Source organism: Falco cherrug, chromosome 5 (genome assembly GCF_023634085.1).
Source record: "Falco cherrug isolate bFalChe1 chromosome 5, bFalChe1.pri, whole genome shotgun sequence".
Taxonomy (NCBI): domain Eukaryota; kingdom Metazoa; phylum Chordata; class Aves; order Falconiformes; family Falconidae; genus Falco; species Falco cherrug.
The window spans coordinates 65281210-65425388 of record NC_073701.1 but is presented as its reverse complement, the minus strand read 5'-3'; positions in this window follow the sequence as shown (position 1 = coordinate 65425388).

Here is a 144179-nt window from a genome sequence, read left to right as displayed (position 1 = left end):
CGATCCGTTTCATTTCCCTTAGTACTGGTTTAATTGCTGCCATTCTTGGGAAAACAGAAAGCACCACAAGCAACCAACAAAAATCAGTATTAAAGAAAGGACAGAGTCAAAACTCACGTCTGAAATATAGATCTTGTTTAAGCCCCAAACCTGACTTGAATTGTACACCTAAAATCAAGGGCTAGTACTTTTCTACACTCCTAATTCATGTATAGAGAGGAATGAATACAGGCTAACCTAAATTGTCATTTCATAGGTTGTTTATACTGCATAAATAAGGTACAGCAGCTATTTGAAACACAACTTGAACTAAAAAGGTCTCTGTATTGAATCCTAAAGTATTTATATTCAGTATTTTACATTGTGTTATGTTTTCACATTCACTGGTGAATTTGTTAAATCACAGGTGTATTTGTTAAAGTTTAAAGAAAATGTAATATTGCATCAATACAAGTTACCCTTAGATTCTCTCTCCTTAAGCCTAAATGTTTGTAGCTAAATACAAAACCTTTGACATAGCTATCTCTACTGAACCAAAACAAACTGCAGTGAATTCTTGTTTAAACTCTATCAGCCATGATTATTATACGGTATTTGTAATGAAGCAGGCCACTTAATAACACTGCAAGGACACATTTCATAGTGTGTAATAGTTTTTACTGTATATATGATTTCACATGTCATTAGTCAGACTTTCCAAATGTGTTCCAAGTAGCTTATAGAAAAAACACTAACATGCTGAAACAAGATTATTAGCAAAATCACTATCTCTGAATGGGCAATTATGTTTTTTCCTACTTGCTATTGGTAACTACTCTAGCAAGACCACAACAATATAATCTTAACATACCATTTGTCTGCAGTGCTGAAACAAAAATCCCAGCCCCGCCCCCAGAAGTATTGGCTATAGCATGTTGGAGTTGAATTGAAGTTTTATTCAAGTTTTTTCTCTTTCAGGTAAGAACTCACACATAGGAATGTTCTTATTAGCCTCAAGACTATCCCCTTTAAGCAAGGAAGCTAATTACTTGTGCCAGATTCCTTTTGTCTTGCCTTCTTTCTACGCCATGACATTCCTGGCTTCACAGTGAATTCACATAGACCAAACTTTTAGCTGTAGGATCTTGTGAACAAGTCACTTTTTTGACCTCTCTCCTTTGTGCATCCTAAATTTTACATTCCTGATTGCCCAACAGCATTACTTCAACAATAGGTAGACATTGTCCAACTCTTCTGCCTTTCCTTCTTCTCTAGCTGTCCTGGTTTTGGCTGGGATAGAGTTAATTTTCTTCTCAGTAGCTGGTACAGTGCTGTGGTTTGGATTTAAGATGAGAATAATGTTTATAACGTGGCACATGAAGGCCCGGACCCCAGGTGAGATCCCCCATTGCGTACACCAGTGCTGGTTATACCCAACCGCTCATCCACCCAGGTTCTGCCCTGGAACGTGCCTACGTGCAGCAAAGCACCTTGGCAGCCAGGTCACACCCCACCGAGCTGTTTACTCCCCCCTGCTCACCTGAGGAGGTCTCTTCTTCCCAACTCAGGGTTTAAGCTGGGGGGGCTTTGGCCAGCCCCTCGTTGCAGATGGGTGAGCACAGAACTGATGTGCAGGTGAGCTCAGGGAGCCAGATTTAGTGCCAGTTGCTCCCTCACTACATTTTCAGGCAGAATCACTCTGCAGCCCGGCACCCAGGCAATGGGCAAAGCCTTTTCTCAGAAAGGGCCCTTACAACAACACACTAATGGTTTTAGTCATTGCTAACTAACATTTAAACTAACTCAAGGACTTTCAATTTCTCAGGCCCTGCCAGCAAGAAGGGTGGCAATCAGGAGAGGATACCACAGGGCCAGCTGACCCAAACAAGCCAAAGGGATATTCCATACCATAGACTGTCCTGCTGAGTATATACCGGGGGGAGTTGGCTGGTGCTGATGATCACTGCTCAGGGCCATCAGTCAGCAGGTGGTGAGCAACCGTATTGTGCACCGCTTGGTTTTTTCCCTTTTTGGATTTTATTCCTCCCTCCCTTTCTCTCTTTATCAACTTTATATTATTACTATTACTATTACTATTAATTAGTTAATTAATTAATTGATTAATTAATTAATTAAAGTTGTTTCTATCTCAACCCATGAGTTTATCTTTTTCCTAAATCTCCTCCCCATCCCTTGCAGGGGGAGGGGGAAGTAGGCAAGCAGCTGTGTGGTACCTGTTGCTGGCTGGGGTTAAGCCGTAACACTGGCTCACCAGAGAAGACCCTTAGCTGTGTGTAATCTGAATATCCAGACTGTGAGGGTGATTTAACACTACTCATATTTCTTAAGGGTGTGAGGCTTCTATCCATAGGAGTATGAGCTAATATGAGGATTAGGGTCCCTCAGAAAAAGGGCAGCAAGCGTGTTCTGGAATAAGAACATATAGCTGTCTGGGGGCAGGTATGCAACTCCTCGTTCTCATGACAGAGAAAAGATAGGAAGGAAAAAAAATCACACGGACTTTTGGTCAGAATTGCCTGCCCCAAGGAAATACTTCTAGTTACTATTTTCATCTGTCTGATGGAAGCAGAACTGAATTCTGAGAGGTCATGAAGGTGGGAATTGGTAGGGAAAGGGTAGGCAGATTAATAACTGTTTTGGTGACTAGCCATGGGGTTAAGATGATTTGGAAGATCTGCGACAAAAAGAGAATGCAAAACTGTGTTTGTGCCTTTTGATAACTACTGTAATAACACGAAGAGCAGTGGAGAAAGGTAAGGAATTTGACTGCAGATGCTCATAGCTATTTATCTGATTATGTATAATCCTTATTAGAAATGCTGGCTTTAGACTCTTCTGATAATGATCTTTGAGCAATCATTCAATTTTATGATCGCCTATGTGATATGATACAGTGTGAATACATTTTGCCCTTGCGTAACTGAAATATTATTATTTAGTCATTGTTTATGATCATTCACTCTTTACAGGTTTAGATATGTTGATAAATCACTTAATCTAGTTCTTTCTTTGATTTCAGAATATCTGAAACATAAGTGGTTCGTTGTCATCGTTGCCGTCCCGGCCCCGTCCATCGTCTGTCCATCCGTGTATCCCTCCCCCTCCCCCCGTTTGGATATTAGTAATTTACTTAAGTAGTACAGGAAGGAAAAAAAAAAGAATAAAAAAGAGATAAAGAAACCTTGATTTAAAGGGATGCTTGCATCCCTGGTCTTGTAAACAATTATGTTCTTGCCTAACTTCATTTGTACAAGCAATCTTATTTTTATGCTTACAGGCAAGAAATAAAATTAAGATAATGTGTTATTATTTGGAAATTAAGGACTAGAAGATGTAAAAAGTTTTCTTTGTGTCTGTGTGTGTGTGAACAAAAATATCTAGAAATATAAAAATATCTAGAAATGACAGAAAAAAGGAGGGGGGGAGCTTTTCATCTTTTCATGCACTTCATCTGGAGGAGTTAATTCAAAAATTGAAAAGTTTAACAAAAAGCAAATAAGTTACTTTTCCAGTTTTCCACAAGAATAGTGCCACGGACCTCACTTGAGATAAAACCACTATCTCACCAAGCAAAAGTTTGACCAGCTTTGCTCCCAGACATAGTGTGAGACTTTTCTTACATAATCAGAATGATTAGAAAAAGCAAAAGACATACCAGTTTGAGTTGGACAATTTGTGAAAAAATAGACAGAATCCTAATGTAGTCATATAAGATCCATTTAATTGCAGACATATATTACTTTCGCAGACGTTGGGGCTCAAGATGGAAACATGCTGCAAAATAGTTTCTTTCTTTACGAGTGGTCCATGTCACTCACGGTAGGCATCTGCTCTGCTCTGATCATTCTGTCCTCTGCTAATATGAAGAGAACTAAACCTTGCGGACATGTAATTTAATCTGTTCTGAAAAAAACAGACTAGCTGTGGTGAATTGCACCTTGAACTTTTCTCTTTTTTTCTAATGACTACAAAGAAAGTCCAGCAATGAACTGTGAATGGCCACGCTGTACAGGTGCTGATTTACTCTTTGGATCTTGAATGGTCAGAAAATAATCAGAACTCTTCTCTAACTGGAAGAATGTAGGGCTTTTACTGGGCCTGTCTATGGCTTTGAGACTTACAACACCAGCACATTTCACTTGGCACTCCTAAAATGTTCTATTTCTCTTGACAGTATTAGAAATATGATGATCTGTGTGATACTTGCTAAGTGTTTCTCTTTTTGTTTTTTGACTGTAATATTAATAGTAGGCATTTTTCACAGGTTCTATCCTTTTGCATACTATTTGCATCTTTTTGATGTGATTAAAAGAATGAATAAAACCTCTTTTGTTTATAGCTGCGCACACAAGTGTCCACTGCTTCACTCAGTTTCTAAATTGTTTATGGCATTTGAAATGTCCTGGGGTATTCTGCTTTTCCTCCAGCTGCTCTGAAGGAAATGTCTTCATTATAGTGTTTTGTCATCTTTGTGTAATTTATCATGTACTCTAAAAAACCTCAAATAGTTTTAGTTCTCAGTTTTATACACTGAATCAACTCAGGTGGAGAGTCATATACTTATATATATGTCTCTAGATTTTGGCTCCTGACTGTTTTGATTAGATCTTCATTACATAGCTTGAACCTTCATTATCAGCATGAGCACTACAGCTGATTTATCCTTGCAGAACTGCATGTTGCTGTGTGCTATCTGAGGCATCCTCATGGGATTAGCAAATATAACACAAGACCTACAGGAAACCTGCATCACTCCAGCTTTGGGAAAAATGGCTTCTTCAACTGCGTAAGACCCCTCTGTACAGGCAGCTGAATTAAACCTCTTACCTCGCAGCCAAATCCCTAAATTCCACTTCAGATTTTTTAGTTTGCAATATTTCAAGAAGCCTGCAAAGAATAAATTTTAGGGGGGAGAAACAATCTATTGGTTTTCATGGGACCTGCTACATTACCGTCCAGTGTGTTCCAGTAGGCAGGATTTTACCATTACCTGGATGTTTAACATAAGGAAATATCCAGTCACCTTGCTGGTAGGATTCAAGGATCTTTCAAAAAATATATGACCAGTCTTTGGTGCAATTTAGTTACCTAGACACAGATGTCTAGTTCTACCTAAGCCACCTACAAGCTCTCAAACATCTACACTTGTGCTGTGGCAACTGGATACCCAGTGGGAGCCCCTAGGGCTTTTCAAATGGCACAGTGTGCCTACACTCAGGAAAACATAGCACCTTCTTTAAGTCTTCAGGTAAATGAATTTAACATTAAAAGCATTTAGAGACAGGAGGTTTTTTAATTCATTCTGTTTATCACTTATTATTTAAATATAGCTTAACAAGGCAAACAAAGCAGACTGCTTGTATCTCATTATCTTTTTATATTCTGGAAAAAAATAGACAATGCACAAAAAGTGTCTAAAATTGAACAGCTTGTGGTTATGTTGCTATAGTTACAGGATGATCAGAGGCTTTGCTAAGCCAGAAAAAGAAATGAGCAGTTTCAAATAGTTTTGCACCCAGTCACTGCAGATAGTGCTACATTTCCAAGTACGCAGTTTTGGTCTGCTTCACACTGGTGAAATGCAGAGAAGCCCTTTGTCTCCTGAAACTTCTTATGAATAAAAAAAGCCCTTTGCATTTTACATCTTAGGATTGCCATGTATATTTCAAATAAGAAAACCAGCTGCTATTAATAGAAATGGTCAGAGAATATGTTTTTGTTTTCCTTTGAATAATTCTTTTTCCATTTTTCATTATAAAATGCAGCACTTAACATTTTTGTGGCTGAAGAACAAAACCTTCTGCTTTCAAGCTAAAATCTGTTATCTGTAAATATATACATATGAATCTATAATATCTTTCAATTAAATACTTATGTTTCAAGGGAATAAATCCAGCCATATGAAACGGTCAATTAAAAAAAAACAACAACCAACCAACCAAACAAACAAACAAAAAACAATCAAAAAACCCCACAAAAAACTGAAAACAAAACCAAAACCTGACACATTTGTTACTAGAAACAATTCCTATTAAATATACTAATAAACATTCTACATTTTCAAAAATAATTTCTATACAGATTATGGGTAAAAACACTCACTCAGAGATGTCAGTGCTGGAGACTACAGCAGAACTTGGAAAGTCCCGATGGGAATTGGTGTGGAGAAACAAAAAGTTACATTTACACCAGCTCACAGTCTGTGCCTAAACTTTTATCCCCCTGTTTACATAAATTCTTAAGTTTGCTTTTGCATTATGCTTCACTGAATGAATGAAAAGCTTTCTACCTAAATGTGAAGGCTACAGAAGGCTATGCATTAACACATGAGACTCCTAATACTCTCAGCTCCTCTTCAGTGAATTCTCATGCAGGCGATGAAGCACCTGCTAGTTCTGAACTTGTCTATCTTTCTTTGTGTATTTAGGTGTGTGTGGTTCAAACCTTCTGCTATTTCACTTTAATTTATTTTGTTGTAAGTGTATCCTGTTACCATCTAATAAACTGCACTGTAAATTAAAATAGGTACTTAAAAAAAGAAGTCACTATAGGGCATTACTATGTCTTATTGAAATCAGTAGGATGGCAAAGGGGTTTCATTCAGGCTTGGAACAGCTTTGTTTTAAAGAGAAGAAAGAAAGGACTTGAGCTGAAATAAGGCAAGGAGATTAGCTTCAGTTTGTCTACCAGGACTTGTCCATTCAAAGCAGCAACTTGAAAGGAGTATGCAAGATGATTATGCTGCAGTCCACTAGCTTTTTCCATGTATCTCTTGTACATGGGGCTTGTAGGCTTCTGCAGGCTGATGGGCCTGCTTTGAGCAGGGAGTTGGACCCAATGGCCTACAGAGATCCCATCTAACCAAATTATTCCATAACTTATGCTGCCTTTCAGATATCCTGACTCTGGTGGGTTTGCATGAACAAAAACTCATCTCTACTTCCTCTGAAGTCTGAAGTTTTACTGACCTTTGCTATGGAAAAAGAGCAATTGAAATCCCTAGCTACCAACTTGGATGTGGCCTTCAAATAAAGGCAAATGTCTCAGACCATATCCACCAAGCCTAAACTTGCCTTCTACCCAGATCTAGGCTTGTGATGACCTTTGTGAAAAAACCCCTTAGGTTTCTGCTGATACATAAAGCAGACACAGTTGTGTATCTGCTTGTCTCTGGTACTTTGATACAAGCCACATATTTCTTCAACAGACCCCCATCACCCTACAGCGAGCAAGATGAGCCCCTGACCTCAGGCTGCTCTCAGTTACAGTAGGCAGGGTTCCTGAGTTTGGTTCAGTAGCACATCCTTAGATGTCTAGTACTATATGAGATGCAGCAGGACTTGTAAGACATGCATATGATGTAGCAGATATAATGAAGAGCAGACTTGTACCCTTCTGCAGAGTCATATGAAGGCCAAACAGGGAGCTTAAAAGTAGACTCAAGATGCCTATACTTAAGTAGCTGAATTGAGCCAATAATTAATACAGGTGGTGAGGACAGGATTCAGTTGTCAGTATCAGGTGTATTCAGGTGTCTAGTGTCATAGTAGGTATTCTGTAATCTCCTGTTTGGCCTCCATCTACTGCTCAGAAACTGCACATTACATTTGTGTCCAGTGTCCTACTTGCCAGTCATGTATGGACTTGTAGGAAATCCTCAACTGTCTGAAGCAAAACTAATAGTTTTGAGGGAACTGAATACAGCCTCAGATTTTCATTGACTGAAAAGAGTCAAAATCTCATACAGATAGTATAGACATATTAATCACTGGCAAAAACTTAGTTTTTATACCTATCTGTAGATACCTCATCTGTAGACTGAAACCCACAGTTATAGTTTCAATGTCAGTAAGAAGTTAATCACTCTATCTTTGACAGTTGATAAAGACCTAAGATTCATTTCATCTCAGTGTAGATATCTACAGGAGATGAAAAGAATCATTCCCAGAAGTGATGCAGTTACTCTTGTGAGGATACCTGGTCCCATTTGAGATGTGGTCTCCCGATGCTGCTCCAGAAGGCCACTGGTCTCCCATGGGTCTGATGTCCTATTTACTAGCCATATATGAATGTCTTAGATGTTCTAGGGTGTCATCATGACATTTGGTACAATTTGTTGCATAAATATAGGTCACTTGCTCTCCCAGGTTATAAGTCTCACAGGAGACAGAACACTCAAAAACAGGTCAAGACATACTCAGTTTTAGCCTACTGTATATCCCAAACTGGTAAAGACACTGATAAACAGTTACAGACCAATTTCAGAGAAAATGTGTAATGGTTTGCAGGTTCACTTATTTCTTAGTGTTCTTAAGTTTCTAAAGGCCTTTGAATGGAAAACTTATGCTGTTCATTATGCATGCATTGAAGATTTGCCATTAGGCCAGTAATTTTTTTAGCATACAAAAATATCACCGAAGTAGTTTATGTTTCAAAGGAGATACAAAAAACCTTGCAAGAGCCATCAGTGGGATAATGTGCCTTTGTGGTGTGGGGAGAGAAATGTTTGGCATCTTTTGGGTAGAGGTTATTTTTTTCCATGTAACTTAGGTGTTTCAAGATATTTGTACTGATCTCTTAGCACAAAGTGAGTTAACTGTGATATTTGCAATAATGTGATTTTGTCATACAAATGTTTTTCTGCTTGAAAACTAATCTAATTTCTTTTGTGTATGTTTGCTTTTTTATTAATCTGAGAAAAAAATAGGAACTGAAACAGAACTGTATAGGGTTACACACTGCCAATACTAAATCAGTTTGTACAGAACTGGGTTATAGTTACAGTAGCCCTTCTGAAGCTAACTTCTCAATTTAATAAAAGATTATATGAAAACATCACTATAATAATTTTGAAATAAAAGACATGTGCAAGTCATCCAAAGTAATGCCCAAATTGCTCTGGGGGGCTATAATTTCTTAGCAGCAGTTCTGCCATTCTGCAAACCTGTTATTTATAAGAGAATTAAAAAGCATCATCAGATGACTTAACTGACTCTGAAATTGTAGTATGAGGAAAAAAGGGAGAGTGAAGTGCCAGACTATCAACTGAAACATTACTCTAACAATGTCCAAGATGATCAGAGAACAAAAGTCCATACTCCCATTCGAAACTATCAATTAGGGAAAAAACACTCATCTATCCTCATGAACAAATTAGGCTAGAAATCTCCATTTGAGATTATTTGAAATTGGGATTTTGTGGTTGGTTGGTTGGTTTGGCTGGTGCAAGTTATTAGATTGACAGAATTATTTATTCTTTCCTCATTTCTTCTCCTTCTTCTTCTTATATGCTCTCCATAATACTGGAGTAATAAAGGACAGAAGAACAAAGTTGTTTAGGCTCCTAACTCCAGTTAGGTTATTAGATACCCAAGACATCTGATGTCCTATAAATTCAATCCCTAAAAGCTCATGTTTTCTGATCGTTCTGCATAACGCTAATTATTGTGCAGAAGAACCTGATCCCCAAAGTGAGAATTATCAAAACCGAGAAATGAGCATCATAACTGATGCTCTGACTACACTTTGCAATTAAGAGAAGAAAGCAACAGTGGAGACAATGTTTGTTCTATGGGTGTATTTTGAGTTGATTTCAGATAAGTTTTAAAAACACAAGAACAAGGCTCTGACCCAATAATCTAACAACTGGTACTCTGGGTCATTCAAGACATTTTAAGGTAACTGATCTTCAGCTCCCTTTCCAAGGAGGTGCTGGTCTCTTACAAGCCTTGGGGTACTTGGCTTAAGAAATTAAATTGAACCTCAAATGCCTGAGCGCAATGCTGCCTTTATTACAAAGCTGGGCTTAGGAATATCAAAACAGTTGTATAGGACAACAAACAGTTGACTTAGAAAACCTGCCATGGCTGGTGGCTGCTGCTGCTTATAAAGGAGGAATCAGGGCTTTTAGGATTATGTCTGTCAGAAACCAAAGTCATTGCCTTCAGTCCTTCCAACACCTTGGGAGCAGCAGGCAGCACATCTTGACTGACTGCCTCACCTCCCACCCAGGCTCTTCCCCTCATTCCCCCCTCCCTCAGCCCTGCCCCCATCCCTGTGATAAGAAAACTCTACAAAATAAAACAAAACTCCACAAACCCCTCATCTATATTTCTGCAAAATCGCGAGCTGACTCTGTTCTGTTATGCAATATAATGACAAAATAACTCTGTTGGATTCTCTTAACAAAATACACCTTCACCAACATAAAATTGACAGCCTAAGATACATTTATGGCAACTAATATTATAAAATCTGGACACTTCACATGCTTTATGATATCCCACAGAGGTAAAGAAGGAAGAATTATTTGACAATTGGGAGTAAGAGGCACAGAAAGGCAAAATGACTTATCTAGGATAACATAAAACACCTGTGACAGTGAAGGAAGCCAAACCTGGGTCCCCTAATTTCCAGGCTTATATTCTACCCACTAGATAATCCTTCCTGCTCCAAGCCTGAAATCTTGGTGTTCTCATTGATCCTGCATGTTTTTAAAGCAAGATTTTCAGAAATGTACAGTTTAGATGTTGGATGAAGTCTCTCTCCATTGAACTGAAAAAAAAAATAAAATCAAAGAAGCCACCACTGCAGGAATTAAACCAAGATCTTCACTAATTCATCCTGACCTAAGGAAAAGCTCAAATTCCCATTTTTTGCACTCTGCACATGCTCACTACACAAGAAATATAGGACTCTAACAAATTCAACTGAAATATTTATGTTATTCAGTATATTTTAAAAGACATCAGCATTTTCAAGCATTACTGCTACAGGTGTCAATTAGTAGTAGACTAGTTTTTACACCAGCACCTTCTCAAAATAAAGCACCAGGAGTCTGAGCTGCTTTTGCATAAACATATAGTATCATTTAACCTCTACCAATGCAAGTCTCCATCTCCCAGCCCTGTACAGCAGTCTAGAGTACACTGGGTCATCCCAAACTGCAGTACATACCTATGTCTGGGGTGCTCAATGAAGATCAACATTTCTCTAAAGCAAGTACAGCAGGAGGTTCCAAGAAGTATCTTTGAGTGAGAACCCCAGACTGGGATAGTTTGTACAATAAAATTTCTGATTTGAGAGAAGGCTGAGGTTGCAGCCTCAGTTTGTCTTCTGCTGCATCCAGAAATTCGGGTCTTTAAAGTCTTTTTAGAAAGAGAGGGAGAGAGTAGGCATTTAATTAAGGTTTGCAAGACCTGGGTTAGGAATATTGACAAGTTACTAATTCACAGGGTCTTCACAGAAGAGCAGCATTGCTTTGGCTGGAAAGGGTCTCTGGAGATCACTGGTTCCAACTTCCCCCGTCTGAGAATGGTCAGCTACAGCAGGTTGCTTAGGGCCGTGTCCAGTTGAGTTTTGGATATCTCAAGGACTTCACAACCTCTCTAGACAATCTGTCCCAGTTAAAAAAAAAAAAAAAAAAAAAATGTGTTTTTTATATTTAGGTGGATCTTCATGCATTCCAGTTTGTGCCTGTTAACTCGTGGCCTGTCTGTGGGCACCACTGAGAAGAGTCTGGCTGTCTTCTTTACTCCACCTTCACTGTTCCCCCCAACTCCCATTAGGCATTTCTACCCAATAATAAAAGTCCTCAGCATGTTCTGATGCATGATCCGTCTTATGGGCAGGACTTTGCATTTCTCTTTGATGATCTTCATGAATTTCCTGTTGGCCCATTTTTAGAGCCTATCAAGGTCCCTTTAAAAGGTGATATAATCATCTGGCCTGCCAGCCAATCCTCCCGGTTTTGTATCATCTGTAAACTGGCTGAAGATGCACTCTTACCCATTATCCAGGTCATAAATGAAGATGTTAAACAATATTGGCCCCAATATTGGCATTATGAGCACACCGATAGTGACTTGGCCCCCATTTAATTTCATTTTTCATGCTTTTTTTTTTTTAACCCTAGCCATCTAAAATGCTTTATGAAGCAAGTGGTCCAAGTTTCCTCTAAAGCCATATAGAAGAAGCAGTGTCAGGGAAAGGTTTGTGTCATCCTAAAAGACAGGTACCTGCCCCATCCAGCTATTTCTTTCAATTGACTGTGGCTGAAGCCTTGATTACTATGGCTAGGCAGAAGGTTTTTAGAAACTATACGTAGATTAGATGAATCTCACATTTATTTAAAGAATTAAATTGAACTATCACTATAAGAATAGTTTGAGAAAGGGTCCACATTAAAATGCCTTAGAGGCATAAGCACTCATCAACATTTCACTCTGATTTGAAGTGTGCCGTTATCAGAGTCCACTCTGACTTGATTTCCACACGGAGCTTGAAAGGGCTACCTAACAAGACTTCTTCTGAAAGGAACACAATTTTCCAGAAAAAAAACCCTTCTCAAGAAGTCAGCATCTCCTAGAAAAATGCATCCCAATGTATTCTGCTAGGCAAACCAATATATTATGTAGAAAATATATAATAACTGCCCTGGGTATCTCGATCCTTGGTTGTGCACTGTCTGTATCATAAGTCAAGAATAAGCATTTCAAATGTGACTTAATCCCCATGAACCACCGCTTCATAGGTACTAATATGAATTGTGACCAATTCAAACAAAGAACTGTCCTTTTTGTTTAAAATCCGCTGCTTGACAGATTTCAATGGAACGGAAAAGTACAGCAAAACCCACGTGTGCTTTGCACTTTGCACAGTTTCATCACTAAATAAATAAGCCAAAAATAAAACAAAATGAAAAACAAAGTCCAATCAAAATGGAATTTGAGAATATCCTAAGGAAATGCGCTATGGGAAGTTGGATATATTTGAGATAAACAGCAGATGGCATTCTCAGGTGGTGGGAAAGATAAAAATGTGAACTTAGAAATGTTAGGAGTTTTGTAACTGTAGAAAAAGTGTAAATGTTGGAATTCAGCAACAGATAGTCTAAAAGCCTGTTTGCAGCTTTGGGGAGCACAGCTGCTTTACATACCCTCATACTGTCTTAAGAGGAAATCTAAAAGTATCTCTGCATCTTTAAACTCTGCTGGTCAGAACAACCACAAATATCCCCAGCCATGCACAGAAAAAGCACTGGTAAGGGATATATTGTTTCCATGCAAAAAGCAGAATTACATTGGGCTGCATTCACTTGGAATTATCTTAGTATATTAAAAAAACCCAACCAACCAAACCAAACCAAACCAAACCAAACCAAACCAAACCAAACCAAACAAAACCAAACAAAACAAAACCAAACCAAACCAAACAAAACAAAACAGAAAAGCAAAGCTAAAATGTCCTTTAAAAGACCTGAACTGTGCCTGTCTCTCTGAGTGCTTATTTTTCTCGACAGGAAGGTCTTGGAGGTTTAAAGGTGTGGTATAAAGACAAGAAAGCCATATGAGTTTCACACCTGGAATTCAGTTTTCTTTCTAGCTTTACCTCTCTTGTGCTACCATACTTCATTCATTAATTTTATGATAACATTATACAGGGTTTAGGAATTTAAGTTTCATTTTTGGAACAGTATGTATCCTAATGTTTCTTGACTATCTTCTGCTATGCATTATTTCATCATGGTTAGATGGAGGAGAAAAAAGATTGAATCCGAGAGACTTAGCTATGAACAAGGTTACACTGAGAAGCAAAATCACTGAATACCTCCCTCTTGGGAAAAGAAAAAAATATGAAAATATATCTAATTTTTAATATATAAATGAACCTGTTTTCTACTGTCTCTTTTCTTTGAAAAATGCCATAACAAAAGACTAAGGTAATCCATGCTTATGATTAGTCAAGAAGAGCAGAGCATGAGACTCAGAGACAGAGGAAGCAGAAAGGAAAAACAGAATGACAAAATATTCCTTTCATTTAAATTTCTTAACCAGCTCAGGAAGAAAAAAATGTCTAAGGAGAGGAGAATATGAGTTCAGCTCACCCTTATAATTACAAAGACAAAACTTGTGCAGAAGAATAATAAGAATCTTGATGAAAGTTCAAGGAATGATAAAAAAATAAAATAAGCCTGGAAGAAAAGTGTTAAGTGGGTTTTTTTATGTTTTTCCTCATCTAATTTTGTATAGATCTATAGCCAGCTAAAGCAACCAGCAGGTCTTTGGAGCCCTTTGTGCAGACTAAGGGGTGTGGTTGACGTTCCCACTTCAGTTGGTGAACTAGAATCACGACAGAGTAAAAGGGGAGAAATAGGCACTTTAGGGCCTGATTCACCTATTCACATTGAAAGTATCATAAATCATAATAATGATCTGGAATTATTTTTTTTTCCCCAATGATTGCAAAATAAATCCAGATAAGGGTGCAGATTTCCAAGTTTAGGTAAACATGTCTCAATGAACTTTATATGGTTGGAATGCTTGGGCAGTGATGGCCTAAGTGAGGTCTGTGAGGTCTGTTCCTGTGAAAGATGAGAAAAAGACGGGCTGTGCCTGTGGATGAAAAGAGCTAATAATAAAAAAATATAACCCTGAAGGCTCCTTTATACAAGGGAACAGAAGATAAGCTAGATGTAATGAGGAGGGAATTCAGACCAGGAGAAGAGGGGCTATTGCCACATTGTAGAGAAGTTTATATATAGAAATATACTTTTAAATTATTTTTAATATCATGGTGGTCTACATTTTAAAAAACGAAAGAAAAAATACCTTTTCTCAGAGTGCTAGCATTAAGTAAGGCAAAAATCTGGGCAGAACCTTTAGTGTCCAAGTATTAAAGAGGCCTGATAACTCTTAGGTGTCTTTGAGGAAAGACAAATACACAAAAGAAAGTAAAGGATTCATCTGTCTATACGTGCTAATGCTTATCAGATGCTAATACTTACAGGTATTACAGGTAGAGAATAAACAGGTGCTGGTGAAAGTAATCTAAAAAAGCAGGTTTTCCATAAAATGAACATTTTAGGAAAGAGGCATTTTTGCATTTGTTAGCTTTATAGTAAGTAAATGAAGCACATTCTTGGGCATGAAGACAAGTAAAAGTATTTTAAATACATTTACAATAAACAATTTTGAATTTCAATGTGTATGTGGTACATAAAAGATAAAATAACTGCTGGGTTTTATTTTTTCTGATTTCCAGATGACAAAATATAGGTATTGTCTACCACTTACTGCAAATAGAAAAATAAAATTATGCCACATATTTATAAAGCAACTACTGTGTAATACCAACATTGCTTCATGTTTGAGGGCAGCGAGAATCTTCTGTTCTGTGCCTGGAAAACCCCTGTCTCATTGGAGCCTCCTAATTGATGGGGGTCACTTTCTTCTACCACAATATCAAGAGTAATTGGAAATGTATCTAATTTCACTGCTTCAATTCCACTTAGCAAATTTTGAAAGATAAGACTCCCCTGAAAACAGAAAAATCAACTATGGGCATATAGTGACAGTTTAAGGTCTATGCACGCATCATAGTTTGTGTTGTCTTTGCACATGCTTCTCCCTGGTTTGGCCACCCTTAAGCTCTAGCCCTACTGTTGGTAACAGGAGCAATAGTGCCACTTTTACAGCTCTCCTTGCCACTTTCTGTCTACTCTAAAGACAGTGTGACACAATATTAAGAGATTTCAGCACAAAATACCTGTTTCCCAAACTTTTGAAGTGCCAGGCCCCATGGAAGCCAAGTGGTCTTTAGGAAGATGAAGCATCAACACTAATAGCTGCATCCAAGCAGAAGACTGCACCAGTTTTATGGCAGAGCAAACCGAGGCAGGCACCCATGTTTTGGATACAATCCAAATTTGAAACGTCTGTTTCATGGAGCAATTAGCACTAACTTTATTTGTTGCATAAGCAAATGTTTGGGCTCCAGAGAACAACGGATATAATTGTTTCTTAACATTCTCCAGTTCCCTTTTTTATTCCCTTGGTAATTCTTTTTGAAGTCTTACGGACAATATAGTGATCTAAGGAAACTAACAAATTTTGGAATTCAGTCAAAGCATTTGCTAATCGTTACTACTGAAGAAAGATTTCTTTTGAGATGGAATGTGATATATTTATAAATATATAAAATTATTTTCCCAGTAGTGTTATTGCATGACCTTTTAACCATCTTTGCATGGGATAAATATTCTTTTTATTATTAATGGATAACAAGAGTTGCTAAAACCTTCCATGCAGTGACTTGTAATTCTCTTGCTGGCAAGAAAGTCTCCTCTGGAAACCGTCATTTGTTTAGCTGCATATAACCCTTTGACCCTTCTTTTTGTCTTTAGATCCCTAACAGCACCATTAGAAGGGGTTCAGAATTGAATCTCCTGTTACAGAGAAAATACTGATATTATAAATGGAATCAAACGAACTGCAAATGCTTGTGATGAACAGTAACTGTCATATATGCATTATAATAAGAAACAAATAACTTTACAAATCATAGAAAATTTAGCAAAAAAGAGTTCTAGGATAAGACTTGTTAATTCCTGAGTTCTGATGCAAGTTTAGTATCATCTGTCATTTCTAGCATTCTGGTTTTCTGTACAAATTTTTAAAGCGAATCGCAGCTGAGATTCTGTGCCTTTCCAAGTAATCTATTCCAAAGCTTTGTTAGCCTTTCTAATGGTAAGGTTTTTTCTTCACATTCAACCTGAATTCTTCTTCCTTTACTGTAAACTTTGTAATTTTTGTAGTGTCTGTAATGACATACACATTAAAAATCAAAACAGAAAGTGTTGTATTTTCTTTCCCTTTTCAGCAATCTTTTTACATTTCCAGAGACACCAAACTAAACACATTCTCTTTCTTCACTCTATCCTCATGTGTTTTGTTTTCTAGGCTATTAATTTTTGTTTTCTTTTCCAGTAGAAATTTAATGTTCTAAAGTACATAATATTCCAGCAGAAAACCCATGGGAACATTATTTACACTTTATATTACATGTAATTAAAAAAAATATGTTATAGTTGGTGATTTAGTTAAGCAAACCCCCAAATGTTAAGGAAAAAATTTAAATGTTCCATTTTGATGAGACTGAAAAACTCTGTTTCAGCTTTTTGTCTAAGCACCATTTTTTTTTAAGGTGGCTTTTTTGGAAGATTATGGTAATTCTGACAACTCAGCCTTTTTCTGGCAAGAAAAAAATAATTCGAAAACATACACTGACTGAGCAATTTCAGGAATTCAAGGAATAAATTGATCAAATATAAAAAGAAAAAAAACAGGGAGAACAAGGAAATTAGTCTCCTGAGAATTACCATAAAGGAAGCTTGACCCTAAATGGATATTTTTTTCATTCCACGGTGTCCATTAGGATTCTAGTATTGGATTTGTGTTTACAAGAACACAGATCAGAAGCTGAGTTGCTGGGCAGCAATATCAAACACTGACAAAAAACTTTTTCACTGCAGTTCTCCCATACCTTCACTGAGCTTATTCCCGTTTTGCATCCCTGCTTTCATATGAAAACACTACAAGTTACAATGATTTACCATTATTTCCTGCCATACTCAGAACTTACTTTTCAAATTCTCTGTCTTACAATGGTGCACTTTTATTTATCTAAAAGCACTATCCAGGGCCCCTAATAACAATTAAGTTTCTTGAACATAAAGAAAAATGTGTTGCTAGCCCAGAAGAGTTTACAATATGCTAGTCAATACTATTTTCAGTTGAGCTGAGGTACTTTAATAGCCATGTTACATAAAAAATCCCCAAGGACCAAAAAAAAAAAGCATAAAGGGCTTTGGATTTTGAAGAGTTGTCTATATAATTGATTTTTCCTTCCATTAGTCAGTCAGCTGAATATTTCCTTTAACCTCTGCTAATGTTGTGTCTTGCCTTGTTGTTTAAGGAGAATATTTCTGCAAAGAGTTTGCAGACAATAAATGCAGGAAAGTTAAGGAATATTTGTAAGCCTGCAGACTACAGTGAAATGCTAAGAAACGATGAAGAATAGTGTTAAGAGCAGTGACAACGCTGAGTTCCCCCTCCAGTGAAAGGACTATTCCTGAGTTTGCAATGGTCAATGAAGCAATTAGTAACATTAGCTATTCTGGTAAAGTGTTTCTAAAGATTGAAATCCTGTGCCCAGCATAAAAATAAAGAACCAGGTAATCAGGGATGTAGAGAAAGTACAAGGATGTGGAACATCACTTCTATACAGGATGCTGCTTCTTTATTATATCCTTTCTACTACGTTATTCAGACTAAGCTCTTTAGTGGAGGTGTACCACGTTTAAAAAGCATGTACAAAAGCTTTATCTCTCAGTTAATAGTTGTCACAATAATAAGATATTTGAAAATAGAATAAGGGGCTCAGTTGGATAAAGCAAACATAAAAGTAAAAAGAAGTGAAGAAAAAAGGGGTTGGTTTTGTTTTGTTCATAATAAGGAAACAGGTGTTTTGGATCAATACACAGTATTGTATTTGATACAAAATGACTTGTGAAGGTGTGTTTGAGTTCTTAGCCCCCTTTATGCATAACTTCTGTTTGATGAAAATGTATTTTTATCACATACCCATGCATTCTTTCTTTTTTCCAGCTGCAACTATACCCTAATGCCAACTGCACAGGCAGATGTTTTCAGTCCTCTTAAAACTCCATTTTCCACTAAATTTACTAATAGTTGAAAAAAGTTGTGTAATTTAAATAATTACTACTCATAGTAGTAAGCTCTAGCTTTATGAATGGCCATCCCCATGGTCTCAGTCTTGATCACAGGTTCAGGAGGCCCATGGTCTTGATGGTCTTGAAAAGTGATGCAGGAGAAAGTGGTCACTGGGAATGCCGCCTACACTTTCTGCATATGGAAGCAGAGAAGTGCTTGTGTGCTTACTGCCTCATGCCAGTGAATGTCTCTTGCCCAATGGTTTCTTCAGTGTACAAAACGATGTAAAATCTGAGCTTTCAGTTAATCCTCTTCTGTCACCCCTAACTTCCAAGGATGGCTCCTCTGGATAACAAAACTGTGTCTAAAACTTGCATTAAAATCCTTGTATGAGTCTGTGGCTGAGCCTCTGCCTGCAGTGACACAAGAAAGTAATTCCAGTTCAGTAAAATTCATGCAGGTTAGACTGCCTTTTCATCTCTCTCATTATTTTCATTCGAACGAAAAGAAAAGGGCTGTCAAACTGCCAGCAAATGCTTTGTTTCTGGGGTGCAGAAGAGCTCTCTAGAATATAGGGCAGACTGACAGCTATCGTTTCCTTTCCCTGCAGACAGAACTGATATTTCCCAGCCTTTCTCGGTGCTAGAGTGCTAAGAAGAAAATCGCAGCAGACTGTTGATAGTGACAAAAATGAGTAAGATTTAAGGAAGGCCCTACGAGTTATGATAATTTAGGCGGAGAACACAGCAAACTGACAGATTATCTTCAGAGACCCAGCAACATGCACAAATATGATGAAGGAGCCTAACTTGCTTGAAAGGGTGAATGCGGGATGATTGGCAAATGAAGGCAGTGAGATCTAGAATTCATTGTAAGCTGCCTTATCTAGATGGCACAATGGAAAACAACATTCTCATTGCTTTGTAGTGACTGATCACTAACAATTGTTAAGCACTGCTACAAGACTGACTTCTGGCCTTATTGTCTTTTTCACAGATCAAGTGAGATCTTTCCAGCACGTCACCTTTAATCTCAGTTCTGTTCCGAAATGTACTGTATCACCTACCTTTGGAGATTTGTTCTACTAAAAGGGAACTTATTTGTCCATTAGCACTATCAGCAGTACCTTACGGCACCTGATTCTAGCACAGGGTACATGAAAATCAGATTTCCTTTTTCCAGTTTTGGATATATGTTCATATTTAAGTCAGATTTTACCAACTAACTTCTGCCATTCTGGCAGAGTAAAGAAATCTGAAAGTGACTGCAGTTGTTTTCTCCGTGATCCTCTTCAGATTAACTTCAGAGCCATTTCTGAATTATCTCATGTTTATTGTGCAGAATGAGGAGTATTTCAGATCAGCTCCTTTTGCTCCCCATCTGGTAACGAATGTATATCTGTATTTTGACAACTGAGTCCCTGAGGGCCATTTCACAGCAGAAGTGAATGTAAGTTGCAAATAAGTCCTGTTCATATCCCAGGTTTTACACAGAAGTCATTGGGTTGTACTTTCTCCCTGCTGTTCCTCCTAATTTCACCCAGATGTGAGACCCCAAGGTTTAAACTATAAGGCTGAGACTTTTAAACTCACATATCCCATCTTTCAGGGAATTTCCTAACCAAAGGGCCCTGTGGGGGTTGCCTGTTTTCTGCTGGCTCGCAGGTGCAATCAGTGCAGTTCCCACACTAGGTTTTATTTCCAGACGGGCAGAGCTTTCTGCTGAAATGTCTGAACTGGTGGGAGGAACAATCACAGCCTGTGCAGATCAGACTAATGAGTTTCCTGCAACTCCACTGCAAACCCAGAAGTTGCACTTTTATACTTTCTCAAAGCTCTAGACTGACTGCGTAAGTGTGAGAAATTCATCCTGGCAGGAACATGAATTGGGGGGAAAGTCAGTTTGCATATGGGTGGTAAATATGGCCATGTGGAGGATTACTAAGCATGCAGAATGTGTGCTGCAGGACTATACTCGGCATGCCCAGTACCATCATATTTGACATATGTAGTAAGAGATGGGTAAAAGTTCAATGTAATGGACCTCAAAACAAATTAGTGTCTAGGAGGCTGGTTTTGCAGCCTGTTCATGGTTCACCCCAGGAAAGGGTGGTCGGAGGAGATGCCTGTGGTCTGGGTTCATTTTCCTGCTGGGCTGCCTGCAGCCTATAGGACTGAGGTTGAACACCTATAACCCGTGATAAAACCTTTTCAGAAGACAATACAGCAGGACTTTGATGAGATAAAGCAAACTGTAACACACGTAGATGTCAGCAAGGGGCAGGGTTTTCTGCAATCAATAGGTAGTCTTATTTTAATATAGGACGTATCCCTCTTGGGAGAGTATATCCTTTCCATGGAGGGAAAATGACTGGCTGACCTAATAGATCTCAATTTCAAAATAATATGACTCTGTAATAACACTGGCAGCACTTACTGCCAACAAAATAATGCATCTCAGAACAGCATTTCTGGTTCAGCACAGAGTGGAAGGGAGGAAAAATACAGTTGCAAAGAGAAGCCCACTGTATTTGTGTTGCTGTGTTTGTTAAGATTTGCAGTACTAAACCATGATGGTTACAATTAGTTATCTTTGTTTAATATTTATTATCTTTTTGTTTGCCTGGGCTTGGAAGAAGTGAACAGTTGCATAGATTTCATCTGAAAGGATGCCCAGTTGTCCTGGAGCTTCCTTTAAGTACAAATTTATTCTTAGCAAAATCCTGTTTTGGGTAATTCCCTCTCAGCAACAGCGCAGCAGTGAATCATAAAAGAATGAAGCAGTGACAGCTGATGCAGCGTTAAGATTCAGTCTTGGTTTTCAGCTTAAGTTTTGCTTTAGATACTTTTCACCAACAAGGGGCTCTGTCGCTTACTTGTAGGCCATTTTTTTCATGTCTTTCTGCTCCTTTTCCTCTACATTGGCCAGACTTGATTTTTCAGCAGTTGATCAACGTATCTTAATGGGCTACAGTGAGAGATTTTCTGCCATACTGGGAGGATACTATCAAGTAGATTTCTGCTGAGCCTGAGCCTAGTTATGCTTTTCAATATTGATCTGAATGATGGAATTGTAAATTGTTGTTTAGCTGGTAGGAAGGTAAAATGCAGACGTGTCCTGGTTTCAGCTGGGATAGTTAGTTTTCTTATTAGTAGCTGGTGCAGTGCTGTGTTTCGGATTTGGTGGGAGAGCAATGTTGATAGCACACTGATGGTTTTAGTTGCTGCTGGGTAACATTCATACTAAGTCAAGGACTTTTTAATTTCTCAGGCCTTGCCAGAGAGCGGGCTGGAGGGGCATAAGGAATTGGGAGGGGACACAGCCAGGAAAGCTGATCCAAACTAACCAAAGGGATATTCCATACCATGGGACGTCATGCCCAGTATATAAGCTAAGGCGTGGGCCAGGAGCAGTGATCGCTGCTTGGGAACTGGCTGAACATCATTCAGTAGGGGATGAGCAGTTGTATTGGGCATAATTTCTTTTCTCCCTTCCCTTTGCATTTCATTCCTCTCCTCCCTCCCTCCTTTTCATTATAACTGTAATTATTATTATTACTGCTTTTTAATTGTAATTTTATTTCAACTGTTAAATTGTTCTTATCTCAACCCTTGAGTTTTACACTCCTTTCCAATTCTCCTCCCCATCCTTCTGGGTGAGGAGGGAGTGAGCAAGCAGCTGCAGGGCACTTAATTACCAGCCGAGGTTAAAACATGACAGATTATGAGTCCTAGGGAGACCAGAATGGAAAGTTGCACAAAAAAAATTGAGGAAATGGTTTGAAACCCAGTTCATGGGTGTTTCAATACTACTACAGACAGGTATAAGGTGCTACACTTCTTAGAACGAAATCAAATTCATGTAACAGAGAAAAAACTAGCTAGACAGTAGTGTGGGGAAAAAAAAAAAAAAAAAAAGAAGTTGTTGAAATTTTACTTGGTGTAATCCTGGAACAAAAAAGGGCACATTCTTTCCTGGGCTGTATTGATAGGATTGCCTATGTAAGCCTCAGGTGGCAATTACAGTGATTGGCTCACCAGGAGCCTTATTTACAAGGCATTGTATATAAAGAGATGAGGATCAAGGGAAGGACAATGAAAGATCTAGAAAGCAACACTGCTGCGGAGGAGCTAGATTTACTTTACCTAGAAAAGGGAATCTATTCAGTTGCCAAAGCATGGCTGCCTAGGAAAACTGGAGATGCCTTGTGTCATTCCTAGCCTTTACAAAGGGCAGGCTGAAGTGAGGAGGTGGAGACCAGGCAGGATCACTAAGGCATTTGAAATGGTGCCAGGTCTCTCTGAGCAACTGAAACATGGGCCAGAGGATAGAAAGGAAATACCATAATCTTTTAATACTGAGAAGATAGCTGCTATTATTATATTATTTACTACTACTACCACCACCACTAAGATACCAACCAAATCTTTTCCTTTTGAGTACAAGGAGGGCAAGAAGAAAATAATTAAAGTTGCAAAAAGATACTGGGAGAAGATCTTCAAATTTAAGGTGTAATTTGGGAATAGACTGCATACTGCTTCTATGTATACAAAAAATTTAGATGAAGGGTCCCCTGAATGCCATTTTACACAAAGAAAACTGGGTTTCTGGAGGGATTAAGATATGGTGAAAGGTTTTCTGGAGAATAAGACGCACATGGTACATCACACCTACATTCCAGTGTGTCTCAAGGAGCCTGGGAGCTCATTAGCTGCTGCTCTTACAGAGGATTTGTGTGTAAAATGCTCCATCTTCTTCTCAGAAATTATTTCATATCACTGAATAATATTCTTCCGATTAAGTCCAAAAAAATCATAATAGTAAACTGGAAAGTCACCATGATTTAGGTTTTCATCACATGAGCCTCCATACCTAGGAAGGTGTGCTCTAGGCTTCTGAAAGTGCCTTCAAGAGGAAACATTAGATTCTGATAGAATTTGGCCAATGTGAAAGTGGGCCCGTGTTGTTCATAGAAGCAAGGAGTGGTCTTAACATGACCTGCTTTTCAGAAATATTATTGGAAATGGTGTTCTTAAGCTCTTGCTAAACTTCATGAGAAAGATAAGAAAATAGATCTACATTTCATCATAATAAGGCAAACAATCTATGCTGCTTTTACAGGGCTGTAACAACCAGGATTAAATTTAGTGTGTTGTGTAGCCACCATTTCTTGAAAGAACCGATTTTCAGGAGCTTTCCCTGAAAGTGTACTCTTCTTTCCTCATGTGCATTTTAAACTGTGGATACAGTCTAAAACTGTGGCAGCAGAAGATTATATCATCCATCTCATCTCAGTTGCATACTACCATGCTTCTGCTACAGTTTGTTTGCCCCATCCTCTTGTAAATGCTGCCTGAACTACTTGTGTGCATCTTCAAACCCGAATAGCCAAAATGACCCAGATTTGGAAACTGGTGTAACCTAACACATCTGCAGCTTTAAAAACCTACACCAGCAGCAAGTAAATAAGTGCCTGAATAAGACAGTGTTAAAATTACTGTCAGTTTAAGATGAGAAAGGAGATATGATGACTGTGTATAAAAATGAAAAGTAGTTTATGAAACAGGGACATGTCCTACAACTGGTTTCTGAAGACACTGTTTTCACACCTATATGCTTTGAGACATCCCTATAAACCTCTAATAAAAAATATAACATCAATTAAAATATATAAAAATCATAAAATAAAAGAGAGGGCATAAAACCAACAACAATAGCAATCACCCCAGAGATAAATTCCTATTATGGTTCATTTGACAGGGCTGGGAGCTGTATGGCCAAGATGCTCCTGGAGCATCTCTGTCTTGCCTCTATTTTTTCCATAGATCTTCCATAAAAGTTGTTACTTTACAACCGAGTAAAAGGTCACCATATCAGTATTAAAGTGGTTCTTTCATTGGTAAATCTTCTTCTGTAAGTTTGTTTGGTTTTTTAAGAAAGTGGATTACAGAAGCTGGAAAAAAATAGCTGTAAATCATTTGCTTTCCTACAAGCTGTTAAAAGGATAAATCTTCAACAGAAAGCAAAGGAGGAATGCAAAAGAAGTTTCTGAGGTGTTGCTTCTTGTGTCTGCAGATACACAGAGGCTTCAACTTGTCGCTGATTCTTACTTTTGAGCTCTAGATCAAGGTTATCCCTAAAACTACAGTGATTTTGAAGGACAAGAAGGGAATTAAGGACATAGTATGTGAGGGTGAGATTCCTGTGACTACAGAAAACAGATATTTGTGAATCTCATTCTTCTTATGTTTTTCAATAAGAGAACTTGAAAAGCTGTTCTTTTATCCATTTCAGGAGGAGTTAAAAAAAAAAAAAAAGATGCAAAAGATAAAGGATTCCTCAAATTCCTCATGTACCACCTAAAATCAATCATCCTTAGAGCTGGACTCAGCCATGGCTAATTTCCAGACTGCATACTTCAAAAAAAGGAAAAAAAAAGGAAAAAAATAATTATTATGCCAGTGAAAATGTGTGGACTCTAGCGTCATGTGAGGTACAGATCACAAAAAGGGAGCCTGGAGCATTTGCAGTATTGGAATTGGATTTGGCTTATGACGTTCAAGCACTGCTGCCATTGAAGTCAAGGACTGAGGACTGCTGTAAATTTTCCATGTAGATTAGGGTGTCTGCAGGACACTGTGGGTAAGAAAACTCTCATGTCAAGTTTGGAAAGATGAGAGAAAGGTCTGGGAAGACAGTGGAGTCAAAGTGATGAGCATGGGGTTGAGACTGTGGGTTCAGGAAACATTGAGGAAGGCACTATAGTCTGGTTTGAGGAGTTAGAAAAATGCCATGAGAAAGTTGGAAAGATTCTGAAAGACATGTTATTTGGTCACTTGATTCAAACAGACAAAAACCTGTGAGGGGATAGAAACAAAAATGAGTGAAATGACACTGCAACTTCTCCCAGGGTATTGCTTTTGCAACGAATGATAAAAGACAGGCAACACACACCTATAAACAAAATCTGAAGCTATTTCACTATGCATGTGTTTTTCATGATTGGCTGAAGCTCACTTTCCTTTTCCAATATTTATGAGCCTGTAAAGCATCCCACAGTGCAGATTGAGTCCTGTATCTTCAGCTCAAAATGTGAACTGTTCTTGGTGACCTGATATGGATGGGATTCTTCTTCAGGCACTTACATTTAAATACCCTCCTTCTGTTACCCTTCCTCTCAACTTCCAAATGCTGCTCCAGAAGGAGCAGGTGTACCTTGGGTCCTGTGTCACATCTTCAATCCTATGTTGTCCTGGACACTCTTAAGTCTCTCAAATGGCGTTAGAAGTCAACTGAATCCAACCCTAGGTGTTCATCTTACTGTGAGCTAAATTGTTCACTAGGATTTGTTCACTACCTTGACTAGATCTCTTCTGACTAAAAGAAGACCTCTACGTATTTGCACTCAGACACCAAAACATGGGTGTCTTGTTCTCAAGCTGATCTCCATGCCAAGGTCTCACTTCAGTTGCCTGAATGTTAGAAATTTAGCAACCACTCACTGTTCTAGTAGGGCACGGGTCTCCCAGAGGTCTTGTGTTATTTCTGCCAGTCTTATGAAGTGGTTTTGGCTACCTCAGAGCACTTCAGATGACACTGAATGCGTGTCTGTATAATATTTACATAGACAAACTAATGACTGGAGACCAGTCTGCATGCTTCTGTTCCTGCTAGGAGTACAAATGCTGAGGGGTTTGTACTTCAAGAGGAGCACGACACCTTTGGAAAAGCAGAGCCACTTAACAGCATGCTGAAATAGTCCTTTGGGTAAGCAGATCTCCAGCAGGTATGTAAAAGTGTCATTGAATGTGCCAACATGTTTTAAGGTAAAAGGGGATTCTTTAGGAGAGCACCTCAAGATGGATGTGTGGCTATCAGCTCTTGTGGATTTCTTTGCCAAATGAAGGAACATTTCTGTTTAGGACACTTCTCCCAGGAAGAGTGTTTGAGCCAAAGCCACAATGAAAGCTGAGAATGATTCTCTACCCAAAGTGAAAAAGAGAGCCAATCAGTCACATTAGACATTCACCTGTCTTCAGAGTATGAGCTTTTTGAATGACTGATAATGAATCAAGTCCACTTGATAATGAAGAGCCCATTTACCCTTCACTAAGCCTCTTTCTTCACCCCAGTACCACCGAACAGCTTTTCACACTAACAGCTCACACAGGCAATGGCTTTCAATCACAACTGGAGACTAGTCCAGGTTTTTATTGATCCAGGAGCTGCATGTGAGACTATATGCCATGTAAGAGTTTTGATGAAAATATCAGAACTGCTGTCACTGAATAGCACCAAAGGGTGGTTTGCTGATGTCTGATCAAAGTTTTTGGGTATGCTTTAGTGACAAGGCCAGTAATTCAGAGTGAAAGTTCTCCACTGGGGCCAATGTCGTATCAATCTTGTTTAACATCTGCTTAAATGTTATTCCTGCTATCTACAATCAGTACACAGGTTCAGCTACACAGACAGACTGCATCTTGCACCTCTTAACTCCTTGATTGTGTCTGTGAATTATTACTGTCATTTTCATCCACCTTCTTTTTTTGCTTTTACTCTTTTCTGTCTTTAGACATTTACTGTGTCATATTGAATTTAGTTTGAATTCTAGCTAAAGACAAAAATGCAGGTTTGCTTTTTGAAATGCCTCACACAATTTCAGGGCATCAAAAGAGAAGATCGACATTTGCTTGCTGGGAACGATACGTCTGTATGAAGACAACCCATCACTTTTGCGTTCACTCCTCATACTTCCCCTTATGCTTCTCAAGAAAAGTGAGACTGCAGGATAAATTTTGTCACCAGGGAGTTGACTTGATAAATTCATTTTTGGAGGATGTTTTTTCCAAGTACAAAGATTAATATGGAAAGAAGCATGGAGTTGTTTGCTAGAGGATATCTATTGGCAGTGCAAAGTGGAATGGAAGAAGTATGGGAATTCTGGATTTCTTGCACGAGGCAGGAAATTTATGTTAGATATGTGGCACAACAGAACCTTCCAAGTATCTCAAAAGGAGTGATTTAAAAATGACTTGATTATCTGCACCTGTGGCTTTAATGCAGGGGGAGGCATTATAAAACTGATTTTAAAATTTGAATTAGTGCCTAGATTAAGATGGCTGAAAAGAAACCATTCATTACATTAAACATTCTATTAAATGTCACAACTCAACTGGTGTCTTATTCAGCATGTACTAGACTAATATAAGGGAAGAATTTCAAGTAAATATTGAAAGTTAAATCTTGACCCCAGAGCTAATACAGCCTAATCCACTACTTCAGGGCAAATAAAATTCCTCCTTCTTCTTTTCCAGGAAGAACGTTATTCTTAAAGAAGCATATTTAACATTTGTTTTAACCTCCATGTTTTCAGTACTTGTAAAGCAATTGTATATTCTGCCAAAAAATGAATTAAACATGGCAAAAAATAATTAAAAATAACTTATATTTTACCAATGACTGTATGTCATAACTAGGCAGCACTAAAAATTCTCTACACTTTACTGTTCTAGGTTACTGTCACGTTTTGTATAGGATATACTAATCCTTGTCAAGAATGTAAATTCAAGTGAATAATTTTATTATTATCAGAAATGTTGATTGTATTCAGACTTTGCAGTAACAAGTTTGCAGGAAATTTGTTAAAGCTGCATTTATATTCACAACTTATTTTTAGAATTCTGTCAATCCAAAAGATACTGTTCCATGTTAGTCATGTAATGCGTCGTTCATCTCACCTCATTTTGGAAATCCAAAACTTAATAGCTACATCTGAGCAGGACAATCTAGGCTGTCTTGATAGTCAGCAGTGAAAAATACACATTTTCAGAGGGTGATTCACAAAATCTGTCTCATCACCTGTTTTAGAATACAAGAATACTCTTTTTTATTCCTTTTTTCTCTTCATTGCATCCTTTCCTTTTAGCGACAACCTCAGGTATAGAGTATATTCTTAAAATCTCAGTTGTGGCAGGTGGATCCGAATTCTCAATGATTTATTAATGCTATTGGGAAGTTTTACACAGGTAAGACCTAGAATTTCATCAACAAGAACTTTAAGAGCTCCAAAATCTGTATTTAGGCAGCAAAAGCAAAAAAATGTGTCCAAGAAATAATGCTACTTTTTTCAGACACAGACTTCTGATGGGTAAACAAAGTCTAGTGGAAGGATTTTGGTTTTCCTGGCTGTAGAAGCATCTTGGCATGGAAAACAAGGATTATTCCATAGACTGAATCTCTGAGTTCTGCAGTACATCCACGTTTGAATTATGATGTAGTTTGGACACTAAGGATATTAACATGACTCAAAATTCACCTTATATTATTCAAGATACATATTTCAAGACTAAATATTTCATATCAAATGTTAGAAAGAAAAAAAAAAGAAACAAAAAGGAAGAAGGGGAAAAAAACTGAAAGAAAAAAAAAAAAAAAAGAACCTCCCTCTCCATATTATATGAAATGCCCAGAAAATTAGGAAAACAGTTGAAGAACCAAGTCATAATCATCTACTTTAACAGCTTAAGACTGAGAAGAAAGTAAAAACTTAGCTAATGACTTACTTAAATTAGGCTAGTCCAAACTAAACGTATTGTTTGTTTTTAAACACTGATGTTTTCCTTAAAAACAGCTCAATTTCAAGTGGCCAATTAATTTCAGCTGTTCACAGATATGAAGTTTCAGACTGAGCCTTAAAAATGTAGTCATATTCATTAAAAATTTCCCTAGGAGTGCTATCAACCAACAACAGAGGAGAGCTCTCTTTGGCTGTGAAAACAGTACCTGTTACAGTTTTAAAAAGTTGTTCTTGCCCCAATGAGCTAAAAATCTCAATCTGAGAGGTGAGGCAGAAGTAAAAGAGATATGGGAAAAATAAAAGCCAGCAATGCTAGAAGGGTAATAGCATTCCCCACAGCACTGGAATTGTCATTAAGCATTTTTAGGCTTACCTGAGAAAGGTGCACTAGTGCATTGGGGCAGCTTTGTGGATTGTGTTGGTGTTCTGTGTCGAGTGTGAGGGGTGGCATGGAAGAGGGCACAGAGAAATCAAGGATGTAACAGCGGAACAAAAGAGTCAGTGACTCTGACAGCAGAGTCTTAAACATTTTGGTAGCATGTGAAAGGTGGCAGGTCGATGTAGAAATTAGCAGGAATATTAAGACTGGTCTGGAGAATGTATGAATAAAAATGTGCATGTGTGCAAAAGCATCAGCAGCAATGGCACCACCACCACCCCACCACCACCCCCCCCCAAAAAAAAACCCCAAAAAAACAAAACACCAAACCCCCAAAACTAAAAACCCCAAAAAACAACAAACAAAGTTAATGAAATAATTTCCCTTAACTGATATAGAGAACTCTGCCCATGGTGTCATTCAAATGGCCAGATAAGAAGAAGAGGAAGAGTAAGGTGATCTAAAGCTGTAGTGAGAAGAAGAGAACTGGAATCTTATACTACCCAAAAAGGAAAACCGAAGAGCAGTGAAATTTGGGAATTTTGCTTAAGACTTATGAAAAGTCAGGTAAAATAATAACATCAATGGTCCCAAATAAAAGGCTTATCTGAAAATCAGCTTGTCATTGCCAGCCAAGGACAACCCAAGAGATAAGACGGTGGCTTGGTAACCAGTGTCAAACAAGGGATCCTGACCAGACCCATCCATCCAGACATACATGCCTTGGTCCTTGTGAGTGAGTGGGTCTGAGGACATGAACGAATGAAATCTATGTAAGAAAGGGTGTGTCTCCATCAAATCAGAGAAGTAAATGTATGAATATAGTTGGAGAATTAATTCTTCTGATAACAGAGAAAATAAATGTTATGCAGACTGGGAGGGCTGGAGACACATCTGGTCTGTCTTGTAAACAGTCATATAAAGTTCTGAGTGTGTTTTGTCATATGCATTAGCCTTCTGTACCATTTTTTTTTCCGTATTCACAAAATGGTGGTTTTGACCGCATGAAGGTTTGAAAAATGTTACCTGAATATTCCTAGAAAAGCAAAACACTCACTTGTGCTAGAATAGTGGTGGTGAGTTCATATGTGTTTAGCATCAAACAAGCACTCATTCTTCAAGCATCATTATTTTCAGAAGTTACGGTTAAGCAACTACATCTGTAACGTGCCTTCAGATTTGGGATTCTTTATTTTAGATATCGGAGATTATGTTCAAACTTTCTGTCTTTGGAAATTTTAGTATGGAGTAGCTTTTGCCTGGTCCAGTGGACTGAATGTGCTTTAGCACCTGGAGGAAATTGTCTGGCTTAATTTCATCAAAGAAATTAAGAAATCTGGTTTGTGTTCCAGCTTTCTGGAACACACCAGCCTGTGTTGCAGACCAAAGCATGGTACGAGCTTTACTTGTTTATAGAGAATGATTTTAAAAGCACATTCATGATCTGTAATGAAATGCTAATGTAGATCCACCTGGTATGATGCTATGCTATCCAAAAGTTCTTGTTCTTTTCTTTAGCTTTTGCTCTGGTACAACAGTTTTACAGTACTTCAGCAGACTATACAGCATAAATAATACAGAACTACAACAGCTTTGATTCTTCTTTTTCACTGCACCTTTTTTTTTTTATTTACTCTTACTTAACAGGACTTTGTGACCTCTTGGACTGAGAATTTGGAGGGCTGCCTAACAAGAATCTCAATGGCAGTGACTCCTCCCTATATGAAGAAATAAAAACAAAGTAACAAAGCTATTTCCAAAAGCCACACTGTAATAGTTATGCTGTGGGTTTTCCCTTGTAATGTAATTAGATATGTAACACATATCCCCACACTTTTTTCTCAGTTATTCTAACCACATTTAGGTTTTGCACATAGTCTCACATAACAGCTTCCAGTAATCTGCAGCAGCAAATAGCTTTCAGTAATCTACAGCAGCAGCTCCGAACAATTTATCAATTAGTACTTTAAATACATTTAGAAGTTCACCCAGGATTTTCCAGCATTTTTAATAAAAATAAAGCATTTAATACTTTAAAAGTGAATTTTAATATCCTAAGGATTTTTTTCTTAGAGAAAAAATTTTAAAGACTCTTAAAGAGAGGCATCTTTATTTCTTAAAATGTTGATGCAACATGGTAGATTTAATCTGACTGAGAAAAGTACACACAATTCATTATTTCCTTCAAGTTTTTTGGGTGGATAATTGTCACTGAACAGAAAGACAGGAAATCTTTTGACCTTCTGCAGTAGTATTAGAGAACTATTGATGCAAAGTAATAAATCTGTTTCAAGAACTACCTTAAGAAAAAAATCAAAAAATTGTATATGTATACATATTGATTTTTACCTAATTTCTATCACCTTATGTTTAACCTGATTGTGACTATTCTTGGATTTGTCTTTCATGGAGATGCCAGAACATGTCTATATAATTCTCTTCTGACTTAGAAAATTCTAGTTCTATATGATGGCATGTAATCAGTAAGAAATTACTAAGAAATTATGCTTAAGTTTTTATGTTAGGAACATCTTTCTTTACTGTTCTCTGAATTTACATGCAGGTTGTAGCTTCTGATATTTTAAAACTGTATAAAGAGTTAGAAATGTTTGGGTTTTTTTTTTAATTTTGAGCCTCCTTCTTACATTTGCAGTTATCATTTCAACCAAATATATCCTTCAATTATGTGTGTTCTACTGAAAGATAGTCTTCTGAGTATCAGCATCTGCCTGAATATACTGTCCCATGTAGTATACTCAAGGTCTAATTAAAGACAAACAGACCTGAGCCAATGCTTGCTGAAGTTGATGGAAAGGCAGGCTAGAAGAGGAGTCAAAATATCACTTCAAAGTATGAAGTGAAAGCTAAACAGCATTCAGTTACCGAAGTTCAAAGGGAAAAAAGACCTGCAGAAACTCTATTTAGCTTGCAGAAAAGCAGGTGGACATCTAAAATTCTCCCACTGTCTACCCTCGTAAGGACTGGTCTCACATGGTAATGTATTTGTAGACATATTTGCCACTTAAAATAATTTGGGGTTCACTGGGTGGGATTCAGCTGCCCAAACTTGGGTACCTAAAGCCAGCTGAGATGCCACAAAGTATCTAAGACCCCCCACACCTTTCTGGAGTTGCCACTGAGGATCAGGTAAGGTTACCCTCAGTGCTTCACGTGACACTGGACACCTGGGTTGAAGCAGCTCAAACCTACCACTTGTGCATGTATCCTGTGAAAGATGCAATCTATCATACTTAACATTTTGAAGCCTAAACTCTGACATGAAGTCCAGCCTGCAGCATCAGTTGGAGGGATACAACTACACATTTCTTGGAAGCAGGAGTCTCAGGAAAGCACTCATCAAGGAAAAGAGTGACGCTTCAATCCCAGGACCTCCTCAAGGTCCCCTAGCTTGAGAGAGAGCAGGGAGACTGCTCACATTTGATGCTGAAGATAAGAATACATGAATGTTGGGAGGAGGAAAATATCTGTCCAAGGAAAGGTTGGTTATGTGGGAGAAAGGGAGGTGGAAGGAGAAGGAAAGAAGAGAGGATGGAAGGGAGGGAGGGAAGAAAAGACAGGGAGGCAAGACATCAACTCTACCTACAAACTTTTATAAAGCACCAGCTATTTAAGACTCAGACATTTTTACATTTCAGTCTCAGCTAAGCAAACTATGCCTCTGCTTATTTTTACTTCTAATATTACTATTGTTATTTTTCTCACATATAATATTGCAAGCTCCTTTTATACTTTTAATCCTATTTTGTAGCTGTTCCTGTATTGCAGCCAGTTTTGGTTTATTCCTTCTCTTCCTCTACTAATCTGAAAATCATATCTTTTCCCATCATATCTTCATGTCCTTTTGGTCCTGCTGCACTATGTCTCTTCCTCACTGGAGCTGACAGTATCTCCTAGTTTTACACGAGTAGTGATTATCCTTAACATATTGCTTCTCTCTCCTCCAGATCATTACTGAAAAAAGTTAAGTAAGGCCAAGTCTTGTATATAACCGAGGTAAAATTCTTCCTAAAGTTAAAATGCTGTTGTTTATCATTGATAATTCCGTAACTTTGTTATGAAAATAGTAAATTATGTATTGAAATAATTTTAAATGCCTCTCTGTCTGTAATCTCTATGGCTGGTGAGTCATTTGGAATATTCACTTAACGTGGCTGTGTAGATGTGGTGGTTATCAGCAGGGTAGCTTCCCCTGAGACCTTCCAAGAGCTGCCAAAAGAAATCTTAATGATGGAGTCACTACTAGGCCTACCAGAGCTTGGTCTACAACACAGTAGAGCCATCGGGACTATTTCCCATCATGCTGGAAAGAAACAATGCAATGGCATCCAAGACCAGACTCGTTTAATTTAAATGAGAAATCGGAGGCCTCTTGGATCAGGATTGTATTATCTCCACAGTTGTAGAGCAGACTTCCATTTTTTTTCATCAATCTATTGTCATTAAAACAGCAATAACTGAAATTCAGGAGTCTTGTATTGTCCTTACATAATCATTCTTGACAGTAGGAGCTATCAAATTTCTCACTAGAATTTGAGGTTTTACCTATATTTCTTTTTGCTCCTATGGTCAATGTTTCAAGGCAGAAATGCATTCCATTGTAGGACTTCCCAAAATATGTTTCCCTACCAAAAAACATGGGATGTAACCATATGTTTCTATGTGAATATATCTTTTGTATCATCATTTCCTATAAAAGAATTAAAAAAAATTCAGATTCATTCCACATTTATTTACGAAAGTTAGAGATTCAGGAAAGGATTTGTGGGTGTGGCTTGGATGTGCATTTTTTTTAACTCAGTCCCAGAAATATTGTGTGAGGGCCTTATCCTACATCACTGAACTCAATGGGAGCTGTAGTCTCTACTTAAAGCCTTTCTGCACAATTTCAAGCCTATTTCAGTAAGCAAGAGACTGCTTGCTAATTCCCATATGGAATCAGATTCAAAGACTATTGAACTCATGGGTTTCCCCCTAAGGAACTATCAGGCCAAAGTGAGGTATCATTGAATGCATTTAATCAGATTAATGTTGAAATTGCTGATACAGTTTTCCTTGAGGACAATTAATAGGAAATGTGAAACATTTTTTAAAAAACTAGATAATGTTTCTCAACGTTGGTTCATGACATCTGGATAGATTTTTTTTCCTGTACTTAGAATTGTAAGTTCTCATCTGCTACAATGTTTTTGTATTTTCTGCATTAAATTTCTGCATCATCTTTGATGCTTCCATGTCATATAAAAGAGTTTGAGTGATTTGCTGGCTTATTATGTTAAACTCTTGAACAAAAGTAGGTTGCTTTGACATCAGGGAATCAGCTGAACACAGTGGAATTCTGCAAACAAGCAGCATCTGAAAAGGAAATGCAGAAAGCTGGAGCTTGCAATAAATATATATAGTATACATATGTGTATATTTATGTCTTGGTAAATGCAACAAGCAACGATGTGAACAGAAATGAAAGTTGATTCCCATTCAAGGCTGAAATTCTGCTCTTATTCACCTGGTCATAGAGCATTCAGGAGCTGGAAACCACATCCTCAAAGAGGATTATGATGCTTCAAAGGGAACTCTGCATTACAGCACATCACACAGGGAGTTTTGCTTCCAAATTTTGGCCTCAGAAGTGGCCCTGAGTACCTTTTGCCTGAATGGCCTGACCTTTCTATTATTGGTGCAATAGGATGTGTTATTAGTTCGGCTTGTAAAAATAATCTTGACTCAGTAACGCCTTTTAGAATTTAAAATGTTGTTGAGGCTGGAAAAGTCCCATAGGTTCAGCAGCTGCGAGGTGAAAAAGACACTAGGAGAGATGGTTGTCTTCAAATCTGTGAAAATTTTTGGATGTTATATAGGGATGAACAGAGAAATTACTGTCTTTTTTTTTGTGGACTTCGACTCTATCAAGCTCATAATTTTAATACTGAAAGTTTATTTTACTCAAAAGGAAGCAGGTCACCTGAAGTAGGAAAATCAAACAAATCCTTTAAAAAAACACATCTGTGCTGATGGGAGCTGCCTTGCTTTGCCTAGGAAATAATTTTTTACTATTTTTACTATTTACTATTAATGATGAGTAGAAGCCAGGCTTTCATGTAAAAGGGAAAGATTTATTTTGGATTAAGGCTATGTTACAATACAGTGCTGTAAGGACAGAAAAGTGCCTGTTTTCCAGACATTACTGTTAGAAAATTACTGATCACCATCTCTGTATCTTAAGTGATAAATCAAATAAATAGGACAAAAAACTGGAGCAGCTCAGCTCTTCATAGGGTGAGCACATAAGGGACCCACCATGATTGTTCTGCTCATTGCTGCTAATTCTTAAAGGATATCACATGCTCCAAATCCTATCAGAAATGACATTTCTCTGACTTCTGTGTGCATTTATAGAGCCAAGAGCTCTATACAGATGGACTCTGATGGTCCAATCCAGCAGTCTATACACTCTAGGCAGATGTAGGATGTACGGGGAAAGAGGGAAAGGTTTGCTTAACATCACAGGGAAGGGTTGGTAGCAAAACTGAAGGAGAAAGCTGGAGGTGGTGGGCGTCCAGCCAACCTCTCTTCAGTGGGGCAGGTCCATCACCTCACCTCTGCATCCTTCTTGGGGCTCTGGAGGCGAGCGGCATGACTGAGCTTAATGATTGACCCTGTTCCTCCCTTAAGCACTAAGCCATCCTGGCGCTGATACTCTTATGCATTATTTTCCTATACAGCAGTGCCAGCTTAGCGTTTAATTTTGTTTCATTAGAAGAAAATTATTTTTTAATTATATTTCATTATTTCTTTTCATATTTTCAAGACTGGTGCTGACAGAGGCTTAACGGAATCCAATCCTTTTTTCATTAGAGAACATCTCTTTGCATTCACCTCACATCTCCATTACAGGCTGTCACATGCTTCATGCACAGCAGTAATGGACTGGGTAGGCACTCTCATAAATATCCTGCTCATCTCCACAGCAGTGGTGTAATTGAGGGTAAACACAAATTAGTGGTGTTTGCCCACTTCTAATGTGGATATTGCAGGTCTCTCCCACTTCTCCCTGTATAGTCTGGGTGGCTTTTCCTGAACACCAAAGTGCTGCCCTAAAGGGCAGAAGAGACTTGCTGAAATCATGGCAGTACCCTGGCACTTCTGCTGTCCTCTGTTCATATCCAAGAAGGACTCTTGGATGTCTTAGCAAGGACTGAGGGTTTCTTGGCTCAACACACATGTAATTCATGCTTTCTGAAGGCATGGAATCCACCTGGGATATGTCATTCAGAAGCTTTTCAGGCTTTTCTGCAAGTATCATTTTGTGTTTTTCTGTGATACTGTGTTTTTTCAGGCTTCTGAGGTCATAGGGAAAGAGGTCACCTTTAGCTTCCTTTTAGCTCCTCTCCTGGGCAGGCGTGGTGTGCGACTGTGATAGATTGACCCTGGCGGGACACCAGGTTCCCACGCAATCTTCTCTATCACTGCTCTCCTTAACTGGGCAGGGCAGAGAAAATATAACAAAAGGCCCATGGGTTGGGATAAGGGCAGGGAGAGATTGCTCACCAATTACTGTCACAGGCAAAACAGCTTCAGCTAGGGGAAATCAGTTTAATTATTACCAATCAAATCAGAGTGGGGTAACAAGAAAATAAAGCCTGAATCTTAAAACAACTTCCCAAACCCCTGCTTCTTCCTGGTTTCAACTTCACTTCCAATTTTGTTACCTCCTCCTGCCCAGCAGAGTGGAGGGATGGGGGATGGGGCTGCGGTCAGTCCCTCACCGGCTGTCCCTGCCGCCCCTTCCCCCTCAGGGACAGGGCTCCTCACCCTCTGCCCTGCCCCAGCCTGGGGTCCATCCCACAGGACACAGTCCTCCAAGAACTTCTCAGCATGAGTCCTTCCCACCAGCTGCAGCTCGTCAAACACTGCTCCATCATGGGTCCCTCCAGCAGGGTGCAGCCCCCCAGGCCCAGCTGGCCCCAGGGGGTCCCCAGCCTTGCCCCAGCTCGGGCTCCTCCCCCACAGGGCCACAGACCCTGCCAGGAGCTGCCCCAGCGGGTGCTGCCCATGGGTCACAGCCCCCTGCGGGCATCCCCTGCCCTGGCATGGGGCCCTCCTCAGGCTTGGGGGGTGGGGGTGGTGGGGGCTCTGCTCCTCCATGGGCTCCATGGGCTGGGGGCACAGCCTGCCTCTCTGGGGGGCTTCACCGCGGGCTGCAGCAGTCTCTGGTGCCTGGAGCAAGCATCTCCTGCCCTCCTCCTGCACTTGGTGTCTGCAGGGCTGTTGATCTCACACTGTCTCACTCCCATCTTCAGCTGCAGTTGCTGTTGTGCAGTTTCTCCTCCCCCCCCCCCCCCCTGCTTCTTAAATATGTTATCCGAGCAGTGCTCCCACTGTCGCAGATAGGCTCAGCCTCGGCCAATGGTGGGCCCATCTTGCAGTCAGCTGGCATTAATTCCATCAGACACAGGGAAAGCTTCCAGCAGCTTCTCACAGAAGCCATCCCTGTAGCCGCCCTGCTACCAAAACCTTGCCACACAAACCTGGTACAGTGACATTGCTGCTGAGAACAATATATTGTTTATGCAACTCAAACTTTTGCTCTCTCAGGCAACCTTCTACTCTTTCTTCCATCCTTCTGTCACCACATAATTTTGAATTATTAACTGCACCTTGGTGGCGGAGCCTGAATCCTGTCTCCTCTTTCAGGAGAGCATAAAGTGGTACAGTTCTCACTTTACACTTAATGACTGAAATAGAAATTTCTTTACCAAATAAAACAGGTCCATTAGCTATAAAAGAGCCCAGATCACCAGTTCGTAATTCGCTACACAAAGGTGGTCACTGGGTGCTATGTAGCAGCCTTACCCAAAGGATAGTCTGCACATGATAAGCGGAGTTACTTAGCTTAATAAAGCACACAGGCTTTGAGCTGGGGACTCTTCTAGTCCAATATGCTACAAATATTAGGCCCAATTCTAAAAAACATTCTTTGGTACAAGAGTTGTGAAGGAACAAATTTATAAAAGAAGAACATATTTGTTGGGGTTTTTAATCCCATTTATCCATTATTTCTTTCATTTTAGGATGCATGTGTGGTATAATCTAGGGTACAAATTAACCTTTTCAATATTTCATGATAAAAACCTAATGGATTTTTTTAACTCTGGAAGAAAGGATCCCAACCACAGGGAATATTAAGGCATAGTGGGTACTCTGGTAAGAACTTCATAAAAATCTTTTCTCCACCAGAGCTTCTGCAAATGGCTTTGCGAGGTTCTCACCACTTGCAGAAGTATTGGAAGGAATGATACATTTAGTAGGAACTGCATCTTGAGTTAGAGGATGTTAATTACTATACTGAGAGTACTGGATTGTGAAGTCGTCTGTGCATATTAACATAGGGAAAGTCAGAGCATCAGGTAGTTCTTGGAATAAAGGCAAAAAAAAGACAGAATTGCACTTTCTGCTTATTTCCCACTTTTTCCTTCCCCTCTCCCCAGTGAAAGATAAGAGTCAGTGCCAGATATCCAATGAAGGTCTCTATATACAAGCTTTCTTGACTGTTTGCTCTTTCACAGCAATGTTTCCTTATTATCTGTGAGGCCAGGATAAAAAAAAAAAAAAAAATCTGGGTGATATTAAATTCACAGTGTGCCATTTCTTCCTCTAGATCTCTACATAGCTTTGACTAGCTTGACAATTGTTAAACAATAAGTACTGTCAAATTTATTTTGAATAATTATACACCAGAAGAGTTACATCGAGAGGCATTTGCCTATAATTTGTGCTATGCCAGTAGCTTTCAATTAAATCTCAATTTGATCTCTTGGAGTATCCTGGCCTAAATTTGCAGCTAATTCTACCCTGAGCTTCAGAATTTAATCAAGTATTTAAGGGTGAAAGAAAGCATTTCTTAGGTGCTGCAATGACCTTTTAATCTTCCACAGTGCTGAGATATTTCAACGATAAACATGAAAAAACCTATAAACAGTTTTGGGGTAGAGTTTCTGAGGATGAATCGTATATCATACACATGTTCATTCTATACATTCACTGCAACAGGCAAAGGACAATATCTACATATGTGTTTGTATGTGTACATGTTAAAGACACCGAGAGGATTTGTAGCACTGAATTCCCACTGCAGTTCCTAGATCTGGTTGGGTCAGAAGGTAAGAATTTCCACATGCACATCTGTCTCATTTAAATGTGTGATTTCTATGGCTGAATGTCTGAATCAAAAGCAGTATGGAAGGTGCCAAGCTAGAAGCAAACTTAAAATCATGTTCCAAACTGTAAAGCATGTTTCTTGCTTGAGGAGCCTGTGAGGTTGGACATAGTACCTTCATACCATAGTTTTTGGAAGCTCTTCTGAGTTCCGTCTTGAAAACCTCATACATAAACCATAGGGGTAGCTCTCCCATGATTTTTTAGATATCTTTCCATGCACTTTAGCAATACATCTTTAGTGGTTTCACCATGGCTCTCCAAATTTCCTTGTAAGATAAAGAAGAAATTTCTCTCACAAGAAAGGTCATTTAGGAAATATATTGCTGTTTCTGGAAAGCATTTAGTAAAGATCAAGCAAGATGGGAAAAAAAATAAATTCCACAAGATATAAAAATTCTGCGAGGAAAATACCTAAGAGGAAATGGTAGAAAAGCATTTCAAAGTTGCCATAGATATTTCTGAACTTTTAGCCTCACAGGATTCAAATGGGCCTTTTTTCCTCTTAACTGAAGGTCAATAGAAGTCTGAGGTGCTCAGGTTTGTAAGAATAATTAGGTAAAAGTTATGAAACTATCATATGCTTTTTTGCATGAAATCTACTTTCCCCGTGCAAAAGAAATAGCATTATTGTATTTACTTGATCCTGAATAATAAGATGCAATAAGAGAATTTAAGGTGACAATATGAAATTAAAGCATTTGTACTTGTGTGCCATGGGTTTGTACTGCTTACTTATATTTGTGGCATGTACTTCACATCAACACAGGGCGTCACGCAGCTTTCTATATTGCTGAGAACCTCAGTGTATGATGAATGCATGAGTTCTGTGATTGTCTCTCTGTGAAATGCATTGAAATATCAGAATGAAATGAAGGGCATTTTCTTAATCAATTTGCTGACAGCTTGAAGCTTGGTGCTAACAAGAGTTTTGTGACTTGAATGAGTTTTAATCAACCCTCAATGGATAGTTTTGTGTGCACTGCAGCTATTAGTCACATTCCCTTTGATTCCAGTGATTCTGGGTCATATTGTAAATGCACTGCATTATTTCTGAAATACATAAAACTAAACAACAAGTTCCTATTGCTGTCTACCAGGTCCTAGTTTACTATCCAATTAAGCACAACTTTAATTCCATTTCTTCTCAGAAACATATGTATGCACATAATTTTTAGCCTACAATCTTTTCCAAATAATGTGATACTTCTCATAAGGATTATAGCAGTGTCCAAGCTTTAAATTAAACTAAATACTGAACACAGTTTTGGTTTTTTGTTTTGTTTTGTTTTGTTTTTTTTGCTCTTGGGTGTTATTAAGAGAGAGCTGGGAAGGATATTTTTCCCATTGGCAGCATATTTATTCCCTTACTCAACTCTTAAGGCAGCGAGGTTATTTATTCAGCAATTATAACTCTCCTTTATTTTTTTTCTTTTGGCTACTCAGTCCACCTTGTATAATCCCTTCTTTGCACACAATTCACTGCAAGAAACAGCATGTCTTCATCTGTTTCAGTTTAAGGTTTCCTTCTGCGCCAGCTCTTGTTACACTGAACTTCAGACACATAGGGCTATTAAGTACATGTTAGGCATAATGACCCTCAGTCAACAACAGGAAACTGCCCAAAGAAGCAGAGATCTGTAGGGACTGGACAGACCTCCAAAGTGGGGGAGGGCTGGGGGAGAAGTGATTTTGCAGTCAGCTTTGAATGATTCCTCATGGAAGGAAAGATGAGTAGGAAGACTGGATGAAACCCTGTGGACAAATTAGTGGCTGTGGGATTCAGAAGTGTACATTACCTACCCAGATTCATCTTCTCCAACATCTAGACTAACAGTGTCTACTCTGAGTAATCAAGGGAGGCAGGTAATGAACAGCCTCAGTTCATGTCATTGTGAGTTAGAGAGCTTAGAAAGGTCAGCTAAGTCAAACTATAGAGATGCCTATTTTTCTGAAGTTGGATCTGAGACCAGACTCCATTCCTCGCATCTCCATGTACTAACAAAGGGACTCTAAACAATATCTGTAATAAATACAACTCATAGTAGAATCATTAGACCCACAGGATTTGCTTTACACATAGCATCTTTCCCCAAAAAGGCAGTCTTGCACATCCTGAAGCTCTTCTCAAATTCAAGTGTAATAGAGTACATTTTTTTTTTAATAGATCTAATTGGTGCAGTGGTACATTGCACTTCAGATATGCCTCCATCTGAAGACACTTCAATGAGCATATCCTACAGGTATCATGTTAAAGACTGTTCTATGGAGGGATGTGCTCAGAGTCTCCTGTTGACATTGCTCCATTTTATGAAAATCTTCATATTCCCCTGGAAAATAGGCTAGAACGCAGGTATCTGACTTCTCAGGAGAATGAATCTGACACAAGGTTGCTCTGAGGTCATTCTTCCTCAGTTCTTCCCGCTAGTGCTGTTCTACTTTGCATTAAATGCTTAAAAGTCTTTTGAGACAAAGAGAATTGGTCCTTATTAGGGTAATCAGGACATATGCTCTAAAAGTGGGGCACCTGTTTTTTACTTTCAATGCTAACGAATATTTAATTTGCATATAGTAGGACACCATCCATAAATGAAACCAAAGAGGGTAAAAATTTCCCACAAGTGGACAAAAAACACCATACTGGACACATAGCCAAGATATCCAAGCTATTTCCTTCATCAACCTGATGGAAATTTGGATCTACTATTTCTTTCATCTGGGAGGCTGTCTTTGCCAGCAGACCATGATGAATCTAGGCTTCATTTTGCTTTCATTTTTACGATTAGCTAACATAGAGTTTTTGCTGAGCAGTTATTTGTTTCAGATTTTTCTTCAATAAGAAACAACTAAACTAAATATAGGTTTTACTAGTCATTCTCCTCTCGTCTCACCTTTCTCAGTTCAACATTTACACCACAAAATCAGTAATTTAAGGAGGTTTTAACCACTGTGATTAGATTGCAAAAGATGGTTAAAAACCCACTGAAAATCAGACCAAAGTCACCACTACCACTAAGGATTAATTCCATTTTCATAACTCTATGTGAATCTTGTGCATCTGGGCTTGTTTTGGTGTTTGTGTGTGAATGTAGCCTTAATGCATATCCCATGCATTTTTTATTTCCTCTGTGAGCTATGAAGATATATTCCTTAACCTGAAAGTGCACATAGGTTAGTATTCTGCATATACAAAATGTCAGTTTATCACTACTAGGGAGACATTTTTATTGTTTACGTGTATTTCCCTTACCTTTTTCCCCTCATTCCTATCTACAAGCAAAATTATTCAAAAGATAAGAAAAAATGTCACAACTTCAGTATATTTTTTTCAGAATTGTTCATTGTTACCAAAAAATACAGCTCCTAAAATACACATTGGACTTAAACAATGATAAAAAAATCAAACAAAACAAAATAAAATAAAATAAATACAGAGAAGAAAAGAAAATAATCTTACTGACATTTCCCTGAAAATTGAATGTTCTTTTTATACAAACACTGAAGACTGGTTTCATTACTGAGTGTCAGAGGGTCACACGATAGCAAAATCTTCTGCATGTCACTCAATCTACACTTCAGCATTTTACCAACAGGAACCTGGTTTCTATAGGGGAAAAAGTACAGGGATAGGTGTAATGTTAAATGAATAATGAACATATGAGAAAGTCGTAAAGGTGCTCTAACACCTTTATTAACTGCATGGGCAATAGTATCAGGGTATGCCTCCTGAAGCTTAAGAAAAAGACTACCTATTGCCAGATTCTGAAATAATCAACTACCACTGGACTACAGCAGCCAATCTGCAAAAGCATCATGATATTTTTATTTCTATTAGCTAATCATACCTATAATGTTATATTCGCTGTAGGTCTGAAATGGAGCAAGTTGGCAATCTAGTATTATAACCTCAAGTCTGAGGTCTGAGACCAACCTTCTAGCACTGCCATTAAGTCCAAATTCCTGGAAGATTATAATTACATGAGAATGTTAGTTAGCTTGGAAGCCAGAAAGGGGGCCTCGTGGCTAGAGTGGAAGAGAGGGAAACCTTAAAAAAATTAATCCTAAAGGCTTAGAAGTCAGAAACTGAATGAAAGTACATAAAACCAGACAAAACAAACAGAAAAAAAACCCAAACCAATCACTTCCGGCTTTCCTTTATCAAACCAGAGACTTTCTCTTGCCTCAATTCTCAGTTCTATCGCTTCAGTTTTAGTCACATCTCTACCCTTAGCTTGCTATGCGACTTTAATCAAGTTCTTGGAAGTTGTATCTGAATGTTACTTACAATCTTCTGTAGAGAATTTTAATTTTTTATGTACATCATCTTACCAATTCTTTATATTTGTTACTTTTCTTCCTCACAGCTAACAATCGCCTTTGACATAGCATTACTTATAATGAACGCAAAAGATTTGTAGACAATTTTCTAAGTCATTATGTTTATTAAGTATACTCTGTCACAGAATTATATGCAATGGGAGTTGTTTTTTTCATGACATAAGTATACATCTGACTCGAATAAAGCTTAACTATTTTGCAGTTTCATATGTGGGCATTATTACTCAATCACCTTTCTTAATATTTTTAATGCTCTGAGTTTCAGAAGAGTAAATGGATTATATGGAGGTGAATTAAAATGTGTTCAAAGTAGATGATGGTAGGTAATTTCCAAACAGGACAGGAGTGAGCCAATATGTGCTCAACAAAAAAATTATTTGCCAAAAAAAAGTCAACATTAATTTCTTACATACCTGAACTGACTGGCAAAAAAATTTCAACAACACAAAAAGGGACATAGATGGCATCCATGTAAATAGTTACTTAAATTTATTTTTAAAAAATGAATTAAGAACCTCTACAAAACAAAGCCAAGTGTTTTGTGTTGAATTGGATGTTTCTATTAGCAGAAATAATTCGCTCTTCACACTTCTCTGCTTAGCATCATCTGTAACAGATCTGTGCTTTTCAGCAGAATAAACATTTCAAGCAAGGCAAGAGGAGCACTGGACAGTCTTACCAATGTACTTCTTGGAAACACAAAATATTTGAAACAAATGTATCTGATAAAAAGCAGTTTGTCATGATTAAATACTAATGAAATAACAATAAATATGTTCCTTGCATAAATGCTTGACCTTGACAATCAGTTCTGGTATGACTTCATTTGAGTCTTGCTACTACAGCTTCACCATTACCTTTCCGTACCATTCAGGTTTTAAAGCACATCCAGTGTTTGTGTCCTGGTTTCAGCTGGGATAGTTAGTTTTCGTATTAGTAGCTGGTGCAGTGCTGTGTTTCGGATTTGGTGGGAGAGCAATGTTGATAGCACACTGATGGTTTTAGTTGCTGCTGGATAATGTTCTTGGGTAACGTTCTTACTAAGTCAAGGACTTTTCAGTTTCTCAGGCCCTGCCAGCAAGAGGGCTGGAGGGGCACAAGGAATTGGGAGGGGACACAGCCAGGAAAGCTGATCCAAACTAACCAAAGGGATATTCCATACCATGGGACGTCATGCCCAGTATATAATCTGGGGAGGCTGGCCAGGAGCAGCTGATCGCTGCTTGGGGACTGGCAGGGCATCGGTCAGTAGGGGATGAGCAGTTGTATTGGGCATCACTTCTTTTCTTTTCTCCCTTCCCTTTGGATTTCATTCTTCTCCTCCCTCCCTCCTTTTCACTATAACTGTTATTGTTACTATTATTATTGCTTTTTAATTTTTATTTTATTCCAATTATTAAATTGTTCTTATCTCAGCCCTTCCTTGAGTATTACACTCCTTTCCAATCCTCCTCCCCATGACTCTGGGTGAGGGGGGAGTGAGTGAGTGGCAGCAGGGCACTTAATTACCAGCCGGGGTTAAACCACGGCAGTTTGTTAGCAGATCAAGGTGCTTGACTGTCTCTCACTCTCCCATGTGAGGTGTTTGCTCATGAGAAAACTTTTAGTCAAGTCAGCAAGAGCTGGAATTTCTCAGCACCTTCAAATATTCCAGATCCTTTAGTTACGTGACTTATTAAATTTGATCTCTAATTTGGGGCACTCAAGTTAGAAAATTTCAATGTGAAAATACTAAGCCTACCAAAGACAGTGAGAATTTTCTCCCTATGAATATTTACATCATGCTTTCAAAGGAGAAATTAATAGCAGAGTTTCAAATATGGTCATAACACATTTAAGTCCCTACTTCAAACCTGCCAGGATGCAAGTTTACAAATCTGGCCATCAGCCTACATGAAACTGGAAAAATATTTTGTAATTTTACAAACCTGTTATAGACATGAGCTTTTATTCTATGCCTTAAAAGTCATTATGAATGACAATTGAAACTATGACTGTCTGCCTCCCCCCTCTCAAATACACTGGTGTTGTTTTATGCATAAGCTTTCATTTTCCAGTATCAGCACTATGAACCGCTTTGAAATACCACTGGCTGTTTTGGCGGCTCCACAAGACTGTACAAAGTAAAACAAGCAGAAAGTAGTTGGGTGGGCAAACATAATGGCTAGCAGACAGATGAGTAATCAAAACAAGAGCTTGTATGTTATGTTAGCCTAATATCACTACTTTGTCTTTCTATTCTATTGGCATTTAGAGTGAAAAAGGAAATTCTAAGCAGGACTAAACTAAACACAGTTCATGAATACAAAGTGTTTCTGCCAACAAAGCAAAGATTGCAGCTTATACAATGCAAATGAAGAATTGCTACAAAATTCTATTGTTCATGAATCTGAAAAGCTTTAGCATATCTATAGGGATTATCTAACTCTATGTTGTGTTTACTTGGATTTTCCTTCTCTCCAAAACCTTTTTTTTTTTACTCCCCTGAGACATGTGAGTAAGTATGAGATTTACCTATTTTTGAATCTGGGTAAAAACAGGACTGTACAGACCTCAGCTGTAACTGATAAACTCAAGCATTGGCCTATGACAAAACAAACAAACAAAACAGACTATTTGGACATAATTTGAGTATCACATGCTCCATTACCTGGTGGTCATGGATTACTCTTTGAATCTCGTTTAGTTCCTCATGAGGTTAAGGGCCATTTGCTACACTCTATCATATGAGTTTTAAACTGAGGATGACTCACATTAGTTAGCTTCGAAGTTTATTGTCTCTCCTATATAATCTGCCACAAGTTTTAAGTTGAATTTGAGTTCAGTTAATTTCTATCTAAAAAAATGTAAAGTATGGACCTTTCCACAGAATTTCAGAGAATTATCGAGGTTTCGAAGAACTTACAGAGTGTGTTAGGAGTATTTTCAGTCTTAATCTAAATTAAGTTGCAAATGAAATTCAGAAGATTTAAAAATAACTTAAAAGTTGTATTTTTTTAAAAAATCTCTCTATTTTTCTGGAAGTTTTCCATTATTTGAGAGTATGACCTTTTGTGCTTACAGAAACTAGAAACAAAAATCTTTCAGTAACAGTGAAAAAATAATTTATTTTTTGTTAATAATGTGTTTTTTAAAGGAAATAAAGAGCATTTCTATAAATATATGTATTTGCTGAAAATAGAATTTATAATCAGGGAAGTAAAATATGTGACCCACCCTAATAAAACTGTATGTATCTTTGAATGTTCTTCATTAACATCTAGATATAGGACCACACCACCCTCCACACAACTACAAAGACTACAGTAACTCACAAAATTAGTGTGTAAAGTATGCACTGGGGCTGGGAAGTCCATTCAAAGTGACTCAGTCCTTTGTTTTTATACTTTTTGGAAGAGTTAAGAGAGATTCTTTTTGGTCAAATAAAAGAAAAAGCTATGTTGGAAAGTGCTAGTACATCAATACTAAAATTTCCTTCATGGGAACTTGCCAATTTCAATTAAGAAGAAAACTTGAGTACATAATGGATTAATTTTGGTCCAAAAATAACATGCCATCCCACTATAGCTTCAGGGTTGGGTAACTCATGAGTGGAATTAATCTCATGTAACATCAACTGTCTGTTATGTAGGTGTTTGGGTTTGAGGCAATCAGACCTTAATGTTAATACAGGTAGCCAAACAGGCACCTTAAGGGTCTGATTTAACTGTTCTACTTTAGAAGTCTACTTTAGGGTAAGACAAATCATGCCCAGAAATTCTTAGTTTTGTCTGTTGACCCTAGATGCTGTTTCAACAGCTAATGCAAATGCATACATAGAATCATTGAGTTTTTTAGGTTGGGAAGGACCTTTAAGATCATCAGATCCCAGAATTAACCCAGGACTCCCCAAATCCATGACTAAACCAGGTCCCTAAGCACCTCATCTGCATGTTGTTTAAACACCCCCAGGGATGGTGACTCCACCATCTCCCTGGGCAGCCTGTTCCAGGGCTTGACTGCCCTCGCAGTGAAGAAATTTTCCTTAATATCCCATCTAAACCTCCCCCGGCACAACGTGAGGCCGGTTCCCGTGTCCTGGCGCTTGTTCCCTGGGAGCAGAGACCGACCCCCCCTGCCTACAGCCCCTGCCAGGCAGCTGTAGGGAGCCACCAGGTGCCCCTGAGCCCCCCCTCTGCAGGCTGACCCCCCCAGCTCCCCCCGCCGCCCCCCCCCAGCCCCTGCCCCAGCCCCTGCCCCAGCCCCTGCCCGGCTCTGGACACGCTCCAGCCCCTCTGCGTCCCCCCTGCCCTGAGGGGCCCGACCCTGAGCCCAGGCCCCGAGGGGCGGCCGCACCGGTGCCCAGCACAGGGGGACGGGCACTGCCCCGGCCCTGCCGGCCACAGCGCTTCTGACAGCGGCCAGGGCGCTGCTGGCCCCCTTGGCCACCTGGGCACGCTGGGGGCTCCTGCCCAGCGGCTGTGCCCAGCCCCCCCGGCCCTTTCCCCCGGGCAGTTCCCAGCCCCCTGCCCCCAGCCCGCAGCTGCCGGGGGCTGCTGTGCCCCACGGGCAGGGCCCGGCACTGAGCCCCGCTGCCCCTCACACCACTGGCCTCGGCCCCTCGGCCCGCCTGCCCAGAGCCCCTGAATCTAATATTAAAACCTAGTGTTACTTCCACAGTCAAAAATGCATCAGGAAGCTGAATCAGATGTTTCTGCTGTGTAGACACAGACTTTAACGGAGGAATAGGAATTTTCTGTACTGGTGTATCCATGAAGGCAGTTAAAATTATTAGAAACCAGAGTTTGATACTTGTCTGTGTGTTGGAAGGGGAAAGTAATTTCCCCTCATTGCACCTTGAGAACTTTTTTGTATCTGTAATATTTGGACAAGAATGCTGGTTTGTTCCTTGTTTTTTTTCTTTTTTTCTTTTTTTTTTTCCCTCAGATGTAGCTTACCAGATGTTTAAACTAGGAATCTAAAAAACGAAACCAACTTATTAAAGGTAACTGTAGCTCAGAGAAATTCACATCTTGATGTGACGGCCAAGCCATATGTAGTTTGTGATAAGTTTGATCTTCGAACTGCTTTAATTGATCTTCATCGAGCTATTGTTCTGTCCTGTGTTGTGTAAGATGTGAGGCAGCACAAAAAGAGTTACTGCATAGTCTACTGACACCTTGTTAGACTTCCATATTTGCTGATCAGCCTTGCTACTGCACAGTTCTCCTCTATTCTTACACTGACATAATTGCTAGATCACTGACCAAGACTTTTCCTTCTCAGCTTCCCTTATTATTTATTTGTATGCCTAAAATCACACAGAAGGATTGCTTCACTAAAATTAGATGCTGTTTTCCATGTAATCAAGGATGTTTGGTCATTTGAAAAGTTGACTGTCTTCAAAAGAGTCTTGCCTATATCTTCATTTTGAGAAAGTAGCATGCGAATGCTTTGTTTGAAAGCTGTTGGTATCCATGGTGAAAGTATTCTGAAGTGCGGTTTGGATCAGCCATCACAGAGCACTGGAACGTGGAAAATACAATAAACTATTTGATAATATAGTAAGGGGTGGGTGGGGGTGTGTGTAGGGGGGGAGGGGGGAAGTGGAATGGAATGGAATGGAATGGAATGGAATGGAATGGAATGGAATGGAATGGAATGGAATGGAATGGAATGGAATGGAATGGAATGGAATGGAATGGAATGGAAGAAAAAAGAAAAAAAAACACACAAAATTCAGGAAGTCATGGAAAGTGCTGGGATACCACGAATTTCACCTTCTCCCTGTTGAGAAGTTAAATAAAAACTCCATTTGAAAAATGTGCAGCACTCCACACCCCACACCCCCAAAAAAGGATGCTGCATCAGAAAAAAAGGGATTCACTGCATTTTTCAAATTTGTGCTATTTCAGTCAAACCTGTGCTTCAGTTCCAGAGCAGCACAGCCTCTGTATGTACTTCAACCTAAAGGTGGAAAAGTCACTTAAAGTTTTGAGCATCCATCTGATTTTTTTTTAATCAAGTCTCTAGTCACCTGACAGAGAGTTTATTTTGAAACAGATAGCTCCTTCGTGCTTTTAAAAGTTTTTTAATCTGAACATACTACACCAAAACTTTTTAAAGAAATTTTTCACTTATGAAAATGATATCTAGACATTATTCATCACTTTCTAGCTATGTTTCCAAGATTTTTATAAAGAAAAGAGTCATCTTTCCCCTTTTAGGAGGAAAGAAAAGTGAACCATAGAGAGAGCTGGGCTATTAACTTTTTAACCTCTCTGGGTACTTGTAATCTGGGGGTTTTTTTGTACTGTGTTTTTGTGGCTTTTTTTGTACCCAAAACACCAGTCAATGAGGAGTCAAGCTACAAGTATGTATATGGGCATTTGGGATCAGTTTTTCTTCCTTCAAAAATCAGTGGGCTTCAGCATTCTCCTTTCTGTTGTATCTATCATACTGTGCAAATATATCCAATCCAGCCTTGTTAGCAAGATACCAGTACTGCTTAATATTTTAATTAATGACATAGACAGTGGGATCAAGTGCACCCTCAGCAAGTTTGCAGGTGACACCACAGTGAGTGGTGTAGTTGGCACACCTGATGGACGGGATGCCACCCACATGACATTTTTTACAGTTAGGATGGTGAAACACTGGAAAAGTTTGCCTAGAGAGATGGTAGATGCCCCATCCCTTGAAACATTCAAGGTCAGGTTGGATGGGGTTCTGATCAAGCTGATCTAGCTAAAGGTGTCCCTGGTCATTGCAGATGGGGCTGGACTAGATGGGCTTTCAAAGTCCTTTCCAACTCCAACAGTTCTATGGTTGTATGCTCCCAGGATGCAGATTTTGATTTCTTTATACAACTTTACAATGTGCTTTATAACAGAAAAGTTTGGCCCACACAAATATCTGCTCCACTTTCTAGAAAAAACAATAAATCCCAATAATAAAGTATTTTATGTTGTGTACACCAGACAAATGAAATGTTCCAAAAGAGATTATGGTCTAGTAGATAGTGTATTGGATTGTAATTCCATTGGCCTTGGTTTTATATGTGGGTCTGACAAAGGCCTGCAAGGACACCTTTCTGAAGTCAGTTAATCTTGTCTGTGCCTGGTTTTGATAGCTGTATGGTGGGAATAAAGGCAGGATTCTGGTTTCTAAAGCACTGATATCTACTGAGCTCTGCATAGGAGTTAGGAGGTATTATTAGTAATAACATTAATGTTAATAAAATGATAAGAAAATAAAAACCACTTTTCTACCAAATACAGATATCTATCCAGTATTTTTTAAAAGTGAACCAAGCTCATTGTGATACATTTGCAACTTTTTTCTTCATCTTCTTTTAGTTGTGCAGTCACCTCTGTACTATAAGCATTGAGCCTGGTCTGAGGAACTGAATGCCTCCAGGTAGTTAGAGTGCAACAGGTGTGAGCTGGAGTTCATTCTCCAGTTGAGTTTCATCCATAGGGAGTGCAGGTTATGCAGTCCAACACCACTCCACAGCAAAAGCTGAGGTCTGCATGGATGATCAGATCTACTTCAGACCTTTACATCTGATTTGTACTGCACTAAGCACTGAGTTACTAACTTGGGGTGGCAATCTGATGCCTATTTACATCCTATATACCTGTAAATCTGACTTCAGCAACCACGTCACAAAACCATATTCCAGACAATAGTGTTTTCTAGAAACATTATCCTGCAGGAAGTTCAAATACCTGAAAAATAGGGAGAAGGAATGAATGATCCACAGGATTGAATTACATTGAAGAATAAGCAGGACAGATAAACATCAATACTTCCAGTCTTGAACATATTGTAATTATAAGCAACCTCCAGGACCCAAGCTTGACAGCCCACCAGTTTTCAAAGTCACTATTGCAAGGACACTAGCCACACATAAAGAGGTATGGCCAGAAACCATATGTGATGACCAGATGCTAGAACAGATGCTGGCAGCTGCCATAATTGGAGGATCTTACACACACAGAAAAAGGAAAAAAAAAAAAAGTGATGGGAGGTTGCCTTTGCTCTCTTCATCTATACTCTGAATGTCCTTTTGTGGTATCTCAGGATTTGGGACTATGAACAACTCTGAAGAAAACAATTTCAAAGGAAACAGCCAATTTCAATGGGCTGATGCAACACAACTGATATTTATAGGATTTTCTAGGGGGCTGTGGCAGAAAAGTCTCTGAAGGCCTTAAAAGAATATATGGCTATTTACAAAATCAAAGAGAATCAAAATCAAAGAGAAAAGTTCATGAAAAGTACCTACAACCATTTACCCAAATAACAGTAAATAAAGAAGTATCCTCATTATTCTAAAGAATATTTTTCCAGTGGGTCTGAAAAAATTCTCTTCTAATGTTTCTTTTTGTGCTATTCAGACCAGAGCTTTGTTATTGTGACAGATGACAGAAGTTATGGGATCTAAACCCATTTAAATAAGGATGCCAACTGCAACCACAGAAACAGCTTTTAATCCAGCATACCATTTTTCTGCGTTTTGGTACATTCGATGCTCATTGTACAACACATCCAAGACTGCCATCTAATGCTGTTCAGGAAAATTCTTAGTTCAATCATATGTTTTTGGCATAATATAATGCCAGTAGGAACACTGTGGCAACATAAAAAAAAACTCTTAGAAGATAATTTTTTTTTAATCAAAGGAAAACATTTTGTTTTGCTACTGCTGTTTAATTCCCTGCCGGTTTGGATGTTAGGCAATAAGTAAAAACAAATTTTAAATAATATAGCTGTGATGAAAAATCTTTTAACAGAAAATTCTACAAAGTTGCATTATGTAACATGATAAACATTGACCTATAAATGTTTATTTATGCATTGTCTGTTTGCTTAAATTTATCAGTAGGTTGAACATTCATGCCACTTGCAAATTCTTATCTGAACTTGTTTCTAAATGCCTTGCAAATAAAAGCTCCTGTAAATACTAGAGTTTGATCCAAAGCCATTAAACTAGATAAGATCAATAAGCTGATTGGCTTCAAATAGCTGTGGATCATGTACTTGAATAATACATCAGTTACCTTGATTTTTAGTACGTTGGTACTTAGTCATTCATTATTAAAAATAACATTTATTTAATCTTGCTGAGAATGTCTGAAGATTATCGTATGATACAAGGGAAGAAATGCTTTTACATGAGTAAATTCCCTAAAGGAATACTGTGAGATTTATCAAAATGGTAGTTGATAGAGTATAAGGAAATAAAATGTATTTCTTTGTTGAGCTTATGCTCCAGATTGGTACTTGTATTTTTAACTGTATTAATTCCATGCACTGGTTACTTGTGTGGGCAATGAGGAATTACTATCACTGCCAGCTACCGCATCCTAGCCTTCCTTTAAACCTTCCTTGTACACTGACCTTCACAAGCAAAAGTTGTAGGCAATTCTGAAACTACTGACAGAATTAAACATTCAGGGATCTCATGACCTGTTCACCCACTTGAAGGTAGACCGATTCAATGTTAAGACCTATCTCTCTGCACTACCAGCATGAAACAGTACTGTCTAATGGAGTGCAGATTTGGATGTGTGATAACATGTATTCTCTGAATACCTATAAAGTCCTTAAACTTCACCAGCAGTGCTGGACCCCTTTGGCTTGACTTTCTGAAAGTGGTTCATCCCATATGTTATCACAATTTGGAAGAATAATTCAGTTCACAATATTAACGTTAAAATGATCATCACCTGGCATCTCCACCACAAGGATGAGCAAGTGACTTAACATTCCTCATGGATCCAGGATTTTGTGTAAATTTGTTTAAAACTCTTTAGTAAGGGTTCAGTGCCATGACTATAACAAAAGAAACCTATGCATAAATTGAGATTCTGGAAAATACAGTACAGATTCTATGTAAAATATGTACAATATGTCAGAATCCACTGGCTTAAGGACTGATGTTTTCAAAATTATGTGTAAAGCACATGATTGATTACTTGACGGTGTACCTGTCAACAAAGAAATTTCTTCAACACTTGGTAACATTCTGGTGGATTCTGATTTCATGCATGCCTCTAAAATTTGCCATTGAAATCAGTGTTCAAGCTCTGCTGGTTGACTAGATGTGCTTGGATTAAGTCCTACTGATGATCTTTTCTTTTGGGATTTGGGTTTTTCCAGTTAAATCCAAATTTGATGGGCTTAATCTAAATAAATGGAAATGTATCATGTCAGCTGAATCCCACATTGAACATCTAACTCATGGGTCTTCAGTATAGTGCGTGTGTCAGGCTGATACCTTTGCTCCCATTACAGGGTTTGAGATCTGAGGTTCAGTTCAGGTGTCTCCACATGGATGTCTTACAGCAGCACAGATGCCTAGGGCATCTGAGACATCCAGACTGATCTGGCAAATATGAACACATTCTTACAGGAGCCCCGTGTCCTTCTGCAGCAGAAATGGGAAGTCAGGCAGGATACCTGGGGCATCTTGAACAGTGCTGGGCACATTTGTGTACTCATCTGAGTAGGGTCTAAGGAATCTGTGGCATTGTTATTACACAGATGGTTTAAAATCAGTGTGCTGAAAGAGTGTATCTGTACTGAATATACCTGGAAATATACAGATAGCTAGATAGCTGCACTAGAAACTCCTAAAATTAAGCAGACAAAAATTGCTTTCATGGCTTTCATGCAGATTCAAGTGAATAAATGTAAAAACTGCTTCATTTTCTATGAACTATGTCTACTACAATGGAAAGTTTAAGAAAGTTTTCTGGGATACAAACAATAAAAAGGATTGAAATAGGCCAAGGATGAAGAGTATGCACAATTTAATGTGTATTTACTGCAATACATAACAATAATCATCAAATCTAAAAGTAAACTGAATGTTGCATACTACTGTTATTCAAATTAGTGATAACTTGTGGAAAAGACTTTGTCTGCAATTAAGGATTCTGATTTAGAGATTTTTTGAGACTATATGTTCCACAGACCCAGCAACCAATACACCCAAAACTATGAAGCTTAACATCCCCTCTGTCAATTTTAAGAGGCATTTAGACAACACCTTTAAAAACAATATGCTTTAACTTTTGGTCAGCCCAAAGTAGTCAAGCAGTTGGAGTGATGGTTGTTATAGGTCCCTTCCAACTGCAACCCTTCTATTCTATTTGATTAAATTTGATTCAATTCAATTCAATTTTACTCTTATTTGGGGGGAACAACAGCATCAGTTTTAACAGCTTTAAGGAGGTCTATACCATTATTCCTTGAACTTGCCATAACCAATAAGTGGACAAATAATTACTCTCATCATTGGGAGGAAAAATCCTCATGGGCAGTATTCAGCTTCCTCCTCTGTTCCTTTTCCTTTCTACTGGGAGGATTTTACTCTTTGCTGTTTTGAGATCATGTCAGTAACTTTCTGCTTGCTTGTTATTTCAAACATAGTCACAAGGTATATTGAGAATCAAAATTGCTTCGGTACTTGACAGTATGGTCTTTGTAAATCCTTCCTTATCCCTGTATTGTAGAAAGAAAGTAAGGATTTGCAAGTGAAAGGGAGGGAGTTCTTCATTCAGGATTCATTGACTTAATTGGTGAAACTGTTTTGAGATTTGTAAGCATGCCATGGGACTCAGAAATACTTTGTGAGATTTGCAAAATGCACAGGCCTTCCAATTTCAATAACATACTCCTGAAATCAGCTGAATATCATACTAGTAGCTTAAAACAAAATCAGTTCGTTTGTAACAATGCCTGTTCAATTTTTCATAGATCACAGACTCAGAGACATCTCAGTTACCAAGATTCAGTGCTTTCCAAGACAGGTGCAGCTGTGAGTTGTTATTTTTCTCCTGACAAGATGCCTGATGGCAAAGGAACGGACAGCCAGGTATCAAGTATTGGACTGTTAGAGAGCAGATAGGAAGAGGGCTCCTGGCGCTGGTGGGAGATGTAGGGTCAGACCCTGTGCAAAGACTGTTACAAGAGTTTATTCTCAAGGCTAACATAGTAAAGACATTAATAAATTGAAATGGCATTTTTTCTGCCACCTTTGTAAAGAAATCTGAAAAGGTCTTAGATGACTGTTGGTTGTTTTTCTTACTTTGGCCCTTCTAATGGGAACAGACTCATATTCAAGAAGTGCCTGAAGGAAAGGGACCCACAATGGACAAACACTGCTGTTTATTAATACCCTCATTAGTGTATTTCTGCAGAACTTGATCCAAATCTTGTTGGGATCAGTAGCAAGGTTTGGATTCACCATTTCAAGAAACAGGAGACAAAACCACCTGTATTATTAGTGGCCAAATATAGCTTTGTTATCTATTTAAAGTAGAATAGAATAGAATAGAATAGAATAGAATAGAATAGAATAGAATAGAATTAGAGTAGAATAGAATAGAATAGAATAGAATAGAATAGAATAGAATAGAATAGAATAGAATAGAATAGAATAGAATAGAATAGAATAGAATAGAATAGAATAGAATAGAACACAATACAATAGAACAATATTTCAGAAGAATATTTTCAGTTGGAAGGGACCTGCCAACAATTATCTAGTCCAACTGCCTGATCAGTTCAGGGCTGACCAAGTTAAAGCACATTATTAAGGGCATTGTCCAAATGACTCTTAAACACTGACAGGCTTGGGGCATCGACTGTCTCTCTAGGAAGCCTGTTCCAGTGTTTGACCACCCTCGATAAATAAATGCTTCCTCATGTCCAGTTTAAACCACCCCTGGCACAGCTTTGCACCATTCCCACACGTCCTATCACTGGATACCAGGTAGAAGAGCTCAGCACCTCCCTCTCCACTTCCCCTTCTGAGGAAGCCGTAGACAGCAATGAGGTCACCCTTCAGGCTCCTTTTAAAGGTCTTAACCAATATCTATGATCTCAACAACAAAGGTTCCTGCTGTTATTTATAAAGCATGTCAAGATCATGGTTCTTGTCCCTGTAGGTGTTAGACAAATATATAAAAGGATAAACGCCATGTTCTAATAAGCTAATAAGATGGTAGCTGACCATAAATAACAATAACAGGAACATAAGAAAGAAGGATGACAGCAGCAAACATAGGAAGATTACACAGGTAACTGCTGAAGAAGTTGGTGCCCTATTGAAGGCAAAATTTTTTTCTATTTACAAGCAAAATAAATGTAATTAATGGTCCATGGCTGATTCAGAACCAAACCATCATATGTTGGCCAATTCCTCATAGACATCACAGCAAACACACCTCATCTAAAGCTTACAAGAAGCAGGTAAGTGGGTAATGCACTGCTTCCATGCTCAGCGTAAGACAATTATTATTTTAATTTTTTTACAATGAGAAAAGACCCATTCTCAAAGGCATTTTGCCCAGTTTCACTGGTAAGAAATTTTGATTTATTTTTATGGATGAAAAGGAATTACTCAGTATACTGCAAGTTGTTTGTTGTCTTGTGAAACAAGGTTATACATTCTGTGAACTAAGGTAAACAATAAAAAAAAAAAATCTCCCAAATTAATATCTGAATATAACTTAAGTACAAAAGCTTCACAACTGCCCCATGTTTCATGGCTGGAGCTGTGTGCACCTCAATGGACAAATTGTAGCTGGGAGGGAGAGGTTCTGGTAGGACTTGGTCTTTTCTCTCAGACCACACCATTTTTCTATACATCCATTTACACATTTATAGCCTAAGCAGTGGTGTAAATACTCCATTATTAAGAGACCTGAAATACACACCAGACTAGGAAGCAATTGCAGGACAACAGGCCAGTGTCACCTCTGCACCATCCATATTTCATCAGTCAAAGCAGATATATAAGGCTACTTTCCTTGATTAGAGAAGAAAGTGAGATTTGTTAGGAGAAAAGTGCTACAAAAAACCAGATAAAATCTGGGAGGTCTTTAATAACAACTGAAGTACCTAAAATGTCATAAATACACATCTAAAAGGGAGGTCAACATTAGTTATAAACCTTCCAGGCTCAATAAGAGATTGGAAGCTGCACTTAGAAATTAAAAGGCAGTATTTAGCAAACAGAAAAGTGAAGCAACAGCTATCAACTAGAAGGGCAAGTTATAGGTTTTAGGAAATTAAGGCAGCAAAAAGCAAAATCTCTGACTAGCTGGAATAAGGTAGGTTCTAAATAATAGCTATAATAGAATTCTGATGCTTAGGGGCGTGGCAGAACTTTTAATGACAATATTTCTGTTTTGTATTTTGAAAGAAGCAGGAGGATGTATTTGAATCATGTGAACATGATAAAGTATTTTCCAGCCCATTAGTAACTGTGGAGGGTGTTAAACATCTCCCAGAGATAAATAATTTTAAATCAGCAGGCCAGGATACTTGCATGGATGGATTCTGTGTGAGTTGATGGAGGACATCTGTAGTTCATGCTCAGAATTTTTAATAGATAGCAGGAACAGATAGGGATGGAGGGAAAACACCAGCAGGCTGGATGAATCCTAGCACTGTGCTGTTTCAGAGATGGTAAGCAAGATGCTCTAGGATACTATGGACAATTCTCTGATATCTGTCACAGACAAAATTCAAGGAAAAGCTGATCCTGGTATAAATTCCTAAATGATTAGGCTGGAAAGGTGATAAATGCCCTTTTTTCCCCAGGAATATCAATGCAATCAAAGAAAAAAAAAAAAAAAAAAAAAAAAAAAATGACAGGCTTGATAACTGCAAGCATACTAAGACTTCTGAAGAGTGTAGGATTTAGTGTTTCACTACCTTCTGGCAAAAGTTGTCAAGAAAGCACATTAGGTGGGCTGAGAACTAGCTAACTGTCTTTTCTCAGAAGGAAGTTCAGCACAGAATTATTGTCAGCTTAGGGAGAAAGAAGAAATGAAACAGATTTGCAAAGACTGGCCTAATGCCACTCAGTATTTTCATAAGAAAATCAGAAGAAAAAAAGCAGGTGACATCACAACTGAAAGTGTGGGAAATTGTGATGAAGTCAGATCAGTTTGCAAATGAAAAATAGCCCAGTAAGGGTAACATGGATTCAAGTGTTTACACACAGGCAGCACAATGTTGAACAATGAGGAAGAGGCAATGAAGACCATACCTGTAAAAAGAAAGCCTGTGTCCTGGGGAACAAGAACTGAAAGAATTTAATGAGTCAGTGTAATTGAGGCAAATCTTGGACCCAAGCTATTAACTCAGTCTTTTGACCTGTGAACAAGAGATTGACTTGTGGGATCTGTAAAGGATTCTGCACCGAGACAAATACTACTGCAGGGCAACTGTTTATCTTGTTATTTTGAAAAAAAATTATTAACAGTGATTTAAGGGCTGGAGAAGTTTTACACCAAAAGACCTGAAGAATTTGATTTGTTTAGCTTCTCAAGAAGAAGGGGCAACCTCTTTACCATGTTAAACAACTTCATTAAGACAGTGTGCTGTGTGCCAAAATGTTCTTTATTCTGACAAAGATACAACGAGTAAATTTAAAGGTCCAACCAGATGAAAGTGAATAAGAGTTAAGACATTTTCTTTTAAGAGTAAGGATGTTTAACTATTGAAAAACAGTGACAAGGGAAGTAACAATCCAGTTGCAGAGTTTACTGGTAAGATAATGAGGACATAAAATAAAATGTACTATTTTTTTTAAATTCTACCAATCCCTAATATATTGTACAGTAGTGCACCTGTCAGGAAAGGTTTATAATCCAGACAGTATTAGCGCAACTCATAGGCAAGTCTTGATCTTGGTGGCCACAAAGGCAAAACTTCTATTGATTTTAATGGAATAAGCAATTAGTGAAGTCTGGTAAAATGTCAGACTAGATGGTGATCAGTAACAACATATCTGAAGTGATTTCTTGATATTTTCATTCTAGTCAATAATTTTTGGCTCCTTTGAAGTGCAGCTCAGCTGTGGCCAGTTATTGCTGCAGTGATCATTATCTCACAGATCTGCCAAGCACCTAAAACCCTTGTAGAATTTGCTTCATTTTGCAAGACAAAAGATTTTGCAGCAAAACCAGAGCAGCTAATTGATAACATATAAATAACACTGTTTAGTTGAAGAAAGAGTGTGATTTTACTTTTTTGCTTATCTGGTTACTGAAATCTCTACTTTTATGCATTTTGAAACAGTGATTATTTTATCATAGCGTAGATTTCTGTGTCAGATGCAGGAAGAGATTTCTAATCTGTGAGGAAACAAATCAAACAGGCAAATATTACTAACCATGAACTAACACTGCATGAAAGAGAGCATGCAAATTCAGACCACCAACAGTTAATACAATAATTACCCAAGTCATTTATTCAGTGTAGGAGTAACATTTGCACAAGCAACTTAGCATATGGTGATAGCAAGTGCAAATATGGTTGACTAAGAGAATTTTCACTGTGCTATCTCTGATGATCAACTCAATGTAAAAGACTATCAATAAGGAATATCCATGGAACAGATCTTTAAATCCTTGCAATTTTGTAATCTCTTTCCAATTAGCCACAGGCTAGTATGTTCCCACTGGTTGTTAATATCTATATCAAAGTTCAGGTATCATCTAGGGTAGCTCATGAATGGGAGGCCAATTTGATAGGCAGAATGTTCTTACCACCCTACAAGACAACCCATCAAGATCACATTGGTAGAATATATTTGCAAAGGAAAAAAATCATTGGCAAAAATGTTCTAATGCATTGCACTACAGCTGGCAGATTAAAAGTATGATTAAATGTATCTTCAAAAACAGAACCATCCTGTCAGTAACCAGCAGGAATAGGGCAAAAACTGTAGACTATTAGAACAACATGCTATTATTGTTTTTTCATTTTGTTTTGTTTTGTTTTTAAGGCATGCCTGGCAGCTGAATATTTTCACCTTGTCTGCAATAACCAGTCAAGCAACTCAGCAAATGCAATGACAACTTGATAAGAAAAATGATGTGTTCAGAGATATAAATAGTTTGAGCATACACTTCTATTTCCATAGATTCAGAGAGGTTAGGAATATATCTTACATAACAGAAAAAAAAAAACTGTTGACAACTATTGGGCACTCTGCAATACACATCTTAACCACAGTCTTTTAAAAATGAGGGAAAAGAAAATAAAGTATTTTCATTTTTTTTACCATATGATGTATACTCAGAAACCCTGCAAATTATACATCCCCAAGAGCATGAATCAGAAGCACAAGTATAAGCTTATGACTTGATAGATGCAAAAGTGGTATAAATTGCTGTTAACATTGAATTTGATTGCAGCTTTGCCCAGTCTCCAAAAAGGACCAAATGCATCAATATCACACAAGGATTCCCCCTGGCTCCCTCTTCACTGTGTTTTAAATGCAATCACCAGGCCAGGCTTGGGGCAGAACTGGTTGATTATCTGGATTTTTTTTCACAGGTTCTTGTTTGGATTTGGTTTTAGCTTGAACCTATTGGGATGCTGACAGTGTTGTACAAAGAATGATGAGGGTTGCCTATATGGACAAAGTTTTATTCATGGGATCTCTAGCTGGTGGCATACACTGACAAAAGGAGAAGTTACTTTCAGGGGATAAACAGAAAGAGAGATAGAATGGAAACGTGAAAACTCCTCCCCAGAGCCCAGCCCAGAAAGAAACAGTACTGTCTCCTGGATGGGAAACCTCTTCTAGATGTCCTCTCCAGTGCAGCAGATACTCCCTCATCCCTCATGTCCTGCACAATCTTAGCTGATGGTTCCTGCCTATGGTCCTACTAGCACTCCCTGGAACAAGCTTTGATCACAGTTTACACACTGATTAACCTCTAAACTTTGTGCATATATATTTTTAGATAAGTACTGTTGGCTATTTAAATAGTTTTTATGTACTGAGTCATTCATTAAGTCTTCTTTTCTTCTACTACAAAGTTATACACTAAAAGCTACAAAACAAATGGCAGATGAAGAAGGAGAAAGAAAAGAGTCATTCTCAAATCAGTGTCAACTGCTTCCAGGAGAAACTTGACTAAATCTGTGTTTCAGGATTTGCAAGTGCAAGGTCATGAAAACAACATGCAAGAACAACAGCGTAATGTATGCAAGGGTAAAAACACCACAGCAGCACCAGGGCGCATAGGTGAAGGTAGGAGAGTGGGGTCACAAGTGAAATGGAAAGTCCTCAGTGTGAGAAGGGTCATGACACCCTGCAACGTGAAGAATACTCCAAGTCTTTCCTCTGCTTTAATGCACAGTCAGGTGGGCAGCCACCTGCAGAGCGCTCTCACATGTTGTGCCTGCCCTCTGGTCCTCCAGGCACCCCATCTGTCCTTGTGGTGATTCACCCACCCAGCTCTGGGCAGATATGTGGTGGGAGTCCATCTTAGGGAGACCCCAGTGTTACCTAGACCTGCCACAGGTGGGAACTGCAGGCAATCTGAATTTAGGCTAGCTGTGAGGGTGATGGAACTGTAGGCAGTTGAGTCTTGAGGATGGACTGGAGACAGGCCATTTCATTCTCAGTACAGTCATAGCAGCTGTAACCAAGAAGCTTGGGTTTCTTGACCAGGTTCAAAAAAGAGGTTCGTTCACCTCAGCTAGCTCAAATTACTCTTTTTGATACATATGGCAGAGGGCTTACAATGTCATTGCCCGCATAACTAAGAACAGTTCCAGAAGCTCTGTGGGAGCTGCTCTCTGTCCTTCACTGCCATCTGCAATGTGGGTAACCCCATGGAGGACAGGAGTCCCTCTGTCCTCCTATGCAAGCAAAGTCAAAATACTTGCTTTAGGGCTTTGCCATTCTCCGCGACTTTATCAACATCAACTAAAGAACACTTAGGCCCATGTCGCTTCATATCTCCATATCTGCACATGGGAAAGAAATTATCATGTATCCACTTGTTTTTCTGGCAGCATGGGAATACATTAGGAAATTTCTGTCACAGGATCAGATCTTAAGAAGGGGTTAGACCTCCAGTCAAGAAACAAGGTAGATGATATCCAAAAATAACGAAATTAACAAAACCTGACCTGGAAGTTTCCTAAACTCACTTGGTTAGATCTCATTATAAGTGAATTCTTTAAAGTTAGATAGGAATAATAAGTCTAACTTAAAAAAATAAAAATACATGTGTATCAACATCGACACATCAGACTTTATGATAAATAATAAACCTCTCTTAGTGTAGGTTATTAATTTAATTAAGCATCTGGAGGTTTGTGGTAAGGAACAATACTGGGCTGCATGAGATTCTGCTTCTAGGGAGCTCCTAGAAAGATGAAAGAAAGGTTACATGGCACAGCTACAGGAAAGTGTTCAGTTCTTTTCTCATCCAAAATAACTCTTCCTCAACAAAGTAGTACATAATCTAACAATATTGTATTGCATGTTATTAGCAGGATCCTAGGGGACATCATCATTTTCCCACACCAAATTTAGACAGGTTAAAGAAAAATACATCTTGGAGGAAGATTTTAATTTCATTTTATGAAACCAAACATAAACCCTTGTGAATAATGTTTTCCTCTTGTCCAGTCAGGGAAGGTCATGTCATTGTTCAACCTATTCTAAAATTTGAGCCTGATGAGGCAATGAAGAACAGGGTGGCAAAAATACAAATCTAAACTCAGATTGACCTACTTTTAGCCACAGACACGAAGACTGCAAACCTTAAAGAGCTCATGTGTCAGACATTGTCCTTGTTTTTACATCTGCTACATAGAAGAGCTGAGAACAAAACACAAGCCTGCCATGGGAAAAGCAAACCAGCAATCAAAATAAAATCTTTTCCCAAAATGTTAAAAGTCCCTTGAAGGAAATCAATATGTGAAATGTATCTTATGAAGAGAAAACATAGGTGTCTTTGGCACCTTGATTATTCTGTACAAATAACAGTAAATATATTTAACATAGCAACATGTCAGTTGTACTAATGGGAAATTAATTTGCAAGATTCTGTGCAAAGATTGAAATGGCATGATTCTTCCCTAGCAAGCCTTTTGTCACACATTCACAGACATGCTGAAAAAATATATTGACAGTCAAGGGCAGAGGGATATATCCCATTTACCAAAATGGACCCTGTGTTTTCCTTCCTAAAATTCACAATTCTGATTTAAATCCCTTCCCATTCATGTAATTAGGAACAGAGCCAGAACAATGAGTGTTGAGTCAGATCAATGAATGTTCTTGGAAAACCTACCTATAGCTACAACTATAATAGTGCAATAAGGTGTTTCTGAATAATTTTTCGCCTTTCAAACGAAGGTCATATTATGTTCTTGGAAGTGAAAGCATACAGCTCACTGTGTATCTAATCCAAGCTGAGTGTTTCTCTGGATGACCTGCAGAGCAGTCTGGCAAAAAGATAGTGATGCAGATGCAATGACCAAAAGCACTGTTCTCCCTTCTCCTTGCAATCCTTTGTATCTATCTTTTATGGAAAAAAATATTGCATCCAAGTTGCTAGGTGAACAGTATAAATCACCCACACAGTCAGATTGAAGTCTTTGCTTCCAGACTTCCAGAACAGGCTCAGATTCCTGTAACAACGCCATAGTCTTGGCTCTCATATGTGTCTCTTCACAGCTTCTGGAAAGGTTCAATCCAGAATTGTCTACTGTGAATGCCAAGGCTTGCTCACTGATACTAGGCTACAGACATCAAGCTGCAATGGCAACTCTGCTGAAGAAGCAGAGAGACAACTTGGAAGGCAGAAAAGAAACCAAGCCTCAGCCAAGATGGCAAAACAAGGACTTACAGCTCATATTTCACAAATTAATGTTGTGGACACTTGCACACAAGCTCTTGTCCTGTCATTGAGAAAATATGAAAAAGGCAATTCATAGACTATTGATGTCAGCTTGAAAGAGCAGAAGGAGAACAAGGAAGGAATAATTCATTATTGATAACCATTGCAGTGCATAATACAATGATCCTTTGTTTCCTTACCATTAAAACCTCAAAATCAAAGTCCAGGATGACATGTTCAGCCCACCTATTTCCAAACTGATTCTTCAGTTACTCTTTCATTGGGAAAATATCAAGCATATCATATCTCTTCTTCACATTGTTCAGCACCCAACAAGTATCAACCACTCCCAGAAGCAAGAAAGTAGGTGGACTAGTAGGTGGTGGAGAAGAATACATCCAGTTTATCCAACATAAATTTCATCCTTTTACAAGACAAATTCTAAGCTTTTTCAAAACCTGAAGTAACCTTTTCTTGTATGTATACATACCCTTAAATAAATTGAGAATCTAAGAGGAGAGAGGAGAGGAGAGGAGAGGAGAGGAGAGGAGAGGAGAGGAGAGGAGAGGAGAGGAGAGGAGAGGACAGGACAGGACAGGACAGGACAGGACAGGAGAGCAGAGGGGAGCAGAAGACAGCAGAAATGAGTGGAAGAGAGTGGAGGAGAAAAGATTAGAGTGGAGGATAGCGGAGGAGAAGAGATTAGAGCAGAGGAGAGTGCAGGAGAAGAGATTAGATTGAAGGAGAGCAGAGGAGAGGGGAGAAGAAGAGAAGAGTGGGGGAGAGGAGAAGAGATTAGAGCGGAGAAGAGCAGAGGAGAGCAGAGGAGAGCCAAGGAGAACGTAGGAGAAAAGACTAGAGTGGAGGAGAGTGGAGGACAACAGATTAGAGCAGAGGAGAGCAGTAGAGAGCAGAGGAGAAGAGAATAGAGAGGAGGAGACCGCAGGATAGTGGAGGAGAGCAGAGGAGAGCGGAGGGGAGTGGAGGGTAGTGGACGAGAGCAGAGGAGAGTGGAGGAGAACAGATAAGAGCAGAGGAGAGCAGAGGAGAAGAGATTAGAGTGGGGGAGAGTGGAGGAGAGCAGAGGAGAGTGGAGGAAAAGAGATTAGATCAGAGGAGAGCAGAGGAGAGTGGATGAGAGTGAATGAGAGTGGATGAGAAGAGATTGTAGTGGAGAAGAGCAGAAGAGAGTGGAGAAGAGCAGAGGAGAAGAAATTAAAGCAGAGAAGAGCAGAGGAGAGTAGAGGAGAAGATATTAGAGCAGAGGAGAGCAGAGAAGAGTGGAAGAGAGTGGAGAAGAGCAGAGGAGAAGAGACTAGAGGAGAGGAGAGCAGAGGAGAGCAGAGGAGATGAGATTAGAGTGGAGGAGAGCAAAGAGCAGAGAAGAGAGATTAGAGCGGAGGAAAGCGGAAGAGAGTGGAGGATAGCGAAGGAGAAGAGATTAGAGTGGAGGAGAGAAGAGGAGAGTGGAGGAGAGAAGAGTGGAGGAGACCAAAGGAGACCATAGGAGAAGATATTAGAGTGAAGGAAAACGTAGGAGAGTGGAGAAGAAGAGATTAGATTGGAGGAGAGCAGAGAAGAGTGGAGGAGAAAAGATTAGGTTGTAGGAGAGCAGCCAAGAGCGGAGGAGAAGAGATTAGAGCAGAGGAGAGTGGAGGAGAGTGAAAGAGAAGAGTTTAGAGTGGAGGAGAGCAGGCAAGAGCAGACAAGAAGAGAGTAGAGGAGAGCGGAGTAGCGCAGAGGAGATGAGATTAGAGTGGAGGAGAGTGGAGGAGAATGGATTAGAGCAGAGGAGAATGGAGGAGAGTGGAGTAGAAGACATTACAGTGGAAGAGAGCGGAGGAGAAGAGATTAGAGCAGAGGAGAGCGGAGGAGAAAAGATTAGAGTGAAGGAGAGCTAAGGAGAGTGGAGAAGAGTGGAGGAGAGCAGAGATAAGATTAGAGTGGACAAGAGCAGAGGAGAGCAGAGGAGAGCGGAGGAGAAGAGATTAGAGCGGAGGACAGCAGAGGAGAGTAGAGGAAAAGAAATTAGAGTGGACGAGAGCAGACAGGAGCAGAGAAGAAGAAATTAGGGTGGAGGAAAACAGGAGAGTGGAGAGAAGAGATTAGAGTGGAGGAGAGCAGACGGGAGTAGAGAAGAAGATATTAGAGTGGAGGAGAGCAGAGGAGAGCAGAGGAGAAGAGATAAGAGTAGAGGAGACTGGAGGAGAGCATAGGAGAAGAGATTAGAGAGGAGGAGAGTGGTGGAGAGCAAAGAAGAGAGGAGGATGGGAGAGGAGAGTGAAGAGCGGAGGGGTTTGGCAGGGAGCAGAGGAGAGCGTAGGAGAGTGCAGGAGAAGAGATTAGAGAAAAAGAGAGTAGAGTGGAGGAGAAGAGATTAGAGCAGAGGAGAGCATAGGAAAGTTGAATAGAATAGACTAGAGCACAGAAGAGTGTGGAAGGAGATTAGAGCAGAGGAGAGCGGATGAGAGGAGAGGAGAGTGCAGGAGAGTGAAGGAGAAGAGATTAGGTTGGAGGAGAGCAAACGAGAGTGGAGAAGAGATTAGATAGGTGGAGAGTGGAGAAGAGTGAGGAGAAGAGGTAAGAGTGGAGGAGAACAGATAAGAGCAGAAGATAAGAGGTTAGAGTAGAGGAGAGTGGAGGAGAGGAGAGGAGTTGAGATTAGAGCGGAGGAGAGTGGAAGAGAGCAGAGGAGAAGGGATTAGAGCAAAAGAGAGTGGAGGAGAGCGGACGAGAGCAGAGGGTAAGAGATTAGAGTAAAGGAGAGCGGAGAAGAGCAAAGGAGTTAAGATGAGAGTGGAAGAGAGTGGAAGAGAGCTGATGAGAAGGGATTAGAGCAAAAGAGAGTGGAGGAGAGCGGAATAAAAGAGTTTACAGTGGAGGAGAGCAGAGGAGAAGAGATTAGAGCCAAGAAGAGCGGAGGAGATTGGAGAAGAGATTAGAGCACAGGAGAGAAAAGTAGAGGAGTGGAGGATAGTGGAGGAGAGCAGAGGAGAAGAGATTAGAGGGGAGGGGACCAGAGGAGAGCGGAGAATATATTAGAGTGGAGGAAAATGTAGGAGAGCAGAGGAGAAGAGATTAGAGCATCAAGAGCAGACGGGAGCAGAGAAGAAGAGATTAGAATGGAGGAGAGCAGAGGAGTGTGGAGGAGAGCAGAGAAGAAGAGACTGGAGTACAGGAGAGCAGACGAGAGTGGAATAAAATAGACTAAAGCACAAGAGAGCATGGAAGAAGAGATTAGAGCAGAGAAGAACAGAGGAGAGTGGAGGACAGGAGAAGGGAGCGGAGGAGAGCAGAAGCAAAAAGATCAGTGTGGAGGAGAGCAGAGGAGAGAGTGGAGGAGAAGAGATTAGAGTGGAGGAGAGTGGAGAAGAAATTAGGTTGGAGGGGAGCGGATGAGAGCAAAGGAGAAGAGATTAGAGCAGAGAAGAGTGGAGGAGACTGGAGGAGAGCAGAGGAGATCTGTGGAGAAGAGATTAGAGCAGAGGAGATAGGTGAAGAAGTGATTACATCAGAGGAGACTGGAGGAGAGTGGAGGAGAAGAGATTAGGGTGGAGGAGAGCAGAGGACAGCAAAGGAGTAGAGATTAGAGCAGATGAGAGAGAAGGAAATTGGAGGAGAGCAGAGGAGATGGGAGGAGAAGAGATTAGAGTACAGCAGAGGAGAGTGGAGGAGTAGAGATTAGAGCAAAGGAGAGTGGACAGGAGAGGAGGAGAAGAGATTTGAGTGGAAGAGAGCAGAGGAGAGTGGTGGAGAGCGGAGGACAAAAGATTAGAGCAGAGGAGAGTGGAGGTGTGTGGAGGAGAGTGGATTAGAAGAGATTATACTTGGAAAAGAGTGGAGAAGAGCAGTGAAGAGAGGAGGAGAAGAGATTAGAGCGGAGAAGAGCTGAGGAGAGCAGAGGAGAAAAGATTAGAGCACAGAAGAGCAGAGGGGAAGAGTGGAGGAGAGAGGAGGAGAGCAGAGGAGAAGAGACTAGAGGGGAGGAGAGCAGAGGAGAAGATATTGGAGCAGAGGAAAATGTAGGAGAGCAGAGGAGAAGAGATTAGAGTGAAGGAGAGCAGAGGAGATCAGTAAAGAGCAGAGCAGGAGAGATTAGAGCAGAGGAGAGCAAAGGAGAAAAGATTAGAGTGGAGGAGAGCTAAGGAGAGGGAAGGAGAATGGAGGAAAGCAGAGGAGAAGATATTAGAGCAGAGGAGAGTGGAGGAGAGTGGAGGAGAAGAGGTTAGAGCTGAGGAGAGCAGATGGGAGTGGAGGAGAGCGGAGGAGCGCGGAGGAAAGCATGGAAGAGATTACAGAGGAGGATAGATGTGGAGAGTGAAGAAGACAGGAGGATAGAAGAGGAGAGTGGACGAGAAGAGATTAGTGAAGGAGAACAGAGGATTGCCGAGGAGAGTGGAATAGAATAGACTGGAGCACAGGAGAGAATGGAAGAAGAGATTAGAGCAGAGAAGAGCAGAGGAGAGCGAAGAAGAGAGTAGAGTGGAGGAGCGTGGAGGAGAAGAGATTAGTGTGAAGGAGAGCAGAGGAGAGTGGAGGAGAAGTGATTAGATTGGAGGAGAGCGGAGAAGAGTGGAGGAGATGAGATTATAGTGGAGGGGAGCGGAGGAGAAGAGATTAGGTTGGAGGAGAGTGGACGAGAGCGAGGAGAAGTTATTAGAGTAGAGGAGAGCAGAGGACATCAGAAGAGATGAGATTAGAGTGCCAGAGAGTGGAGGAGAGTGGAGTTGAAGGGATTAGAGCAGAGGAGAGTGGAGGAGAGCGGAGTAGAAGAGATTACAGTGAAGGAGAGCAGAGAAGAGATTAGAGCAGAGGAGAGCAAAGGAGAAGATATTAGAGTGGAGGAGAGTTAAGAAGAGCCAAGAAGAGTGGAGAAGAGATTAGCACAGAGGATAGTGGAGGAGAGCAAAGCAGAAGAAATTAGAGCAGAGAAGAGTAGAGGAGAGTGGAGGAGAACGTAGGAGAAGAGATTAGATGGGGGGAGAGCAGAGGAGAGTGGAGGAGAAGAGATTAAAGTGGAGAAGAGCAGAGGAGATGGGGGGATAGGGGAGGAGAGGGGAGGAGGGGAGAGGAGAGCAGAGGATAGCAGAGGAGAGCAGAACAGATGATATTAGAGCGGAGGAGATCATTGAAGAAGTGATTACATCAGAGGAGTGCGGAGGAGAGTGGAGGAGAAGAGATTAGAATGGAGGAGAGCAGAGAACAGCAAAGGAGAATAGAAGAGAGTAGAGGAGAGTAGCAGACAGTGGAGGAGAAGAGATTAGAGTGAAGGGGAACAGGAGATTGGAGGACAGTGGAGGAAAGTGGATGAGAAGAGATTATAGTGAAGAAGAGCAGAGGACAGTGGGAAAGAGCGGAGGACAAGAGATTAGAGCGAAGAAAAGCAAAGGAGAGCAGAAGAGTGGAGGAGAGGGGATCAGGGGAGAGAGAGTGGAGGAGAGCGGAGTGGCGGAGAAGAAATTAGAGTGGAGGGGAGCGGAGGAGAGTGGAGGAGAGCAGAGGAGACGAGATTAGAGTGGAGGAGAGCAGAGTGAAAGAGATTAGAGCAGAGGAGAGTGGAGGAGGGTGGTTGAGAAGAGATTAGAGTGGAGGAGAGCAGAAAAGAGTGGAGGAGAAGAGATTAGAGCAAAGGAGAGTGGACAGGAGCGGAGAAGAAGAGATTTGAGTGGAGGAGTGTGGAGGAGAGCAGATGAGAATAGATTTTACTGGAGGAGAGCAGAGGAGAGCAGAGGAGAGCTGAGTAGAAGAGATTAGAGCAGAGAAGAGTGGAGCAGGGTGGAGGAGAAGAGACTAGAGCACAGGAGAGCATATGATAATAGTGGAGGAGAAATGAGGAGAGCATAGAAGAGATTAGAGCATAGGAAAGCGGTGGAGAGCGAAGAAGTGAGGAGGATGGGAGAGGAGTCTTCAGCATAAAGACCATGCCCAGCAACCACAGAATGAAATACAGCATTATTTTTATAAAGGATAGTCACAACTTAAAAACAACTCCAAATATAAAATGGAATTAATGGTATTCAAAGCAGGTTTTATCGACATGTCAGGAACACCACAGAAGACAGTGTGAATATTAACAGATGAACATTAGGCATGCAGTCCACCCACACACTGAAAGTGCCTCTAATGGCTAGTGAGATATTTCTGAGATGGGTGAGACAGAGTATGTGAAATAATTTAACCGGAAAGGTATGCTCTAAAAAGGAGATTATTCCTGTGACCCAAGAAGACAGGAGGAAAAAGCATTTCTTTTTTTTTATGGGTGGAAATTAGAGAAACTCCATCAGCTTCTGGGGATTGACCCCATTATACTTTAGTTGAAAATCTGAATCTGCACTTTCAAAGGGTCTGAGGATGTGCTCTTCTCCAATATAGTTTCAGATATGGCATTTTATATTTTATGTTATATTTTATAGATATGTAAATATGTTTGATTATATTAAGATCCGAATTAATACTTTTGTCCCTACACACTTTTGTAAAACTGAGCTAAATAATTCCCAAGAAGAAACAGATACATCAGATTTTTACTACCTTGGTCATTGAGACAGACTCTTCTGTGAGAATAAAACAACTCTTGAAAAAAATGCAAGAAAAATGTTTTTATCCAAGCCAAACCAGAAACCTTTTCATGGTTTAATCCTGTTTCGGTTTAGGCACTTTTATATAACACTAAGAAGGTGTTACATTTTGACTTTAAAATACAATATGTTTTTTTCTTTTATTTGTCAGGAAAACCTGTACAGGACAACAGCAAACAATCTTCTGGCAGTTAGCTTGGCTGTAGAGATCAGCACTGTGTCGGCAAGTGGGTAAATAAGGTGTCCTTTAAAAATCTAGTCCTTCTAGCTCGCTGATTTTATGATTTCCTATAGGTAAAAGACAAGATTTGCACTTTTTCACAATGAAATGATGATGGCTCCAGACACATGCAGTTTAGCTATCTGAGCTCATTATATGAACGCATCTTTTGTAACCACACATACATTCTGAACTACATATGATAAGGTCATTTTCAGAGATGAAAGATCATACAAAACCAGCTGGTGTGGCTAGATTCAAAAGTAATTTTCATCCAGCCTCAGCGCAGTGGAAATCTGTGAAAATGGTGTTTCAAGGTTTGGAATTTCCTTCAGTTCATAAATACCTTAAACCCTTATTTAAGGTCTTGTTATAATCTCCCTGTAAGTAGAAGTTCATTTATGTTGTTCTCTACTATTAAGTCAAGAGGCACAAATGACAGCAGAATGTCAGGACAAAAACAAAAACAAAACAAAAAAACACACAAAAAAACCCAACACAACACTAACTCTAACACTAATAATCTCATATGAAAATGTTTCAGATGTGGATATCTGACCTTTTTTGAATACTTTATTAAACTGCTGTCTTTGTCAGTTTATTCTCCTTTGTGTTTCGATAAGTTCCAAAGAAACTTCAAACTGAGTTTAAACTCCATATAAACTAAGGATCTACATCAGAACAGCAGGGCGGTACAAGATCAACACTTCTGTATTCTTACACTAAATGGTGCTCCTTTTTATTCTTAAGAATAATTCTGCTTTTGAAAGCAGAAGAAACTTGGGCTGAATTTTTAAGCCTCATCAACTTAAAACCAGCCAAACTTTTTGCTGTCTTTGTATTCCAAAATGGACATTTGAGAAATTTCAAGTCATCCTGCCTCCTTCTGGTTGGGTTGAAAGGACACAGAATTGTGCTAGGAAGTTTCCCTGATGAATAGAAAACTTCTATACTGTTTAAATCGGAACAAAGCTTTGGGAATGGTTTCTGTCTAATGGCTTTCATCCTGGGGTTATTGTTCATTCTGTTAAGTCCAGGATTCCATAGCATTACCTTTGCAATAGTTTACATTCTCTCCTGCTTTTTTTTTAAGAGGTTGCAACTGTGGTTTATTTTGCATGTGAGAAAGTAAAATAAAGTATGTAAAATAACAGAGGATGCATTTTATTTGTTTTGAGAAAGGAGTTCTGCATTGTATGAAGCAAAATGTAGTTTGTGGAGAGATATTTTTTGTCCATATGTTATATCTCTGTCTGCAATATAGTTAGTTTGAAGTATCTTGTCTCCTATCCCATTCCTATTTCTTTTTCTTCCCACTGTTTCACTTCATCAGCTATTTCAAAAGCACTCCCTGCTGTATCTGTTACATTTAATATCTGCAAGAAGCCACTTACAGAAAGGTGTTTGCTATTATTAGGAGGGAAAAAAAAATAATTCTCTCCCATTCCTATTAACAAATTGAAAGCTACCTATTTAACTTTTCTCTTTTTTTTTTTTTTTTGGTTGGTTTTTTTGGGTTGGTTTTTTTTTAGTTTACTTAATACAACATTTTCTTTAGTGTATTAGCTACAGCAACTCAGTCTGGAGAGATACATGAGATGCATGTAAACTCAGTGTCTGGGGGCTTTTATACCCTCTAGAATGGAAATTCACTATTGGTATTTTAGCCTAATCAATTTAAATACAAGAATGAAGTACTGAACAAAACTGAAATTTGGCAAATATTATAGTGACAGTTTACTCATTGGAAAGTTTGTCATTGACTGAGAAGGGACATGGTTAGAGAAGAGGGCCTGAATGACAGCTTACCTAAGAGTTGAGGCCAGGTGTGCCTGGGGAATGGTGGGATAAAGACAAGGCATTCACCTGCCTCATATCTTGTTGCAAAGTAAGTTGGTTATTTTGTTATTAGAAAAAAAGGCATGTGTGGTTAAGACATTTGCCTCAAAACATAAAGGAAGTCAATGATAGATGAGAGAACAGAATATAAATTTATTTTCACTCATTTCTCTCTCATTCTGTTTTTATCTTTTATCGGAAAGTGAAAAAATTGTCCTTTAGTAAGAAAGCTGTGACTACTTTCTTGGAAGAAAAGGTCTGAGTATCAGATTTCTTGCTTGTTAGAATAAGGTTTTACAACTTGCTTTTGATATTGATTATATTAGCATCTAATACATTTCTCTAAAATCATCATCATAGAATCCTAGATTTCTCAGAAATAATGCTTGAATTGATGTTCTCTCAATCAATCAAACCTTTATTGAAAATCCACATGTTTGCTTAATTAACTCACATAAGGATGTTTAGCACCATCTAAACACCAGTTAAACACTCAGAATGTCAGGTGTGATATTAAATCTTGCAGTGGCTTTTTAATGTATTCAGAGGCAACCTTCACCTAAACTTTTTGTTTAAGAACACTATTTATATAATGAAATACACTGAAATTACCTGGGGTTTTCATACCACTTCACCAGCAATGCATTTATACCTCTGTATAAAATTAATAATTGATCTCTTTGTGGAAACTTTATGATGCAATTCTTATAGGGAGAAGCTTATATCCTGTAGGGATATAGGTCATAAACTTATCTTATAATTTCTCCAGCTGACATTATTATAGAAAATAGAATAACTGCTGGGCACACATGTTATTCTTCAGATCTTGTATATTCAGAAGGCCATCTCTTTTTCCCAAATATATTAACAGATGTAGTATGAGAGAGTACTTCTACCTACAAAGCTGGTTTTGTCAATATCTCCAGACAACATTGGATACTAGTGCAATTCTCCAATGAGAATAAACATGGAATTTTAAACTATTTAACACTTTTTCATACTTACCCAGAAATCTTTTTGCCGTCTACGGCTTGACCATTAATGATGTTAATCCTTGTAGACACTATCCTCCCTTTACTACAGATATCTGCGGCAAGGTCAGTGAAGCCTAACTTGGCCATCTAATATGACAACTTAGAAAAAGTTGTTATAAAATCTTCTTGCAAGTTTGTTTGCTAGCCCACTTTTAATGTCCCTACAGTTCAGTAACTTATGCAAGCTTGGTTTTAATATTTACCTACAGAGACCAGCAGGAAATTATCTTTTTTTCTCCAGTGCAGCCTCCTAAATCCATCCCTTCTTTGATTGGCAGTTAGTTCACATGACATGAACTCTGCTGCAGGCATGGTGCCCACAGCCTACTTTACATCTGCATTCATTCAGCTGCATTAGTCATTCTCAGACATGAGCAATTAAAAGGCTTGTACACCCCTGGTACATGATTTCCTCGTTAAGGTTGTTATTAATTTTGCTAAAGGTAAGGGTTATGGCTCCAGAATAATACTACTAAACATATTTTACTTAAACATAGGTTTCTTAATGAGGGCTGGCTTTGAGAGGAATGAGAGAAATTGATGGGACGTAAACAGCCTTATGCATCTTTTTAGTGCAGATTTTACCCCATTTACATTTCACCCTATACGTGAGGTATGTACATAAAATAGGACTGAAATCACTCAGATTTTCTTCCTGTTCAGGGGGAAGAAACAGATACAAATTCAAAGAGTAGGAAACCTGGATCAAACAACATTTGTCTGTCCGATAGATTCTTGTTGTAATTTGCCTGTTCTTCCCTCTTACTTCCCCCTTGTAATGAGTGCTATTGCTTTCAAAACTAGTACAAGTTAAAGGTTTTTCTTTTCCTAAAGGACTTTTTTTTTCTTTTTAATTTAAAGAATGGTAATGCTGATGGCTGGGCTTTCAGAAGTAATTAAAGCAAAGTGTGCGGCTTAACCAACAAAATTTTGAGCTATTTAGTAAAGTTGTTCTTCTGATGCATTCTAAGTATTTTTTCAAAAGCAAACATCAGCTCATAGGTGGCTTTGTAAATTGATGACCATCAAATTCTCATAGTATTTATCTCCTTCTCAGAAGAGCAACTTGAATGGTTTAAATTACAACAAACAACTAATACAGTAAGGAGGACAAATTGTTCTGACAGTCAGAAAGTTGTAACATTTTCCAAAACCCATGAGGAGCTGATAAAGTTGTGGACCTGGATGTCAAATACTGGTCATTCTTTCTATTCTTCAACTAATAACAATTAGACTTATTGCAGGTTTAGACCCAGATTTAGACCCCGATTTAGATCCCAATATAACTGTAGACCCCTGATTGGCCTCACTTTCCTTGGCAGCCATGGAACCTGACCAGGATATTTGCTTGGGCCTTGGACCAGAGTGTAACCAAACAATTCCACATTTCCTTAAACAATTTTGTGGTCTTTTTTTTTTACCTCAAACACTACATGTTTCGTTTCATATGCATAATTCTTATCAGATCTGTCAAGGCAATACACAAAAATAAAGTGTGCAATAGTGGCGATGCAGGAACTGCTGAAGAGTGGGAAGGCAATGCAGCTTCCAGGCTAGAAGCTGTGTGATGAATTTAGTGATAAGTATAAATATGATTTCCATCATGGTAGAGCTCTGATTTGCATAGAAAACAAAGCAGGAGATTCAATTTGTTTATGCAAACAATTTAATCACCTTGTAAGAAGGAAAAAAGCCACAAAAATAAAGAGTTTCAAAAAATGCTTTCTAGTAGAGACTCAATGCTGTGAAGATGAAATGACTCTGGTCCACGTCCTTCACAGAAAGGAAAGATGGAGAGTGATGGGAGGCTGTAACACAGCAGAGAGAGCAGAACCAGACCCAAAGAGTGGATGTTGAAGCCTAGCATTTGTGGCAGTGGAGGTGAGTAGCTTTTCTGGGGGAAGGGGGGAAGATAAAAAAAGGAGAAAAATGGATGTGGGATCCTTATGGCTTTCAATGCTGCATTAATACTTTTATGGGAGAGCTGTCTTGATGGGATCAATGTAAGAGTCCGCAGGTAAAACTTGCTGGCCTCCAACTCAGAGGAAGTTAGAGCAGATGATCTAATGGTTTCTTCTGGTCTTTAAACCAATGAATCTGTCATCAAATGCTTCATAATCTCAAGCACCACAGGCAGTGAGATCTGATGACCATGAATTTTACAGGGGTAGAATGCATGATTCTTGTATCAGGCCATCTTTGTATAATACGCGAAGGAGCAGGAACCTGATCTGTGATTCTGGCCACTGAACAAAGCATGAAACAGAGACGTGACATAGAACAAAGTCTGCCAATTTTTGTAGATTCTTATGTGAAACAAAGGAATGCATTTCATGGCTGATGGGGAGGAACATCACCCTCTGGATGCTGGTTTGGGGGCACCCCTGTGAACCACCCATTAGATGGATGCACTGCTGTAAAGCCTATTGATGAAAATCCTGTTCTGGGGATGTTGTATGACAGCTCATGTGGCAGAATGACTGTCTTTTCCCATCACCCACCCAAGTGTATGAAATCATGGCAAGGACAGAAATGTTTCTCCAGCCACTGCTTCCATACAGAAGGTGCCGGGAAGGAATTCTGTTGCTGGCCCTCTCCTTCCCTTTGCAGCTATTGAACTGACATGTCAAAACCTGCCACATACTCACAGACTGCAGATAAACTAGTTTAAATCATATTTTATAGTTTTAAATATAAGTTTATTGACCTAGATTTGCAAAGACTGCATTTCCTCTACTAAAACATATTCTCTTTGTTCCCTGGTAATATGTCCTCACATCCCTTTCATGATTCTCATACTGCTGTTTAATCATATTAGTATTTAATTCTGATCCCTGGTTATATTAGCAGATGAAGGGAAGCACACAGTCAGAGCACATTTGTTTAGCAATGACTTGCAAACGTTTTTATTAGCTGGAATTCTGAAAATATCCCTTTGTACAGTGTTTCAAGTGTTAACTAGCAACTCTGAGACCAACAGCAGCTGTTAGCTGATTAGCTGCTCTGCACCAAGAAGATCTTGGTTCATATTTTTTTCTATAAACTGCCTAATAGTCCTATAGATAGGTGTGTATGTAATAACTATAATTAATATAACTAATTAACAGTGCTGTAGGAAGTACACAATCAAATTAATGTTCCTATGGTAATTTGGAAGAGAATGAAGATGTTCAGAGCAGGGAGATCATCACATTTTTCACGCCCAGTAGTGCTCTCCTATCACTTGGGCAGCTTGGAAGGTGGCAAGCTAGGGTTAAAACCCAGGACAGTAAAACTGAGTGTCTGGTCTTGGTTTTTATCAAAACAGACATGGAGTTAATAATTCAGGGTGGAATTCTGAAAGCAATCTTCAAATCTGCTCAGGAATGCAAAATAGCTATATTAATTTTGTGCAGGTTTTACTCATGCAAGTTTTTCAGCTGGTTTAGCCTGACATTTAATACTCAATTCAAAATAATGCTGAATCATTTTCTGGCAACTCTCTGCCTACTTTGGAACCATGGTAGGTATATTCTTACCCTTGCAGACCCCCTGAATTGGAATCTCGTGTCCAGACTACTGGAGGCAAATGAGATTTTTTAAAAACAAATCAGAACAAAACAAAACCAAAATAAAACAAACAAACAAACAAAGAAAAAAAATCAAACAAAAAAAAAAGCCACACACACAAAAAACCCAAAAACAACCAAACACAACAACAACAACAACAAAAAAGACCACCAAGAAAATATACCAAGAGTCTGACTGGTCAACATTTTCCCATTAAACTTTTTTTCTTCTACCACCTGCTGTTGCCCTTAGAGATACCTAAATAGAGCAGCACCTAGGAGATACAATTTTGCTAGTAAGTCTACCCGATGATACAGAAGTGAAGGCCAGGGCAATGAAAAACAGTTCCCATAATCCTGAAATGTTAGCTCAGGCACAGTGAGATTAGTGTTAGACTGACCTTAAGTAAACCATTTCTGCTTGGCTAGTAAAGTAAGACATTTTATTTTGGTCTTATTTTGATCTTATCTTTGTTTTGAAGTATTCCCATAATCTTTTCCAAATCACAGTGATTTAAGGTGAGATTACTGAAGTTCCTTCAGGGGGAGAAAAATACTCTAGGTTTCCAAGGAAAATCTGTACGAACATGAAACAGTTTTCAGCTATTTTTTTCAGAAAAGCAAGCTAAAACTCCATCATGTTTCTCAATTCATTCTGTTACAGAGAACCACAGTAATTTACATCCCACTTTCACAGTGATGATTTTATAGAAGTTCAGAAATAGGCCTTTGAAAGTTTGTGAGAACCTAATACCTTCTCAACATTATGAACAATAACAAAATGTAGAAAGACATAGTCATTCCCATGTGAGTATAAAACCAGAAGGGCAGCATTGATACTTTGGCCGCAACACACACCCTCACTGCAGTCAACTATACCTTGTTCTGATGTGACTTTAAGATGTAAGTGAAATGGTTCACAAGTTTTTTGAGGTTCAGCCTGTATTTTTCCACCATCCTCATCAGTGTTATAATCATTAAAGTATGCCCCATATAGCCACATTACTTCTGGCAGACAGTTTTCAAATGTTTAAGAGATGATCTCAGATGCATTTATCAAAATTTGAGCTCATGCAAAACTTAATGGTTCTTCTGAAGTTCATAAAATCTTTTTTCTTTTTCTTTTTTTTTTTTCCCTGTAAATTCAAAAGAGATTGCTAGACATAAATGAAAACCCAGTTTCATCCTATATGTAAACATCTTTTCATTTTGGAGCATTTACTGAAGAAAAAGTGGATTTTTTTTTACTCTCTTTTTTTCCCCTCCTTTTTTTTTTCTTTTGTCCCCTTGTAAAATATGGTATGTCCAAAATTCACATTTTTCCTTACAAAACGTCACTGGTTTATCTGAGATGGCTACAGAATTTTGCATTACTAAATCTAATTCCTTCATTCTTACATATTTGAAACTTCTAAATGTTTATTTCAGTTACTTAGAAGTATGCTACATGAAGACAGGCACTAAAAGCAAAGATAACATTTCCATAATACACTCTGAATTCAAATTGAAATGAAATTAAGAAATTGCTAACCTACAGCATCTGACCACCTCAGGCGCAAAGGAGAAGAGGCTCCATTTCCCAAAAATGGAGTTGAGGACCTGGGACAAAAATTTTTCAAAGTAATAATTACAGCTTCTTATTTCCTTCCAGATTATGCTGTAAAGCTGTACTTTTAGGGAGCAAAACCAGACTCCTAAAGGAAGCATAAGATAGTTCACAAACCAACAAGCTGTCCCATTATGAAACCACTAAACAAATGTCCTATTAATTCAATGTTGATTTGGGGTCAGAGTCCCCTTTTGCACACACAAGCACAAAGGCAAGGGAAGGGAAGCCCATAGCAGCAGTTGTCTGTCTTTGGAAGTTCTCTGTCACCATCTGCTGGAAGGAGTGTCTCATGGCTCTGGAAAGATATAGGTAGCATAAAGATATTGGCTATTTTGAAAATGTAAATAAGTTTCTGAACACTCCACTCTCTGAACTACACTAGATCTTCTCATCATGACTTGTCTTTAAAAGCAGTATTACCATTGTGTTGCCACCTGGAAGTTATAAAGAAGAAAATAATTAATTCTAATTAATTATTGTTCACAAAAAAAATATTATAAAATAACTTCATATACATAATATAAAGGAAACATAATATAATTATAACAGCACACCATAAAATCCAATACATTCAATAACTAATAATATTTCATTAGTTCAGTACTTAAAAGGGGCTTATTAAAAAGATGAGGACAGACTTTTTATTATGGCCTGTAGCGATGGGACAAGGGGGAATGGTTTTAAGTTACAGAGGGCAGATGTAGATGAGATATTAGGAAAAAATTCTTTACAGTGAAGGTGGCAAGGTACTGGCACAGGTTGCCCAGAGCAGCCGTGGCTGCCCCATCCCTGGCAGTGCTCAAGGCCAGGTTGGATGGGGTTTGGAGCAACCTGGGCTGGTGGAAGGTGTCCCTGTCTGTGGCAGCAGTGGGGCTGGAACTAGGTGACCTTTAAAGTTCTTTCCAACCCAAACTATTCTATGATTCTGTGATTCTACAAATTGTGACCAAAAGTAATTTCATACTCCAGTAAACAACACATTACTCAATTTCCAGAGGAAAATTTTTGTTAGCTCTCATTGACGTTTGGCTAGTTACACCTTCCTGAATGGATGATGCTTCCCAAAGTGCTCACCAGAGTGGATGGATTTTTGGAAAATCCAAGCCAGGAGAAATTCTAAAAAATTGTGCCTCAGCTGGGGACAAAAGCAAGATAGTTATTTTCATGGAAAAATTGGTGCTTAAAAATGTGGCTAAAAATATTTCAAAGACAAAAGGAGCAACTTGTGCTGTCTGATCTCTAGGAATAGAGGAAGAAACAAGGAAACTCTAACTCACATATTAGGGAAAGTTTTCTAATGAGAAGTTAATCACAATAGGTTGTTGATAGATGCTATGAAATCTCCTTCACAGGGGTCTTTTAAAATCAGGTAAAACAATTATCTATCAAGAACTAGATAGTTACTGTTGATGCTGCTTTGAAGGTGACAACATCTCAGATTGTTTCCAGTCCTTTTCCTGGGATGTTATTCATACTGAAGTCTTTCATGTCTTAAGATACTGGTCATATCACAGACTCAAGGCACCACTCATAAGCTGTCTTCCCAAATAAAAATATATTGATCAAATTTAACATTTATATCTGTCAAAGTCAACATTATCATGGAAATCCTGCAACTATCTGTACCACTTAGAGACAAAAGGTTTAGCCAAAAAGGTTGCTTTGTATAACACAAGGAATGGAAACCAAAGTTTAATTAACTCTAGATGCTACAAAGCTGATCAGATCTATCCTGAGGGGAAGAACAGCTTCCGCCTCACTAATCCAGGGGGAAATCTAGAACATTAGGCTGTTGATTCCAGAATACAGCAAATAAACTTTTGAATTGGGAGGTACTGGGAGTGTAGGATATTCTCTGTAAATGGCATAAATAACTTTCTGTTTATGGAAACAGACCACAGAAACCTAGTAGCTAAGGCACATAGGAAGGCTAAAGGATGTTTTTCTCCAGGTCTTCCAGCTATCTAATAGCAGTTAAATGTGGCTATCAACAGTTGTCTCAGCACCACAACAGATCTCTTCAACAAGGTCAGCAATTTTCATGGCTGAAGTTATGTGAATAATCTGACAAAAATTCATAGAGTTACAGCTGCCCCTGAACTGTATTTTTCAATAAACAATAGCAATATTAAAACCAAAACCAACAACAAGTAATCAAAAAAAACCCAAACCAAAACACACAGAGACACAAAAGATGCATGCATTTAGGATCTCTTCCATGCTCACAAGTTTATTTTTAATTCGTTGCCTAAAGAGCACTTCTGTGTGAAAATATTTTAATTATTTACCGAAGTTTATTACACTAACAATGTTCCAAAAGTATTGCTGAAGGAGTTTATAACTGTACATAATAAACTGACAGAAAAAGGTCAAGTAAACAGTAATACTATAGTAGTACATCAATGTCTTTTATTCAGCATCAAAACAAACTGCTGTCTTTTTCACACTGAATACATTGCTTTTAGAGATGGGGTGACCAATGGATTTAAGAAAGAGTTACTGGAATAAATTGTTCCTCTTAAAATTTTGCTGAAATGGAGAAGCTAACTGCTATGTGGGAGCTCTTCCAAGTCTTCTTCCTCAAAGTGCCTATAAAAATCCCACCAGACGATAATTAAAGAACACTCTTCCTCATAGATAAAAAAAATATATCTTTTTGGAACATTAGCACTGTCTATAATTTAAACACCTAATTGAAACAGTTTGCCTAAATGTAGGTGTTATGTATCACAGATGGAGGGTGTCCAAGAGTGTGCTGACTCCAGCTCCTGCTCCACGAGAGTTCCTGCATGCAAAGAGCCTGTAGTATCTGCCATGTTGTGGTTTTGGATACCATAGGTTGTTTCATATGCTTTTGTTTCAGCAACTGACTTGAGGTCTTGCTGCCTACACGTAGTTGTTTCTACATAAGGTAGTAGCCACAGTGGGGTAAACTGAGTCACGTCCTAGGCTCCTTTGATATTGACCAAATCCACATCATATTGGACACCCAGAGAGCCAGTAAACACCCACACACAGATTCTAAACACAGGTGCCTTAAAGACTTAATTCAGGTGCCTACACAAGGGCACCTAGTGCATGTTGAAATACTCCAGGGTGTTTTGCCTGTCCTAATACTTATGCTCTGGTGAGCACTGATCTCTCAAAGGGATTATCCCATTGATCACATTTCTATGGATGCTATCAGTGGCTGTGGCTTCTCAGATGGCACTTAGACATGGGGCCATAGTTCTGGCTTAAATCCCACCTTAGCTGAGCCCAAAGTCAATTCATGTATGTCAGCAGTCTAAGTTCCTGTTAGGCTCTGCTCCAGAGGTCAAGTCTGAACAGTTCCAATGGGAAATACCTCCTAAAAATCGTGAACACCTAAAATAATCTCATAAAACAGATTATCCTTTGGGATATTTATTTCCTTCCATTGGTTACAATGGAAGGGATACCAAGAGCACATTTCTTTATAAGCTTTGACAACAGGTATACCTTCAACACCGCGTAGTACCTGGAATTCTACAAAGAATTCACTTTCCCTCCTGCAAAGCATGTGCATAGCATATTTAACATCTTCATGATAACTTAAGGGGCACACTATCATCCTCCTCATTCTTCTCTTTCACATGCATACACACATTGGTTAGGATCCCATTTCATAAATGTAATATCTACAAGAAAACTGATCTCTCGTAGGGTTGTGTTCTGCATGCAAATACATGTAGACATGCTGGCTTCCCTAGATTATTTTGAACGGTAATAGAACCTGTGTTCAGGCAACTGAGTCAAACTCACACCTTTATTTTTGTGGTTGTACTTACCAATAGCTTTAAGATTAAGTATTTAAATCTTACCTAACCTTTCTTAATTCCTCCTGTGAAAAGAGAGATGTAAATAAGGGAAGGATGCTGGACACTTGTCATGATTATGGGGAGAGCTGAAGAAAAAAAAAATGTCACAATGTAAGTTTGATTTGGGTTTTTTTTTTCCCAAAATTTTCCATCTCACAAAGACATGTGCATCCCATAAGAGAAAAAATATGTTAATGTAACTACTTTGGAAAAGGGAATGATAACAGCAACTTCATTTACAAGTAAGTTTGTTCTCAAGGGGGGAAATCAAATAATGTGCAATTAGAGTAAACAAGACAAGTCAGGCTCTTGCTAGTATGCCCTGCTTAGGCTTCCTGAATAGGCAGGTAGGACTATGTATTTGACTGAAGGCATAGTTTCTGATGGAGTGTTAGGCATTAACACATTAAATATTTTATAGGAAAGGTATTTGATCTATTGTCTTAAAGAATTTTACTTCTTTATTTTTCCCTCAAAGAACCCATTTCAACAACTGTTTCCTATGTGGAAGATGCTAACTTATAACAGTACAAACCACCCAGGTGACTAACACAGATTTATACAACCAAGTTTTAGGCATCTAATGTTGGAGGAATGTAAATCACACAGAAGGCTGGTGTATTGTCTGTGCAGGAAAAAAAAAAAAATGAGTTCAGGGGATTTCTGCTTTATGATGTCACTCTTCCCTTTTTCTTTGAATTAGCAGAGGTCATATAACCAGCAGTTATGTTGATTCACAAGCTTTCCCTGCAGTCAAGACTGCAGTGGGTCACTACCTGCTGCTCATCTGTCTTCTGTTTTCCTTTGGGTGACTGGCCCATAAGGTTAGTGGAACAGTGGAAGAATATTGCTGGTACAAAGTGTTATGTTGCACAAGCAACATCATCCAGCAAAATAGATCCATGCTTTGCTTTAAAACAGAAATGATCCCTTTGATGTAAACTAAACACAAGCAGAAGTGCCTTGGTGGGTTGGGGAGAACATTCACTGTACAGTGATAATGACTACCTGGGTTCATGAGCAAATACCCTTGTTTGCATGTGAATGCAGCTGTTTCCCATAATATTCTCCAATTATTTCTCTGCATGAGCAACAGCGCAAAGAGGAGTGAAAACCACAAAGCACCTGTTTGAAATCTGAATGAAAGTTTGCCAGAAATGTTTTCTTAGTATTTACCCAATTCTACCCTGAGTGAACAAATGCCGATGAAATCCTGTTGGGGTTTCATTGGTTGGTTGTGTTCTTGACATGAGTTCAAATACCAACTGGACAATTTAATGGAAGATGAAATTAAAAATTTTAGAGTTCGGGGTGGGGTGGGGTGTTGTTTTTGTTGTTTGGGGGTTTTTTGGTGGCTTTTGGGTGGGGTTTTTTTGGGGGGTAGAGACGGGGGGTATGCATGAAATCATGTCTTAAAGCCCAAGAAGCGTCAGAACCACAGATTACTGCAGCATGGGAGAGTATTCTGGGAAAATATCACGACACACTTACCCATCTCTTATACTGTTTTTATGATCTGCCTTCCTAGATACACTCATAACATAAGGTGTGGTACTGCGTGGGTGTTATAAATAACTCAGCTCAACCCAACTGTGTAAGGAGTGGCTATCTACCTTTGGCCACTGTTGGAGACAGGATGGTTGGGTAGGAGGATCTTTGGTTTGACTCAGTGTTACTGCCATTATGCTCAGTCATTTATTTTTCCTTAATATTTAGCAAACAAAAAAATCTGTCTTCCATTCAAACTCCCCCATTATTAATTGACATGGGACTCCGTCCCTCAAACTCTCAATGTGTAAACCTGAGTAACAACGGAGTTAAATCATATATGTCATCCTACCTGCTAAATGTCTGACCTCTCCTCTGATAGTACCTCTCTATTGACTGTGGACGATAAGGGCTCCATTCAGCTAACTAGGCATAAACATCTAATGTCCCTGGAGACACTGCAAGCTGTCTGTGAAAGCCACACATTGCTGGAGAACACAACCCTTGAACTAACCAGGGAACGGTGTCCTCTCAAAGCAAGATACAGAGGGTATCAAATGGCTCATGGCTGAATCAAGATCTAAATGACTAACACTAACCTGACACCTAAAGTAGGATTCATCACACCAAATGTAGATATCGCCAAAGTAAATATTTACATGAAAACTAAATACCTAGGTTATTTTCTAGCCAAAAGAATTAAATCAATATTTTAGCCCACATCATAAAATACATATCTAAGATACTGGGTGAACTAAGTCAAACTTTGTAGGAAACAGTTTCTTTCCAGAAACCTTGTAACGAAAACTCTCCTCGCAAAGGCACCTTCTTAAGTGTCCCACCATTAAACAGCAAGGAACATTTTCACATTTTCTCAGTTTCTTACCTAAAACTGGAACATCGAATTTGTATGCGTACCAGGCTATATGTCAGGAGTTTGGAGGCTATGAGGCACACAGTAAATCTTCACAGGCTGCTTGTGTAAATCCCCCTTGGTTTTCCAGAATTGCAAAATACTCCGGGGACACAGCTCATCACATTTCTGTTAGTTTTTGCAGGTAACCTTCATCAAAGGGTGACACCAGAGACCTTTTAGGCTCTTTATGACATGAGAGACTTTTTGGAAAGGATTCCACACAAGGATCATTTTTCGGCTGTCTGTTTTTTCTATCTGATGGTCCTACCTCAGAAGAACCAGCAGAACAACTAGCAGCTTTACAGTCTGTTTACACTCCAGAAAGATACAGCTGACTTCCCATATACCGGTTGCATCTCAGGTTCAGCCCAGAGAAAAACAGGCAGCATTGCTTTTCTGCTGGTCCTAACATCACTGCAAAAGTTGGCTAATGAAGACAAGAGGCAATTCTGGCCCAACATCTGAGCTTCTCACTACACAGCTATATTACCAGCTCCAACACAGACCAGGTCCTGAGTAGTCCTCAAGAAAACAGTCACATAAATTAAAATAGGAGTCTATTTCTCTAAGCATTTTCTAAAATTCACTGGGTTGTGGACTACTGTCCTTACCTGAAGAGCAGGTACTTGTGGACCTGGTGAATCCAATAATTGATTCCAATTTGCCATTTTTTTTTTGATCCTTTGGTGAAACACTATGGTTTTAAAAAAAGTAAATTTTGAAGCATCAGAGCAGTGGTGATGCCTCGCAGAACAGCAAAGAAAAAAGGGATAAATCTCAGGCCCATACCCTGAAAGACTTTATATTTTTGCCATTACATTACTTTTGTTTGTCTTTACTGCAGACCTCTCAATCTTCTATTGCCTTAAAAACTTAAACCTTATAAACCAACATGGTTTATGTGTTTGACTGTTGCACCTGCCAAGACCACTCCATGAGAGATAATACACAGCTTTTTAACTATAATTTTCTTCCCTGACATCTCAAGAAACAAACTCCAAAGCACAGAAATATTGACTTAGAGGCTAAGGCTTTTTCCTGGGACAAGAGAGGTTTGGATAATTCTGGATATTGATATTTTTGAATACATCTGTATTTTCCTGTCAGATGATATACAACAAAAGCTAACTCTCCATTTTTATGTCTGTTTTGAAGGGGACATCCCTTCTTTCCATTCAACGCATAGCCTGTAAACTCTGGAGCTGGGATTGCTTGGCTGGGACTAGTGATAGGGCTTATTTCCATTGCTCTTGAAATACATATATTAAATGCACTCATGCCCATCTGCATCACCAGAACATGCCTGCAATAGGCTTCTCCGGGCACCAAGAGTAGAAGGATGAAGGTTTTTCACTGTCATGCATTTACTAGTGGGGGGAAGTATTTAAGACAGCTTTGTGGAGGTTTATTTTTACTAATTTTAGCTGTTGAGAGATGACTGTGGCCTGTAGGTGCCACTGCTGCTCCATGCCACCGAGGGGCAGACAACGCATCTGCTTTGCCATCAGTGAACTGCTGTGTAACAGTTTATCTATTTTGCGACTGAAATACAAGGTGTGGAGAGAAATAACCTACAGGCTGTGAAACAAATTTTTAGTGTTTTTTAATTTCAATGTGCAGTGCATGTTCACACCCTATGTAATCAGCAGACTAGCTCCTTCAGTTGTATACTTCTGCTGGTTTACTCAATGCTATGCTTTTTTACATACCTTCTGAGAAGAAAAGGTATATCATGTATTTCTGTTAAGCAGAAAAAAAAGGAGGGGGAAAAAAGCAGAAATTTTTGAATTAGCTCTGTTGAGAATCACAGCGACTAGTCACTGGGTTTCATAAACTTAGCAGAAACTTAATGACAAGTTGCAGTAAAAACTGTTTAAAAACCCACAGAGAACTAAATATTAAAAGTACTGTTTTTCCTCTGTGTGTGTGTGCAGTGCAAATATATGTATAGACGCACTTTATGTTTAGCATGTGAGATAAAGGTAATTTCATGTATATATGGAATTATACACTTTCTGAATTCTGTAGGTCTACTGAATTCTCTACTAAACCTGCCTGTCCTCAGTACTTGCCAATAACATCAGATGAGGAAAGTAATTATTTTTCTCCACAAGATGTCAGCCTTTCCTATAGTTTATTCTCGGTAAGTTTGCTGGCAGTAATTGTTCACAGTATCTTTGGAGGAATTCAGTTAATTAAAAATGGAACGCGGTCAAACATGCAACTCAAAGCATTCTACTATTTAAAGAGTTTGCCTTAATTGGAGAAATGAAGCTGTTGACTCTGCTTCTATAGACGAAACTTGAAAGTTCAACACAGTAAACCCAATGCTTTATCTGCTTACTTTCTCTGGTATGACAAAAGATACGGGACAGCTGCCATAGAGAAATGGAGTACTATGAGCTGCGAAAAATGAAAATGCTGTTCAGAAAGTTTCTGAGATTCCTACCCAAAAGCAAACATTAAGTTCTTGTTAGTATACCATCTATTTCAAAATATTCTATATGCATATATATTTGTGCAAGAGTTACTAATACTGCTAACTCTGACAGCAAACATTTCTTTTAATACCAGTAGCTAAAAAATTATCATTTCCTTTTTGCCCACAGGATGTCAGAGTTGACTTTAGAATATAGTCGTTGAAAAATTGGGGACAAATTCAGTCTTTGCCATTAGGGTTTGCAATATTCATAAACACATAGTTTAACCAAAAACAGTAAAAATGAACAAAGTAGCTGGTGCTCAACATAATAAACATGTAAGTATCCACACGCACAATCCAAGTAGACATGTTGACTTCATTTTTTTACATGGAAGAACAGATTTCACTTCCATTCAGTTTCCCTTAGCTTCAGTGGGTTTTCATCACTGAAAGCACCAACTTCAGCAGAGTTCATGGTTCTCTATTGGTTGGGTACTCAGGTATCCAAACCAAGCTGCAATATTGAGTCACTTTCATTGTCCATTTAGTTCCAGTGAGGTTTTTCACAACAAAATATTGCAGGTCAAACAATGCTATAATCATCTGCCTTTTAGCCTGGTGTGACTGCACAATCAATAGTCCTGTCTATCTGCATCTAAACACACCCATTTTTAGCAACAAAACATTCAAAAATGCAACTTTTGAAGACAAACGTTCATTGGTTTCTTATTGGACCTCATTATTTAATATCACATCTGAATTCATCAGACTGAGATGGACGTTGTACACTTATTACCTAGCTAACTTTAACAGGGATCCATGATCCATTACACGTGTGCAAGCAAGCATCTCCAGGAATAATCCTTCACTCCTTACACTAGCAAACACACCGTCTCAGACATCACTGCAGGCAATGAAAGCTTTGTTTTCCTTAAGGCTACAGAATCAAAGCTGCGATGAGAACATGGCAGGTACTTGTAGCAATTAATCCACTGGAGGACACAGACGCTGTTTTGTTTGCAAGTTATCTATCTATGCACAAGGCTTGTTTGGAGGATCTGTTTGTTCTTTGAGATGGGTTGAACCTTTTATTTCAATACGGGGATTATTTAGCAGCCTTTCACTACCACTGGGCAGCTGAAAATTGGTAATTTGCTAAGCAGCTAGCCAGTTCCCCAACTTGAGATTTTATTGTACATTTGATGGCATTTGGTGTATTTCTTCAGGTCTCTCATCCTGATGAGGGTCCCAGACTCATGTGAAAATTGCATGACTGAGTATCAGGTGACAAACACCCCCTTCTCTTGATTTGAGAAAATATAGGGGTTTATCAATGTGATATTTTTTTTGCTAAACCAGTCCCTTCGACAATCAACACAGATGGTACTTCAGGGAGGTGTCTCAGGCCATTCCACCTTTGCTACATACCTACATTACTCTATATTAATACAGGTTGCACCATCATTTCCCCGTCACTCTAAGAGAATTTCTATCTCACACAGTTTCAGATTGCTAATTCCAAGTGAAACCATTCCCAAACCAGATACAAATCTGGGATTTCTGGTTGTTTTAATCCAAAACAGGGACAGCTGTAGTCACTGAGTGAAGGGATGGGTTATCTTACAGTATTGTGCTGGAGGACCAGAGCTGTGCAAAACCTCTTGTGTTTTTTGTTATCTGTTCATCATATTCGGTGAGCCAAGAGCCCTAAATTTCCTCCAAGCAATTCCATGAAATGAATAACAGCCTGGAGAAGCACCTAGATAAACACTGATGAACTACATATAAACATGGGAATCTCCGTCTCCTTTAAAATGTCTTTCAATGCATTGTTTATGAATATGCCTAAGGAACATACCACTCTATTTCACAGTCTCCAGTGTTTGCTTCTCTGGAAGGGCCATGAAAACTTCAAGATGAAGAAAGGAATTCTGAAGTATGGATGTAAATATATGAGACCCAGTACCTGAAAGAGCAAAGCAGAACTTCACAGGAACCTTTCTGCATCTACTGTTAAAACACTAGATATAGTTTGTAGAAGAGCACTCAGATATAGTGATGCTTCACAGCAGATACTGCAGATGACTTTGATTTAAATGACTGCTGCCAAATTCAATAATCTTTCCTTGAACAAAACCGCTGTTGATTTAACTGTTTTACACTTGAATAAAAAATCAGAACATGGTTCATAATTTTTAATTTTCTATTTCTCATTCACCTGCTAGCTCCTTTTAGGAACCTACTTTATATCTTAATCAGGGTGGGTCTAAGAAGTAAATGATATCTCCTGTCTCTAAAGTCCTAATCTCAATAGGACTACATCAGTTTTCACTACCTGTATGTGTGGCATATAGTATTTAAGGAGAGAAAAAAAGATGATCCAGCCATTCATTTTGTGCAGCTGTCCTAAAGTTAGTTGTAATTTCTGCCCCAGGTTTCCACTGTGATCCTTTGGGGCTCAGCTCCCTGTAAGTAAAATGGGTGTAATGATATTTTCAGGTGGAAAAAAAATATTTGTAGTTATAAACATACAAAAATTTCTGAGAAGGCCAGATACAATGACATTTTGTATAATTGGATTATAACTTTACACTCCCATTTACATGCTGGCAGTGGTCAAAGACACTTCCTCCCTTACCACTGGCAGCAAACCCCAGAGCTGTGGTCTTCTAGTTCTCACCCAGCACATGTCTCACACTTCTGTTTTAGAATTCAAATCAGACCTTTATTACTTGCATTACTTAAACTAGGCATCATGCAAGGCATCATTGAATTCAAGGAATAAAGCCTGTAAACTTAAGCAGTCAATCCTATTCCCGTTGAAGCAAGTGACTTTTTGTTATTAATGATAGAGGACCAGCACCAAGGCCCACCACCTTCCATTTTGCCACTTAAAAGCCGAAGAAAAAAATAGAAGTAAACTCCCTTCACAAGCACACTTCTTTTCTCTTTGCTTGCCTCCCAGTAATATTTAACATTCCCTGGAGAATGAGTAAACAACTAATTTGGGTTGAGTAAAGTAGGAGTTTCAGAGGTGATCAAAGTCAGGGTTTTGTTTTTTTTAATCCAGCATTTCTTTGAGACAACACATTATGTCAGCTCTGCTAGCTCATTTGTCTGCTGCAGTTCTACTTTATCAGCCTGGAGTAAAAAGAATTGATAAGTCTGGTTAGATAAAGTAAATGGAAACTCAGGACTCATTCCAATTTGCTGTGCTTTGATATATTTCACAAACCTGAGCATACTGCATATAACACTAGTTGCTATTTGTATATAAATATTGCACATTAGAAGATCTCTTAAAGTAATGTTTATGTTTATTTCTCCCCTTCCTGCCTCCCCTGGTTGTGTGCTTATTGGTTTTCTGATTGGAAGACAAATGTCATGCTTTCTCCCTACATTCTTTTTCAATCCAGGATGCTACCCTGAACAAGAATTCATCTTCATTGGTAGCTTTCTAGTCTGATAAAACAGAAGGAGATATTTTCCAGGACTGCTGGATACTAATGCAGCTGAAGCTTATAACTGCAATAAGTTATTCTGTGCAGGCCAAGATGAGTTCTTAAAGATACTTGATCATTGCCACCAGACAAATCTATCTTTGTTGTAATTTTGTTGCCTAGACTAGAAATGTGCTGAGGATGGTTCCTGAATCAGGTCTTATGCATTAACTGTTTTGTGAGGTGTTTTAGTGTAAGGCTCCAGAATTAGGAACGAAAAGGAACAATGGTCAGGAGAAATGGAGAAATGCTGGTACCAGTGACCACTGAATGTTGTATTTCTGGTGGGAGAGAAGAATTATTTTTTTTTTTCTGCTCTCACTGCAGGAAGCTATATTATGCCCATCTGAATTCTTACTAAGGTGATTTACTGCTCAGGAAGGCTGCTTTACAACTAAACACAGTTATACAATGGTATCTCCTGGTCATGATCAACTGAAATGTCATAGCACATCAGCGGACATCTACTATAAAGTAGGGGCAAGTATTTATATTTATGAATTGCTTTTTCTGCCAGATGGTTTGAGAGGGGTAGGAGCAGGTCTCAGAGCAGAAGGAAGAATATTGCAAAAAGGGACACCCTAGTTGGATTTTATCTTATTTGTCTCAACACACAAACTTAGGATACAACTAAACACAGTTATACAATGGTATCTCCTGGTCATGATCAACTGAAATGTCATAGCACATCAGCGGACATCTACTATAAAGTAGGGGCAAGTATTTATATTTATGAATTGCTTTTTCTGCCAGATGGTTTGAGAGGGGTAGGAGCAGGTCTCAGAGCAGAAGGAAGAATATTGCAAAAAGGGACACCCTAGTTGGATTTTATCTTATTTGTCTCAACACACAAACTTAGGATCCAGATATTCTTCTAAGACAACACCATATTTATGCCCATGAGGGACAAATATAATAATACCCCCCCCCCCTTTTTTTTTTTTTTTTTAGGGATGACCTTGTATAGGCAGACAATTATCTTAAAGGCCTTTTCCAAACTAAATCATTCTACAGTTCTGTGATTCCATGGCCCTGTAGTGGGGGTGTCAAGTAATGTTGCAGCACATAAAGTTGCAGCACCTACCTCCTGCTTCCTAAATTACACATCTATCAGTAAACCCTGGAATTTGTGATGGTAGCATGGGACTCCTGTTTGGAGAGGACAAACAGGATTTGCCGCCTGTCAGACTGAGGCTATATAGGAAACCCAAAGTAAAGCTGGGTCCATAGTAGATTTTACATGTTAATGGCCAGGATAGAGCTGCGGAAAAATGGGAAACTCAAACTGATAGAAGATGTTCAGTGTTGGCTTTTCATTTCTGAAAATAATAATTAAAAAACATAATTTCAGGTAGGCCCATAATGTTATGTTTGAGGTTCAATGAAATAGTTCATTTTGCTTCTAGGTGATTAAATCTATATTTTTCCCACTTCCTGAATATGGTAATTTTTAGGCAAAATACAGTGCTTTGAAACAAAATGTCAGGAAATTTACTTTTTTGATACTGATATAAGACAAGTTAGCATTTTTTAGAAGAAAGAATTCATTTAGAAAAACATAAAAGCATATACTGTGCTTATTCAAACTCTTTCTTTTTACTTTTATTTTCTTTTCAGCCAAAGCCACTCACAATATTTAGTCTGAATTTTCAAGCAGTTTCTCTATCTCTGTATCCTGAAAGGAAACCTTCATTTCTCACCAGATTTACCCTTTGTTGAGAAAGAGCTCAAACTGAGAAACCCTTATCCACTGTGCAAATTATACATCTTTTGGCAAGAAACCCCCCCATATTTCAGCCTCTAACATTGTAGTATCCATTATTTTTTGCTTTAATTGGTATTTTGCCTAAATAAGACTATTTAGGAGCAAGTCTGAAATTGTCTCTACAGAGGGCTCTGGGCAGGCGGGCCGAGGGGCCGAGGCCAGTGGTGTGAGGGGCAGCGGGGCTCAGTGCCGGGCCCTGCCCGTGGGGCACAGCAGCCCCCGGCAGCTGCGGGCTGGGGGCAGGGGGCTGGGAACTGCCCGGGGGAAAGGGCCGGGGGGGCTGGGCACAGCCGCTGGGCAGGAGCCCCCAGCGTGCCCAGGTGGCCAAGGGGGCCAGCAGCGCCCTGGCCGCTGTCAGAAGCGCTGTGGCCGGCAGGGCCGGGGCAGTGCCCGTCCCCCTGTGCTGGGCACCGGTGCGGCCGCCCCTCGGGGCCTGGGCTCAGGGTCGGGCCCCTCAGGGCAGGGGGGACGCAGAGGGGCTGGAGCGTGTCCAGAGCCGGGCAGGGGCTGGGGCAGGGGCTGGGGGGGGGCGGCGGGGGGAGCTGGGGGGGTCAGCCTGCAGAGGGGGGGCTCAGGGGCACCTGGTGGCTCCCTACAGCTGCCCGGCAGGGGCTGTAGGCAGGGGGGGTCGGTCTCTGCTCCCAGAGAACAAGCGCCAGGACACGGGAACCGGCCTCACCTTGTGCCGGGGGAGGTTTAGGTGGGTGTGAGGGGAAATTCCTTTATGGAAAAAATGGCCAAGCCCTGGAACAGGCTGCTCAGGGAAGAGGTGGAATCACCATCCCTGGGAGTGTTTAAAAATTGCATAGATGTGGTGCTTAGGGACATGGTTTAGTGGTGGGCTTGGCAGTGCTTGGGTTAACGGTTGGATTTTGTGATCTTAAAAGTTTTTTTCCAGCCTAGGCAATTCAATGATTCTATGAATCACTTGTGCTTGAGAGCGATAGAGGAAGCATGGATGTATGTGAATCCAAAACATTGCCCATTAATATCAAGCCCATACAATTGTACTGCCAGCCCACAAGTGGTGTTCAGCTCTGTGTGGGGGAGCCATGGAGGAAGGGTCAGGTGGATATGCAGTATGAAGGAAAGCTCTTGTCTTTCAAAAGCGGCATGAGCTATAGCAGTGCGCTGAAAGGCCGTAAGTGGATAAACTGAACAAATAGCTTTGGAAGTAACTCTGCTACAATAAACAAGTGTGTCCCAAGGGAAACTGAAAACATTATTTGTATTTGCAAGTATATCCACCCTGAGACAAATCCTACTTTGCAGTTAGACCTGTGGAACATTTTTGCACTCACTGGAACTGTAGACATACAGCCAAAAAGATGCCTCAAAAGAAGAATAATTTTAATCAGAAAGTGCCAGATCGTTGCTCCATCCTACACTGACTTAAGTAAAAATGAGAACCATGGCTGTCCTGTTCTCTGGGGAACCTGTCTGATTGTCATGTTCTCAGAATGCATCTTGGTACATGCACTGGAAGGTAGAGAGGTAGAAAGCATGTCTATGGTTCTGCCACAAACATCAGGGTTGCAGTAAAAAAAAATTTAGCTGGAATCTCAGAACCTTAGCTAAAATGCCAGAACCTTATAAAATCCACCAGAAGAACAGAGATATTAGCACTGGTCTCTTACTGACATTTTTAATCCTTTGGATCTCTGAGGTTAAACAGTTTTCTGAAGTCATGAAAATAACTGACATTTTTTTTAAAAAAGCCAAACTTAAACCAAAAAATAAATCTTTACTTTAAATTGCATGAATTTCAAGTAAATTTCAAAACAAAAGCATTGCAACTCCTAAGATGCACATTTTGGTGCTTTTAGGGACTTTTTTGGAGGTGAGAGTTTGGACAAAACAAATCAGTACAAATTCATGAAATTAATTTAGGAGTTTCGGTTTGTGTGAAACAAATTTCTTATGAAAAAAAAAAATACCCAGTCCTCAAATGTGCCATTTAATAGACAGGAAAACTGAAATACATAAGGTATGCAAGGTACCATATCAATGTTCTTTTCAGCTCCACTAGAAAGCCAAATAAAAGGACTTTAATTGATGTATGAATCCTCCTAGAAAGTCTCCATTGTCCACCAAAAAGTTACCAGTTTTCTTCAGTCTGTATAATATAAACCCAGTTTTATTTTATTCTGGTCCTGCTGAGTAACATGCAACTGCATAATATCAAATAAATAATAAAACAAAGGTTCTGCACATGAACTCGATTACCAGTAAAGTATCTGTAACATCCATGTTTTTAATTTCTAACTCCTTCTCCTTGTGCCAATATTGGTTAGCCTGCATTTACAGAGACAAACTGCCTGCAAGTTTTTTATGAGGTATTCTATACCATATGACATCATATTGGGTATATAAACTGGGGGAAGAAGAAGGAATGCTAAGTGGTATGCCACTATTGATATTTGGCTGCAGAGTGCAGGCCACAGTTTGCCTTCGCTTGGAGGGGCATCCAATACACCTGGAATCGACTGCCCAAGGGGTGGAAACACAACCAGGACAGATGACCCGAACTAGCCAAAGAGGTATTCCATACCGTATACCACATCATGTTGAGTATATAAACTGGGGGAAGAAGAAGGAAGGTGGGGGCATTTGGCATTATGGCATTTGTCTTCCCAAGTAACCGTTACATGTGCTGCAGCCCGGCTGTCCTGGGAGTGGGCGAACACCTGCCTGCCCATGGGAAGTGGTGAATGAATTCCTTGCTTTGCTTTGCTTGTGTGCATGCCTTGTGCTTTACCTATTAAATTGTTCTTATCTCAACCCTTGAGCTTTACATTCCTTCCCAATTCTCCTCCCCATCCCTCTGGGTGTGGGGGGAGTGAGCAAGCGGCTGCATGGTGCTTGGTTGCCGGCCAGTGTTAAACCACGACACCTTTTAAAAGGCTTTTTCAAATGACAAAGCACTACAAATGTATTTCAATTCCTGGGAGGGGAAAACCCAAAAATCCCCAAACAACTTTATAAAGAGAGACAAAGGGAAATTAGAACCTAGAGATGACAAGCTTCTGAGTCAACAGTAGACGAGTCAGTAGGCAACTGGGCAAGGGAACTAACATGGGAGTAAGTTTAAGACCATCTTGGTCTCATTGTCCCAGTTCCATCTTACGATGTGTTTCACTTTGTGTCTCATTACCCTTGTACAAAAGGAATGCAGAATACAAGATAGTCCAACCCTCTGTGTACAGGTTTCACAACAGATGAGCTTCCAATTTATTCAGTCATTTCACTAATTACCCAAGTTGATCGTCTGCTCAATCTGATTAAGTCTCCACAGCAATGAATGATGAAAACACAATAAAAGCTTGCTAATAATAATGCTTTTCTTTTTCTCATGATCAGTATGAATTAACCTATACACAGCCTTGAAAAATACAAATCAACATCCCTCTATGCAACAGACAAGAAAATTTCAGCAGCAAAAGTGTGTTTTGCTGGAGAGCATCTATGAGGAAATTAAGAACCTGAGAAGTACTTCCAGAACTGATTCAAGTTTTGTCCCTAGCCTGAATTACTGAATGACCATTGTAATTCTCATTGGTGTTTTCCAGCCAGTGAAATTCTGCACGAAGTTTGCAGCTTCTTTGTATTTTTGGAAGTGGCCTTTGAGGACACCCTTAATTTGTTTTTTAAGGCAGCTAAACTGGAGAAGAAAGATAGAACAAGCAATCTGATACTTCAGTTATGCAGTTTCTCACACCATGAACAGGCAAAATCCATTGCATGCCTTCTCAAGGTGGGAGCAGCTGTGCTGTCAGCACATGCTTATGAGGGTCCGTGTGGCGTGTCAACAGAACTGGACAAGTACTGCAAAATCATATGTTTTCATCTCTGTCTGAATTACCTTAGCTATTGTTTTTGCATAAGGATAGTCAAGCTTTGAAAATGAAGTAGGAAACATACTCAGAAGAGGCAGGTTATGGCTCTGTTTTTAAAGCTTTCAGGTTTTTTTAAGTGGTTGGAATGAATGAAGTGAATAATGGAAGTTACCTGAAACACTCTCAGTTTCAGTTCCCAGTCGCTGTAACAGATAAATGGTTTCAGAAACAATATTACCAAAGGATTTTTATAGTTTTACATGCAGCAGCTGTTGAATTTTCCATCTTGTTTTTCCCTAACTGAGGTCCCTAATATGTGACCTCATAGAGACTCATCTACATGCTGCTAGTTTCAGTGAAACCTTGAGCATTTCAACAGACTTGAAATTTCTCCCTATCGCATATAGCTGACACATTTTAAGATTAAAGGTCTTTGAAAGGAAGAGAAGGTGAGGAACAGAAAGAGAGAAAGGTATATGATCACATGAAGCTTATTTCTTTATGAACACAAGATTCAGGATTAATACTTTTTGTCTGCAGGTTCCTACACCAAGACTATTCCTTCAGTGCAGGATCAGTCTTTACTAAATGAGAAGCTCCTCAGTTTCTCTTGATGCTGGCAAGGTTGGTACTGCTTCATTTCACTGGCATCTGGGAGAGGTGTTCTCTACCTCCCTGAAGATGTCTGCTAGGTCCTTCCTCTTTCTGCACTGAAGGAGCTCTTCTTCTGTCATGGATGAGCTGAAGGAGTTGTGCTTCTCTGTAGTTACTCTAGTATGGAGCCATACTTTCACCTCCCTTACTCAGCGTGTTCTGTCATCTTCCTTCACTGCTTTTTGCTAATGCATTGCTTTAGCAATAATGTTGCCACTTCAGAAAAATGGAAATTTTTTTCACGGCCTACAAAGTAGTTAGCAGTCTGAAACTCACTCGGGGATGTTAAAATGTTTCGGGGTAACTGTGCTTAACAGACCTGAATATTGTCCTTAACATTTTCTGTGTACAGTCCCTACAAGTCCCACTACCAAAACTGTTCAGTCCTGTCTCCCTGGCAGGAGGAAGATGACCAGCAATTTTGGAGCCACACAGCCTGACTCCTGGCAGTGTAGTCCTTCGATGAATTTTTCTGACAATTGCCACACACTATGTATATGTGATGACCTTGGTGTTTCAGGAGCAGTTTAAGGTTTGTTGATTGGTCATAGGTTGGGAAATTGCGCTCTCCACTCATTGTTTCAAAAAATAAAATCAAATGAGAAGATCTAACAGAATCAGATATGAAATGAAACTAGCACAATCTATTCATCTTTCTCTGGGTTCTTCCAGCCTCCTGGTAAGCAATAACCAATAGTGCGCATCTAGGCAAACAAGGGACTTTTATTAAGTCAGGAATGCATGAGAACATAAAATTGGCATTTTAGTAATTTATTCTCATCTTGGGAAAGAGAAGGGAGAATCTTCAACCTCAAAACGATTCACCAGCTTCAGTTAAGGAGAAAAAAACCAACCCCAATTTCTTAGAACAGCTATCTTTTTGAGATGTCTGCAGATATGACAGGGGAATCAATCAGAAAGATCTGTGTAGGTCTGATTCAGAGCAATAGAAAGGCAGTGGCAAATACACCAGGCAGAACATCCAAGCAAGCACACTATTTTCATCTTTTGCTTACCTTTTAGCCCTTAGTTTTGCAACTTACACTGCACCACAACCTCAGCATCATCAGTGAGATTGGAACCAGTTCCACAAGTCTGCATGCCCTCTCTCCCACATGTGCAAGAGGGAGTCAAATGCCCTGTTCATTGTGGCCAGATTTCTTTTTCCTTTTTTTTTTTTTTTTTTTTTTTTTCCCTGAGAAAGAAGGAAGGAAGGAAGTTTGGACTGAAAATCTGATTCTAAAATTCAGGGCTTGAAGTCACACTTGGTACTCAGTTAACATTTGTTTCATTTTTTAAAAATTACTATTATTCATTTGATACCTGAGATAAAATAAAACACCTTGTGGCTCAACCTAAATATAAAACATAAGAATATATATTTTATATATATATAAATATATAGCATTTAGGTTGATGATAACATTAAGTGCAAATGAAAAATTCTATTTTCAGTTCTAGTGACCTTGTTCATTAAAATATCACAACTGTAGCTCAATTTCCAAAAGCAAATGGTGTTTCTATTTGCTTGAAGGTTGAAACATTTCATTTTGGAAAAGTAAATATAATAATAATATAAAAGATGCTTTGAATTTACACATTTCTCTCTCACACATTTCTTGTTTTGGAGACTGAAAGTGACTCTGGAATTAAATTTTGTCCATAAATTCCATAATTCAAATCCAAGTTATAATTTTCAGATTTTCATGAAAAGCAGTTGCTAAGTATTACTCTTTTCTAACAACAACCTCTGTTTCACAGGGTTTGTTTCCTATATACTCCATATGCAGAAAATGCTTTGTTGAGTTAAGGCTGGTGATTGTTTGTATGTAGGATCCTAAATCTAGATTAATTTTCTTCCCTTATATTTGAAACATTTTAATATTGCCCTTGATCTAAAATCCCCTAAGTGAACTCAGTATTCACCCTGCAATGGCAAAAGGATGTTCTCAGAGATCCATATTTGTCTTTTCTCTTTAACTCTTGATCTTTAACTTCTCTGAACAGTGTACTAGATTTCCCAGTAACTGGGAGACACGACAGAGATGCAGAATAATCTTGCCAGTATAGATTCAGCTACAAAGGTATACATTACTTCTTAGCTCTGTAAACTGTGAGTAGATATTTTTTTTTTGCAAGCTTGTATATACTTATTTTATGCTTTATTGCTGTGCTGGTAAATCTTAATTTATTTTTTTTCCCAATGTTTTATTATGTTTGCACTCAACTGAGTTAGAGAACAGAATGGGTGATTGTTACACAGTAGTTTACTTTTAAAAGAAATAGGGCTTCTCAAGCAGCTAATACAGGAAGATGTATCACCAGCTTGAATAATTGTGACAACCATAGACGGTATCAGTGCCTGTTTGTTTGCACAATACCCTACTGCATTAAGAAAGCCATCCCAGCTGTCTTGGGCTCTGGAGTCACCCATTTCATCACTTGACACTGCAGCAGATGTTATGGATTGATAACAGACTTCACTTCATTCACTCCACATCTAAGATTACCTCTAGAAAAAAAAAAAAAAAAATCAAATACATTATAACACTCCAAGCCATTTCGGGGGGGGGGGGGGGATGGGGGGATGGGGGGAAATATCAGCAATTTATCCTCTCTTTTCCAGCATTAAATGTCTCCTTTGGGGCTTTGAAAATATAAATTTCATATTTTTTTCTTTTACTTAACACATCCACGTTGGTGGGTATGCATTTTAGTACCTCCTGAAAGAGAAAGATGGAGATTGATTTAATGATTTAATTATATTAAGACCTGGACAGGTTTTAAGATTAATAGTTACATTCCCATTATATCAGATGCCTTATGTTTTTAGTGATAGTATGTTAATGCAGCATGTTCATTGTGTTGCTGGCAGAAACACCATACAAACCAAGCCCTGCAATTTTTGGTCTAGTAGATGAACACTGATATTTGGATGTGCTCTGCTTTCCTTCTGGTGATGCTGGGCATTGTATTTTATTTGAGATACAATAGTTAAATGTGTAATTAAATACTGTAGTGTCATTCAGATAAGTGACCAGAAAATGTGTATTTGTGGCAGGGTAAGGGTTGCCCCCTCATCTTTTAAGAGTGCAGCTAATGGAAGAACTGCATAAAATATACGGGTGGAATAAAATGCAAGGCACTATCCTGCCATCGCCTGCAACCTAAATCATAAGCTCGATAATAGTCATGGGACTCTCCTCTCTGCCTTTGAAGGGGCTGGAGCAGCTGGTGTCTTTTGTGGGACTGTGCCAGGCATAAACTAATATTGTATCCTGTGAAAGTTCAAGGGGTGCAAATGAAAGCACTGAGGTTCAGTTTCACTTCTCTGACTCTGGGCAATTACATGAATCACCAGAAGTGGGAGCACAGTCATCTTGCATTCCTTGTGCAGCTGCCCAGCAGTCCTGGGCAGGCTGGATCACACCCTGGAGATCACACATCTGTCTCTCAGCAGCTGTATGGGCTCCTGGGGCAAGCAGGGTCTTGCTTGGCTCAACCAGGGAAGTGGCTGGAGATACGTGGGGGAGATGTAAGACTGAGAAGGGGATTTCAGTGAATTCTAAGGGAATGTGGTGGGTTTGACCTTGACTGACCTTGCCCACCAAGCCGCTCTATCACTGCCCCTTCTCAACAGGACAGGGGAGAGAAAATGCAATGAAAAGCTTATGAGTCAAGATAAGGACAGAGAGATCACTCAGCAATTACTGTCACGGGCAAAACAGACTCCACTTAAGGAAATTAATTTAATTTATTTCCAATTAAACAGCATAGAATAATGAGAAATAAGAACAAACCTAAAAATGCCTTCCGCCATCCCTCCCTTCTTTCCAGGCTCAGCTTCACTCCCAGTGGTTCTTCCTCCTCCCTTTGACTGGCACAGGGGGATGGGAATGAGGGTTGTGGTCAGTTTATAATGCTTCATCTCAGCTGCACATTCCTCCTTATGATCTTCCTCTGCTCCAGCATGGGGTCCCTCTCATAAGATACAGTTCTTCACCAACTTCTCTTATGTGGGTCCTACCTATGGGCTGCAGTTCTTCAGAAACTACTCCTGCATGGGCCCTTTTCATGGGTCCTTTCCTATTCCAGTGTGGGTTCCCAATGGGGTCACAAGTCCTGCCAGAAAACCTGCTCTTGCGTGGGCTCCTCTCCATGGTATTATGACACATTATATGCTGTAGTTACCACTCCAGTGAAAAAGGATTCTAATGTCAGTGGCTATTCAGAGCAATAGGATTTCTATCTTTTCTCACCCTTCTCTCTCAGCTGCTGTTCCACAGCTTTTTTACACTTTCTTAAATATGTTACCACTGTCACTCATTGGCTCAGCTTTGGCCAGCGGTGGGTCTGTCCTCGGGCTGGCTGGAACTGATTTTGTCCAACATAAGGACAGCTTCTGGTGTCATCTCACAGAGGCCACCCCTGCAGCCTCCTCTGTTACTAAAACCTTGCCATATAAATCCAACACAGGGAAATATGTGTTATCTGGATGCTGAATTTCCCTGGACACTTTGAAAATTCCAGTATGAAAGACCTGGTTTTAAATTACTTTGAGGTATCTAACTTTTTGGTGTACAAACAGTATTGGTGTTTCTAGCACAACTGATAAAAGCTACAGAACACGAGGTGTCCAACGCTTCACTGAAGACTGGTCTTGTAAAGCAGCTCCTGACTCCTTGTCGTTTACAGCTTGGCAAACCAAATCAGAGGTTTTGAAGACCACAGGAAGGTCTAAAGTGAGTGACTGCTTGTAGGAGAACAAAAAACATATCCTTCACATAAAAGCAATTTTTCTGTCAGTTTTCAAACCACACTACAAAAATTGACAACATCTTGACAAACTGTGATGAGTTTAGTATGAGTGACTTCTTCCACCCCAGTATTTACTTATTAATAGTATATCCCATCAGCTATTACCTCAGACCATACAAAAAGATACTAAATACAAGCTAGGTACATGAAGTTGTTTGTTTCCATTAATACAGTTACAGTTCAGCAGATGAAAATGAGTAGCCTAAGAAATGCTTTTAATATCATTTATGTAGATAGCTCCACAAAGTTATTGTCTATCCTGTGCTTCAAGTCTGAGAGAAAGAAGTTTACTCTAAGTTTACCATGTAGTTTGCAGAGTTTGAAAATATTTAGCAGGTTTTGTTGGGGTTTTTTGTTTGGGTTTTTTTGTTTGTGTTATTTTGTTTTGGTTTTTTTCTGATCTGAAGAAGAAATCATACATTGCTCAATCTAGTGAGGAACCACTAATATTTCTTAATATGACTAAGACCAGGCAGATTTTGTCAGGTATGAATGAGGTTTAATTTACCATATTTTTATTCATCTGCTGGTTCTTACTGTCTTCATAATCTTCAGGGCACGACTCTGCAGTTATGAAAATTTAAGCAGAACCATTTTTGTTTAGCTGTTTTTTTAGGGCTTTTTCACACATACTTTAAAAACTGCAAGAGCCAAAACAACACATTACTCTGACACCTTCTTCTAACTTGTCCCTGATAGCCTTAAAGTAGCTGTTGCTAGATATGACAGAAAATTGGTGTTGGGTCTTCAAGTAAAGGATGACTTCTGGATGCAGTCTCTGAACATCTGCAACTCTCCATTTCACACAACTGCAGAAATGCATGTTCTCGTCTGATAAAAGACTTGGCAGAGAAAAGCAGGTAGATTTCTCTCCCATCTCATATATAATGAAACATTAATATAAAGTCTCAATGAAGCTTCTCAACTGAGAAAAATACAGAAAATTTTCATTATATTAAGTCAAAGCCTCCAATTCATCTTGTCTACAGTAGAAAGACATGCAACAGTAACTTACTGTAGGCAACATTTCATAAGTTAATATCTAGATCATTATTCTTGTGTATGTTTCCTGGAAAGAATGTTAGATGTGTGAGTTTTTTCTATGACATACATATTCAATCAGCTTATGAACTTTCTATTGTTATTGCTTGTATTCTGCCTATTTGACTCTTCTGACAAGGTACCTGCTAAAGTCAAACTACTGAGCTCAGTAGAATTATTCTCACTTACTCCAGTACTGTGGAAATTTGAATTAGTCTGTCTCTTTGGCTACTTCTGTGCTAGCTGTTAGATATGATATCATCCAAAGTTCTACCTGTTTGTTGTAAACCTTTATATTCTATACAACTGTATAGTAAACCCTCACTTTACTGTCCATAGTTATCCATCTGGGTCTTGGTACCCTGATCATTACAAACCATTTGCCTCCCACCCTACTCCTTTGCATTGCTCCTAGCGTCTGCTGCTAAATCAATCACACAGACCTTAAACAAGGAAGCCTGCCAGCATCAACACCCCCCTACTCCAATTTTCTGTTTTCTGGCCCCTTATATCTCACTTCTAGTTCATAGATATAAATAAGGGCAAGCTGTCCTCAGCCTAACTATTGAAATGTCCCTGCTTGGCCATGCTGACAGGTTTGCACATAGTCAGAAAAAGATCATCTGTGTCTTTCAGTACAACAATATATAAAGGTCTGTGATCAGAGAGCAAATCTGAGCTCTTAACCACTTCCAACACAAATCCAGTTTTGCCAGGCATGCAGCTAACAGGACAGAAGCACAGTGATTCCTTTCCCTATGTAAAGTCTGAGCCTAAATACCATGCACAAACTCAGTCACCCAAATAAAGAGCAGGAGGAACTCATCAGGAAGATCATAAAGTGTAAATCAACAGTTCTTCCAAGTAAGTTTGCCCCTCATTAAGTTGCTGGCACTTGGATGATACATGGCATTTGTGGATCCCTACAAAAGTAGGGAAAATGCTCAACTGAAAGAGTCTCATGAGTTTTTGAGGACTTTCCTCCACTCCTCACTGCCCAAAGAGGCAGAAGGAAGAAACACTAGCAAAGCACAGTTTTGGCAGCTTTGCTACACACTTCATGTCAATCTAGTCCTAACATCTGCACCGTTTTCCTTACCCATTGCTAATATCCTATGTAAATTTATCCCTTCTTTGCACACATACCGTGCATTTCCCATATTATAACACGTTTCTTTCATTCTTGTCCCCTCTCCCTAGTCCACCTAAAAATTAAATTTTTTATACACTTTTAGACTGAGGCTGTCCAAGGAAACAATTGTGGTTAAAGTCAGGACCCTTAAGGGAATCCTTCAGTTTTCTATTTAATTCCAAAGAAGCTTTTAACTCCATTGTTCCTGTTTGGTAAACAGTGTACAAATTATGTATAGCAATAAAATCTGAATGGATATGTATCCATCCTAGGAAATGTAAATCACTATCATCTACATTTTAAGAGTGGGATATTAGCATGCAGAATATATGTAGATTACCCAAAGCCTGGCCATTGAGTCAGTAGCTCTGTCAAGGGCATAACTCTTGCTGTTTTTCTGGTTTCTTTCTCATGACATTTAAAGTAGAGGCAAACAACTCTTGAGAACCATATTCGTTCTTCTTTTGTTTTCTATGGGTTTCTTAGTCTGAGGAAGGCTCTTCACTTTCTGGTGGAAAATCCTAAAATTTGTTTCCAAGCATTTCTGGAGTTCTGAATCTAGGAACTTTATCTCTCTACCCATAAAAAGAAAATACGTGAATGACTGTGAAGAGCTAAAAATAATGATGATGAAAACTCCAGGAATATAAAAGTCTGTGTTCCCCTGTATTTTGCCTCTGATCCCCAGAAGGAATGGACTGAGAGTCTCTGCACACCTGAGGATTCAAAATTTCAGCTTCAAAATCCCGTGTTCAGGAAAGTATATGCCCCAAGACATTCATTCCTCCACACCTTACTTCAGGAGCCTAACTTAAAAGTATTTCTTTTTTTAATCTCTCAGTATATAGGAAGGATGAATCTGTTCCTCAGAGCTTCGTTCTTTGACCTGGGGGTTTCCCAGACATCTGAGACATGACTTTGTTGCCTCAGTATTGGCATTTAGTACCATCTGAGACATCCTGCAAGTAAGAAGGCTACCATGTGGGACTGGTAGATACGACAAGAAGTCTACTGCTGTTACATACTTGCCACGTAGTTCTAAATTAGTCTTAAAGATATATACAACCAAAGTCTTTACCAGTAGAAACTGATATAGCTCAGTGGAAAAAGATCTTATGTGACTATTTTTTTCCATATTGTACTACAGGCAGCAAAAGAGGCATAATCCTGCTTTCATGTGCACTGGTTTCATACTGGAATAAATTCATTGGCTGTCATGGAGTAATTCCTGAAACATATCAGTGTCACCAAGGGGAGAATCAGGTGCCTGTAATAATGTTTGCAATAAGAAACAATTAATTCTTCATTGAAGAGGTCAGAAGAGGGTCAAAAGGGATTCCCTGCTGAAAAAGAAAATAAGCCCCTATTTGGAAAGCCTTTTTGAGATTGTTAGAAGATGATTAATGTATTTTTCTCTGCATTTTCAACACTTATTATGGAAAGGAACTTTAGTTTTATCATCTCAGATGGAAAACATCCCAAACGCTATTAATAAGTAACATGTTATTTCTCTAAGCATGATAAATATGTGAATGCTGTTGAACTAGATCTTGTTCTTTTGCTTCTTATGACTGTGATACATATAATTAGCATTTTCTCAATGAAAAATATTTTGCAAGAAAAAATATTTTCTTTATGTCTTTGAGTTCTGCTGGTTTTTTTCTGCCAAGACATTATCTGCCTACCTTTCACACCTATCATGTATAAGTCCCCTGTGATGTTGGAAAACACTGTTTTTACTGTCTCACAGACATTTGGAAACTTTGCTACTGAAAGGTCTTTGAGAAACTCTTTCTCAGGCAGTACAAGAAATGTGTGGAAAGAACAGAAGATGAAGAAAGCTGTTCTGAGGTCCATGTTACCACCCTAAATACAAGAATCTTTGATCGGTCCTTTCTTTTATTTTTTTAAAGGTGCATGTGATCCTGTCTGGACCTTGGTAATAAATGTACATTCTCTGTATTATGTTTCAGCACTCTTCCCTGTAAATAATAGATTCTAAGTCATGTTTTATGAGTGTCATCCATTCTTTTCTCCATCTTAGAGGAAACATTGCCAGAAAATCTGTAGGCTTTTTCCTTCTATTTCTTTCTTTTGAATTCCACAAAAAAGCTGATGCAGCCCAGCACTTGAAAAAAGAAGTTGAAGATAAAAAGTGTGGGATGAAGTTATACCTGAGTAATACAGGTGAAGCATAGCTGGCAAAACTTGACAAGAAAACTGTATACATCTCCAATTATGTCACTTTGCTACCTTGTCAGAGAGCTGAGAAAACTATGGTATTTCTGCACAAGCTTCTAGTGGAGAAAAGAAGAAAAAGCATCCGTTTTTACCAGCAGAACACGATGTCCTCAGCTCAGAAGATTCAGCAATGTCGATCCAGTATTGCAGTTCAACAGAGATGACAACTAGCATATGGTGTGAGGTGATGCAGAAGGGGATCACATCACCTATCTCTACAATCTCTCTGATGTAACTTTCACGAAAATGAGGTCATTTAGTACCAGTGACATGGTTTGCAGTTGGTTTTTAGTTATAGAGCCAGAAATGTGTAAGAAAAAGGTATAACAGAAAAAGGACCAGAATAAGGAAAACAAAGAGCAAAAAAAGTTTGTTTCTGATATTGAACAGGAAGTAAGGAAAGCTGTATTTAAAATCTGATATACCCCTGCAATCAGCATTTTAATGAAGTGTGATTTGTTCTATAGGATGGGTGGAATTCCTTCCTTCCTAATATTAACCATTTAAAATGAGGCACCTAAAATGATATTAATTCCATTCCACCCTGTATAAAATCAGATGCCTAGGCAAAGCTAGCTTTTTAAGCTCCTTCTTTAATCAATAGAAAGAGATAGCTACACCAGAAAGTAATTAGTGCCAACTGTCTTATCATAGGAAGGATTGCCTTTTGTAGGGGAATGTGAGATGACCTCAGAGGTTAGAAACAGCAAGGGGATCCTCAGTACTCATGGACATACAGATTCCATGAAAAAGGATAAGAAGTATGTATTACCACCAGAAACAAAACAAGTGATCCAGGAGTTTCAGTCAAAAAGCAGAGGCTGTACAAGAAGGTCTTGCTTGAAGTAGTCAAAGATAACTGGAGTACTAGAACAAACTACAGAACACCAGTACCTAAACAAACTCATATGATGCCATGCTTATGTGGCAGAAACCCAGAAGCCAGGAAAGAGGTGATGGTGAAGGTCTCCGAAGACTGATCTCATGAAGACACTGCAAACCATGTTGAGCAGTACTAGCCATTAGGACACAGTAGGCACGGCAAGAAAACGATCCATTTTCTTACTTCTCAGTTATGTTTCTGTCCTTCTAGTACAAGCGGTTCAGTTAGCCACTTTTAACTTTTAATACTAAAATGTACGCTTTGGAAAAGAACAATATGTTCCATGAAATTTGACTCATTTGACCAGTTTCTTGGGTGTTTTCACTCACGGTTGCATCATTAAAACAAGGAGAGAGCAGAGATCATGCATTGACTTGGAACGATCTTTATCTCCTTTAAGGCAATACAATTTCTGCTGTGTGGTCAGGAATCTCTGGGAAAATTAACTTAAGCCCACATATAAACAATATACTGGGAGCTTCAAAAACAAAGGAGAAGCTGAAAATGGGTTTTCTTCAAGAATGAGAATTTGAACAGCAAAGAATGGTTATCTGCCTGATGCACTGAAAGTGCTTCTCACCATGCAGAGCAGGGCAGTCACGTTGCTTACCCCGCTGAAGTATTTTCCTGTTTCCATTTGTCCTCCACAGAGATTCTAAGGTCTGCGGGACAAAGAACTACCTTTCCATTTGCATTTTCATGGTCTGTAGTGTACCACAACTTCATATGCCACCACATGATCATAACTGAAATGAACTGAATTACTGTGATAGAATCTCCTTTGGAAGACTTTTAGGCAAAAGCTGGGGAAAAGGTGAGATGGGACATACCTTGAGATCACACTTCTCTCCAGGCATTAGGAATCACAGTAGCAGCTCAAGACACTATAATGAGGAGTTCAAGTCAGCACTTTGTCACTTTATATTTCAGAAAGGAAGCCAGTGTAATACTTTAGCAAACTAAACAGATATTACCAAATTTTGATGTTTCCAGGGGTACTACCTTGATCAGTGAAGATAAATTATAGCCTTTTTGTAAAAATAAACCAAAATCAACTGTTTTATCTAAGGACTAACTTAGTCACCTTGTTTAGACATAATCTCATTATTCTAATAAGGCACAAAGATATTCATATTTAGCTGAATGATGTCACTATTAGGATTCACTTTGAAGTCTGGCACGCTGACTTTGTTTTCCTTCAGTGGATTAGTCTCCACAGAATGACTTTTGTTCTACATGCTACTCTGTCAAGTAATGGCCATACGTACGATAGCTGCCCTCCTTCAGAAATTATTTTCATACAGTGACAAAACCCTGAGCAAGAAAAACAATATATGAAAAATCATTTAGCATGGGCCAACATATCTGAAAAAAGAGATAATCACAGCTAATACTGATCACATCAGTAAACTCCTTGGCACTGTGGGCTGAAGTTCTAATAAGAAGTGATTGCTCCCATATAATTTGCTTTACAGCCTGCAGCACTAAAATCCCAAACAGTACGTAAGAGCAACACTCAAAAAACATTATGTAGGTGTGAGAAGGACAGTGGCTATCTGATAGTCTTGACTGGGATCCTAAATCGTGAGAAAATGTAGGTAGGCAGTGTGAGATAAAAGGTCAAGAAAAACAGAACGCTTGAACTGAGGAACAAGATTCCTTTGTCCATCTGCTTAAACTCAGAGTTACTATGAGAAAGAAGAATTTCTGCCCACATAAAAGTTTGCTTTAAATATTCCATGGCAAATATTACTTCTAATAGTTATCAGATGCTTAGTAGTTCCTTATTACTATCATTGCCACTGTGAGTACAGAATTCCTCCTCTAACATGTAGCAGAAAAAGCATCCAGAGGGATGGAAATAAAGATAAAAATAAAAAATAAAAACTAAAAACAGGGGTTGGAAAAGAAAATATTTCAAACATTTTTTCTTTAAGTTTCTCCTGAGTTCTGTGGAAGCCATCTAGTGTTTTTCAGATATTTTAGAAGCCTCCAGGTGCATGAGTGCATAAATTTTACCATTGTAACAGTGTACTACTTATCTAGTTACATGCCTAATTCTTCATGTACTGCTGTAAAAAGTCTGTTTTCTGTGGTACCAGTGTCCCAAGGGGAAATCCAATTGCAAATGTAGCTGTGCTTCTTTGGTATTATTACCAGAAATCAGAATTCCTTTGGAATCCCTAATCTTGCATACACCTTTGTGTGTCAGGCTCTGCATAAGCAGGAGCAGTCTTCTTATCATGTACTGAAGCATTTCTAGGATTTAGGATCTGCTGAGAGAAAGGTTTTTTCACTACATATTGTTTTTAAATGTTTTCAGATAAGCAACCGTTTCAAAGAATCAAAACCAACCAAATAAATTCTTTTCATTTGCCATGTAAATCCAATAAGATGTGCGAAAAGTGGCAAAAATCATTAAAGTCTTTGTTATAATTAACTCTTAAATTATTAGAAACTAAGTGATAAAAGAGAACATTTTTTGTAAGAGTCCATCTCTACTAGATTGAACTGCTTTTGGAAATTTTTTTTTTTCGTAGCATCTGTTTAAATGTACATATGTTCCTATTTATTTTATCATTATAATATTCCATCAGATTTTTCCCCACGAGATTGGTTATACAGTATCTTTAAAAAATAATGCCCATTTGATTCTATGATTCTAACAAATACACAGCAACTGACAGGGTTCTATTGACTGTACATTTCTTTAACCTCTGCTGGGGGTGAGAGAAAATGAATATCATAGACACTGAGTTTTTCTGTTTGAAACTAATACAGTACATCTGGATTGACAAATGCTAAATAATCAGTCTTAAGAATCTGACATACTGAAAAGTCTGGTCAGACTGCTCAGTTAATGGATAAAGGTATCATATGTGCCCTCTATCTGAAGCATTTACATCTGACATGAGATGCCCCAACATGAAACAAAATCCATGACCCTAATTTCTGACAGTAACAGTAGCTGCAAGTACTTAATATGTTGTAGAGCTGGTAGTAGTGAAATAGACAGACAGACAGACAGACAGACAGACAGATAGATAGATAGATAGATAGATAGATAGATAGATAGATAGATAGATAGATAGATATTCAGAAAATGCTGTAAAGGGTTTAATTTCATATCCTTCAAGTCTGGAATCACAGTTTGAGATATGTTCTCAAATTTTCAGGGAATCTTCACATTATGAAGAATTTCATAAATTCTCAGGTTCTTGAATGTTACACTTGGAAAACATTCTTTGAGGAAATCCTAGCACAGATTAAACCAGAGATCCCATACTCCATTGGTATAGATCAGATTAGTTGATTTTCCCCACTTGAGAAATTGACAAAGGAACTGTATATTATTTGCATTTGATTTGTAGGAACACACTGAAGCTTATATATTTGGATGATTAAAATTTCATATTAATTCTGCAAGCATATCCAATAATCTTCGCTCAATTTAATTTTATGAGCTGAACTGAAATACCCCATCCATGCAATTAATCAGATGAAAGAAAGATTGCAATACCTGGTTGCAGAAAACTGTAGAGAACCAGGAGACCTGTTCTCCCTCATCCTTCCTCTCACTGTCCAGTTTAAAAATGATGAAGAGGAATGACCCTGAAAAAATAATGGAACTATGTTAGAATAAATGGGAGCATAAATAGGACTTCTCAAGTTATGTATACTATGTACCACGTCTGCATAGGTACATGCAGAAATCTATGATTTTCCTCAATTAAACCTTTATTAGATTGTCTTGGGTTTAGGATGCTTGAATCAATATACACTGAAAAGGTTTTGCAAAGTTTATGCATTTACACTCTTGTTTATGTTTAAATCACATAAATATATATGTGATGCTTTGGTCAATTGTCTAGATTAGACTGACAATATTCTGGGGATCCAAGCCGGCAGCCATCCACTAAGATATACTATATATATAGTACGTAATCCAGTATTATGGTATAAATCTTGGAATATACAATACTTTTTAGAGCTATACATATATAACATTTACTGTAAAAGTGTTTTGCTTGGCAAGAAAATAACACATATGCATATTTCTTATGCCACCGGCAACCACAAATTAAACATCTAATTTTTATATATTCATTTCAATTTGATGCAATTGAACTCCAATGTGGACTCAAAAATGACATGAGCATCAACTGCATTAGGAATGCTCTTCAAACATGGCTTGTCCACCAAAGCTAGATGCAGCTTAATATGCATCTGCATAGGTATCATACCGTTTGAAAATATATGCATTTACATGGGGATTTCGACTTTTCTTCAGATCTCTTTTTAAACAACCAATATGAAAGGAAAAGAACTTTAAAAAGCTGGCTTTTCAAGGAGAATAAAACTTGGCTTGTCATGCTTCTTCTAATATGTTTTTCCTGTCTGACCTTTGCTCTGAATGTCTACAATGGAAGTTTTAGGGTTGTAGAACCAGGAGGTAAATGTTTGTCAGCTTCGTAAGCTTTTTTGGAGAGTACCCAGCTTCAGATCCAGCTTTATAAGGAAAAAAAAAAAGAAAAAAAAAAGTAAAGAAAAAAGTAAAGAAAAATATTTTTCATGCTGCTTCAATTAGGCCCCCGGGTGAAGATCATACAGCTTTGAAATTGTTCCGTTTTGACAAAGTTCCAAAGTGCTATGCACATTAGGGAAAACTAGAGTTTGCTGTAATGTAAACTGTTTAACATGCACACAGAGGTCAAATCTAAATTTTCCCAAGCGTTTGGGTTTGTTTAAACATTAGAACATGGTTTGGTGTCAGTGAATAGGAAAACTTTAATGTTGTGGGTGGGAATCTACCCATCTTTCTTTGTTAAAGTTCCAAAGGCTACTGCAATAAAAATATTCGTTTACCAAGGGGGCTAATGTGATAAGCGTCCAAAGACATTATGCACTGGTGTGAAAAAGCCAAGCAGGAATAGACATCAGCATTGTGGGTGAAAAGAAACAAGTCTTCCTTTCTTTTTTTTTCTTTTTTTTTTCTCCCTCTCCCCCCCCGCCCCCCCCCCCCCCTTCTTTGTAGGAGTTTCAAAGTCCAGTTTTAAATGAGTTTTTTTCAGGGTGGTCTGGTTATCTGCACTTCCATATTTTTCTGGTTGAATACAATAAAGCTTGGATAGCTGTGAGAGTTGCTAAGTTCAACAATAACTGCATATTTTATTTCTGTTTTCCAATTATGCCCTCAAAATCAATGTCGACTGTATTTACCTGTAGCGCCTGAATCATACACAGAGGACTACCTGGTTTAATTCAATATAGCTTTTCTAGAACAGCATCACCAATTATATAAATCACAAGAGGTTCTGAGAATATGGTTTCTGAACTTAAAGACAATTTTTTTCCCAATTAGTATAGAACCTCAGACATTTAGCACTAAGATAATATTGCTAGTTAATCATGATGTTTTGCAGTGCCCAAAAGTAGAGAATTGTCATCAGTAAAGCACCCTACTGATTTGACTGAAATGTCCTAACTAATGTATTATACATTTAATACTTTTAGAAGATTCTTGCATATTTTAGAAGATAAACCTTGTGTTTCTTTCTTTTTTTGCTTTTTTCTGCTTTTTAACTATGACTTAAAATTATTTGAGTTTTTAGTTTATGATACCAAGCTGGAGTAGGTAAATTTAATCCTTTTCTCCATAAACTTTTAAAATTCAAATGTCTACTACTTGCTGATTAGAGAAAGGAGATAATCTGACCCAATGAGAAAATCACATACTATGTTGAATGACAATCTATGTGTTAAAATACATACAAAAGAAGGCCATAATGCATCATCCTCCATTAATCTGGTATCTGGTTTTGTACCAAAAGGGTTACATTCACAACAACTCAGCCCAAGATGCCTAATTAAGCCATCTATGTTAGGTAGCTAGAAACATGCTGAGTCTCCTGGCCAGATTTACTTTGCTACCTTTCCTTATAGTTCTCCATATAGTTAGTGTAGACAACTAAGGTTCTCCAAAGACAGCTCAGAGCATTTAGAAAAACGCCTTAAAGAAATAATACATTTCATATCAGAGGAAAATAATAGAGAGCTTTGGGAACAAGTCTAACAGGGTTACAGTTTTATAAGAATTCTGCTTCCTTACTTCAGTGCCCAGTACATACACATGGAGAGCTCATGAGCTGTGCATTTTCAGGTGATCTCCACTGATGTTTAAACAAAACCAAACAAAAAACCCAACCAAGCCTCGCCCCCAGAAAAGCACCCCAGGAGTATTAAATAACGAAATTCCAACCTACGCTTGTTTTTGGAATCTGAAGCAGCATTCTGGGGTGGCACTCATGAGGGCAGAGTAGGTTAAAGTGTGCTCGCGTAAGCCTTTGCATAAATTATGGCTCATTGTTGGTAGGATTGGGAAATGTAGAATGTTGGGATGAAGGAAAAAAAGAGTGGGCCTTCTTCAATATTATTTTTCTTAGCCAGATATAATATTGTTGGTACCATTGTAGTCTTCTCCCCACAAAAAGCTGGCCGTGTTAGATAGCTGGAGATGTATGCCTATACTCAGTCCAATCCACCTGACTAAACTCTTACAGCTCTCTCTGTAATCAGTGCTGCAAGGTCCCAGCTCGGCACATGGCAGGGAAATAGTAACCTAAATAAAAACTGAATACAGAATAACTTGTAATACCCTTTATCCTATTGAATTTCTTAGTGGGAGTATAGGACCAGATACAGAATTTAATTTCCATGAGTAGTTTGACATGACCAGTGTGCTTCCTACATTGGTCTGAATTCTATCCAAATTAGTAGCAAGTGAAATCCATTGCTATCCAAAAAGATGTCTAGAGGTCTCTGGGAGAAGAAAAGCATTTCTTTTCTTGGGTCTTTTTATTGCAGCCCTCTATACCTTCAAAAGTGATCACAAATAGTATAAGATAGTATGTCTTACCCAAATTATTGAACACGGAATATTTGACTTCTCCCAGGTAAGTGCTGGTTTTCTGAATTTGTGTGCATTGATGAGGTCCCGTATTTAAAACCTCTTTTATATGACTGTCTCTAAAACTTTCTGAAATGCAGTTTGGGGCTAAAGGCTCCCTATAAGAAGTGGTAGTTACGTGTCTGAATACAGGCTTTTAATTGAGGGAGAAGGAAAATAAACACTCTGCTTAAGACTGCAGAGACAGGTTGTTTGCAGTCCAAAGGAAAACAGCTGAGGCGGGTTCTGGTACATGAAAAAAGAGCTCTGGTGCACCTTCTAAACAGCTCCATCACCAAATTGGCCTTACATAGCTGTAATTATAAATCAGTTTTTCACAGAAAGGTAATGGTTACATAGGAATGTGTGAGCCTTTCCAGAAGTAACATGTTGATGCTCTTTCGGTCTCATGCAAGGACATGATCCGGATAAGAAACCGGGCATCTGTTTCTTCAAAGCAGAAGGAAATCATTTAAGCCTTTATTATAAAATAGAAATATAAAGATGATCATCTCTAGAGAGCTTCATGGGCTTCTTTTGCTCTGTATCCATGTACTTGCTGTGTGATTCATAGCATAGATGCAGATCTTGGTCCCCCTGGAAAAAGAGAGCTCTCAGATACTATCCCTTGACACTACCAAAATGCAAAAGCCAGCTGATGATGCAAATCCTGTCGAAACTGGAACTCTGAGGTATAGCTCTGAATACAGAGCATGGCTTTGACCAAGTTACCAAAACGTCTCTGTGCCTCTGCTCTTTTGCATATAAAACAGGCATATTGTAATGCTGTCTTACATAAGTCACAAACTGAATGCATTTGCTAATCGAATTTTAACAATAGAAGACAAAAAAGGATATTTTTGGCATTTTTACACATATAAACAAAGGGATCATCATTGAAATGCCAAGAAATGCAAACTTCAACTGCCACCTTCTGCCCCATGCTTTGAGATCTGTAGGTGCAAATAGTATAAATCAGACTCCAAAGCAATGGCCGACCAGACTCCCAAAGCAGTGGGAATAGATCCAAGAGGTAGGGGAGATTCAAAAGCCAGCAGGTGTTCAGAATTAAGAAATCCTGTAGAGTGAGGTCTGTTATCAGTAGGATGATGTAATGAATTTATGAGCTGCAGAACACGTGCAGATTTGCCATAATGTTTCGCTATAGAAACGCCAGCTTCCAAAACCTGGGGTAAAGAAGCTATGTCTTAGTTATTTCTTGAAATAAGGCTCTTATTTCTGCTGTAGGGTAAATACTAGATGGCTGACCTGTCACAATACATTACATACACTGCAGAAAGGGGAGATGACAGCTTTCTGCCCCTCCAGATTGCTATGCATCTAGCTCAGATTGTGCTAAGACAAGCAACCACTTATTACACAGTAAGTGGAGATGTACTGCACCAATTCATGCAGGGAATTGCAGACTCACATAAAAACACTTTGTAGAGCCATGTTCAAGGCTGACTGAAAGGCTTACCTTTAGGCATATGGCCAGAACGCTGAATCCCAAACTAGTGTGTGATTGCATAAACATATCAGCTTTTGTTAAAAAAATATTAATATATCCCTTGTTATGCAGGTTGAGAAAAGAAAGAAAGCTTGACCACATGCATTATATTGAGCTAGTACATGGAAACAGCCTGGATTTGCAGGAAAGTTGAAGGCTTGGAGAAGAAAGAGTTGCCTCAGGCATGATGAGTACAGCACAGTCTATTTAAGGTAGCTAACTTAGAACCTGCAGTACCATGGAATTGCAGAGGACATGGTACTTCTGCTCTTAAAAGTCCCAATTTGCTACAGAAGGAAATGTCTGTGTATTAAAAAAATTGTGTTTGAAGAATCAGGAAATTTGTAATCAGGAAAAATTTGGCATCACCAAGAGAAACATTCTCTAAACAGCAAAACTCCCACTTAATTCACATGAAGGGAAGCTCTTTTCCATTAAATCTGCAAGCACTATAAGCTGTTCTGCAAATATCTTTAATTAAAATCATATTTAATAATCAAAAATTACTTAGAAAGTAAAATCTTTAACATATTACAACTTGAATGAAGCCCAACTATATGGCATGGTTTGTAAGTTCCCCCCCACGGTGCTGTAACACTGGGTTAAACTGGTGATTTCTACCAGTCTGCATAGTCTATGGGATTTTCCATGTCTTAAAAGAATGTTAATCAATGTCATAATCAGCTAGAAATCAATGTCTATCAGCTAGAAATACTAGAATGTCTGAATGAAGGACAGAATCTCTTATCTGGGAAGCTCCCACTGACCTCAGGAATATCTACAAATTTTAAACCTTGCTTTCACTAAGCCAGGCAATGAAACACTGACCTTGACGATTGTGAAAAACCTAGTATCTAGTCAATTCATATGAAGAAAGAACTGCTCTTATTGTCTACATTATATCCTTGATTTTGTCATAAGTTTCAGTAGCTTCTGAGATCACTTCTTCCCGCAGCAGGGTGTGGGGGGTGGGGTAGTAAACTTATAAAATAGTGAAATGGGTTAATTAAAATAAAGCAAAACATCTCTTATTCAAACAAACTCTGTTATATATTGCTAAGTGCTGGGTTTGCATGCTACTGATATGAATTTTACTGATACCTTTACAGTGTTACCTTTAGGATCTTTGGTCCATTTTCATTCTTTCCAATATACTGAAATAGTAGTGGAAGAAAGAGCATTCCCACCCCCCACCCCCCCCCACCCATCCCCAATTTCTCTTTGCAGTTCATGGACAAAACCAAGCACCTCCAGGGCAGAGCTGACCTAACTGATATTTAACTCCAGTGACTGTGCAGGAGGCCTACAGCTGCTTCATTCAATTAGATGGGCTAAATTAGTAAATAAACAAGTCTAGCCCTGTTTAATATAAGTCACCATGGCTTCAGCTCTTCTTTCTGCTTTATATATGTATCATCTGTAAAGCCTCTTGATTAATACATAGATTTTCATTTTCAACCTCCAGATGTGTCACAAATAGAAGTTGTGATGATACTTCTCATTTTCTGTTGTTGACATTGTGAGCAGATGCTTTTCTCTTGGTCAGATTAGTACAACATATCAAAATAAGGAACTGAAGATTTGCATGTTACAACTAAAAGTGAACCCTCTTATTCTTATCACCCTCATCTTCCTCCTAGCTACCCTCTTGTGATATTATGACCTCCTACATTGATGAATACTGCAAGAGCAGAGAGGTAGATATTAAGGGTGTATGCCTGGCATTTCTGAGGTCAATGGCTGTTTTGCCAACAACTTCAGTAGCTCCACAGAGTCATTTCATGGAAAAATTTGGCATCAGTCCTGCATTAGTTACAAACTAATATATCATGCCTCCTACTCAAAGTCCAATTAAGGCTGGTTCTATATGTAACTACAATCTCTTCCACTGAACGTTGTCAAAGACCTATAAGCATAGATGGTTGTTACTCTAATTAGCAAGGACAGCAGGAGGACTTTGTACAGATTGAAGGGGAAATGATGCAGATGCTCCTAGGAATTCATGGTACTATTTGAGCATAGGGAAAAGATTACTGAACCATCATCTTATCTTTTATCCATGGCAACATAAATGAAGCCAATGGAATTTTTTTACTATTACTATATGGACACAAGTAAAAGCTCCACTGAGAGGAGAATTTGAGCCATTACAACTACTATTTTTTTTCTTTTGCATTTTTTCACCCAAAAATGAAAAACCACAGGATTCCATCTTGCACTGAAGGAAAAGGTAAAGGTCTGCTTAATTAAAGGCCATAAAATTTAGTCCACCACTCATACTGTGTAAAGCCAGTGCACATTTACTAGGGGATGTTGGTAATATTCATTAGAGAACAAAGGACCCTCAGTTTGAAGAGCTATGGTGATATTGTCAAATGTAAAACCATGCAGAGGAATTACCAAATTTGAGTATTAACAAAATCACAGTTTTCAAAAGAAGGGAAATTAATTTCCCTTATTTTTATCAATATGGAGGAAAAACTTTCTAAAATGTGAGCAAAGTTGATCTCATTGGGCTTGTTTTCCACTGTCTGTAGTATCAATTCTCTCTGATCTTTTTTTTTCTCCAGTTACCAGATGCAACTGTAACAGGGGCAGCAGATGCCACCCTGTCAACTGCAACTCTAAGAATAATGTACATCACTAAAGCTGCATACAGCAAGATATGGAGCCATACACATAGTAATGTCCCAGCATTCATAAGGAAAGCAGAATTTGAAAATTCCAATTCACCATGTCATGGAGAATATAAACCAATACTTTTCCCTTCCAGTGCAGATTTTCTGTCTGGGAAGAAACAATATATATAGTGTTTACCTCAACTGTAGTATAAGAGATAACGTCTCCATGTAAAGGAAGCACAGGAAAATAATTTGTTTCAATTATATAAAACTGCACCTCTGAATTTCAAAATTATTCATTGTATTAATTTCAAGAACATGTCCAGTTATGTTATATGGCTATCAGATTTTTATATTCTGAAAAAAACTCATAAACCATGGTTATATGTTATTGTTGAGACACTAGAGAGAGAGAGAGATAAACAGAGAGATTGGTCTAAGAATCATACTTGAACTAATAACAGAACCTCCTTATCTGAAATCTTCATCCTCACTTTTTTTTACCTCCAGTGGGGGCCAGAGAATTATTATCAGTTTTGTAAAAACAAAACCAAAAAAAAAAAACAACAAAACAGAAAAAACCCCAAAACAAACAACGACAAAACCCAAAACCAAACCCCTCAACTTTTTACTTGTGCTGTTTTCTGCTATTTCACCTAGGAAAACTTGGAAGCATTGAAAGCTGCTTCAAGAAACTCATGCCATCTGACCTTATTTCATGTGTTCCCTCCTATGAGCTGGAACAAAGGAATGGGCTGGGTGGAATTAAAGAGTGGAGCGCGCGCACGTGTGTGTGTGTGTGTGTGTGTGCGTGCGCGCGCATGTGTGTGGTGCATGTGTGCCTGTGTGCCTGTGTGTATAAAGAAGTGGTGATCAGACGTTACTGATAAGAGAAGCCAGTGGTGCTTCTGGGTGATGTGTGTATTCAACTCCAGGCTGACTCCTCTTATGCTAATACAACCAATTTCCTCTTTTATTTCATTTCTGGAGCCTGAATCTGTGATCTCTGATAAGGTTCCCAAGGATACCGCCTTCACTCACAAATGGGCAAGCCAAGGGGGGGTAGGTGACGGAGACGTGTAAATCGCAGAGAGCACTAGTGGATGAATAATTTAAAACTCCGCCCGGAGATTTGAGGCAAAACCGAGAGATAAGAGACACCACAGGGTCTTCTCTGTTTATTCAGAGCTTCATCTTCCAATGACAGGTGACCTCCGAGGTCAAGGGCGTTATGGGAAATGGAGCCAACAGTGGGAAAAGGTACTACATCCCAGAAGGAAGTAATGATTCACTTCATGTCAAATGAAAAATTGATCCTTTTCCCCCCTCTTCGCAATTTTTCTTTCTCCTGGTTTTCACGGAGAAACTTTGAGCCCAAGGCGGACACAAGTCTGAGCTGCAGGAGCCAATCGCCAGCAAAATGGCTGGTAGTGCTGGGATTGCACCAGTGCGAAACTGGTGCAAGATAAGAATCAGGATCTTTGTCTGAGCAGCATGCTGTCTGTGTCTGTACACAGGGAGTCTGCTTCGCTAGCACTTTTATCAAATCAGATATGTATAAAGGCAATACCTCAGAAACATCACAGACTCAATCCACCGCATGTAAATTGTTGTTTTCCAGTGGAGCAACCTTAATTTAAATCCACTCGGAATCTGCCCTCATGTTTTAAAACAAAACACTCCCTCCTAGCAGTTTTATACCTTAATTTCATTTATTTTATGTTGACCTAAAAGTGTTTACTGTCAGGGTTTTATCTGGTGTTTGTAAAGAAGCTGAAAGAGCTGACAATTCTCAAGAAATACATGGTCTTCCCTGGGCCATAAGTGAAAAACAAGGCACATTCACAAGCTCTGGCTCTTGTTGCCTCTTTCATTTGAGAAATCCCAAACTCGATGCCTCCTTTGCAATTAGAAAAATCTGAGGGCTGTTCACTCTGGTCATATTTATATTGTTAGCTTTAGGATCTTACAAATTCTGACAGTAAGAAGTATCCCTAGAAGAGCTCTGTTCTACATTATCAAAACCTTCTGCTCGGTCATTCCTATTTGTTTCAATATAACGCAGCCATGACCTCTACAGTAAAAAAACAGGCAAAGTCAAACGTTTCTCAGTGCTGGTTTACATTTCCCTGCCTCTTAAACTGCTGTTTCTGCTTTCCTCTGTTTGAATGTTACCCATGTTTTCATTCCTGAGCAATCACATACCTTTTATCTTTTTAGATAAACATGAAAACATGCTAAGGTCACTACCCGGTGAGAAGTTAAGGTTTTGCGTGACTGCCACCCGCTTGCACCATGTATGCACTTCCCTTCCAGCTCCCCCACTCCCACTGCGAGCCGGTCCCATCTCAGAAATGTTTCTCGCAGGCTTTTGGAGCTGTTTGGACAAGTCCTGGGGCTGACTCACATCACACCATACTTAGTAGCTAACCTAACCCAAGCAGAGAGCAATGTGCTGGGCGGCAGCAACCTGCCTGGACTTCTGGGGTGGCTCACACCCAGCCATCTTGCCCACTCCTTTTCATGTCCTTGTTTTCATAGTCATACCCTGATGAAACAAATGTGCTCATGGGCCTAAACCTGAACATCTCACCCACAAAAGCCACACCACCAGGAGGGCTTGAAAGAGTTAGGTGAGCCCTACAACCTTGCTGATACTTATGTTCACAACAGATGTTTGCCATGAGGGTCCCTTTGGGTTCCTCCAGCTGAGCCAAAGACAGCTTTTGCCTCATTTATACCAGTTGAACCAGGTACAATCCTTGCAGTCTGAAATGGTGTTGAACTGGGGCAAGTTAGATGGGAATCATCCCTCCTGATCTCACAAGGGTGTTTCTCCCTAGCTATGAGTAATGGTGGTGGGTAAACGAAATATGCTCCTTCACATTGCAAGTGGCAATAGGGAGGTAAGGGATGTAGATACTGCCTTTGCTTTAAATCATTGTACTCATTCAGTGATGGGGTTTTGCTCTGGAGGACAGGATAACAGCATTGAGTCTAAATGGTCAAATATTATAATGGCCATCTATGTGTACCATTTTATGTCTCAAAACCAAACTATGCGTTTGTACATGTGCATACTTATATACTGGCGAAGTCTGGAGTATTTCAAGACATTATACCTAATTAAAGCAGAAATGTATACATATCCACACTATGTCTAAAGCAAATGTATATTACTTCCAGTTCAGAGTCATAGCCATAAAAGCTGTGCTGGACTATACTGCTTAATTTATTCCTCTCTAAGGCAGAGGGGGGCTTGCACTTTTCTTTTGAGATACAGTTATAGTTTACACTCCAACATTCACTCCCTTTTCATAGAATAAGAAAGCAATTACAGAAAATGCACACAATGTGGGAGGTTTTGGTTCAGTTCCTTCTTCTATCCAAGAGGGTTCAAACACATATTTACAGACTGTTTTGGCTTGGTTAAACATTTGGAAAAAAAGTTCAAAATTTCCTGCAAAGAGAAGAGGAAATGCATTTTTTCCCCATTAGTTACTTAACGAAAAATGTGTATCTAGCTGCTGGAGTAGGACTCAGAACTCATACCACCTCCTCAAAATGTGTCCTGACCACTCTGCATCTCCTCAATTATTTCCTGTGAAGGGGAACCACTTCAAAAGGAAGCTGAATAGATGGAACCTGTAGACTGGAGGTTAAATAATTTTTGAGGGAGGCTTTTTATGTGCAGCCTATTAAATGAAGTCTAGCATTTCTTGGAATGAGCTTAGTTTCCAGGGTGGTTTATGACAGCAGAAGGATGATGGCACTGTATTTTTTAAGCAATGTCATGGACAGTTCCATGTTTTGTAGGTTTGTTCTAATGATGGTAAAAGAACAAGTAAAGTATTGTATCTCCTGGAAAACAGAGAGGAGGAAGGTTTAAATGACAGATCCTAACAGCACTGATGTGAATTAAAAACTTTCTCTGCCGGAGAGAAAACACCACACTGGGTTTGATGAAAAGTTGTCAACAGAAGTTAAGTCTTGATACACCATCGTATTAAAATTTTGTCACTCTCTTTTTATTTTTTCTAGTTTTAATGATTAAATGTTCTCTTAGTAAGGGCACTTCAGTTTTGAAGCTGTGAATTGCTGCAAATTAAATAGTAACAGCTCTTCAAAATTAAAGATACTCTATCAGTTTTGGTCAGAAGCCTACGGCGATGTTACAGAATCTTGAACTGAATCTGAAATACTGCATTCACAGTATCATTCTCTTTAAATTATGGGGAAACAAAGAAGCATTTATGACAACGCTTTTTCTTAGCTGTTCACAAATTAGAAAGAAACAAAGTTAGATGGCAAGTTACCACTTTTTACACTAACTGAGAAGGTTTTTTTCCAATGAACTGGCCTTTGTCTCCCTTTGCCCCACCCCAACCCAATTCCGATTGAATTAGCATATTAAGAAAAGAAAAAAGATAATCATGCTGCTTTAGAATCTGTCATTTACAATATCCTCATAATCCACACACTCACTCTAAACTTTAGAAAACTGTATTCTGACTGTTCTAAGTAATTACCAATGGGGAAAAAAATGGTGCAGATGTTATTCAGTCCTGTTTGTTTTAGCACACTGCAGTGAAGATTGCTATGGGACTTCCATTGCTGAATGAAAGGACGGATCAACCTGATAAAATGAAAAATGGAACCAACGTGAACACAGGAAGAATCTGGTTAATATATTATTTTTTTATCTCTGCCTTTCTTTTAAACATCACCAAATACTCCCCCTTCCAGATTATGGTTAGTACAGGAAATTAAAGTGTGAAGAGACTGGCTACAAGACTGGACCTGGTTCAATGAGGTGATTCACAGTTCTCTAATAAGTGTTGATGGTTGAATCTTGGACCCATTAAAATCAACGTCAGGCTCAGTGATTTGCTCAAGGGCTACAGTTTTCTGTCTCTAGCAATCATACTCTCCGTTTCATAAAAATGGGAAGAGGAAGGACTGTAGACATTAAATAATAGAAATAGGACCTTGCATCAACTCTTCTATGCAACAGGTAGGAGTAGGGCTCCTGAATCCTAAAGGCATACTCCATTCAGAAGACAGACTCAGCTTTTACTGCTGAACAGACCTTTCAGGCATTTAAAATTGGTTCACCCAGTGGTGGAGAGAATTTGTAAAATGAAGGGCCCCAACAAGAGTATAAAAGTGAGATAAAGGCTGTACCACATATTAGGGGTTCCTTTTAAGTGCACCTCCCGCAGAAAGAACAGTAGCAGGAAATAACATTAAATACTTTTCTTTCATTTACATCACTTTTACACTGACATAATACCATTCAGTTTGGTAGAGCTACTCCTGATTTATGACGAGGTAAATGAAAGCAGAGTCAGACCCCAAAGGAATATAATATAGACCACCTGTTTAGAGAGAACAACTGGGCTAAGAAATGACTTGTATACTGTACATATAAGAAGCATGTGAAAAGGGCATGGTGGGAGTAACAAAAGCCTTCAATTATCCAGGCCTAGACTGGATTACATTAAGTGGAGGAAATAAGGTTGGCAGTATGTTTGTGGATCTGGGACAGGATTGCTTCCTAATTCAATATGTGCCACGACCAACCAGGAAGGAAACCATATTAAAGTTCTGATTAAGCACTGAAAGGGCATGATTGAATACTTTCCCTCCCCTTCAGAGGTAGGGGACACACAAAGATCATAAGCTCAAAAGCTCAAGAACAAACTAACCAGAGAAGTCGGACTTGGGAAAAATGACCCAGTTCCTGAATTTGGAGAGATTAATATAGGAAATACTTGCTGCATATTGGTTAGATAAACATGTGCGTTTGACTTCTGTTGTCAAGGTGATTACATGCCTTGATACCACTAAAAACAACCCATTGCAAATTCATAGGCTGTGGCAAAATCTCCAGTTTGTTTGTAATAAAAGTAAAATCCATATAGGCGGCTGCAAAACCAAATAAAACAAATAAAGTCTCATCTACACTTAGTTTTATAGGGATAGCTACACTAACAAAACTTTCTTGTGGACACTGCTTATACTGGCAGAATCACATTTTGTTGGAAGGGTTTATATTGGCTCAGCAAGCGCTATGAGCTAGGAAAGGAAACCCAGTATTTTGCTGGCTTAGCATCTACCCTGGAACAGGGTCTCACCTCCTTTAACCTTATCTCACTACTTGTCTAGTCACTAGCTAGACATCTAGGACACCCTATAGTCAACAGAAAGTGACAGGTATTTCCAGAAGAGGATAATTCCTACTCATATTTAATAGCAACCTTATGATGGGTTCAGTTACCTCTAGGGTTTCTGGGTTTCTTCATTGACCTCAGGAATACTGACAGCCAAAACTAAATGTGCTGTCTCCTACCATCAAGTTTTTTGGATAACTACACTTTGCAAGGATTTTAAAGGTACCCAAACTACTTGTGAAGAAGCAGGTGTGACAACACAGTTTGGGTCCTACAAGTAGTAGGGTTACATCACTGTGGCTAGTTCCTGGGCTAGTTAACCTGTTCCTCTGGTGGTATTTCATGTCAGTGTGGTTCCACTGCTTTGGGGTCCTGAGTTAAGCCCAGTGTTAGTTAAAGAAATCCCCACACAGTACTACTTATCAAAGTCAGATCCTTCTGGCAGATAAACACCTGAACAACAGCAATGAAAAGCATATCTCTGAACAACATGTGGTGAGGTTTTTTGTGAGGACCTGGCTTAAGCTGCTGATTGCATCCTGTTTTGAATTCAGCTGCCCAGGAGAGCAGGTTCCGACATCAGGTCTCCCTCCCTCCAGGAGTCCATCTGTCACATGAGGTCGGAAGCACCTAACCTTACGGACACTAAGAAAAGCAGCTAGAACTCCTGTGCCTCCAACTCATCTGCTCCCTTCTTATAAACACTTACTGCTTGGATTGGTAAAAAAGCAAAAAGAGTGAGTTGAAAGAACTGGACTGTGGACATCAACTCATGGTTTTGACAGGACGGTTCCATTTGGATAAATAAACAAGGAATATAGCCTTTCCAGTGGTTGTGTTTTATGAGTAATTGTATGCCAGCCAGATTTTAATTTGAAGAGCTACATAATTTCCTTTCAAACTGGAATTTCAATAGGATAAGGTAACACAATTTCCAAAGGCTCTTAGAGGATTAATTAAGACACACAGTTTCTTTTAATTTCACATCCAGGAGCAGTGTACACCTCACTCTCCAATATGCTTTGGAAACCCTTCTCCCAGTATACTCCCTTTCCTGTGTTATATTATCCAGCATTTTAAGCCACTGTTTTCCACACCACAGTGGCTTCATTAGTGAAGTTATCTCTAACTGTCCAAACTCTCTGAGAATCACTGCTCATTCTTATAGTCACCGTAGGTCTTCTTCAAAACTGGTCTAGAGACTAGAAAATGGACAAGTACTAAGATGATTAAGCTTCTCCTAAGGCAAAACAGCATCATTACAATAGCTTTGCTTTCAAAGTGAAATAATGATTTGTGTCCTGTTTGCAGCCCACACATGAGTGCTGCTTTCTTTCTTTTTCTTTGGTTCCCAGATTTCACAAGGAAAATAGAGTGGCAAATTGGGACTATGAAAGATTGATGGGAGCGGGTTGGAGGTAGCGAAGAGAGGAAGGATTAATAAAATATCAGTAAACAAAACTGAAGAGTCATAAAAAACTTACCAAAGAAGGCTAGATTTAGCAGAGGGAACTGATAAACTAAACAAAGAAAAATAATACATAAAAGAGGTGCATAATTTGAAAATGAGTCAGTAAAGGCTGCTTATAGACAAGTGTGGGAGAATCTGTGACAAATGAGCTTAACTTTTGGCAAGAGTTTCAGCTAATTCTCCCCGGCATAAAAAGATGTTAAAAAGTAGATATCTGAGACTATCATACAGATCTTTAAAGAACAGTAGTAGTCATTTGTCCCCTTACTAAACACTGGTTGATCAAACAGCTGGGTTCAGTACACAAGCAACTAGACGCAATAAGATAGTTTTCATTTTAAAGGGAGTTGCATCATTCTACAGTCCTTTCTAGCTCTAAAATCTTTATTTCCATGAACCTGAGGTTTTCAGAGGCAGATACATTCATTAAGCATCAGATCATTAATCTGTTTAACACGACTCCATCGTCAGTCTGGAAAGCTGTATTGCTAACAACAGATTTAAGTTAAGTAAGTGCTTGACCACCTTTCTGAATTAAGGTGTAGATGACTTTTTTAACATTATGCTTTAAAACTAAGGTGAGATCAAAGACTTGGAAAGAAACATTGCACAGTCAGAAATTTCTACGCATGTTCTGACTCAGTAGCATTTTAAGTAGCCTCTTGTGTCAGGAAGAACTTAAGCTAGACTTTACATTACATGTAATAGCAAATATCAATTACTAGAAGCAGCAGAATCGTATCGCCATGCTGATGTTCCCAGGCCTACTGTTCTGTATTATCTTCCTAGTGGGGGATTCAAGAGGGAAAATATGAATGAACAATACATTTTTCATTCCTTTGTTTATTTCAACCTAAAGAAACAAACATTCTTTACACAGTTTAGAAAACTGTCATTGTACTTCCATAAGGGAGATACCAACACAAATATTCCTGTGTAAATGCTTATGATAAAGACAGAAGAATGGAGATTGCTGTTTTATAAATGTGCAATTACATTGCTTCTCCAGTAATGTTATCTGTGACAGATCAAAAGTAGAAAGTAAAGCCTCTGATGCTTGGTCTAGTACCATAAAATTGACGCAAAGCTTCTCATCCAACATATATACTCATACATGCCTATGTATGTATAAATACTTCAGGTCAAATAATCATCTTGAAAATACGTAAGAACATTTATGTGGGACATTTCATATATCCCACCAGTAATTGCAAACAGGAACATAGCCAAGCCAAACATATGCATGTTCATTCCCATATCTATTCACTTTTCATTGTTCTCAGCCAGGTTTTATAATCAGAATGTCAAGCATTGAAGAAAGCAATATAAATAAGATCCTGAAAACCCTAAGTCTGGCTTATGAATCAGGAGTTGGGCACACATTTATATGCTCGTTTCTGTTTCATTTTACATTTCTTTTTCCTTCTGTACAACTATGTGTTCCAGCTGATTCAATTGTAGCTCATAAATAACTTGACATTTTTTCCAACTTTGTCATACCTGAAGTCATCAACAGCTAATACCGGATAATAGTATCTGTGACATATTTCTTAACTTGTGACCAGAATCAGAAGGGTGAATTTTTAATTTGTTTTAATGGAAATTGAAATCTTTACCTATTTGTGTAGTTCTGCAAACTAGGATTCACAAAAGTAAATAATTTTATAAGATTAGCAATATTGGAATAAAGTTATGCTGAGGTTCATTCCTTTATCTGTCTGTTTCTTTTCATCACTGTTCTGCTGCATAGTTTCATGCCTCAATTTTCTTTTGAAGAGCAAAAAAATTATTATTGCAAATTTTAAATACAAATGCGTCTTACATGTCAAATACATGGGTATTCAAAATGAAAATGACTAAATTGCACTATTCTCAGTTGTTACTGTTATGAGTTACAGGAAACTAATTGTATCTGCCTGACTGATCCAGACCCAAATGATTCAAATGAAGGTGTCCTATACCTGGCACTAACGCAAACTCTTTGAAGAAGTGCTATAGGACCTGGGAACACATCAAGATTTCTTCATGGTGTTTTGTGGAGAAAAAAACCAACCCTGGGTGCTGCACTAATGCAGGATGTGCATAAACTACTGAAATATTTACATAATTTCTTGGAAAATGACATGTTCCTCCCATCCTTGATACAAATCTGGTGTTGATTTCATAACATTAGTCCAATTTAAAATTGATTGGCTAGTTGAACAAGGGCAATGTTAGCAGACGTGACAAAATATATATCATACTTATATCCTCCTAATTGCACATAGGCCTGTTTAAATTCCTCTAGGGAATTTTGGTAACGTTATTAGTCATAAGGAGAAACTATCCCAGAGGTATTCGAAATCCTTGGTTCACCATGTTGCAGCTAGTATTGACCTGGTATTTTTAAAGCCTGTAGTTTATTAGCCAAATCTACCTTTCTATCAGTCAATCTATAGAACACATTTAGGTTCTTTTCGTATTCAGTGTACTTTCTTAAATTTCTTTCATTTCTAATTGTGCAATGTATGTCTAATTAACGTGTTGCATGCAGTTAATTCTCGATCTCACCCTTTGCCCAGAGGGAGGTAAATGATTGCCATAGAACATTTTGTTTTGGTAGGGCTAGATGGGTACATGTAACTTTTTATTAGGGAAATAAAGGTGAGATACACCTGGTCTGAATGGAAAACAGAGCAATGTTTGGGATAGTCTGTTGAACACCCCATAGTCTCTCACTTTTTTTCAGGGAAACTCTGTGTTATGTATAACTTCTGTTATGATTTCTGCAAAATTTTGACACAGGACAAACCATACTAATCACAGCAAACATGGGTGAGGTAGTATTGGACTGAAAGGTTCTCAGTTTTTCTCCTATTCACCAGAATATTTTTTCCCATTCCTTCAGTAATGTTTAGTATCTTTTGTGGGGACATTAAATGTCTACTTTTTTCTGAAGAACAAACCAAAGCAAACATACCTGACTTTGAATGGCACAATGGGTGGACTGGATGTGTATCAAAATCAAATCGTCTCAAAACAGGAATATTTGAGAATTAAAATGTTTTCAAAATAATTAAGCTACTGTAATTCCTCTATAGAAATAGGTGTTTATAAAACCATCATAAAGGTCTTGCAATATTTCTCCAGCAACATGCTCATCCCAGTTCTTTATTTTATTCAGAACATCGGGTATCTGTCTAGCTGGCGTGGGCTATATTGTCAAGTGTGACGTGCTGTCGTACCTCAAAGCTGATGCAGACCTCTCACTGTATCATCACAAGCCTGTACCCTCAGACCCAGAATCACACCTAACTTTAGGGGCTTAGCTGGAGTGCCTGAACTAGCAGGAGTCACACCAAATTCTTTAACAGTGTCTAGAGAAACAGACACCTGAGATTTTAAGATTCAGCTTTCCTCTGCAGGTGATTATGGTTTTGGTTTTTTTTGCTCGTGACACAGGGGATCTCAGATAACCGAAAAGCTAGGTACTGCTATCAGAAACGGGTCCTGAACCCTGGATACCATTTATATTCAATGACTTTGCGCACTAGAAAATACTATGGAAAAAAACCTCAGCCATTCAAAGCACATGATTAGGAAGTAAATGCTGCTCCTAAACATCTGAAGATGCATCATTTGAAAAAAACGTTACAACAGCAGTGCTGCTAAAATCAAATGAGCTTCTCAGTCCATATGGTGTCCAGGGTCAAATTCATGAGCAAAACAATTCCATCTTAACTGATCTGGATGTTTCACAGCTGCTCTGCCTCCTTGTTACAAAGTAAGTATAGTGCACCAGTGAATCTGATGCCAACTGTAAATCTTATAAATATGAAATAGCCCAGAGGGTCAAATTCATCCCTGATTGAGATGCAGTAACCTTGTTCACTACCTTGTGTCTCTTATTTTATAACTTTGCAGTGGTGTCAGCTTTGTTTAGGATGTATTGGCATAATAATAATAGGAAAATGACATGAAATATGATGGTCAACCAGGTTTATAGATGGGTTATAATCATACGACTGGTAAGCAAGACAGAAATCAAACTGCTAATGACTAAATACCTCCAGCTCACAGTTTGGCTGAGATCACTTGCACTATGCGAAACAAATCACAGCCAGCTATTATACCCAGAATCTTCCTGATTTAGTCATAACTTCTAGTTGTCACAGAGTATGTTACTCCCTTCTTTACTTCACATTGGATTTTTCCTGCCCCTACACTGGGAAAGAATCATTTCCCCTCTGTTTCTATTTATGTTCCTTGTCCTAAGTGGAGATGTGTTTAATAATGGACAAGGACTTGGATTCTTCATAAAAGCACTAAAATATACTAGTCACTTCACTTTTGTCTGTGGAAGGGAAGGCAGGAAAGGGAGAAAGCTTTGAATGAAAATTATTAAATTGGGATTGTTTGAACTCATTATTGGAATTATCAAGTTTTCTGTTCACTTGAAAGAAAAGTTCAGACAAATTATATGCACTTACTACATGTTCTTATTTTTCTAATAGCCCAAAGATAGGAGTAGGATTTCTTGCATACAATTGCAGTTAAGGCATAAAAGACACATTTTATTTCTGCAGCAGAAGAAGAGAGGAGAAGGAACAAGTTTGATTGCCATATCTTGGTTTTTCCATAGAAAAGAAAAAGGTCAAAATCTTCTATCAAGTCTTCTACAGATGTCCAGTTCAAGCCCCAAGCAATATTTCAGCTCTCTTAAACCCCTGAGATGGCGTTTATGTGCTGTGGACGTCTGGTACCAGGATGAGATGTGTTTTCTCTGATATGGTGCAAGGAGGGTTTTTTCATGCATATGCAGTAGCCCGTGGTACCACTGGATGGCAATGGTTACATTTGTCACTAACACTTTTAATTCCTCCAGTCACTGTGATCGTCTGTAAAAAGAACTGCAGCATTGAGGACCTGGTTATCTTCCAGCAAAGCTATTGAGAACTTTTCCATTGCTGTCTGCCAGAGCAAGATTAGACTTAATATCTTCTAAAGAATGGATAAGTACCGCCCGGCTTTCTCCCATGTTCATACTCTTAACTGCGTAGACAGAGACCCTCACAATATGGACTGCAGGTTGCTGAGCATTGACGACTTTCATCCTATATATATATATATATAGAGAGAGAGAGAGAGAGAGAGAGAGAGAGAGAGAGCGTATCCCAAAGGCTGCTCTACCACTGTGAGAGTGCAGGAGAGAGCTGGCATATCACCATAATCTCCTTGCACGCCCCATCTGCCACGTGTGCTATGATGGATCTGACTCTGCTGGTGTATGTCAGCTGTAGCAGCCTTCCCCGCAACAGGAGTTTGTCCATGTTCTCTTTTGCACATCACATATAAGTAGCACAAGAGGGACTACCTGTACTCAAGAACTTGGTCTATAGCCTACACAGAAAAAAAACCCTACCAACATCTTCTTTTTTCTTAATCTTCTCTGGCTGTTCAAAAGAGTAGAGTCACCAATTATACATCAATTGTGCATATAGTCCTATTCAGGTGATGTGAAGCTTTTCAATGTATTCGTTTTCCTTCTAATCTGTGCAGTGACAAGTAATATGTTTGCAACCTATGTGCTCAGTTTTGGGTCAAGTGGGAAAACCATGCAACCTCTGTGATTTTGCAGACCTGTAATTTATTGGGGTTTTGGCTTCATGCAGCTAGCAAGCAACAGATCTACAGACAAGTGCAGAGAGACAGGGATGCTTATACCTGTTGCATGTAGCCCTGCTGGGAGCTCAACCAACATCTACTGTTGGAAACCACAGCATCCAATATTTACAGCTAAGGTTTGCACTGCTTATTTGCTACTGATGTCTCAATCATGTCTGATCACAGAAGGTGCTCAGATTTCTGATCCAGAAAGTTTGGCATTATTGGTCACCCTTATCATTCAATCACTTAAACAGAATAGATCACATATGAACAGTGTAAATACTATTTTGTTGTTGTGATAGTGTTTTAGACCTTCTTTTCTGTGTTTAATTAGGCAGAATATCAACTATGAATTTCAACAGCTCTACTGAGAACTTTTTCAAATCTAAAAGTTGGAATAGATATATTTTACATTTCCAAAGACAGGGAAGAAAATATCATTTGTTGATAAATGTGCCAGATAGTCATAGTCATTGTCTTATTGGTACTATTGTCAATGTAGACATGTAGGCACATATATGGTGTGATACACCTGACCTGTGATATGAACCCACACTGACAGAGAAATCTGTTACTTATAAACATGTAGCTCCACTCACTGACTCCAAAACCAATGTCCAAGGTGAAGTTGTGTGAATCCCACTGTTTTCTGTTGCTTTTTAGCTGCAACAGAGGAAGAGCACAGCATGCTGGAATGCTTCATTAAAAAAAAGTGCAATGGTTAGATGATGCTGATACTATGTTGGTTTCAGAAGTTGCTTTGTCTCATTATATTGGAGGTTGTCTCCTCTATGTGCCTAGCTAAGAAAGGTGTTGGTTTGTTTTTTTTATGGGTTCAGGCTAAGAAAATAATGAATCATAATCTTCATGGCAGAGCTCCACAACTGTCCTTTATTGAGTCATTCAGGTGGGAAGGGACCTCAGAAAATCCCTGGTCATCTTCTGCTCAGAGCAGGGTCAGACCAGTGTGGTTAACACTTTCCCCAGCCTAGTCTTGAAAATCTACGAGGACAGAGATTTCAAACCATCCCTTTGTCTCTGTTTCAATGCTTAATTATCCCCATAGTCAAAAAAATGTCCTCATGTCCAGTTCCCTTATTATGTCTATCCTGTTTTAATTTATGACCATTGTCTCTTGTCCACCCACTATACTTTCCCATGAAGATCCTGAGCCACCTTCTCAATAACATCCTCTGATATTGCAAGGATCCTATCAGGTCCCACCAAGCCATCCCTTCTTCAGGCTGAACTAGCCCAACTCCCTTAGCATGTCCTCACAGTGCAAGTGCTGCAGCTCCCAGCCATCCTGATGGCCCTCTGCTGAACTTGCTTCTGATGTATCAACATCTTGCTTGATTTGGAGCTCAAAACTGTACACAGTACTTTGGAAGTATTTTTCATGATGGAAACTCATTTCTGGTTTGTCCTACGTACCACTGTGAAGAACTGAGAAGCTCCTTCATGTTTGGGGTCTGAGCCTAACTCTGGGCTGTAGACAGAGGTGGGAACTGTTGTTTTGCTTCCTCTGTGGAAATGAAAAGTAGTCAGGGCTGTGAAAGTGGAGTCATGAGCTAGTCTTTAACAATCACAGTGGGGAAAAAGGGTAAGGAATGATGATGTAATTTACCATCTTTAAAATCAGCAGGACTCACCTTTCTCCTGCATGGGGGAAGAGCAAGGAGACAGTACCTTTGAAGGCATGTGCCCAAGTATCTGACCCTGCTCAAAATGATTCCTCACAGAAAATCCTAGGATTCCGTGCGGGAAACTGCAGATAAAACACTTCACTATTATCAAAATGAGCTCATCTCTGAAGTGGAAACGGGCACAGAGAGCAAAATTGTACACTCCTTTCAGCTCTCACTCTCAGTCACAAAGTAAACACAAATTGAAAACAGGAAAAATTTTAAATCTTCCATAACTCACTGAGCAAGTCATGTCATCTAGCTTTAGGTGAATGCCTTGTAAACTTCTGCATGAGAATGAGTTATCTAAAGTCCCCTGACTGTTAATGGGGAGATAAAGGCCTTTCTTGGGTACAGCTCAGTTCATCCTAAGGTGGGTATTTAGATGTCATACTGTTAACTTCAGTCTCTAAAAGCTTATACTTTTATTGTTAGGAGAGCAGTGGGTGACTGACTCGGCTGTGTACTTTTAGCATCTAAAGGGGCTGTAGGGGCTGTTAAGAGTTACACGATTTAGTATTAATTCATCTGCTCCATAAAATTGAGAGCTGAGGCATATGGAAGAGAAAAACAGGGTGAAACAGGGGAGGCATGAGAGCTCAAGTAGAACAGAAAAGGAGATGTGAGAAAACAGGAGGAAAAACTTGGTGATAGGAAGAATGACAAAGGTTGTACTTGACTATATCATTGTCCTCTACTATTTCTAAATTGTGGGAAGTTTTGAGGCTTTTTTATCTTTTTCCCATTAATCTAGCTTTCTTTAATATTTTCCCTCTGTTCCATCAGCAGTTGAATGCAACCTTCCTCTTTCCTCCCACCCACTCTGCACACTCACTCTTCCCTCCTCCCACACCCAGGATGCTTGACCTTTCACTGATATCAACCATAAATTAGCTGACCCAGGTCAGAACTCTAATCATGAGAGCAGGCTGTAAGGAAACAGATTGCTGTGCAAAATTGTACAAATTTAAATGTACCTTTTTTTAGTTCACCCAGAAATGCTGAAAATGCATCTTTATTTGAGGAAAAGGTTGTTTGCAACAATGTGAGAAAGAGACTGAAAAATTCTTTCCAGGTGGAGGAAGGACCATCCCACAGACTTTGTAGGCAGCTTTTGCTCAGCTGCCAGCATCAGAGGAAGATGTACTTGTGATAAACTATTGGACTCCAGAAGTTCAGCCACCTGAATGACATTTTTCAGGATTGGGTCTATTGAAGGTTTGGAAGTATTGCACAGTTTTCTGAAAAAAAATTTGAGCAAAATCATATAGGTCAGATACTCATCTATGATAAGTTAGAATAAGATCCATTCAGTGTTGCACTCACAAGTCTACATCAGTCCCCACATCACACCATTTTTAGCAGGCTATATTATATGTACATTAACTCTGGGCCTTCAGCATTGCCATTGTTACACAGAAGCCTGAAAGATGGGGAAATACTTTCTCTTATATGCAAGGAAACAACAAAAGTAGATTACAATGACTCCCCAAAGGTGATTTAAAGAGGAAGATTTTAGCAGATGGTTCCTCAAGCCTACCCAGTCTACTCCAGTGTGGTACCCATCGCAGAACATACCATATACACTTGTTTAACAGGTTAACAGCATCTGCCTAGTTAACCTGCAAGGTTATGGTGGCAAACCATACTGTGTTCTTCCAGTACTCTCTGCTAGAGAAGGATACAGAGTCTGGACTACTGTGTAATTGACATGAAACTCAGTCTGGGTTCATTGTCCAGTCATTACCCCTTTTCCATTTCTAGCTATCCACATTCTTTCTCCTGGGAGCTGGATTGTGTATGCTGGAGATCTACCAGTGAGGACATTAAATGAATGAGAGTTACACTGGAAATGAGACCAGGTTCCTTTCCCAGACTGCTGACTATTGGTTATGAAATCCTACAAAGATTAGTCAGATCTTCTTGGTACAGAAATTGTTGTCATCTTGGGCATAGTTTTAAGGGAAGATGGTCACTTATCCTTTCAGGTATCCCTGCTCCTTCATAGCACTTGGAAAGTAATCTGTCAAGGTCTGGGATTCATATTTTAGAGACAAGGAGAGGGTGAGGAATAAAAAGCTGGTTGCTCTGCTTTGAAAAAAACTTGAGCTAAAGAAAGCTGAGAAAATATATTATCTTTACTCCTATGGAAATCATGTGTGGGATAGAAGAGGTAGAGATTTCATTAGAGTTGGTGTGCAGATCCAATCTAAAATAGGATTGAGTTAAACACAGCATTTACTGAATGACCTTCTGAAATGAAAAAAACACCTTACAGATCATTCCCTCTTGCACCTCCTGTCTGTGATGACAAAAGGTATCAGAAAACAGAAGGTATTAAAAAACAAAGGCTGAAACTGTAGTGAGAATTTCTAAGTCCTAAAGTTTTATTCCTGTTTATGGTTATACTAATGCAAGCCTGAAGTGACTCTGTTCAAGTCTGAGTGTACAAATGAGGCCCGCAAATTAGATATTCAAGAAAAACAACCGGTAGACAACCAGAATTACCCAAAACAGAACATGGAGCCTTTTACATCGAGTCAATAAACTATTGCCGTCTGAAGCAAAGGGCAAGACTTTTAATTGCAACCTTTGTTCCAGCTACATGTGCTCTGTTGCTTAGACATAGTATATGTTGAATAACAGAGTGTAGACATATTTTCAAGCCATCAAAGCAACCCCTAGGCCCTGTCCAGCAGACCTGACATCAGAGAGCTTGTTGAATCAGTCCCACTGATGGCAGTCCCTGTGGTTATATATAACATTTACACTTCTCAAAGAAAGAAAAAAGTATGATGCAGACTAAAATCTCTCACATGCCTTCAATTACATCGATATTGACTACAGGAGCACTCCTTATTTTCCATGCTTCTGAGTGACTGAATTCAGTCAGTGGAGTCTGGTCTTAACTTTGATGTTTCACAAGCTTGAAAAGAAACTATGCAATCAGAAAAAAAAATCTAATCAAAAGAAAAAATTATAAGATCTGAAAAAAGTTGCAGGAGTCAGGAGAGAGGGGGAGGGAGCTACGTATTAAGAGCTTACTTTTAACTCCAAGAGAAGTTCCACTTTCATGTAAAAATAAATAAAATACTTTGTTTTTAAAATTCTTTTTTTTTAATGATAGTGAAGCAAAATTTGTGCAACTACATAGAAAAATAGAAAATTCCAATTTAGAATTCCATCATGAAACGACACCATTCTAATTTCTCCAGGCCACGGTTTGTTAATATTCCACAAAGTCCCAGGATGCAACTATAAGACAGCATTCAAATCTATGAACATGAGGCAATCATGCTCAGCAGAGTATAACAATAATTATAATAGAGATTAAATAAAAATAATTAGAAAAAGTTCATCTAGTTTTGATGTATTAATTATTCTGACCCTGTTCTATTCAGAGTCTAATTATCTGGTTCAGTGAAAATGCCAAGATTTCTACGACTCATAAAAATTACATTCCAGTAATTATGTCAGCAAACTAAACAGTATTCATTTACCATGCCTTTTTATGCACACATTTGAATATGCTTTTTTAACTGTTTTTGCTCTTTGTTCCTATTCATGGGAAATAATACCTGTAGAGAAATTTGAAAGTCAGTAGCACTCTAAACGTAATGTGCAATTCTTGCTGATATTTTTCTTTTGTGAGTCTTCTGTAAGTCTTATATAACCTTTGTTTAAAAAACATGAATTAAAGTTCACTCTTCAGTTATTTCAAAGAAGCATTTTGAAGTCTGTGCTGTAAAAAAAAAAAAAAAAGTTTAAAGTGACAACACACAGCAGAATTTCATTTCAAATATGTTGGCCATAATGGAGATTACCAACCAGCTCATTCCCACGATGACCATGGTGCAGAGTGCTTTTAGAGGGACAGATCCTCATCCCTGTGTATTCTCTTTTTTGCTTCATGCAAAGGTAAATAAAATGTAGCTCACCAGCTACACAATGCCAGATGATATAAATCACTGAACCTTATCAGAATGTAAAAAATTTGCAGTCAGGTGAGGATCTGGCCCTTATTTTGATGAGACTGAAGCTGAGACTAAGGCTGCCTTTTTACAGCAAAACAAACTTCATCTCACCATAGGGCTGTCAAGATCTAGTTGGTATTATATAATTTTGACCTATCTAATTTTATGTCATGCTGCAGCCTTGTCCCAGTCCTTAAACACTGAGCTCTATCCAGATGAAATGATGGAGTAAATCAGAGTGTTACCTACCAGGAGGCCAGTAAAATCACTCTTAGGGTAAGAAGAGGGTGCAAATGGGTCATAGTATTTTACCATAGAAAGCAGCATGGGTGCTGTGTGAGGGGTCATAAAACAGTGACAAAAGCTTTCTGCAACAAGGAAAAACCTTCATTATATGAAATTTATTTGCACCTGAGGGAACAGCCCAATGGTTAACAGACCTGGTTTAATACTACACAAGAAAAACAAAATGTCCCAAATCAAAATGTTGCAAATATGCAACTGATTTAAATATTGATTCTTCAGATCATATCCTGTGGTCAAGACCCTTCAGCTTCCAACTGATATTGTTTGACCTGCACTGAGCAGGATTTCAAATATATACATATCGGGGTTTGGCTTATTTGAGTTTTGGAGGTTTTTTTCAAGAAAAAAAGATGACAGCAAGCTGATGTCCCTAAAATATCCACTAGAGTTTGTCTAAAACAATATCCTCATTATTTGTTGGAATAATTTCTCCATTTGCTGTTGCTAGCAGTAGTTGACTGGCTGCATAGGTGGCCAAGCAAGGAGAGGAACCCAAGAGGAGGACACATCCCAAGACTTTACTTTATTCTTGTGTACAGATATGTAACTATAATCCTTACATGCATTTTAAGTAGAAATTCACATCTGTTGCTTCATTACTTGTGCTGAAACAAAATTATGTTTAAACTATCAGAAAGTATTTAAATTTCAGCTGACTGCTGAATTTTTCCTTTTGGAAGGGGAAATGCATAAAATATCCTAAAATTTCCCACTCGAGTTTACTTGCTACTCCCTAAACAAGTATATCTTAGGAAATTTCAGAGTCTGGGTGGTTGTTTAAGGCTTTCCTCATAGCATTAATCACATTTCAAGTACACAGTTTTCTGGTTATCGGTCTAACAATTTCCAGCTGCTACAAGTCAGTCCCAAATCTACTTTCCCAAATAACTACCGCAGTGATATTTTCTGTTCAGCGACCAACAAAACTGGTTTTATGGGTGTTTTTTTCTCCTTGCTTTCTGCTTTATTGTAGGTTGAAAGACCCTGTAACATTGGCCAAACCTAATGAGCCATGAAACAACATAAAATATTACAAGAAAAAGACCTTTAATGCACAGCTCCTATTCCATTTCTGGAATTGCCACTTGTCTAGTATGTTTAGCTATTTTTTAAAATGTCACAGTTTGAAGCTTGCTGTGTTCATAAACTATGTATTGCTTAGGCATAACTACCTGGGCTTTCACTTCTGTTGCTAGAAGGAAGAAATTCCATTGCACATTACTCTTCCCACCAGAAAAAGACACACCCAAACCCAAACCTTAAAAAAAGAATTTTAAAAAATTTATCTGCTGAAATTCAAAGTCTTATTATAAGTCATATTATGGCTGTATGGTCAGCTTTCAGGTAGAAGCAATATGTATCTGTGTTGGTAATATTTAATACACAAAAGATTATGTCCTGGAAGACTGAAAAGATGTTGTCATATCTCATAAAGGACTATGTATCATATGAAAAGACTGCCTGCCTTAATCAGTAAGATAAATTCTTAATAACTATGGAATTAGAATAAACAAGTGTACCCTTCCACTATAAGAGACTTCTAAATTATCACAGCTGATTTTGGAAATAAAGTTGTTTAAGTGTCTCAACACATGAAATTTCTTTTTCTTGCTATCAGTACCACTGATGGATTGACGTTCAACTTCAACCTGCAGTGCTACAAACAGTTTGATCCAAGTTGCTTGCTGCTCCTATGCATTCCCCAAATGTTGTGATATTACTCTGTATAAAATATGCGAAAAGACTAAAAACGTACTATATATTTCATGTACTTTGATATTTTTCATATAGCTTTGGGACAAGGAGGGAAAAAATGCAGACCTTTGTAATCTCCTCTTGCAAAATCAAAAGGCAATAGGCAAAAGGCAAAAGGCAAAAGGCAAAAGAAAAGAGAAGAAAAAGAAATAATGTTCATATCAACATTATCTCTTCTACAGGCAAATTTTGTTTACACTAATGTGCTAAAAAATCAATTAAACAGTTCCATACAGTTCAGCAGAATAACTGTGATTCTTTTTTAAAGTACAAAACAAACCAGAAAACACTCACTCAAAAATGCCATACAATGCCTCATTTTGTGGAGATCTAAAATATGTCTGTTGTGGAAGGAATAAAAGAATGACTCCCTATTATTCCAAAGAAAAATTATTTGCCATCTAAACAGAATCATTCCTCAAAAAAAAATGACTGCAATAGCAAACCAAGGTTTCTCCCTGCACCACCTCCCCACCACCCCCTTCCGCCCCCATCCCCCCTCCCCGCACCTCCCAGTCCTCTAGCTGGAAAGGTTCAGATCATCTAGCAGTACCTATGTCAGACCACAGCATTTTGATTTAGTGTTGAGATGTCAACCTAAATTATTTCTATGGATAGTTCCCTTATGAGAGGAAAATTATCTCCATCAAAAAAATCTATCAGATGGGTGGGCTGCAGCTATCAATTACCCTCTGAGTACAAGCTTTGGCTAAATCTTGTTTGCTGCTTATTCCCTCGTGGGCCAGAGGTTAACCTGTTAAGTTGAGAACTGATCCCAAAGTAGACATTAATGTCTTAATGCATTTAGTGGCTGTGGATCTTTTTGGCGGCAGGCCCCTGGGATTGTATTGTTTCTCATACTTGACTAGGTCACCACTTGCAGAGGGCACCTGGAATGCTTGAATAAATATGGCTCGGTTTACCCTCTTCCCCTAGTTATTATTTCAAAGCTGTATGTCTTTCTACTGTTTGAGAGGTTCATGTGTCATGAAATATTTCCAAGGAACCAATAAGAATAATACAATTGGTCTTTGAAGCGGCACGGACCGCCTTTCATTGTGTTGTTTCAGGAATGGTTATTGTAGCTTTACAGGACTGTAATTTTTACTAAAGGAAATTATTTGGGCTTCACCTTTCTCTACATCACACTTCAGTACTGGAAATGAGCTAAATAAGTGTTCGCCATGGGTCAAACTCTAAGGTCTGGCACCGGTTTGACCAGCAGACTCAATCAGCATTTTTTTCCCTCTGATATTCACATTTAGGTGTTTGACTAGGTTAGGATAAATTAGAGGATTAATTCATAGCATATAATAGGTGAGAATGCTTAGCGTATTTTAAAGGCCTTGTAGGACTTTTCCAGCTACTGGTGTTAGTCTCAGAACCATTAGCTCTCAGAGCTGATAAAACATTTTCACTGTAAAATTCTCTGTATAGGGGTTTGGGAAATGCTGGTTTTGTGCAGTGCTTGATATCTATCCGTGCCCAGTCTTAATCTTTGGTAGAAAGACCACACACGCTCTGTGAGCACGGTGGTTTGTACCTGCTGGCATGGCTTTGCCTCGTTGGGGTGCTCCGTGGAGAACTGAGTGATTGGCTTTCACAATCAGTAACACTTCTGCAAACTTGACTCTGGTGTTTCCAGCTAAAATCGAGTGTTTTCTGGAATTGTTAAGACAAAGACGAGAGAGTTTTGCAAATCCTGTGCAAGAGTTTCTAAGTACACTGCAAATTAAAAAAAAAAAAATAAAAAGAAAGAAAGAAAAAAAAGAAAAAGTAAAAAAGAAAAAACCTCACACACGGATTTAACCACAAATTTCACAACCAGGACTATGTCTACAGGTATTTTATATCAATTACAGTGGCTGCTGATGAAAGAAAAGTACAGTAAAAATAATCAGACTTGAAGGAAAACAACATATGAAATAAATAACTGCAAGACGGTGTTTGCAAAAGCCCTGTAATGAGGGGCTGCTCTTCCAAAGTACCACATTATCTTCCTGCAAAGTCCCAAGCTTCTGAGTCCTTTTAAAAGACTCAGCTGCTCAGGGGTGATATCAACCTTTAGCTGGATCAGTCCCAAAATGAGCCACCCAAGGATCAGACCACACTGTTTGCAGCCAGGACTGTGCATGCATAGGCAATTACTCCAGGAGAAAGTGATGAGAGAAAATGTAATGTAAACTCTGCACTCAGCCAATAAATCTTACAGTAGCCTAATTTTTCTGGGACTGATGCCTTGAGCAATACCTGTGTGGGCCGGAAAGGAAGGAAGAAGAAAAAAAAAAAAAAAAAGGAAAGAAAAAAATCTTGAAGTTTCTGAAATTCCCTTATCCTGTTTATCAGAACACTGCTGCTTCTCTTAAATTGTGACCTTTCCCTTGGGGATTTTGCTCTCCAGATGAAGCTTCAAAGCCTTTGGGTTACTGCAGGAGACATCCTTGTCCAGGAGTGGACCAGAAACACAACTGCAACTAATTTCATGCTGTCAAAGCAGAGTATAACCTCTGAGTCAGCAGCCATTGCCTGTTTTCAAGTGACTTTTGTAAATCTGACCGGTGTCAGCTGACTGAGGTTTAGAAATAAAATTTTTCTTTTTGGGTCATATTCTCTACTTTCTGGTCAAACATTTCAAGCAGGTAGACAGCTCAGCTGCAATCTGCTTATGAACATTATGCACTCAGAAAAAAAAGTTAGTCGCAGTCTTCAGGCTTACAAACCCTTTGCCTGTAGCAGGGAGGGATATATAAAATGACTTCACCTACCTCAGTCAATGAGGAACCCATTACTTTTGCGTAGTACCCATCAGAGGGAGTAAAAATGGCAAGGTGAAGAAATCATAACAATTGTGAAGGACTGAGGTTCTTTCTTCTTTGCAAAGAAATCAAACAGCTATTTGTTTTGTCCAGATTTCCCCACAGACTTTTTTTTTATTCCAGACCAACTTGCAGAGTTTTTTTCATTAAACAAAATGTGAAGTCTTCAGTTATTGACTTAGCAGGCATCTGGTTTCAGTCAGTAAAAGAAAAATTTCAATAGCGATTTTGAGAAAAGAGTTGCTGAAAGTTTTTGATAAATAGATTTTAAAACATTGTTTTGGTTTTGCTAGATTTTTTTTGGTTTCCTAGGACTTCTGTATTTCCAATTTAAATAAAGTTTCAATAGGGGAGAAAAAAGAAATAAAACAGGAAACAAATCCCCCAAACTTATTTTCAGCTATATTTTCCCCCAAGAAGGTAAAAAATCTCTCGTACCTCTTAGTAGAACATAAACCACATGATTTTTAAAAATAGACAATGTATTTAACCCTAATTTCATGTCTTCAGCATACTTACTCTTATTGAAACATTAAACTGAATTAGCAGAACTCCCTTTCCTGTGCTAAACCAAACTTTGCTTTGTTGTTACCTCTCACTTACTACAGCTCAAAATCACGTACAGGGGACAGTTAAACCACAGGTCAAGTAAAGCATTGTAACATTATGCTATGATAACCACTTGTGAGTCTGAGCACAAACTTGCATAAGTTAACTACATTAAATATATGTGTTTAATTAATGGAACTGTGCCTATATGGACAGGTAACTGTGGTTTAAAAACAGCTAACCTGAGAATACTTAACCCTGTTATGCTATTAGTTTAAGTCAGAAAAAGTGTGGTTTTAACCAGATCAGGTGTATTGAAGGGAAGATGAATAGGAAATAAAACAAATCCAAAGTTTTGATCAACTCTAGTTCTCATCAAGGAAGGTGGAAATTCTTTTCAGCCTTCATTGGGGTTGTTGCGACTGTTGTAACTTACTCAGCTATTACTCAAGTATCATGAATTACCTTGCTATTCTGTGATTGTAGGATACATATTAACCCCTTTTTTTTCATATATTGGGCATAAATGCAAGGTAAATTAATTGACAGACCTTAAATATACGTTCTTGGAGCATACAAGACTTGAGGTGTATTTTCAATCACCTTGTTAACATCAGCACTATGAAAGCTCTTAAGGGTTTTCACAAAAATTAACCTCTAAAAAGA